General features: G+C 46.3%; 1 protein-coding gene across 1 annotated transcript; it reads left to right on the plus strand.

Annotated features, from left to right (window-relative positions):
- The first annotated feature begins 23,627 nt into the window (after nt 1–23,627).
- LOC138664498 (serine/threonine-protein phosphatase 4 regulatory subunit 1-like) lies at nt 23,628–118,090 on the plus strand. Its single transcript, XM_069751242.1, has 20 exons — nt 23,628–23,690; nt 29,018–29,062; nt 34,263–34,395; nt 35,602–35,708; nt 36,127–36,269; nt 46,059–46,205; nt 46,400–46,507; nt 68,252–68,317; nt 68,605–68,763; nt 73,934–74,100; nt 74,632–75,008; nt 78,876–79,060; nt 82,429–82,509; nt 82,611–82,796; nt 89,593–89,754; nt 95,768–95,868; nt 109,376–109,496; nt 110,315–110,449; nt 111,675–111,816; nt 112,666–118,090. The coding sequence occupies exons 1-20, from the start codon at nt 23,684–23,686 to the stop codon at nt 112,818–112,820; spliced, it is 2,727 nt and encodes a 908-aa protein (XP_069607343.1). The 5' UTR covers nt 23,628–23,683; the 3' UTR covers nt 112,821–118,090.
- The last annotated feature ends 26,089 nt before the right edge of the window (nt 118,091–144,179 follow it).

The following is a 144,179-nucleotide window of genomic DNA, read 5'->3' on the forward strand; positions in this document are numbered from 1 at the left end:
CCCCTCCTCCTCCGCTTCAGAACTGCTGCCGCCTGCACCCTGTTCCCCCAATGGCTGCCAATCGGGGTCAAGAACTGGGTCATCTATTACCTCTTCTTGTAGCTCGTGTGCAACTTCGTCTGTGTCACCGTGTCGGTCGGTGGTATAGCGTTCGTGATGGGGCAACATAGTCTCATCAGGGTCTGATTCTTGATCATTACCCTGCGAGGGCAATGTTGTGGTCTGAGTCAAAGGACCAGCATAGTAGTCTGGCTGTGGCTGTGCATCAGTGCACTCCATGTCAGATTCAACTTGTAATGGGCATGGACTGTTAACTGCTTCACTTTCTAAGCCAGGGACGGTATGTGTAAAGAGCTCCATGGAGTAACCCGTTGTGTCGCCTGCTGCATTCTTCTCTGTTGTTGTTTTTACTGAAGAGGACAAGGAAGCGACTTGTCCCTGACCGTGAACATCCACTAACGACGCGCTGCTTTGACATTTACCAGTTTCACGAGAGGAGGCAAAAGAGCTAGAGGCTGAGTCAGCAAGATAAGCCAGAACTTGCTCTTGCTGCTCCGGCTTTAAAAGCGGTTTTCCTACTCCCAGAAAAGGGAGCGTTCGAGGCCTTGTGTAGCCAGACGACGAACCTGGCTCCACAGCTCCAGACTTAGGTGCAATATTTTTTTTCCCACGACCAGCTGATGCTCCACCACTACCACTACCCTCATTACCAGCTGACAATGAACGCCCCCGGCCACGACCTCTTCCACCAGACTTCCTCATTGTTTTAAAAACGTAAACAAACTAACGGTATTTGTTGCTGTCACACAAATTACACGGTGAGCTATAACTTCAGTATGATTTAGCTACCCCTTTACAGGTGAGTGAGACCACAACGAAAATCAGGCACAATGTTACACACTCTGTTGTTGGTGGCAACAAATGAGAGAGATGCCACACACGCAGGACTGTCACTGAAGCACAAATGTAAATATTAATCTCCCACTGATTTGATTTTTTTTTTTTTTTCAGGGAGACTTTAGGAAAAAAAAATAATAGAATAAAATGATTTTTTCAGGAAGAATTTAGAAACCAAATAAAATAAAATGATTTTTTCAGGGAGAATTTAGAAAACAAATAAAACAAAAAAAGGCTTTCTATGGCCCACTGAGTGAGAGATGACGCACACAGGAGTCAGGAGTGGCACACAAGCCCAGAGGCCAATATTTATCTCCCACTGATTGATGTAGTGATTTTTTCAGGTAGATTTTGGAACCCAAATCAAGCTAAAAAAATAATAGGCTTTCTATGGCCCACAATTGGAGAGAGAGAGAGAGAGATGGCACACCCAGGAGTCAAGACTGGCACACAAGCAGAAAGGGCAATATTAATCTCCCACGGATTTGTTTTTTTTTTTTTTTTTCAGGGAGACTTTAGGAAAAAAAATAATAGAATAAAATGATTTTTTCAGGAAGAATTTAGAAACCAAATAAAATAAAATGATTTTTTCAGGGAGAATTTAGAAAACAAATAAAACAAAAAAAGGCTTTCTATGGCCCACTGAGTGAGAGATGACGCACACAGGAGTCAGGAGTGGCACACAAGCCCAGAGGCCAATATTTATCTCCCACTGATTGATGTAATGATTTTTTCAGGTAGATTTTGGAACCCAAATCAAGCTAAAAAAATAATAGGCTTTCTATGGCCCACAATTGGAGAGAGAGAGAGAGATGGCACACCCAGAAGTCAAGACTGGCACACAAGCAGAAAGGGCAATATTAATCTCCCACTGATTTGTTTTTGTTTTTTTTTTCAGGGAGACTTTAGGAAAAAAAATAATAGAATAAAATGATTTTTTCAGGAAGAATTTAGAAACCAAATAAAATAAAATGATTTTTTCAGGGAGAATTTAGAAAACAAATAAAACAAAAAAAGGCTTTCTATGGCCCACTGAGTGAGAGATGACGCACACAGGAGTCAGGAGTGGCACACAAGCCCAGAGGCCAATATTTATCTCCCACTGATTGATGTAGTGATTTTTTCAGGTAGATTTTGGAACCCAAATCAAGCTAAAAAAATAATAGGCTTTCTATGGCCCACAATTGGAGAGAGAGAGAGAGAGATGGCACACCCAGGAGTCAAGACTGGCACACAAGCAGAAAGGGCAATATTAATCTCCCACTGATTTGTTTTTTTTTTTTTTTTTCAGGGAGACTTTAGGAAAAAAAATAATAGAATAAAATGATTTTTTCAGGAAGAATTTAGAAACCAAATAAAATAAAATGATTTTTTCAGGGAGAATTTAGAAAACAAATAAAACAAAAAAAGGCTTTCTATGGCCCACTGAGTGAGAGATGACGCACACAGGAGTCAGGAGTGGCACACAAGCCCAGAGGCCAATATTTATCTCCCACTGATTGATGTAATGATTTTTTCAGGTAGATTTTGGAACCCAAATCAAGCTAAAAAAATAATAGGCTTTCTATGGCCCACAATTGGAGAGAGAGAGAGAGAGAGATGGCACACCCAGGAGTCAAGACTGGTACACAAGCAGAAAGGGCAATATTAATCTCCCACTGATTTGTTTTTTTTTCTTTTTTTCAGGGAGACTTTAGGAAAAAAAATAATAGAATAAAATGATTTTTTCAGGAAGAATTTAGAAACCAAATAAAATAAAATGATTTTTTCAGGGAGAATTAAGAAAACAAATAAAACAAAAAAAGGCTTTCTATGGCCCACTGAGTGAGAGATGACGCACACAGGAGTCAGGAGTGGCACACAAGCCCAGAGGCCAATATTTATCTCCCACTGATTGATGTAATGATTTTTTCAGGTAGATTTTGGAACCCAAATCAAGCTAAAAAAATAATAGGCTTTCTATGGCCCACAGTTGGAGAGAGAGAGAGAGATGGCACACCCAGGAGTCAAGACTGGCACACAAGCAGAAAGGGCAATATTAATCTCCCACTGATTTGTTTTTTTTTTTTTTTTTCAGGGAGACTTTAGGAAAAAAAATAATAGAATAAAATGATTTTTTCAGGAAGAATTTAGAAACCAAATAAAATAAAATGATTTTTTCAGGGAGAATTTAGAAAACAAATAAAACAAAAAAAGGCTTTCTATGGCCCACTGAGTGAGAGATGACGCACACAGGAGTCAGGAGTGGCACACAAGCCCAGAGGCCAATATTTATCTCCCACTGATTGATGTAGTGATTTTTTCAGGTAGATTTTGGAACCCAAATCAAGCTAAAAAAATAATAGGCTTTCTATGGCCCACAATTGGAGAGAGAGAGAGAGATGGCACACCCAGGAGTCAAGACTGGCACACAAGCAGAAAGGGCAATATTAATCTCCCACTGATTTGTTTTTTTTGTTTTTTTTCAGGGAGACTTTAGGAAAAAAATAATAGAATAAAATGATTTTTTCAGGAAGAATTTAGAAACCAAATAAAATAAAATGATTTTTTCAGGGAGAATTTAGAAAACAAATAAAACAAAAAAAGGCTTTCTATGGCCCACTGAGTGAGAGATGACGCACACAGGAGTCAGGAGTGGCACACAAGCCCAGAGGCCAATATTTATCTCCCACTTTTTTTTTTTTGTTCCAGGGAAATTTTATAAACCCAATAAAAAAAATAATAAATAGGCTTTCTATGGCCCACTATCTGAGAGAGAGAGAGAGATGGCACGCTTAGGACTGGCACACAAGCCCAAAGGCCAATATTAATCTCCCTTTTTTTTTTCAGGGAGAATTTATAAAACCAAAAAAAAAAAAATAAATAGGCTTTCTATGGCCCACTATTTGTGAGAGAGATGGCACGCTCAGGACTGGCACACAAGCCCAGAGGCCAATATTAATCTCCCACTTTTTTTTTTTTTTTTCCAGGGAAAATTTATAAACCCAATAAAAAAAATAATAAACAGGCTTTCTATGGCCCACTATCTGAGAGAGAGAGATGGCACGCTTAGGACTGGCACACAAGCCCAAAGGCCAATATTAATCTCCCACTGATTGATTTATTGATTTTTTCAGGTAGAATTTAGAACCCAAATAAAGCAAAAAAAAAAAAAAAAAGGGCTTTCTATGGCCCACTGGGTGAGTGATGATGCACACAGGAGTCAGGAGTGGCACACAAGCCCTGAGGCCAATATTTTTCTCCCACTGATTGATGTAGTGATTTTTTCAGGTACATTTTAGAACCCAAATCAAGCAAAAAAATAAATAGGCTTTCTATGGCCCACTATTTGTGAGAGAGATAGCACGCTCAGGACTGGCACACAAGCCCAGAGGCCAATGTTAATCTCCCACTTTTTTTTTTTTTGTTCCAGGGAAAATTTATAAACCCAATAAAAAAAATAATAAATAGGCTTTCTATGGCCCACTATCTGAGAGAGAGAGAGATGGCACGCTTAGGACTGGCACACAAGCCCAAAGGCCAATATTTTTCTCCCACTGATTGATGTAGTGATTTTTTCAGGTAGATTTTAGAACCAAAATCAAGCAAAAAAATAAATAGGCTTTCTATGGCCCACTGACTGAGAGATGGCACACACAGGAGTCAAGAGTGGCACACAAGCCCTGAGGCCAATATTTTTCTCCCACTGATTGATGTAGTGATTTTTTCAGGTAGATTTTATAACCCAAATCAAGCAAAAAAATAAATAGGCTTTCTATGGCCCACTGAGTGAGAGATGACACAGACAGGGATGGCACTCTAGCAGAAATGTCAATCTTAATCTCCCACAAAAAAAAAAAAAAATAGGGAGTGTCCTTCAATTACTATCTCCCTGCAGTAATCTCAGCCAGGTATGGCAGGCAGCAATAAGGAGTGGACTGATGCACAAATTAAATAAAAAGTGTGTACAAACAAAAAAGATAGCTGTGCAGAAAGGAAGGAACAAGAGGATTTGTGCTTTGAAAAAAGCAGTTGGTTTGCACAGCGGCGTACACACAGCAATGCAGCTATCAGGGAGCCTTCTAGGGCAGCCCAATGAGCTACAGCGCTGAGGAAAAAAAAAAAAATGTAGCTTCCACTGTCCCTGCACACCGAAGGTGGTGTTGGGCAGTGGAAATCGCTACAGCACAAGCGGTTTGGTGGTTAATGGACCCTGCCTAACGCTATCCCTGCTTCTGACGAAGCGGCAGCAACCTCTCCCTAAGCTCAGATCAGCAGCAGTAACATGGCGGTCGGCGGGAACGCCCCTTTATAGCCCCTGTGACGCCGCAGACAGCAAGCCAATCACTGCAATGCCCTTCTCTAAGATGGTGGGGACCAGGACCTATGTCATCACGCTGCCCACACTCTGCGTTTACCTTCATTGGCTGAGAAATGGCGCTTTTCGCGTCATTGAAACGCGACTTTGGCGCGAAAGTCGCGTACCGCATGGCCGACCCCGCACAGGGGTCGGATCGGGTTTCATGAAACCCGACTTTGCCAAAAGTCGGTGACTTTTGAAAATGAACGACCCGTTTCGCTCAACCCTAGTCACAGAGTATATCTGTAGTATTCGTTATGATGTTGAGCTAAAAAGCAAAGTTAAGTTAAAGGGCTTGCCCATTACTGGACAATTGCTTCTTAAAAACTTAGCTGTAGAGCATGAAAAAAAAAAAACGTAGAAGCTATGCCCCTTATCTCTGCGCTGCGTCATCTGACCACTGCAGCTAATCTGTGGCTGCTGATTCATTGCACGCGAACGTGCTTGGATAAGGTGTTATCTGAGCATTCTCCGGTGTTAAACGAGTGTCTTCTTTGTGCTCGAAAAGATTTTTGCTCGTTTTTTCGCTGCCTCTAAAACGCATTACACATTCGAATTTTGGCGGTGTGCGGCTGGGCGCGGCAGAAGTACCATGTTAGAATTTTTGCGGTGGCAAATTTCCACCGCCATACGCATGCGTACTCCTGCGGAAGGAATGCCTCAAATTAACGCATTACAGTCTATGGAAACGCATGTGTACGCAAGTTCTTGCGTTTGCTTGCATTTGCGTATGCATGCATTATTCTGAGTAAACATGTCTAGGAACTTGTTTGAAGCTACCCCCCAAGCAAAGGTTAGAAAAGTAGGTGTGGGGAATGGAACTCCATTACTCTCAAGACTCTGGAAGCGACACAAGACTTGCTGCTAGAGATGAGCGGTGTTCGAGTCGAACTGTTCGCCAATTTCAAATTCGAGCTGTTTTGGGCGGTGTTCGAGTCGATCGACGAACTCGAACAATTTGCTTAAAATTCAGCTGTTCGAGTTTCTGTTCGATAACTGTTCGTTCACCAAAAGCCTAACTTGATTTGCACATTAAAACTGTTTATTATTGTTAATAGACTGTTTCAGTGCATAGTGGGCGGGGGGTGGGGGGGGCGATGGATAGCTCTGTGCTGACATAATGCCGATCTCCATTTGTTTTTTCTTTCCCGCATTTACAGTGGGGCGGTGCAGTCTCTCAGCCTATCAGCAGTGCACACACACACAGCAATGTGCATGTGATGCACACAAGCAAGGGCATGTGTCATTGGCAGTGTACGTCACATGTCCTTGCCCTATAAGAACCAGCCATTTGCCCCATCGCCACCATTTCCTCACTGCTGCAGCTTAGTGTTAGACGGCACCGCTGCTGCTGTGGGCGCTATACAGTCTAAGAGTGTTTTTTTGAGCAAATTTTCAGAGAGATAGGTTTAGGGAGTCGGGAGGAGTCGGGACTAGTTGTAATATCAGCCCTTTTCAGGGTAGGTTACAGCAGTTCATAGCACTGTTTGCCAGGCAGGTCTGTGCCAGTACTGTGCAAGTGCTTGTCACAGCATTTGGTGTAATCTAGCTCAGCCAATCCTTTTGGGCTAGTAGCATTGTCTGATAGTCATCTGAGTAGCCTGCCTGTGAAGCTAGCTACACCGCCTGTGTATCTCAATTTTTACTGCATCTAACCCAGTTAATAGTTTTGGGCCTAGGAGCAGTGTCTGCACGTCAGCAGAGTAGCCCGCCTGTGAAACTAACTACACCGCCTGTGTATCTCAATTTTTACTGCATCTAACCCAGTTAATAGTTTTGGGCCTAGGAGCAGTGTCTGCACGTCAGCAGAGTAGCCCGCCTGTGAAACTAACTATACCACCTGTGTATCTAATTTTTACTGCATCTAATCCAGTTAATAGTTTTGGGCATAGGAGCAGTGTCTGCACGTCAGCAGAGTAGCCCGCCTGTGAAACTAACTACACTGCCTGTGTATCTCAATTTTTACTGCATCTAATCCAGTTAATATTTTGGGGTTTAAGAGCAGTGTCTGAATGTCAGCAGAGTAGCCCGCCTGTGAAACTAACTACACCGCCTGTGTATCTAAATTTTTACTCCATCTAACCCAGTTAATAGTTTTGGGCCTAGGAACAGTGTCTGCACGTCAGCAGAGTAGCCCGCCTGTGAAACTAACTACACCGCCTGTGTATCTCAATTTTTACTGCATCTAATCCAGTTAATATTTTTGGGCCTAGGAGCAGTGTCTGCACGTCAGCAGAGTAGTCCACCTGTGAAACTAACTATACTGCCTGTGTATCTCTATTTTTACTGCATCTAATCCAGTTAATAGTTTTGGGCCTAGGAGCAGTGTCTGCACATCAGCAGAGTAGCCCGCCTGTGAAACTAACTACACCGCCGGTGTATCTCTATTTTTACTGCATCTAATCCAGTTAATAGTTTTGGGCCTAGGAGCAGTGTCTGCACGTCAGCAGAGTAGCCCGCCTGTGAAACTAACTGCATCACCTGTGTATCTAAATTTTTACTCCATCTAACCCAGTTAATAGTTTTGGGCCTAGGAACAGTGTCTGCACGTCAGCAGAGTAGCCCGCCTGTGAAACTAACTACACCGCCTGTGTATCTCTATTTTTACTGCATCTAATCCAGTTAATAGTTTTGGGCCTAGGAGCAGTGTCTGCACGTCAGCAGAGTAGCCCGCCTGTGAAACTAACTGCATCACCTGTGTATCTAAATTTTTACTCCATCTAACCCAGTTAATAGTTTTGGGCCTAGTACCACAGTTTGGCCACTCAGTTCTGCTCGGTTTTCATCCATCGGTTGTTGTGCCAACAACTACAGATACAGAGTTGCCAATTAGTTAAGCACTAAAATGAGTGGCAAAAGGCCTGCTGCTGGTGGAAAGGGGAATAGGCGTGTTGCAAAGGGAAAAAAGGTTGTGTCCGTCGGGTAGGTGGTAAAGCAACAGTAACATCTGCAGAATAAAGACCATCTTCCAGCCAAAGTAAGATGTCTACTTCTTTTCGTGGACAATCTGATATGATCCCTTTCTTACGACCATCGCTACAAGCATCGCCAAAAATTCCAGATGAGGCACAAAAACAGCAGGTGCTTGAACGGATATCAAGTGCTCATTCAAGTGGGCTCTTCTCCATGTCAACTTCAACATCACAACTACTCCAGTCCTCAGAGTTGTCACCCCAATCGCACTTGCTTCCTCACAGCTCCCAAGTCTCCAGCCGCCCGTCTGAGCATGGGGTAACACACATGGTTGAGTCTGTAGAGCTGTTTACGCATACTATAGCCTGGGAATCAGAGGTCTGCTCCAGAGCTTCTGTGAATCCAGACGAGGAAATGATCTGCACTGATGCCCAGAATCTTTGTGAGTCGGATCCAGGCCCAGATGAAGAAGGTTCTGGACATAATGTAGACCCTTGTTCCCAAACTGTAACTCCTGTTGGTGGAGACAATGAGGAAGATGATGATGAGACCGAGATACCTGATTGGAACAAAAACTTGACTTTTCGGTCAGGACAGGAAGAGGTTGGCTCTGAGGACGACGGGTGTGAGAACACACAGGATGATGACGAGGTTGTAGACCCCACTTACTGTCAACCCCCAGTCCGCCAGTCCATGAGGTCAGCAGCGGAGGTGGAGGAGGATGCTAGTGACGAGTCTGACGACAAGGTTATGTTGCGCATTCCTGGACAGAGACGGAGTACTGGAAGCATGTCAACAACTGCATCCTCAAACCCAACTGTGCCTCAGACCAGTAGTCGTGGTGGCTCTTCAGGTCGCACGGGCTCTAAGCCTTGCATAGCCTGGGCATTTTTTGACATTGCAAAGTGTCACGCTCACGCCCTGACTGGTGGGCGTGAGCTCGGGGGGGTTTGTGGCCCCACTGTGCCACAAACCAGACTACCCTGGAAGGGCGTGACTATGACAGCTGCCTGGGTTTTCACTGGAGCCTCTGATGGTGAGGACAGGCTTGTGCAGCAGGCAGCTGCCAGGTGCTACTCCAGGGTGGTGTCTGGCTGTGGCTGCTGATCCCACTTGGGAGACAGGAACACCAGGATTGGTGCGGGCATTAGGCAGGACTGGCAGAAGAGCACGGCTGGAACACAGACGAGTAGGCTGGCACGGCTGAGACAGGGCTGGCAGAGACACGGCGGAGAACTCAGGGCTGGCAGAGACACGGCAGGAAACAGGACTGGCTAGGACAGCAGGAACACAGGACTGGAAGGCAGGGCAGGAACGGCAGGAACACAGGATTGGGAGGCACTGCAGAGAACACAGGACTGGAAGGCAGGGCAGGAACGGCAGGACTGGCAGGAACACAGGATACACAGGACTGGTTGATGTGGTGTATGAATCAGGCTGCACTCAGATGACACCCGAGTGCAGTCCTATTGTGAGTGTGATGAAGGAACAGGTAGGGACCTGTACACACAGAAGGACCAAGTAACAAGTAGAAGGTGGAACTAAGAAAAGAGAAGGAGAAGGCAGAGCCAAGGGCGGAGACGCTGGAGGCGGAGCCAAGAGCGGAGACGCTAGAGGCGGAGCCAAGAGCGGAGACGCTAGAGGCGGAGCCAAGAGCGGAGACGCTAGAGGCGGAGCCAAGAGCGGAGACGCTAGAGGCGGAGCCAAGAGCGGAGACGCTAGAGGCGGAGCCAAGAGCGGAGACGCTGGAGGCGGAGCCAAGAGCGGAGACGCTGGAGGTGGAGCCAAAAGCGGAGACGCTGGAGGTAACGCCAAGAGCGGAGACGCTGGAGGCGGAGCCAAGAGCAGAGACGGAGCCAAGTGCAGAAACACAGGAGGCGGAGCCAGATAGTACCGCAAAGAGCGGAGCCAGATAGAACCGCAAAGAGCGGAGCCACAGAGCAAAGCCAGAAAGTGCGAAGCAAGGTCTGAGTGCAGAGCCGCAAGAGTGCGGAGTGTAAGCAGACAGAAAACACAAGGAAAGAAAGCAGGGAAGGAAGCCACAGAAAAGGAGACCGAGAAAAGACAAAGTACAGACTAGGCAATAGAACAAGACACAGGGACAAAGACACAGGGACCAGGATATTCTGCCTCCTGGAGGGTGGACTACAAGAACAAGGCAAAAGCACAGAGAAAAGCTCAGAGGAGTAACTCAGAGCAAGGCCAGGCAAACTCAGCAGCTAAACACTAACTGAGCTAACACATTGCACAGGCCCAGACTACAGGGTGGAGCTGCACTATATACAGGAGGCCTCTTGGTAATTGGTCAGGAACTGATTGGACAGGTGCACCTGATTCCTATAAGAACCAGAGAGTTCAGGCGCCGGCCCCCTATACACATAGCCATGAGGCATGCAGAGAGCAGAGACACAGAACATGGAGCTGGCATGAAACAGAAACCACATCATGGCCTGGAGCAGTGGGTAAGATTGTGTGAGAGATGTGAGGCCATGCTGTGATGCCAGCAGAGTTGTTACACAAAGGATGACCCAACTCATGTTGTCTCTAAGATTTGTCAACCGAATCTCAGTAGAGGACAAAAAATGACTAGCTTGAGTACTTCATGCATGAACCGTCACATGGATATGAGGCATAAGTTGCAGTGGGAAGCTCACTGTGCTACAATGCGGCCTAGTGGGCCGTATCAACCACCGTCTGCCCCATCAAGTGCATCCGCGTCCTCTTCATCCTCTGTGACTGTGGGGACAGCAGTCGCACATGGTTTTGGATGCAGACCTTACACCTTTTTACCCGCACCGCAACAGCCAGTGTAATTGGCAGGTCGTCAGGACATTTGCACGTGGAAACACCTGCTGTTGTTGAGTGCTCTCCAACATCGACACCACATTTTGATCAAGGCAACATAACATCTCCGCCTGCACCTTCCTCACAGACCAGCAGCTCATTTTGGGCTTCCAGTCTTGAAAAATGGCCTGAGCTCGCCACTCACGCCTTGGAGATCTTGTCGTGCCCCGCAGCCAGTGTTCTCTCTGAACGTGTGTTCAGCGCTGCTGGTGGTGTGCTGACAGATAAGCGCACGCGGCTGTCCAGTGACAATGTAGACAGACTAACGTTCATCAAGATGAACAAATCCTTGATCCGCAAGGACTTTTCTACCCCTGTGTCATCTTGGGGAGACTAAAAGCTTGATGATTTTTGAAAATCACCTCACCAACCATTTAAAAAAACTCTGGCGAAATTGATGCCACTTTAGTGGTGTCTATGGCCGAATTTTTGGAAAAAATGGAGACTCTTTATTTAGTCCCCTTGCTGAGTTTTACATGACGTTGCCATCGTCAATTTCAGGTGGATGGGGTCGTCTGCAGAGTTGTTTACTCATACTATGGCCTGGGATTCAGAGATCTGCTCCAAAGCTTCAGTGTCTGCTAGTCAGCAGAGTAGCCCAGCCACCCACCGCCAATTTACCTAAGTACTATTTTTAACGCCATCTGGCCAAGGAAATCCTTTTGGGCCTAGTAGAATTTGGTGCTACTCAGCAGCGTACTTCACCCATGAAGCAAGCTACACTGCCTGTTTACCTAAGTACTATTTTTTAACGCCATCTGGCCCAGGAAATCCTTTTGGGACTAGTAGCAATTTCCGCTACTCAGCAGAGTTCCCCACCCATGAAGCAAGCTACACCGCCTTCTTTCTTTCTCATTCTAACCCCTCGGCTCTGGGGTGTCCACTCTCCCTCCAGCTCTCTCCTTCTCACAGGTGGACTACCGCGTGTTTTCATACTGTGGCGAATCTTTTGGGCCCAGGCATAAGAAGTCGTCGAGGTAATGGATAATATGTGTCGCCTTACAAACATCCATGACGACACATTCGAGGAAGCAACTAAACGCCTCAAATAGTGAGCAGGATATGGAGCACCCCATGGGCAAACAGCGATCTATGTAGTATGCTCCTTCACAGAAGCAGCCCAATGGGAGGACACTATTCGGAGGCACAGGTAGTAACCGGAACGTCCCCTTAATGTCTGTTTTGGCCATTAGGGTGCCCCTTACCAACTTCTTGACCCGCCTGATTGCCTTGTCAAAGGAGGTACAGTACATAGTACTGTACTTGGTTCCACGTCGATGTTGTCATTTACTGACCTGCCCCTTGGATATGACAAATGGTGGATTAGTCTGAATGTATTGGGTTCATTTTTTGGCACAACTCCCAACGGGGGGTACCACTACGTCTTCTAAGGAAAGTGTTCTGAATGGACCCGCCGCCATCCTACCTAAAGATATTTATTTTTTTATTTTTTTGGTCAAGACGTCTGGGTGTTGGTAGAGTGATTTTAGATTTTTACTCCAGCCTTTCTTGATTTTAGAAGGGCATGACATGCCTATATCTGTGTCTCCTCCTCCTTTTACTCCTCCACCTCTTTTCTTTTCTCATGACTATATGTAGTTGTGCCTTTTCCATGTGTTTGTTGTGTCTTCTGAGCAGTTTGTGAGCTTTTGAACACCTTTTAAGGTGTTTTCTATGTGTTTTCTATGTGTTTGCATGTGTTTGTGATTGCCTGCCATTGGTTTCAATGGGGTTCGACGGTGTTCGTCGAACGTTCGACGATGTTCGTCGAACGTTCGACGAACATTCGTCGAACACGTCCCAGTTCACCAAACCCAAACACTAGGGAGGTGGCTCAACACTACTTGCTGCCTCAAGTGTGGAAGACTCTATCAAAATGTAACAATATATGTATACAAGCTATATGTCTGCCTGTCTGTTTTTCTCCCTGCAGTTTGTAATAATTTCTATCTTTCTTGTAGCATTCCTCATCAACATCATGTCCTCCTCTGAAGATCAGAGCTCTCACAGTGGACCGGAGACTGAAGTGAGTACATTTGCTGCTGATAGGTAAGTATTCACGGTCACTATTTTACACATGTGGCAAAATATTTATTTTTATATTTACAGAACCTTTCCAGTGCAGATGAGAAGGAGCAGCAACTCTGGCCCAAGCTCCGGTGGCAAGACGGCGTGTAAGTATTCTGGACTGTTTTTAATTATTCTTGACTGTTGTTGTTACTCTTGCCTTTTTTAATTTATTCTTGACTGTTTTTGTGACGCTTGACTTTCTATTTTTTGACTGTTTTTGTTTTAAGGGCAGAGACTCACTGCCGTATTCCTCCTGCGATAATCGCATCGCGCTGCACGGATGGGCCGGCACCTCTCCTGCCCCTAGCATGACAGCATGATGGATTACAATGCAGCTGTCAAGCTCAGGTCAGGAGAGCAGACAGCCAGTACAAGTTTTACAATGCGATTCTCGCACGAGAAATACGGCAGTGTGTCTCTGCCCTAGTGTTTTATCTTTCTAACTTTTTTTTTTTCATTTCTAGATCCCACAACGGAAGGACGAATACTTGGATAATGACCTTCTCATCACTCTGGTGTAGGAGCGAGTTCCGTTGTGGGACATCTGTCAGCAGCAGCACTCGGACACTGTGGTGATTTGGCGGCTGTGGAATGAGGTGGCCCAAGCGCTGATGGATGACTGGGACAACACCACGTCACGGATCAGAAAGGCTTTTCGTAAGTATTGCAGTGTGGTCTGATGCGGCAGTGAACCTGAAGGCCAGGATCACACAACCATGTGTGATGCGATAAATTCCTGCAAGTTTGTTGCATCACACACGGTTGTGGGATCCCTGCCTAAAATGCATTGTTTAACGATTTTTTTTCCATATTCACAGTGATTAAAGTCAAAACACATTGGCGTTCAATGAAGGATTGCTTCAACAAGGACCTGAGACAGGAGATCCAAGTTCGCAGTGGTGCTGCAGCAAGGCTTGGGAAATACAAATATCGCCGGGTGCTGTCTTTCCTGAGGCCTGTCCTGTCCTTGCTCAGAGAACGTAAGTATTTTTGTGTTGTATTCCCTAATCTGAATTTTTCTATTCCACAGGAGTTGGCGCTTTTACAATTGTTATTGTTTGGTAGTAATGTTTTTCTTTTCTTTTCACAGAACCTGTAGCAGCACACTCGAACCTGGATCTTCCTCTGGAGCGGTCCCTTATCGAACTGCCACGGACCAGTCCCAGGCATCCACCAGTGAAGCAGCAAGTGGGTCGGCGTCACAGGCTGGAGAACAGGCAGATGGTCCTTCAGGTGTTCCCCTGTCCCAGTCCTCTGCCTCTTTTTTTTTTGGGCTCTTTCCACCAGTGGCAGAAGGCTTTGGATAGGTCATGCCCGAGTTTATTCACTTGTGCTCGGTCTTCCAGAATGGCTTAAAGGCGCTGGGAGATAGACTAGAAAATGGTCTGACCCATGGTAACACACTTTTCCAGGATGTCAGTCAATGCCTTAACCGTCAGGAAGCCGACCTCCAGAGACCAGCACACCATTTTTTTTAATCAGATCAAGCGGGGCATGTCGGAACACCTTACGCCTGATCTCCAGCTCAATGTGATGCAGACCTGCAATGCTGCTTATGATCAGGCTATGCAGCAGACTCAGTACTACCACCAGACACAGGTGGTATTTCCACCTGTGCCACCAATTACACACTTAACCTCTATACCGAGTTCTGCTGCATACCATTGTAAAGCCAGCACCATGCCCAGTCCTGCCGCACAACACTACCATGCCGGGTGCTGCTACAAGCCACTCCGCCACCACCATACCGAGTCCTGCTCCTGCACGGCTAACCCCCGCCACCAGCACTAGGCCACCAACAGAATCTGCACAGCTGACCCCCACCACCAGCACTTGGATGCCAACAGACTCTGCACGGCTGTCCACCGCCGCCACCACCAGACCGGGTCCACATTGTGAAAGACCTGCTGACTTCACCACTCCCAAAGAGACAGAAAAAAAAGGAAGCTGATGCATAAAACTATCCAGAAAGGCAAAAGGACTCGTGGCAGAAGTGTTGTGCTACCACCACCCTCACATCCCAATGTGTCTGTGTTGTCCAGTTTTTCTCTCCCATCCCATGCTTCCACTTCTAATGTGTCTACTTCTTTCCTTGACCTCCCAAACTCACAAGTTTACTTACCCCTTCCCCTGAAACCTCTTCATCGTCCACCCATAGCCAATCCTCCCAGCTCCACACTCCCCAGATCCTTAACATTTTCCCCTCAGTTCGTAAAAGTAAATTTATTTTTTTTAAATAAAATGGTGTTACATTTTTTTAATAAAATTGTGTTTTTTTCCCCCAATCACTGCTTGATCTTTGTCTCTATCGTCGCCGGCAACACACATCGTGCGCCGTCAATACACATGTCGCCGTATACACACACTGTGTTTTTGCCACCTCATATCTCCCTGACACACAATGCACAGCTCCTCTTTTTTATTTGCTTTACACAGCAGCATTGCTTCTTGTATGTGTAATGGAGCTATGAGGTGGCAAAAATATATTAATTATATTAATACAGCAAAAATGGTCAGGGGTCAACCAGGTGTCAGCACTAGTGCACTCAGGATGCAGTGTTTTCTGCATCCTGAGTGCAATAGTTCTGACACACGGGCAGGTGAGTAAAGATATGAGGTGGATTAGCTCCATCATCTCTTCAGTCTGCAGTAATATGTAGAAATAGAGCAAAGCAGACTGAAGAGACGATGGAGCTAATCCAATTTCACCTACCATAGCACTGACCTCAGAGAGAAGAGGTGTAGTGTAAGGGCTCATTTCCACTTGCGAGAAAAACGGACGAGTGCAATCCGATAAAAAAATTGGATTGCAGTCGGACCAATGTTTTTCAATAGGTGACATCTCATTTGCGTTTTTTCTCAGCCGAAATCAGACTGAGAAAAAAATCGCAGCATGCTGCGAGTCTCGGACGTATTCCATCCGTTTTGTATGGATACCTTACCATTCTGTGGCATAGAACACTGTAAATGGTCCTGTAAATGACTGTATAAAAATAGTTGCAGAGAAAAAAAACGGATTGCATACGGATGTAAAACGGATGTGCGATGTCCGAGTTTTTAAATGTCTGGGAGTCATTACCACGGCCAAAACATCCAATGTCCTTGGCGACAAACCTACAGTTCGCAGCAGCAATCGCCATGAGCACTAAGGAAAAATATTTTTTATAATTAAAGTACTCTGATCCAGTTCCAGATGGTTTGGTAATCCTGATATGTTTTCCCTCCACTGCTCCCAAACAGTTGGGGAAATCACAGACTTCCCAAAAATTGGTCTGCAGTTTGCTGCCACATTTGCGTGGTGGGTAGGGGGACAAATTCCGCACGTAGAACATCCCACAAATCCCAGCAGGTGTCTGGGACAATCCCAGAGAGTGTGGAAATTCCTGTCCGCAACTGGAGTGATGATAGGCTCTCTCCGGTAGCCAGGAATCTGCCGAAAAGAGAAAGGAAAAATATAAGGGTATGTGCACACGCTGCAGATTACTCTGCATATTTTTCCGGACTGATTTTGGTAAATCCGCAGGTAAACCGCACTGCGGATTTATCACGTTTCTTCCATGTTTTTTGTGCGGATTCCTATTATGGAGCAGGTGTAAACCGCTGCAGAATCCGCAGAAAGAAAGAAAGAAAGAAAGAAAGAATGAAAGAAAGAAAATATTAAGTACATAGCCAAACAATAATAATTATGACAGCCATTAATGTTTAAATATTACGTACCTTAGTGTCACCAGCAGATGTTCCTGCCTCCTGATGGCTCCTTGTACACGGTCCAGCAATTCCATATGGGTATGTGCACACGTTGCGGATTCTCTGCGGATCCGCAACGTTTAGGCTACGTTCACACTAGCGTTGCGCCGCCCTGCGTCGGGGACGCAACGCGCGACGCACTGAAAAACGCGCGCAAACACGCGCGTTTTGCGACGCGTGCGTCGTTTTTTGACCAAAATCGGACGCATAGAAAATGCAACTTGTTGCATTTTCTTGCGTCCGACGCTAGCGTCGGAAACGACGCAAGTGTCAAAAAACGCCACCCAAAAAACGCACGCGTCCCCTATGTTAAACATAGGGGCGCGTCGCCGCTGCGTCGCCGGCGCAACAGCGACGCACATTGGCGGAACGCCAATGTGAACGTAGCCTATTGAGGTGCAGAAACACTGCAGATCCGCAATTGATTTACAGTACAATGTAAATCAACGAGAAAAATGCTGTGCACACTTTGCGGAAAATCCGCTGCGGAAACGCTGCGGTTTAAAAGAAGTAGCATGTCACTTCTTTTTTGTGAATCTGCAGCGTTTTTGTACCCATTCCATTATAGAAAACCGCACGGGTAAAAATTGCAGCAAATCCGCAAGAAAACTGCAGCAAAAACGCACAAAAAACACTGCGGAACTGCAAAAAAAAACGCGACAAATCCGTTCTGCCAGGAGAGGCAGAGTCCGCACCAGAAATTCCTAAGCCTAATCCGCAATGTGTGCATATAGCCAAAAACTGTCTTGAGACATACTTATGTACTCAAAATATTTCTGTGGGTCTTCACGGAGCTCACTGAATAAGGAGTGGTAGGCTCCACAGCTCTGTCGTAGTTCAAGAATCGGGTGCTTCCAAAAGCGCCGACGCCGTCTTCTCAGCTGTTCTCTTTTGCGTTCTTGCTCACAAGCAAATGCAAAGGAAAGTAACAAGTTGACATCCAAATCCAGATTCCGATAGAAACTCTTCATGCGAAGATCCATCTTGACACAGGCTACAGGAGCAAAATGTGAGGATTTCATCTGTACAAGGGTTTATGTAGAGAAATCCCATGAGCCACGCCCATATGGCGTGGCTTGTTTCAAGGAAATTCTTCTTGAAACAATGTTTCCTTTCAAACTCATGCGCATAAAAAATGCAGTCGCATGCAAAAATGCATGAAAACGCGTGCAAAAGTTACATTTTTTATCCGTCATGTGTAAGTTGATGCGGATAAAAAATGCAGTGTTTGTATGCGTTTTGCATTGAGTTTGCAGTTGCGTCCGAAACGCTGTGGACACAACCGCAAATGTGAACCTAGTGTAAGACAACAGAATTGTTTATCTTTTTTTTGTGACCTGATCTCCCCTAGCATAGAATCCACAACTTGTATCATTACAGGCAGCAGCTAAAGTTACAATCCCCAATCCCATACCTCCCAACATTTGAAGAACAGAAAGAGGGATTATGCAGCACACTGTGGCAAATTATGACCACGCCCATGGCACCACCCCAATCCACGCCCATTTACCGTGATCTTTCTACCCTGGCAGGAGGAGATGTCAGCGGGTCGGTGGTAGACTGCAGGGAGTAGACCCAAATTCGGAACTGTCCGCTGCATCTGGGACGGTTGGGACTAACGATGAGCGGATCGGTTCACGATTCTCTGGTCCAGTGTCCAGGTCAGTGGTACCAGGCAGCTGGACGGGAGGATGCAAATCTCTTACCATCCAGCGTTCCCGGTGAGATTTTTAATTAACTAAGAGTGGCACTAAGTCATCTGTGTGTCAGGCTTATCTCTAGCTGGGAACTGTAGATTTATTTTTTGTTCATTCATTCACAGTTGTAGCAGCCATAACTTTCTCATCTATATGTAGCTTCACTATGTGACATCTGGCTTTTTGATGTTTGTAGGCTGTGTTGAAAAGTTGCATAAATAGGCTATGTGCACACACTGCGGATTTGCCTGTGGAATTTTCGGTGCGGATTCTGCATCTTTTGGCAGAAAACGCAGGTCAAAATCTGTGCGTTTTTATGCGGATTTTGTGTGTTGTTCCTCCGTATTTTGTGCTGATATCATGCGTTTTTACCCCGGCGTTTTCCTATAATGGAATGAGTGCAGAAACGCTTCAGAAACGCATAAAGAATCCACTGTGGATTTCGTGCAGAGTTATCCGCACCAGTTGCACAGCATTTTTATTTATTTATTTATTAATACGTTGTACTGTAAATCACATGCAGTTCTGCAACATTTCTGCATGAAAAAAAAGCTGAGGATCCTCAGTAAATCCACAACGTGTGCACATAGCCATACTGTTTTTTTTGGGTGTTCTGCAGAATCTGCACCAAACTACGCAATAAAAATCTTTTTTGGTTATTACATGTTTGCTGTATTTTTATGCCTTTTCCTCTTTATTTGATGCATTTTTGTGCAGATGTGAAGCCGCATCTTAAAGTGCTTTTTATAGTACTGAAAAGATTTGATTTGTGATGAACCCGCACCTCGTCTGACATCATTATTAGGGTATGTGCACACGTCCAGATTTTTAGCGTTTTTTTTGCGGAATTTCGCCATAAAAACGCTATAAAGCCGCAAAAAAACGCTAACATTATGCATCCTATCATTTAGAATGCATTCCGCATTTTTGTGCAGATGTTAGCGTTTTTTACCGCAAAAAAAACGCATACAGCAAAAAATCCGGACATGCTCTATCTTTTTGTGGATTTTTTGCGGATTTCAAATGAAAAAGGACATTCAGGAAAATAAAAAAAAAAAACGCAAAAAATCCACGCAAAAAACGCGCAAAAAACGCAAGAAATCCGCGCGAAAAAAGCACGCGGATTTCTGGCAGAATTCTCAGGATTATGTCAGGAAAAAATCCTGACGTGTGCACATAGCCTTACATCAGAAGAATCACATAGTGCGGTCTCCCCACTTTCACCAACGTGATGTTCCGCACCCCCTGGGGACACATAAGGTCAGCTTGACACAGTTTTACACAGACAGTCCCTGTCCACACAGGCCTAGGGAGGCACACGGAGTGAGAGGATTTGGCCCACACAGTCACTGACGTGGCATCACACGCGCTCACAACCTTGACAGGTTGTGAGGCCCCTTTTACTAGCAACAGTGAAACAGAGACTTATGAGTCTTGTAAGACTGCCACCAGTTCCTCGTTAGATATAACCCCGATCCTTTAACGGGATTATATCAGGCCAGAAACCAGCCCTGGTAGCATGGAAAGTTAAACCAAGAAATGGATGTGTAGATTTGTGGATCGTGAAAAAATAGAAATTATATATTTAATCACCTTAAGGGCACACTAGACAGTACTCTACATACACAATGGTTATACATATACATTGGTCAGATATGCAAATACAATAGCTGTAGGACAAAAGATAGAAGCAGATAGATCTTGTCAATTACCGTTTTGATGTTAGACCATGTGCACGCTTGGCTGCAGGGGACATGGGCTGCCAGCTGGTTCGTCGTTCCTTCACAGCACATTACTCAACATGGCCCCCACTTTCGAAGCATAACAGAGAGAGAGGCCACATGGCCTTACACTAGCCTTTATTCCCTTTGGGTCTCTCCCCTCCTGCCCTCTGGGCTGAACCTAAATCTGCTACCTTTGCCTCTAGCAATTAAAACTCTAAAACTGAAGATGGGTCATAACTCCGTAATGGACAGTCCTAGGGAGGCGGTTTTGGTGCCATCGGATCTGGCCGGGCTCCTGCTACACACTGAGACCAAACACAGATTTGCTACCTGGTACCTAGTAGCCATATCTATCCACCCTGTGGTGCTAGAATGGATCAAGACATTAGAAGTCGTTCGTTCCGGTCCAGAGATTGCGAAAATGTAACCAGTGTGTGACCAGGACGTACGATAAGTCCATATTTTCCTCATGAAATCATAGCTGACTCAACAAAGCAGTTAGGTATCTATTTTGCAAGCAAGCCTTTTTTTCTGAGGTTAGCTGGCTCAAGGTGTAAGACCTGTCACTCACTGCCTTTTCAGGCTTGACCCCCTGATGAGCTAGGTGTCCTGTTATAGCTGCACATGAGAAGGGAGTTTTATAATCCCATGCCAAATAGGATACAAATGATTCACATGAAATTATATCTCCAATATTTTTCACAATTCTGCACTTAAAACGTAACTGCTGTTTCATAACATGTCTTTTTAGGCTCCACATAGAAGAATCTAGAGGAAAAATAGCACCAAAATGGCACAGTTCACCAGCATCTATAGACCACAGAGGTGCGCAGTTCTCATTAAATCAAATCCACTTTGCTGGGATGGTTAAACACAGCAGAATGCATGTGCAAAAAAAGCAGCAGAAAATATGCAGCATTTATGCTACATGTGAACACAGTCTAAATGTCTAAGCAAAGTGGATGTGATTGCATGAAATCTCTGCCCTGAGTGTGGTTAAAGACAGTGTTGAACTCTGCAGTTTTGATGCTTTTTTTCTCTAAAGGCTTCGATGTGGAGCCTGAAAAAAACAATAAAAGACAAAAAAACACTGTTGCATTTTTAAGTGCAGAATGAAAGCTTTTCTGTATCATTAAAAACACAAATTGACATCTGTACTAAAAAAATACATAAAATATGGGGGAAACGCATAAAAGAAACAAGCAATAATCAGAGAAGAATGTTATTGAGTCGTGTGGTGCGGACACCTGCAGAAAACGTGCAGAAAAAAAGCCAGTAGAAAAAAATGTAGCATTTAGGCTATGTGTGAACACAGCCTCATTGTAACATTATTAGATTTTTTATGGGTTTAATAGAGAAAAAATATTAATTACGCCATTTACAGATTCCCGTAAATAATCTGATCGCTGTGTTGTGCGGGTCATTATGATTACAGGGACACCAAATATGTCTGTGTTATTTTCTGATATATGATGTTTATTATTTCAAAATAAAAGTAAATTTATAGGAATAAATAAAAATCTCTTTTATTCGCCCTCTAGAATAGACATAAAAATCCACTGCTGTGTACAATGTACATGTATAATCTGCTTCTGGGGTCACTGCCTGCAATACAGCTCAAGATGACCAAATTCACCTATATTTATCATTATTGTCTGTGGGTCATAGTCAGAGCTGCTGCCTGAGGATATTGATGTGGGTTTGAGGCTGGGGAGACCTGATCACAAGACGTGAATAATTTAATTTATGCACTGAGCAGAGAGATGCGGCCCGCCCCCGAGGAGAAGCTACAAAGACATTGGAGAGAGGTATTAAAAGATGGGACTGAGCCCTCAAATCAGGGCTGTGTCACTGACCTGGACCACAGCCCCGTGAACTAATCTGCTCATCACTAGTCCCAACTTTCTCAGATAAAGCGGACCGTCCTGAATTTGGGTCTACACCCTGCAGTCTGGGGTGTCTGCTGAATTTCCCTCACTACTATCGTCCCTCTGATATCTCCTCCTGCCAGGGGAAAAAGAGCAGGCAAATGGGCATGGTCAAAATCTGCTGTGGCGCATTATGCGCAGAGACCCATGTTTATGATCTGTAAGGCCAGGTTCACAGTCAGTATTTTACCGCAGTATTTGTGAGGCCTCTTTCACACTTCCGTTTTTTACTATCAGTCACAATCTGTCAAAATGTTGAAAAGACAGATCCTGTGCAGATTGTAAAAAACCAATGCACTGGATCCATTTTTTTGACGGATCCGTAGCATTTTTCCAAGCGATCTGTAGCATCGATTGGAAGACTGATTGACAGGTTGGTCACACTTGTCAAGCATAGTGTTTGACCAGTGTAACCAACTTTTTACTATTGATGCTGCCTATGCAGCATCAATAGTAAATAGATATGTTAAAACTAATAAAAAAATAAAAGATCTTGATATTCTCACCTTCCAGCGTCCCCAGCAGCCTTCCCGATGCTCCCGTTCCCAGTAATGCCTGGCGAAATGACCCGATGATGTAGCGGTCTCGCGAGACCGCTACGTCATCACAGGCCATTGTCTCGCAAGGCATTACTGGGAACGGGAGCACCGCGAGCATCGGGAAGGCTGCTGGGGACGCTGGAAGGTGAGAATATCAAGATCTTTTAATTTGTTAAATATTTTTAACATTATATCTTTTTACTATTGATGCTGCATAGGCAGCATCAATAGTAAAAAGAGAGAATTTCCCTGACTAGAAATTCTTCCACGCGTGCTCAGTTTCAAAAGACGGAACCTGTCGCTGAATTCCTGCTTTTGACAGTGACGGATTCTGCGTCCATAGGCTTCCATTATTATAGCCAACGACAGAAGGTGCAGGATCCGTCGCTGCGCGATTTTCCGACGTTTATAAAAAACGTTCCTCTGTGGGTTGTCTCCCCCCGACAGGCAGCGATTTTACGACGGATCCAGCGCACGACGGATGAAACGGAAGGCCATCACAATCCGTCGCTAATACAAGTCTAGGAGAAAAAAACGGATCCAGCAGAAACATTTGCTGGATCCGTTTGTTTTCACATAACTACGCATTGTGACGGAAAAAGAAATACGGAAGTGTGAAAGAGGCCTTAAGCCAAAACCAGGAGTGGGTGACAAAAACAAGAAGTGATGACGGGCTTCTATTATACTATATATAATATTATACTATTATTCTATATAAATGGGCACCACAGTATTCATCTCCAAATCTTGGGAAACTACAATCTATTCTCCAGCATTCTCTGTTACTATTTCTAATGCTCTAGGTCTCACAGCACTGCCGTAAAGTGCGTCTATATCCCCACATAGAGCGGCGGCGCGCACGCCCCTAGATTCCTCTGTGTGCGCGTCCACCCGATGACGTCTCTGAGGCGCGCGCCGCTGGCTGCGGAGATGCTGAGTGCGAGCCTCGGGGGCGCGCTTCTGTCCTCCCGGCTCAGCCCTCAAGATGGCCGGTAAGTGTACGAGTCTGGGGCAGGGGGGCAGATGGGTCTGCACGGGGTATTACCGGGGATGGGAGGTGTCAGCCGGTGACGGCGTGCGGGAGGGGCGGCGCTGTGTGCAGGCAGAGGCCAGTGTGCGGCGCCCTATCACTGCGGGGAGGTGCAGCCATTGTTATTACTGCTGCTGGGTCCCGGAGTGTGCAGGTGTGTGCCCGGCCGTACAGAGGGCATTACCGGGCACCTGGCTAATGTGTGGGCCTATATATATGTGTGTGTATATATATATATATATATATATATATATATATATATAGCCAGCCAGCTACTCCTCCCATCGTAGTGTCTATACTACTACCCCCATCATGGTGCAGGTACCAGGTTCCCTCACTTACTGCTTGTCATACGTGCACCAAAAATTGCCATTGTACGAAGATTGCTAATTTTGGCCACGCCCCTCTGTACATCAGCGGTACAGAGCGACATTAAAGATGGCGGCCGTGGTTTCCGCCATTTTTCTGACCCTATGGCAGTAGTGAAACGGTTTTTGAAATATATATATTTTTTTGTTAATGTATATTTTTCCCCTGAGAGCCATTACTCCTATATTTTTTGGCCCAGACCCCCTTATGTAGCTTGTTGTTTGCGGGGCGAGTTGTAGTTTTGAAGGACACCATTCATTTTACCACATGATGGAATGTAAATGGTGAATAAAATGCATTTGTCTTTTTTTTGGGGGGTGTCAGGTCTTTCTCACCCGACATAACGACGTGACTTTCTGGGTCGATTACAGCGATCCTAGACTTGGCTATTACACACACAGTTGTGCTCATAAGTTTACATACCTGGCAGAATTTTTGCTTTCTTGGCCTTTTTTCAGAGAATATGAATGATAACACCAAAACTTTTCCTCCACTCATGGTTAGTGGTTGGGTGAAGTCATTTATTGTCAAATTACTGTGTTTTCTCTTTTTAAATCATAATCACAACCCGAAACATCCAAATGACCCTGCCGGGGTGTGTAAACTTTTGAGCATAACTGTATATATCTACTATATAATTGTCTATGGGTCACTTCCGTCTGTATGTCCTTCTGTCTGTCACAGATATTCATTGGTCGCGGCCTCTGTCTGTCATGGAATCCAAGCCGCTGATTGATCTCGCCAGCTGCCTGTCATGGCTGCCGCGACCAATCAGCGATGGCCACAGTCCGATTAGTCCCTCCCTACTCTCCTGCAGTCAGCGCCCGGTGCCCGCTCCATACTCCCCTGCAGTCACAGTGCCCGCTCCATACTCCCCTGCAGTCACAGTGCCCGCTCCATACTCCCCTGCAGTCACAGTGCCCGCTCCATACTCCCCTGCAGTCACAGTGCCCGCTCCATACTCCCCTGCAGTCAGTGCCCGGCGCCCACTCCATACTCCCCGCAGTCACCGCTCACACAGGGTTAATGCCAGCGGTAACGGACCGCGTTATGCCGCGGGTAACTCACTCCATTACTGCCGCTATTAACCCTGTGTGACCAAGTTATTACTATTGATGCTGCCTATGCAGCGTCAATAGTAAAAACATCTAATGTTAAAAATAATTAAAAAAATAAAAAATCATTATATACTCACCTTCCGCCGCCTTTCCTACTCCTCGCTACGCTCCGGTAACCGCTCCATGCAAGCGGCAGGTTCCGGTGGCAAGGATGGTATGGGAGAAGGACCTGCTATGATGTCACGGTCATGTGACCGAACTACAAGGAGCCCTCGGAAGGTGAGTATATGTTTATTTTCTAACCTGTGACATACGTGGCTGGGCAATATACTACGTGGCTCTGTGCTGTATACTACGTCACTGTGCAATATACTATGTGGCTCTGTGCTGTATACTACGTCACTGTGCAATATACTATGTGGCTCTGTGCTGTATACTACGCCACTGGGCAATATACTACGTGGCTGTGCAATATACTACGTGGCTGGACAATAAACTACGTGTCTGGGCAATATACTACGTAGCTGGGCAATATACTACGTGGCTGTGCAATATACTAAGTGGCTGGACAATAAACTACGTGACTGGGCAATATACTACGTGACTGAGCAATATACTACGTGGCTGGGCAATATACTACGTGGCTGGGCAATATACTATGTGGGCTGTGCAATATACTATGTGGGCTGTGCAATATACTACGTGAGCTGTGCAATATACTACGTGGACATGCATATTCTAGAATACCCGATGCGTTAGAATTGGGCCACCATCTAGTGTATGTATATGTTTACACATAGAAAAAACCAAAAGCCAGCTCACCAGGCAGCCTCAGCAGGCGCACGGAACCTCCACGTTGATCCACGTAGTGTTGAATAGAGAAAGGAAAAAAACTTTGTTCCAGCTCCAAAATTTAAAATATTGATCCTTTATTAATCCATGATAAAAACATAGGCTGAGTAACTCTCCATAGCACAACAGGAAACGAGCAACGCGTTTCGATCTTTACAGATCTTTGTCAGAGCTGACAAAGATCTGTAAAGATCGAAACGCGTTGCTCGTTTCCTGTTGTGCTATGGAGAGTTACTCAGCCTATGTTTTTATCATGGATTACCGTAATAAAGGATCGATATTTTAAATTTTGGAGCTGGAACAAAGTTTTTTTTCCTTTCTCTATGTATATGTTTGTTTATTTTCTTTTGTGGTTTTTATTTTAACTATTAAACGTTATTGACATAATTTTTGTGTTTCTTTCTGGCTGGTGGAGCCGGCAAGCTCTTGTTTTGTGGAACAGCTGCTGACATTTTTATTGATACTATTGTGAGGTAGATAAAATGTTTTGTTCACTTTTTATTGCATGTTAGGGGGGAAAGGCGAGTGTGCTGATGGAAATCCGACAGTTTTGGAGTCTGATTTTTCTATCTCCCAGTGTCTTGCTCTGCCCTTGTATAGACTATACATGATATCTAACCTATGTGATATTTTTTTTTGTTACGTCTTTTGTACATGTCCGCCCATCATACTCTGCTTTAGACAAGATCTAAAAGTTTTGCGGTGTATACTGTTGTCACATCACTACTCCTTGGTGCCTCCACCTTAGTATCTGCATGCTGTATGATGAGTTACTATGTGCAAATAAAAGGGGGGCTTACCTGAGTTTACTTTTTTATTTATTTACTTATTAAGAACCAATTTATGGTTAAAAAATTCTGTTCATGTCCGAATTCACCTTCAGGATAGGAGGAAGTGGGACTGTGGCCATGGATGTGCTCCATCCACATGTTAGACTCTGGAGCCCTCCGTTCTTCAGAACACAAGGGGGTCCCAGTGCTTGGACCTATATGGATTGTATCACTTTTCCTGTGGATAAGAGAAACATTCGGCTGATTCCTCCTCGGCGCAGATGGGTGTTCTCTGTGAGAGTTGCAGCACAAATCATCCATCAGCTGCTTACCTCCTCGCAGAACTAAAGGATCGGGCAGTTGGATCCCATCAGTCCAGTAGTTACCAGTCCTGATGCCCCCTACTTTAGATGGTTGTCTGACCTCAGAAATTTGTAGCTTTGGATGACTTTTATCTAATGGGCATGGGGGACTTAAAGGGAAGTCACCCCCAAAATGGAAGGTGAGCTAAGCCCACCAGCATCAGGGGCTTATCTACAGCATTCTGTAATGCTGTAGATAAGCCCCCGATGTATCCTGAAAGATGAGAAAAGAAGGTTAGATTATACTCACCCAGGGGTGGTCCCGCTGCAGTCCGGTCCAATGGGCGTCACGGTCCGGTGCCTCCCATCTTATTGCGATGACATCTTCTCTTGTCTTCATGCCGCAGCTCCTGCGCAGGTGTACTTTACCCTGTTGAGGGCAGAGCAAAGTACTGCAGTGCGCAGGCGCCGGAAAGGTCAGAGATGCCCGGCACCTGCACACTGCAGTACTTTGCTCTGCCCTCAACAGGGCAGACAAAGTACGCCTGCGCCGGAGCCACAGCGTGAAGACAAGGAGAGGACGTCATCCTATGAAGATGGGAGGCCCCGGACCGCGACGCCCATCGGACCGGACTGCCCGCCCAGGTGAGCATAATCTAACCTCTTTTTCTCATCTTTCAGGATACATCGGGGCCTTATCTACAGCATTCCAGAATACTGTAGATAAGCCCCTGATGCCAGTGGCTTAGCTCATCTTCCATTTTGGGGGTGACGGGTTCCCTTTAAAGGTATTCAGTTGGAAAACCCTTTGAAACTAATTGATACTTGTGCCCATTATGCAGATCAGAGGAGTCTGGCACAATTTAGCAATCTCCCGGATTTTACAGTCATGCCAATGCATGGCACATTGTACCCAGCATGGCTGGTGTCAGACCTCTTCTCTATACGTGTAGTTACTGTACACCCCAGCTTTCATGTAATATTCGACAGGTGCTCTCACCGGGTGTCTCTATGCACATTAGTGGAAGAATTAAAATATCCTTTAACACACAATGTATATAAAGCTCCACACTATTCAGAAAAGCAAAATGTGCTATATAGAAATATGGTCACCACCGTACGGCTGTGTTCAGACTTTGCGTTTTAGCTGCAGGTTTTTTTTTTTGCAGACAAAACCTGCGCACTTGGCAGTAAAGAAGCTGCTTGCAAAAAGAAGGTTTTGCTGCATTTTTCTTGTCTCCTGTGCATGCTGATAAAGTTTAGTGCTCCCAAACAAATCGTGATGTAATTTCCTTAGGTTTTCGCAGCAAAACTTGATACCTGCATTTTTTTGCTGCGTTTTTGCACTTGCCCATTACTTTCTATGGGCGAAAAAACGCTGAAAGAAGTGACATGCCGCAGATTGCAAAAACGCAGCAGTTTTACACATCAGGAAAATAAAAAAAACAATGTGTGAGATTTCTGAAATACTGTGGCTTTTGCGTAAAACTTGCGGCACAAAAAAAAACCGGAGCAATAACGCAACGTGTGAACATAGCCTCTTCTTACTCTCCCATGCACATGAACAAACAGCTCGGCCGAGCGTTTGTGTGCTCTCTATGGGGAGTGCAGAGTAAGTCTTCTGACTGCAAATATTAAGCACTTGAACCGGGTCTTATTTGTTCGGAGAGTCGGGCGGCCCCCATGCACATTACATGCATGAGGCCCTTCCATCTGCCACAGAGTTTGTCGCCTTGTTTTTCGGCTGTACAGCTGTAAGGAGTCTGAAGTTCTTAGTGTACAGAGCAGGGGTTTCCAGCTGCTGTGAACTACAACTCCCAGCATGAGGTTGTAGCTTCAGAGCAACTGGAGAGTCACAAGTTGGAGGCTGAATCGATTGTCACAGTTCTGGGCAGCTTTAAACTAGTTGTATTGACTTCCTGTTCTTCTTATTCTTAGGGATCCCACTGTATTTTGTGGACCTGCAAGACGACCTGGATGACTGTGAGTGTTCGCCGGCATCTGCACTTCCTCCTTCATGTGCTCCTCGCTTCCTGTGTCCTCTCGCCCCATTACTTCATCATGCGCAGTGCGATCATCTCAGGACACGTCGCCAGGGTTAACTCTCAATGAAGTCTTCTGCCTCCTGTAATACCACAGAATATATCTGGGATGGGGCCTCATATTGGTAGGATTGGATCACCCCAAATCCTACTGACCTTCAAGTCCCTGAGCTCTGATAGCCACTGCAAAGAGTAGTCTCGGCTCTATGGTCAGCCTGCTGATTTCAGTGGTATCATATAATGCGTCATTCACAGTGTGAAAAGGGTTTTATTCCAGAAACAGCACAATCCATGTCTACAGGTTGTATTTGATATTGCAGTTCAACTTCAACTAGATCCGGACCAGGCCATTTTACCCCGTTCCTGAACAGGCCATTTTACCCCGTTCTTTTTCGTATGAGTGGATTTAGCAGCTGTAAAATTGTTTTTTGTTCGTTTATTCAAATAATTTTTTGCCTCTTTTTTCATGGCACATAAAGCCTAATTTTTCTGATTTTCATATTCCGTTTTTTAAACGTTGTTTTGTTGCTGTCAGGGAAGGTAGAATATACAGTACAGACCGAAAGTTTGGACACACCTTCTCATTTAAATTTTTTTTCTGTATTTTCATGAATATGAAAATTGTACATTCACACTGAAGGCATCAAAACTATGAATCAACACATGTGGTATTATATATACTTAACAAAAAAGTGTGAAACAACTGAAATTGTCTTATATTCTAGGTTCTACCTCTTGAAGCTCATCAAGAGAATGCCAAGAGTGTGCAAAGCAGTCATCAAAGCAAAAGGTGGCGACTTTGAAGAACCTAGAATATAAGACATAATTTCAGTTGTTTCACACTTTTTTGTTAAGTATATAATTCCACATGTGTTCATTCATAGTTTTGATGCCTTCAGTGTGAATGTACAATTTTCATAGTCATGAAAATACAGAAAAATCTTTAAATGAGAAGGTGTGTCCAAACTTTTGGTCTGTACTGTAGATAAAAAATAACATACATGTTTTTCATTCTTTGCATTTTCTTTTTTTGTTTTTATACATATATATTTTATGACCATGAGGAACCAGTCCAAAATACTTTAAATTGTGGTCTCCTTTTCATAGAAAGTATTTTTATACATTGAATGTATGTTACATGTCGACAGGGACTGGGCTAGAAACAGCAATTCTGACTGGCAGTGGCTTTTTAAAAAAATGTCCTTGCTTTTTTATTTTTAAATTTCACACATTATATTCCCCCCCATAAAGTTATAGAAGAAATTTGGGGGGTGGCATTTAAGCAATTAAGTACATTTTTCCATTGTTAATTTCCCCGATAACTGGAGCTGGTCTAATGTTCCCCATTTGCAGGGCAAATTCAGCCTCCTGCTTGAAAAGCATCATTGGTCTAAGTTTGCTTTGGCCCAGAAGCTCCTGGCACCCGGCGATCACATGATCACTGTGTCCCGAGGGGGAAGCACTGTCAGTTCTTTCTATACTGTATATACAATACTCGTTCAGCACTCTATACAGCAGTCAGTGGCAGAGATTGTGATGAACTATCTCTGCCTTATCAATGGGAAGTCCAGTTGTGTCTGACAGACAGCTGCTGCTGCAAGTAGTTAAAGACACAAAAATGTTTTATTTTTTAAGAAAGCCAATTTTTTTTCTAATTTTGGACACCTTGCTTGCTACATTCACTGTCAATAGCAGCTGAATAAGGGAAGTGGTTGCCAAAATTAGACAACTCCATTTTAAGGGTAGTTTCAGATTGTGGACCAAGTTAACCTTTGACTGTATATTATGAAATATGCTTGTCTTTTGGGAATCTCATGGCAGCCTGTGTGTACTGCACAATAAGATGAATGCTTGTAATCTTGTTCTAGTTAATTGTGCAATGCCAAGAACTAAGTTCTGTTATCAGATCACTCAGCACGATATGCTAACTACTGTTATCGGTCAGGTTTGCAGTAGGGGCGCAAATCAAATAGCGAACCTATATGAGGTTATTTTTGCGCACGCATAATCCCCCCTATACACTTTAAATAGCTGTTGGATCAGTAGCCAACTCGTCCCCTCACTTCCTTACACATGAGCGCTCGCTCTGCCAAGCACTAGTATGTTCCCTGTGACTGAGCCACTGCCAGACATTTTGGGTGGTGGCTTTTCTCCGTGCTGGACAATCCTTACCAAATCCCTGACAGTCATCCATTGGGGCCCCTAATACACATTGGACTATAAAATTGTCAGGTTTGGCCTTAAGACCTACAAGAATTGGTCAACCTTCAGACACAAGCTTCCGGTAGTTGGAATTGTAACTAGGATTTCCAGCAAGTGACTGATGATACTATTGGGTTGTGTACTTTGAGTCATGGTAGAGTTGGTGTTTTGGGGTATTGACTAATTAGTGGACAAGGCTGCAGACTGAAAAAATAAAGTTCTGTAGATTTTAGTAACACTACATGCCCAGACGCCTCTCATTAAAGTCATAGTTTCCGGGTTTGCTAGTTAACCCGTGCAGTCAATGCCCCAAGCTGCCTTGTAATGGGTTATTTATTAACATCGGTCCACACTCAGGATGATGCATCCATGAGCCAGGAGAACCTAAGGCACAATCCTCTCCTAATCGCATTGCATAGTCAGGTGGTGAATTTCTTCTTTGCCTCTAGGAAACTTTTCAGCATTCTTGGTGGAGCACAGCTTCCTCCTTCTGCTATGGCATGCAGCGCTGTGTTATTATACCTTGTAGCCATTTCACTTCTAGTCACACCACTCTTTAGGTTTTCAGGTTAATCATTTGTCAGGAGTGCCATAAACCTGGCCTTCGTAGAATAGATTGTCTACATACACAGAGAGAAAGGGGATCAGAACTGCGTCTGAATTGAGAAGATGCAGAAATTTGGGGTTGAGGACATCATGGATCTAGAAAGTTAAGCTTACACCATACACAATGGTGATGGAGGTGGTTTAAGGTGAAACTCCATCCCAGGGCCAGTTAAAAGGAACCAGACAGTTCTGCAGTCACATATACTTTATTAAATATCTGTGCTTCCTATGAAATAGCAATTCTAGATCATTTGTTTCTTATTAATCTATCTTGTGCTGTTCCTTTGCGATTTCTCCTGGAACGATGTGACTACATTGACAACTGGAAAGTCTCCATTCCCCTTCTCAAAGGGATGTTGCCCCCTTCACATTGTGATAACTAGCAGCACAGATTGGACAATGTTAGAGGGTACAGACATCATCCTCCTTCTGGTAACAAATAAATGTCAAGATTTCATGAATTTCTAGGAGGCTTGACAGAGGAATTGGTACCGAGAAGAGTTACAAGAAAAGATGCTCCAGACTTGTTAGTATCACAGCTCCTGCGTAATACTGCTGTGGGAAACACTCCACACAGCAGCAAGGGAGCTGAGCAAAGCACCGGGTTACCAACCATGTACAAACAGGACCTGAACCATGTGATGGAGTGGGAGGTGATCGGGGACCGAGCCAGACGCTAGGGAACAGAGAAAGGATAAACACAAGAGTAGTAAAACAAGCTAAGATTGGAGCCAGGGGATCACGAAATACCAAAGGGGTGAGACAGGAGATAGTCAGAAGGAAGCCAGAGGTCAGAAATCCAGAAGAACTAGCAAACAGAGTAACGCACGGAGAGCAAGGAAAACACTTGCAAACCGGGCACACACTCCAGGGGTCAGGCACACAAAAGTATAGCTGACAGCGAATCCTAGTCTGGAGTGAATATAAATACCCCTCCCAGATCAAAAGGGAGGCCATCAAAATTAACCCTGTGAGAACAGGACATTAACCATGTCCTAACCATGACAGATTATGGGGAATACAATGATCTAAAATGCACAAGTCAGGAGAGGTCACGGGTCTAGTTTAAAAGGTGTTACGTCTTCTCTTAACAAGAGAGTGTTTACATAATACATGATTTGGGGTAAAACAGTGTTGTGAGGGGCAGGAAAATACCTGATCATGGGGCTCATAAGAAGCTCTGATTCTCTATCAAGCACTTTTTTCTTCTTGCGGTTTGGACAGCGAGGATCACCTGGCTGGTGGGAACCATCACATGTCAATAATTGTTATGACCCCGGGTGCTACAATTTTATTTTATTTTTTTTAAAGGTGCACCCTTAGTGTACCTCTTCCCTGATGAGTGAGGGGCAGGGTCCAGACATTTCTGCCACTTGCTTTATCAGGGTGTCTTACACTTGCCATGTGTCATCATTTTCTGCATTATTCCTTTATGTGAGAGATCGGAGTCCAACTCTGCTTATTATGTGCTGCTCTTTCTTGCTTATTTGTCATGTGATTGGCTAAAAAATGACCGGTATTTGTAGTCTTTCAAAAATGTGCACAATAATCCTGCATTCACACATCAATGTCAGTACAGACCGTGATTGACGGACCGGCCATGGGACTCTTGAATCGAGCTTGACAGCCTGATAGGCAGCTGGTTCGTGGATCCGTGTGGACTCAGATCGTCCACATGGATGTGTAGCCTTAATTACAGGAGACTACCCCTGCACTGCCTAAACTGGAGGAGCTGTACACCCTTGCTGGACAAAGCGGTGACTGGTCCTGCTTATTATATCAAGCTCATTATACGTATGCCAAGGTATACAAACAGCGCTGGAACGTAGAGTCTCATCAGTTACGTCTGTGGCCTCGACATGTGAGCTGGTGGGCTATTCCTCAGAATGCAGCCTTGACGAGATCCACGGCAATTCGGAGCTTATAGAGCAGATGCCTGCACCATGGGTAATCGGTAGACACACTGTAAAGGGCAATCTAGAAGCCAAGAGAAATCTTCTGTCTGCCAAGGCTTAATACTCCTTGAGATGGAATTAAAATTCAGCTCACACTTGAGGTTAGAAGAGATTAGTACCCTCCTCTCTGAACCTGCAGAGCATCACTGAGCATCTCAGCAGATCGCTATCTCCAGGCTGGAAGCAAATTAGCTTAGAGAGGACTCTACCATCTAATGCCCTTTATTATTCTGTAACCTAAGCATACAGCGAGACTCTCCGTATATATCTGTGGATACATGAAACGTGCCAGCTGACTCACAAGCTCTCACATAACACCTGTCCGGGTTTGCTCCTCTGGAAATGGGGAGATAATGTGTCTTTTCTTTATCGCCACAGTTGGCTTTGAGGATTATGGACCAGACTGTGAAAGCATGAGGATAAGCGCTTTTCTAGACATTCCAGGACAGGACAACCTGACACCTCTTGCACGCCTGGAAAAATATGCCTTTAGCGATAACATATTTAACAGGTAAATGTGTACATGATTAAAAATATATGCATATTCAATTCAGTCAAATAGATGGAATCACCTGGACTTCTGTACATTAGGAGAGTGCCCTGATGCGCTCCTGATTTGTGCACCCATCAAGTGTACTGCATGTATGAGCATATACAATGGCTCGCTTCACTAAGGCTACGTTCACACTAGCGTTGTGCGCCGCTGCGTCGGCGACGCAACGCACAACGCACGCAAAAACGCTACAAAACGCACGCAAAAACGCTGCGTTTTGCGACGCATGCGTCGTTTTTTGCCGAAAATCGGACGCAAGAAAAATGCAACTTGTTGCGTTTTCTTGGTCCGACGCTTGCGGCAAAAAAGACGCATGCGTCGCACAACGCAACAAACAAAAACGCATGCGTCCCCCATGTTAAACATAGGGGCGCATGACGCGTGCGTCGCCGCTGCGTCGCCCGACGCTAACCCGACGCACACTAACATAACGCTAGTGTGAACGTTACCTAACCTGTTTTTAATTGACCATCTGGGTTCGCAGATGGCATCTACAACAATTACAATTTCGAACAAAAATATAATGATCTCTTAAATTCTAACACTTCGAGCCATAAGCGTCCATATTGATTTTTAAAGGAGCTGCAGCCCTGTTGTATAGATGTTGATTGGAAACATATTTTCTGCCTGCAGCCACCACTAGAGAGAGCATGGGAGCTTACTGCAGACTGTGATGTCTTTCAGTCCAGTGTATGCAGTAAGCTCCTGTGCTCCCTCTAGTGGTGCTGCAGGTAACCAGATCATTTTCTATAAACAGGATTTTAGCATTTTCACTCTTTAATAGAGTAGATTATGACAATCGGATACAATAGCCTTATTCTAACATGTCCATTCAGCTCTGGAGAGGAGACATGTCATTTCTATAGAGGGACAGAAACAAATAGTTATTTTGCCATTGGATGTATATGGGATCATGGAGGGTAAAATCCAACCAAGTCTCCTTTTCATTGCTGGAATGAAAAGGTACAGACTTCACCATACCGGGGGTCTCTTGTATGTCAGGGAAGTCGTAGTTTAGCCACTGGTTGCCGACCAATGGCCTATAGAATATAGTGTGCACTCTCAGCCGTGACTAACAGAGCGGTGCTAGAAGAAAGCCATATCGTATGTTTGTGTGCTACATATATAATCTGTGTAATTTTGTCATCGACTCTTCCCTTACAGACAGATCATTGCGCGTGGATTGCTAGACGTGCTGAGAGATTTTAGCAGCACCGAAGATGATTTTCTGACTGTCATGGAGATAGTTGTACGCCTCTCAGAGGATGCAGGTCAGTTCATCTGTCTTCTCTCAGTACTGGAATAGACGTTTACTGTAAGTCTAATCGTGAGACTGAAAAGATACATAAAATTAAAAGGCATATCTGGCACCGCTCACTTCCACATCAGTAGGTGAGCGGCGCTGAGGACGCTGCATTGGCAGATACCCTCCGGAGTGCATGTACAATATCTGCCAACCATAAAAGTGCTGCCAGATTCCTCCCAGGGTACATCATCAGTCATCTCTGGTTGTGGAAGTGAGGAGCACTGGACAACCCCTTTAAGCTTGGTAAATATGTCAGAACATCCATATTCTTGTTGTTGGGTGGTCCTATGTTTGGCCATAAAAGGTTTTTTAGGAAAACTTCAGTAGCTTTACCACTCCTGGATTAGACTGTAGCACTTTCTGTGTTTCTCCTCTCCTTCCAGAACCTACAGTACGGACTGAGCTCATGGAGCAGATCCCTCAGATCACCATCTTTCTCCAGGAGAGCCGGCCACAATTTCCCAGAGCTTTCTCTGAATACCTGCTTCCCATTCTCTTGCGCTATCTCACTGATCCCAACAACCAGGTGAGTTGCAGGCACAGCATTGGCTGGAGTTATATCTTCGCCTGTGTCTTCTACATGATAATGAAAGTGATTCAGTGGCCAAGTGTCTCCTGATCTGAGCTGAAAACCTATGGGGAATTTTGAGGAGACAGTTGATCATCACTCTTCATCCAGCATACAGGTTCTAAAAGAGGTTGTTCTTTAAGAATGTAAAAAGATAGATGTTACAATATGTCACCAACTTGTTCATTCCATGCCTTGAAGACTTGGTGCTGTCCTTAAAAATCATGGAGGTCATACAAATACTAGATGTAGTAGTTTTTGATGAAGGATGTATTCATTTTTGCAATAAATTAATTTGAATAGAACTGAAGAGTTTGTAATGAGTTATATTATTAACCTTTCAAGTTATGGGTTAAAAAAATGGGATAATTTGTGTCAAAAATTTGGATATTGTTGATGTGCTCAATGACATGGATTAAAATCTTACTTTTCAAGGGCATGAACGCATTGTTGCTGAGCATTGTATATTTCTGAGGATTTAAATCAAAAAGCGTATTTGTGATAAATATTTTTTTTTATTTTCTTTTTACATTCTTCTTTAAATCTCCAGAATAACGATTACATGTCTGAAAGTAAACAGCACAATCCAGATGATGTCAGGCCCTTAGTGTCTTATGATACAATCACATGATCCTCTAATCCATGGCGTTCCAATCTCAATCATGCCTGGGGCCATGGATGATGTAGGGATATGAATGTACTATGTGACTTTTAGGGGCAATGTTGTTTACAGTATGTGGAAGCTGGAATTGTGAACATTTCATTGTCTGCATCACCAATGTATCCATGCACCGTACAGCACATAAATATTAATTTCCACTAATTGTCATTGGTCATCCTCTAAGCCTATAAATCAAGTTTATATACTCCTTTCCCGGCAGTGAGTATTGTCATGTGACTCGGAAACCGGTTTTCCGACTTGATGGAAAACTAAAGGGCAACTCCTAAGCTATTCTGTGCCTGAGGTGTAGTTTTCACTTGTAACATTAATTAAGTTTTCTTACCTGTCTCTGCATGTGGCAGTTCTCAAAATTTTCCACAGATAAAGTCCCAGTAAACAGCTGCCTATTATTCCTTAACTAGGCGTCACAAGGATGTGGACATTTTGAACCAAGGCCGGAAACCTATAAAAAAAAAATCTAGAAAACTAAACTATAAACCTTTGTTATGTACTGTCCATGTTATTGGTGGCTGCTATCTCTTGATTCTGTGTGACAAATGGGCCATGCCGCTCTTGTTCTTTCCAAAGTGATTTAAACCGGGACGTGAAGTGGCTTTTATGTGACTTTTCTAAGAATGGTCGTCTATTAACCCCTTCCTGCTATCCGACGTACTATTCCGTCCATGTGACCTGGGCTTTACTTCCCATGGACGGAATAGTACATCAGACGCGATCAGCCGTGCTCACGGGGGGAGCGTGGCCGGGTGTCAGCTGATTATCACAGCTGGCACTAGGTGCCAGGAGCGGTCATGGACCGCTCCCGGCACTTTAGCCCCGGAACACTGCGATCAAACAAGATCGCATCGTTCCAGTGGCTTAGAAAAGCATCGCGCAGGGAGGGGGCTCCCTGCGTGCTTCCCTGAGATGTGATCGTGTTGTTCCAAGGGTCGTCCGCCCTAAAGGCCCCCAGATCCAAGATGGCCACGGGGTCCTTCATGGTTCTGCATGAAGTTGGCTTGTCAGTGCCTGCTGAGAGCAGGCGCTGAGAAGCCTCCTGCACTGCCTTGTCAGATCATTGATCTGACAGTGCTGTGCAAGGTGTCAGATCAGCGATATGACACTATATAGTGTGTCCCACCCTGGGACAATGTAAAAAAGCTGAAACAAAAAAAAAAAAAATCTTATACTGTGTAAAAATATATTTTTTTAAATTCCTAAATAAAGAAAAAATAAATATCGTTGCAATAAATACATTTCTTTATGTAAATAAAAAAAAGCAATAAAAGTACACATATTTAGTATCGCCGCATCCGTAAGGACCCGACCTATAAATCTGTCCCACTAGTTAACCCCTTCAGTGAACGCCGTAAAAAAATAAAAAATGAGGCAAAAAAACATGCTTTATCATCATACCGCCGAACACAAAGTGGAATAACACGCTATCAAAAAGACTGATATAAACAAACATGGTACCATTGAAAACGTCATCTTGTCCCGCAAAAAACGAGCCACAAAACAGCATTATTAGCAAAAAAATAAAAAAGTTATAGCCCTCAGAATAAAGCGATGCCAAAATAATTATATTTTATATAAAATAGTATTTATTGTATAAAAGCGCCAAAACATAAAAAAATTATATAAAGAGGTATCGCTGTCATCGTACTGACCCGAAGAATAAAACCGGTTTATCAATTTTACCACACGTGGAAAGGTATAAATGCCACATCCAAAAGAAATCCATGAATTGCTGGTTCTTGTTCATTCTGCTTCCCAAAAATTGTAATAAAAAGCAATCAAAAAAAGTCAACTCGTCCCGCAAAAATAAGACCTCACATAACTGTGGGCGAAAATATGGAAAAATTATAGCTCTCAAAATTTGGTGATGTAAAAACTATTTTTTGCAATAAAAAGCATCTTTTAGTGTGTGACAGCTGCCAAACATAAAAACCCGCTGTATATAGTAAATCAAACCCCCCTTTATCACCCCCTTACTTAGGGAAAAATAATAAAATAAAAAAATGTATTTATTTTAATTTTCCCGTTAGGGTTAAGGTTGGGGCTAAGGTTGGGGTTAGGGGTGTGTCAGGGTTAGAGGTGTGGTTATGGTTAGGGTTGGCATTAGGGTTAGGAGTGTGTTGGGGTTAGGGGTGTGTTTAGGGGCGTGTTCGGGTTTGGGGTGTGGTTAGGGTTATAGTTAGGGTTGGGATTAGGGTTAGGGGTGTGTTCGGTTTAGGGTTGGAGTTAGAATTGAGAGGTTTCCACTGTTTAGGCACATCAGGGGGTCTCCAAACGCAACATCGCATCCAATCTCAATTCCGGCCAATTCTGCGTTGAAAAAGTAAAATGGTGCTCCTTCCCTTCCGAGCTCTGCCGTGCGCCCAAACAGTGGTTTACCCCCACATATGGGGTATCAGCGTACTCAGGACAAATTGGATAACAACTTTTGTGGTCCAAATTTTCCTGTTACCCTTGGGAAAAGAAAAAATTTGGAAGCTAAAAAATAATTTTTGTGGGAAAAAAAAGGATTTTTTTATTTTCACAGCTCTATGTTTTAAACTTTAGATTGTAAGCTCTCACGAGCAGGGTCGTTTTATTTTGCTTTAATTATTGTATTGTTAACGTTGTTACTTATGTCTGTTGTGTTTGATACTGTTAAACTGTAAAGTGCTGCGGAATATGTTGGCGCTATATAAATAAAAGATTATTATTATTATTATTAATAAACACTTGGGGGTTCAAATTTCTCACAACACATCTAGATAAGTTCCTTGGGTGGGTCTAGTTTCCAAAATGGGGGCAGTTGTGGGGTTTTTTTACTGTTTAGGCACATCAGTGGCTCTGCAAACGCAACATGACGCCCCCAGACCATTCCATCAAAGTCTGCATTCCAAAATGCCACTACTTCCCTTCCGAGCCCCGACGTGTGCCCAAACAGTAGTGTTCGACCACATATGGGGTGTCAGCGTACTCGGGACAAATTGCACAACAATTTTTGGGGTCCAATTTCTCCTGTTACCCTTGGGAAAATAAAAAATTGGGAGCGAAAGATCATATTTGTGGAAGAAAATGATTTTTTATTTTTATGGCTCCACATTATAAACTTCTGTGAAGCACTTGGGGGTTAAAAGTGCTCACCACACATCTAGATAAGTTCCTTAGGGGGTATACTTTCCAAAATGGTGTCATTTGTGGGGGGTTTCCACTGTTTAGGCACTTCAGGGGCTCTCCAAACGCGACATGGTGTCCGATCTCAATTCCAGCCAATTTTGCAATGAAAAGTAAAACGGCGCTCCTTTTCTTCCGAGCTCTGCCATGCGCCCAAATAGGGGTTTTCCCCCATATATGGGGTATCGGCGTACTTAGGACAAATTGCACAACAACTTTTGGGGTCCAATTTCTCCTGTTACCCTTGGTAAAATAAAACAAATTGGATCTGAAGTAAATTTTTTGTGAAAAAAAGTTAAATGTTCATTTTTTTTTTTTTTACACATTCCAAAAATTCCTGTGAAGCACCTGAAAGGTTAAAGGGACTCTGTCACCTGAATTTGGAGGGAACAATTTTCAGCCATAGGGGCGGGGTTTTTGGGTGTTTGATTCACCCTTTCCTTACCCGCTGGCTGCATGCTGGCTGCAATATTGGATTGAAGTTCATTCTCTGTCCTCCATAGTACACGCCTGCACAAGGCAAGATTGCGAACCCTTAGGACGCACAGAAGCTCCTATGGTGTTCGTGCTGCTCCCACTGCACCACCATTTATATAACAGCGGCGCTGCATGGAGCTGGACCGTCCCTCTCCACCTCCCCCATAGAAGGGGACGGTGGATAAGAGGGTCCCTGCACTGTCCATTTCTTACCTGCAACAATCCAGGCACTGCAGTAAGCAACGCCATCCATCCAGGCTCCGTGGAAAGTTGAGGAGCGCTGCTAATTTAGTCCCAGGCTTCGGCCTCTGCAAGGCCACAAGCTGGTAGCTCCGCCCACAAGCGCACGAGCGTGCCAGTGGTTCCACCCACCTTCCTAGCGCTTCTCGTTCTTCCCGAGAAGCGCCTCTCTACTCTCGGCAGCCATCTTACATGGAGCTGGCAAATCACACGAGGACAGGACAGAACGGCCCCTTGACTCGGTTCCACGACCTGCGCATTAGATTTCTTTCGCCGACGGCTATGTGGTAAATGCATCCATAGATGCGGCTAATTGTGCTGCACTCGCGCCTTCAAATGTAGTAGCTATCAGAAGAGCAATATGGCTCGAACTGGCGAGCGGACTCTGCATCCAAGAAGTCCTTAACTTCTTTGCCTTACCAGAGCGGCTGCTTATTTGGAGAAAGGCTAGACCAGCTTATCTCAGATGCTACAGGCAAGTTCCTTCCCCAGCAGAAAGTTAGGCGTCCTATTCGCCGACCGCTGCAGACACGATTCCGGTCCTTTTGCAGCAATCTCGGCTGGTCCTCTACGGATAATTTGCCTCGCTCGGGGCATCCGGCTCAAAGGGACAAGAGTCCACATTGGGCATTGGGCAAGACCAACCACTCGTGGAAGTCCCACTCCAGGCAGGCCAGATCTAGGGGATCCAGTTCCCAGAGACTCTCAGTTAAATGACTTGCGACGTAGTCCGGACGACACCAGCAGAGTAGGCGGCCGCCTACTCCATTTCCGCCATGTGTGGCTCGCCGTCGTCCACGACGAATGGGTCAGAGATCTGGTGTCCTCCGGATACAAAATCAAGTTTTGGACCTAAAGCTCCTGAACAAATTTGTCAGAGTCTGACATTTTAGGATGGATTCTCTCTGTTCCGTCATCTCCTCGATGGAGCAAGGGGAGTTCCTGGCCCCATCGATATTCGGGATGCGTTTCTTCACATCCCAATCCTTCCACTTCACCAAAGGTTCCTGTGCTTTGCCGTTCGCGGAGAATATTTTCAATTTACAGCCTTGCCCTTCGGCCTTGCTACTGCCCCCAGGGTGTTCACAAAGGTCATGGCGGCCGTCATGTCCATTCTACACTCTCGGAGTTTGGTCGTCTTGCCCTACCTAGACGACCTCTTGATCAAGGGACCATCCTTCCATGCCAGCGAGGAGTGGGTCTGCATTTCTTTGGATACTCTTTCTTGGCTAGGTTGGTTGATAAACCTGAGCAAATCTTCTCCAGTCCCAGCTCAGCGGATTTCCTTCCTGGGCATGATCCTGGACACTTCCCAAGGGTTGGTGCTTCTCCCTCAGGACAAGGTCCTTGCCCTTCAGCAGGGGGCCCGAGCTCTTAGTCAACCATCTCCTCGTTCCATCCATTTTGGCATGAGGGTCCTAGGGTAAATGGTCGCTGCAATGGAAGCGGTCCCATACGCTCAGCTGCATCTACATCCCCTACAACATGTGATTTTGGACACATGGGACAGGAGCCCAATCTCTCTATCGCTTGTAGCGACTTTCCCTGCGGGTCAAACAGGCACTCAGGTGGTGGATGTTTCGGTCCTTCCTCCTTCAAGGGAAATCCTTCCTCCCGGTCCATTGGCATTTGGTCACTACCGACGCCAGCCTTCTGGATTGGGGCGCAGTCTTCTGTCATCACACGCTTCAGGGGTGTTTGTCTCTTCAGGAGTCACGTCTTCCGATCAATGTCCTGGAGATCCGTGCGATTCGGCTGTCCCTGCGGCGGTTCCATCGTCTCCTGGGAGGCTGTCCCATCCGGATTCAATCAAGCAATGCCACGGCCTTGACTTACATCAATCATCAAGGGGGCACCCACACCAATGCGCGAGGTGAACACATCCTTCGTTGGGCCGAAAGAAACCACTCTCATCTCAGCTGTTCATATCCCCGGCGTGGAAAACTGGGCTGCGGACTTCCTCAGCCATCAAGGCCTGGCTTCGGGAGAGTGGTCGCTCCATCCAAAGATTTTCCAGCAGATCTGTCTTTGCTGGGGGACCCCGGATGTGCACCTGATGGCGTCACTGTTCAATGCCAAGGTGCCCGAGTTTGTAGCTCGGTCCCGGGAGCCATCGGGGTGGACGCGCTTGTCCTTCCGTGGAGCCGTTTTCGCCTTCCCTACCTGTTTCCCCCATTGCCTTTGATCCCGAAGGTCATCAGGAAGATCAAAACGGAAGGGGTTCCGGTAATCCTAGTTGCTCCAGACTGGCCACGCCAGGTGTGGTATGCAGATTTAGTACAACTGGTCGCAGATACCCCCTGGCGACTACCAGATCAACCGGACATGCTTTCCCAGAGCCTGATTTACCACCAGAACTCAGGGACCCTGTGTTTGACGGCTTGGCCTTTGAATCCTGATTTCTAACCCAAGCAGGTTTCTCCCAAGAGCTGGTGTCTACCATGATTAATGCTCGGAAGCCGGTGTTGGGACGCATCTATCATCGGATCTGGAAAACCTTTTTTGAATGATGTAGAGGTCGACCTCTGGTTTTCTCCATTTCCACCTTTCTGGAATTTCTTCAGTCCGGCCTGGATTCAGGCCTGGCGCCGGGCTCCCTCAAGGGCCAGGTTTCGGCCTTGTCCGCCATGATTCAGCGTAAGATCGCTTCTGAACCGCAGGTGAGAACTTTTCTTTCAGGGAGTGTCCCACGTGGTACCTCCCTACAGAGCACCGTTAGATGCCTGGGACCTTAACTTGGTTCTAGGTGTCCTACAGGAATCTCCCTTCGAACTGTTACAGGACATCTCTATCTCTCACCTATCATGGAAGCTCGCTTTCCTAGTTGCGGTAACCTCAATCAGAAGAGTTTCAGAATTGTCTACTCTGTCCTGCCGAGCTCCCTTTCTGACCTTTCTTCAGGATAAGGTGGTTCTCAGGCCGTCCCCGCCCTTCCTACCAAAGGTCGTGTCGTCTTTTTTCATCTTAACGAGGACATTGTTCTATCCTCGTTCTTCCCGACTCTGGTGCAGTGTGTGGAGAAAGCTCTTCACACTTTGGATCTCGTGAGAGCTCTCAGAAGGTATGTTTCGAGATCAGCCTCTTTTCGGCAGACAGATGCACTGTTCGTGCACCCGGAGGGCCACCGGAAGGAATTGGCCGCTTCTAAGTCGACAATCGCCAGATGGATTCGTTCGGCTATTCAGGAAGCTTACCGTGTCAGAGGCAAACCTATTCCAGCGGGAATCAAGGCACACTCCACTCGGTCGGTAGGTGCTTCATGGGCCATTCGGCATCAAGCGTCAGCAGAACAGGTTTGCAAACCGGCGACCTGGTCTAGCCTGCACACTTTCTCAAAGCATTACAATGTCCACACTCGGGCTTCAGCAGATTCGAGTCTGGGCAGAAGAATTCGGCAGGCAGTGGTGGCGCACCTTTTAAACAGCGGGTACCTGGGGTTTACTTTGTTGTGTTATTTTCCCACCCAGGAACTGCTTTAGGACGTCCCATGGTCCTGTGTCCCCCAATGTGGGGAAGGAGAAAGAGGGATTTTTGTGTACTCACCGTAAAATCCTTTTCTCCTAGCCACTCATTGGGGGACACCGCACCCACCCTGTTGGCCTGATGGCTATTACTGTTCTCAAGTTTGAAATGTTGTACCTATTGTTAATATTCATAATCTCCTACTGCTTGGTCACTGAACTGGTTCTCTCTAGAACCAGTGGGTGGTGTATACTGCAGAAGAGGAGCTAACCTTTTTTATATTTACTTAGTGTCAGCCTCCTAGTGGCTGCAGCATACACCCACGGTCCTGTGTCCCCCACTGAGTGGCTCGGAGAAAAGGATTTTACGGTGAGTACACAAAAATCCCTGTTTTACCACTAACCTGAAGTATAATATGTCACGAGAAAACAATGAAACAATGTCAGAATCACCGGGAGCCATGGAAGCATTCCAGAGTTATTACCTCATAAAGGGACAGTGGTCAGAATTGTAAAAATTGGCCCAGTCATTTTATATGCAAACCACCCTTGGGGGGTAAAGGGGTTAACCCCATTTTTTAAATCTGATGTGTCACTTTGTGTTAATAACTCTGGAATGTTTAAGGTATCTGAGAGATTCTGAGATTGATTTTTTCATGACACATTGTACATCACGTTATTGGTGAATTAATATATATATATATCTTTCATTTATGGGTATGCAGGTCATAGAAAGTGGACTAAAATGATGCCTTAATATCTACAGTCTGATAGTCTAGCGAAATCCACATATTTCTCAGTATGTAAATGAGCTGTTAAGATCTACGGGCTGGACATGGATCTCAATGAGAATCTGTGCCTCAAACTCATGTGAGACCTGTAATGACTAACGGTCTGCTCCCCTGATCTATGTGTCTCACGCTTGTGGAGGCAGATTCTCAGGGAGACCTATATCCGGCCCGTAGATCTTAACAGTTCATTTACATATTTTAAAACAAATGTGGAATTCTCAGCAATAAGTTATCGTTATCTACTTTTCTATGACCTGCATCTCCATATAGATGGCTTAAGAGAGTTGATCTGACGGACAGATTCCCTCTAACCCTTCATGTGCCTCCCAGGAATGAATGTAATCTAGGGGGTTAATTGGCCATGATTGGTGCTAACACCGATCCTTGCTGATGTGGCAGGGGGTCAGCTGTAGTATATATTTAACATCCGCTGCAATTTCACCATCACCTACAATTTTCTATTTCTCAGGTCAATAATAATGCATATTGGTGATCTTTCCCTGCAAACTGACAGCTGATACATAATGTCCATGAATTCTGCATTATGTATCAGACGCTGCCAATGATTTCACCCAGCTATGTTTGACTTTGAAACATTGTAGCATTTTAGATGAAACCATACTTTAAATGCTGCCTGTTACCAAGCTGCATGGGAGGCTAGTTGGACAGGCCTGTCTCCAGCCCCTTCTCCCCACCTGTTACTAGAGTGATGGGCCTCTTTGCATTTGTGTATAGTCGGAGACCTGTCATTCAAGGAGAGCGGGCTGGTAGAAACCACCAGGTACCTTCCTTCCGCCAAGTCTCCTGTGGTGCTCCATCCATGGTGGCTATTAAACTTTGTTTTGCTTTGAAACGCGTAGCCTTTTTAGAAAATCCGTTACCTTTCGCAGCACTGGTATCTCATAACATGTGTACGCAGCAAATTACTCTGCTCCTTTTGTCTTTATCACAGGTAAGAAAAGCGAGCCAGGAATCTCTACTGATCCTTCTAGAGCAAGACCTGATCGACCAGCGCGATCTTGAGAACAAAGTCTGCCCCATTCTGCTGGAGCTCTCCGCTCCCGACAACGATGACGAATACAAAGTGGAAGCTGTGAATGTGAGTAAAAGGGCAGGAATTGGGAAACTCTTGCACCTACGTGTTTACACAGGCACCTGCCATCCACACAGGTCTCATAGACCTGACTACATTCCACATTCCTGACCTGCCCTGAGCTTTACATAACCTGCATGACTCAACTTATGCACACAAGTGTGTCATGTCCGCCTGCATAACTTCTCTCTCTCCCTCAGATTATCTGTAAAATGATTTCCATGCTCGGCAGGCAGACAGTAGAGCAGATGTTACTTCCACGATTCTGCGATCTCTGCAGCGACAGCAAGTTGTTCCAAGTCCGTAAGGTACGGCAATGTCACTGATTGTTGCCTGGAGCCAATTCTGAGCTCATAATATCCAAACCCACACAGTATGAGTAATGTCGGGCCATCGGGGCGAGTTTTGTGTGGTACAGGGACCCCAAAACAAACTCCAAAGCGGCCCTTGCTGATACATAAGGCTTGCGTTTCCTTTATGCCTAGCAGGAAATAAAGCATTAAAACAACAAATTTAAGTGGTCAAGAATCCCAATTGCCAATATACCTGCTTTCAGAGTGTGTTTTTTATAATGCTTATCTATTCCAGAATGCACAGCTTAGAAGGGAACATTGGTTGTGTCCTGATGACCTTTTTATAGTGACCTACATAGCACAGGCCACCATACTGTTCAGGTTTTTTTCTCCGTTCACTGGACTGTTGTGTGCCCCTATGTGTAAATCTACTTTGCACGTCAAGTATGGAGCTCCACGTAGCATTAGTCTTGTCATCATAAGGACAGATATCTGATAGACCCTATATATTTTTTTCAGTTTGGATCTATTGTGCAAATGTGACACCTCCTCATGGTTTTCATTGCAAATGTTAGCCATGGTGCCAGTGTAATCATAACCGTAGAAATGGATATGTCACATAAAAGCACACTATCTTCTGGTAATTTGGTGCAATCAGCTCATGGCCTGCGATGGTACTACAGAGAGACTGATGACAACGTGCCCACCTTCATGAGTTTTTTATGGTTGCAGTGCCCTAACCTTATATGAATACAAATGCTACCACATTGCACTCGTCGGTGATCAGAAGAGGGTGTAAGTTGTCGGCTTCATGAGTAGTCCAGGTTCTTCTACAAGAGATAATATCTCAGCATAGAACGTACAATATATGCCCATGCAGAGCTCTGTCGGGTTTCTTGTGAGAAATCTTTTGAACACTGATTCAAATGATACCTGGGTTGATGAAATCCTTCTTGTGGTTGTTTAATCTGTGTTTGCAATTTTTAGATTATGAGATGCTTAGGCGGCCTGTGGGGGGTCTTTATTTAGTGCTATGGCCTCATCGTCATCATTCTGCGCTTAAATGACAGGTCACTTAAACCTTCAGTGACCTGCCTCCTATTTTAAATACTGCGCTTGCGCATTTAATATTGTGGTCTTCAAAAAAATAAAATAAAAAATTAGCTCAACAAAATGGCGACGCATGCGTAATAGCATCTGTCGGCAAGTAATGCTCTCAATCTGCACATGCGCCGCCCACTGTGTGCCGGCATGTTGTTGGAGTAAATTTTTTTTTTTTTTTTTGAAGACCACATTATTAAATGTGCAGGCACAATATTTAAAATGGGAGGTAGGTCACTGAAAGTTCGGTGACCTGTCATTTAAGCCCAAAATGATGACGATGAGGCCAGAGCACCAAAAAAAAAGACCTGCCTGTAGGCCCGCCTTGAAGCACCAGCATATCATTAAATCAAAACTGCATACACAGATTAAACAACAACCCCGAGACAGATTTCTCCTTCGCCTCATTGGGGGACACAGGACTGTGGGTGTATGCTTCTGCCGCCAGGAGGCTGACACTAAGTAAACTTGAAAAAAAGTTAGCTCCTCCTCCGTCGTATACACCCTGACACTGGCTACTGACGACTCCAGTTCATGCTTAGTGTCTCAAGGAGGCACACCTCTAGGTCCTGGATCTTTTGAACCTTGGTTCTTCATCACTTCCTATGGATTGAGGGGGCAACGGACCCTTTTGAGGGTCCGATCTCCCCAAACCAACAACGGGCAAGCACGTGCGAGTTTCTCCACGTATCCTTTCCCGCGACATGGGATCCCTTACTGGACTTGGCCCTGACCACCCTGAGGTATTTAGACCCTGGGCTGTACAGGTGCCCTGTGATGTCCGTGTGTCCCCCCTATTTCTACACCTCTGCTCTGCTGCGGTGATAGATGGGGTGATAGACGGTCCCTCTCATCCTGGCAGATAATGGAGCTAGGGTGCCTGCACCGTCGTTTGTCTCCCCCGGCTGGATTTACGCCGGGGGTACTCAGCCGTCAGTATGGGGGTAGTGGAGGGAAAAAAAAGGGGGAAGGGGGGGCTCCTTACAAGGTGCAAGGCATCGTTAAAAGATGCTGATTTACCTGGTCCCTCGGGCGTTTTTTTCTATGCGACGGTGTTCCGGCGGCGCTGTGCGGCAGCTCCTGCTATAATTATCATGCACCGAGGCTTGCGGTGCACCCAGCACCGCGGTTTCTACGGCGCTGCGGCAGATATTGCTGGTGCCGCTGCCTTCCAGAGGCTTCAAGCTCCGGCCTGGCCTCCAGCAAACACTTCCGGGTTGTTCTGACCCAGGCTTCCTCCCAGCAGACCGCGCCGTGAGGCCCCGCCCCCTCCGGCGCATCCACTTCCGGTTTCGGTTTCCTTTTGGCTCAATGGAGCAATTGAGGCCCCGGCTTCTGGCCTACTACAGGCCGCACCGCATGATGGCGGTCCCGCCTCCTGAGGCTTGCTGGGGATACAGGTGAGCTCTTTCTGGCTCCACATCTCATCGCGGTATTCGTGAAGACACAGGACTGGGGTAAGTGCTTCGCCCTCCAGCTGGCAGAAGCATTATTTGTTTCCCAGCCTCAGGCCCTGGGTATAGCTTTTTACAGATCACTATGTCTAGAAGGGTTAAAACTCACACGATCTTATATACCGTTTGTGTGGCTTGTCGTGCTGCATTCCCGCACGCCCAGAGCAATCGTCTTTGCGAGGCCTGCGACTCTGAACGTGCCCAGGACCCCTTCCCCTGCCAGCTCTCCAGCAATCTCTCCGGCTCCTGCCCCTCAAACAGATGCTGGGGCAGCTCCGCCAGAATGGGTCACGTCCTTGTCGCAATCCATGGCGTCCCTAACTGAAGCAATCAAATCCCTTCAGACCCCGGCAGTCAGGGCCAGCAGTCCTTCTGTCTCGGAGAGGGCCTCAGGGTTTCAGGAACCTTCGGTCTGCAGGGGCCGTGCCCGCACTGAGTGGAAAGCGGATTTGCACAGCGTCGCCCGGGCCGTCAGGTGCTTCGGCATCCCGGAACTTTGTATCGCGTTCTCCTTCCCCAGCAGAGAGCGGGGAAGTTGAGACAGACTATGAGTCAGAGGAGTCCCTTCATTTTGAGAATCCTGGGTTTCAGGAGTCTGTAGATAGCCTGATTAAGGCTGTCAATCAGTCCCTGGGGATAGAGGACGAGCTCGCCTCATCCTCAGATCATAAGATCTCATTTAAACGGGTCAAACGGGCTCATAGAGTTTTTTCCTCTCACCCTGAGTTTGAGGACTTGATTCGGCGTAACCGGGAGCACTCGGACAAATGTTTCTCAAGGCAAAAAGCCTTGAAGGTTAGATACCCCTTTGCTACTGAGCTATGTAGTAAATGGGCAGAAAATCCTTCTATAGATCCTCCGGTGTCCCGTTTAGCCTCTTAACACGTTGCTTTCTCTCCCTAATGGCTCATCAATTAAGGATCCTACGGATCGTCTTATAGAGAGCTTAGCTCGTTCCGTTTTTGAGGCTTCAAGTTCGGCACTTTTTCCTTCTTTTGTGGCAACCTGGGTTGCTAAAGCTATGATATCTTGGTCAGAGTCTTTAACAAAGGCTCTTGAAGAAGGTGATTTGCCAGCAGAGTTGGCGGAAATGTCATCTCATAGCGCTTGCTGGTAGCTATCTGATCAATGCATCCTTAGATGCTCCAGACTGTGCCTCTTCGGCTGCGGCCAACGCTATCGCCATTAGAAGAGCTCTCTGGTTAAGAACATGACGGGCAGACTTTACCTCTAAAAAATCGCTCACAACCCTTCCGTATCAGGGGGGTCGCTTATTCGGAGAGAAACTGGATCAGCTGATTTCTGACTCCACAGGAGGGAAGAGCAAGTTTCTTGCACAGCAGAGGGTTAGACAACCTTTTCGTCGCCAATTCCAGGCCCGTTTCAGACCCTTTCGTAATGCTAGATGGGCTCCAGCATCGGGCTCCGCTGCACAGGGTCGACCCAATCAGGATCGAGACACTCGGGTCTCCTATACGGCCAAGCAGGGGGGAAGATTGTGTTCCCAGTCAACTAGATCCAGAGGGTCTAGGACTCAGAGGTTTTCGGCCAAGTGACTGGAGGCCTCCTCTGAGCGCCTCCAACAGAGTAGGCGGACGTCTACTTCTGTTTCGCCAGGTCTGGCTTCAGGTAATCCACGACCGATGGGTGGGAGAGCTCATATCTTCAGGTTACAAGATAGAGCTGGTCTGTCAGCCTCCTCCCCGGTTCTTCCCATCCCGTCTTCCCAGGTCCGAGTTCCACCGACAAGACCTGTTCAAATCCATAGAGTCCCTCTTCATCGCAGCGGAGTCATTTCTCCTGTTCCAAGGGAAGAACGGTTTCAAGGGGTTTATTCCAATCTTTTTGGTACCTTCCCTTTAAACAGTTTTGTCCACGTTCGTCACTTTCTGATGGAATCTCTTCGGTCAGTGATTGCTTCAATGGAAAAGAGAGAAGTTCTTGGCCTCAATAGATATTCAGGATGCCTACCTACATATTCTCATTTTTCCTCCTCATCAAAGGTTTCTCAGGTTTGCTTTAAACAACCTACATTTTCAGTTCACGGCTTTACCTTTCGGGCTGGCTTCCGCCCCCAGGGTGTTCACGAAGGTCATGTCAACTGTAGTGTCCATTCTGCACTCCCGAGGCATAGTAGTCTTGCCATATCTGGACGATCTCCTGATCAAGGGCCCAACCTTTCAAGTTTGCAGGGAGAATGTCAGCATTACTCTGGACACCCTTGCTCGTTTGGGCTGGCTAGTAAATTTAAGAAAGTCATCCCTACAACCTTCTCGGAGGATCTCTTTTTTAGGCATGATTTCTTTATCGCCTCTTATTGGGGGACACAGGAACCATGGGGTGTATGCTGCTGCCACTAGGAGGCTGACACTATGCAAATAAAAAAGTTAGCTCCTCCTCTGCAGTGTACACCCCACCGACTGGCATTATACTCTTCAGTTTAGCTTAGTGTCAGTAGGAGGTGGACACGGGTCTTTCATTAGACCCTTATCTACCTCAATGTGCGTCGTTCCTTTTCAGGTTTTCCGGAGGGATACAGGGTGAACAGTCACACCTGTAGTCCCACAAGGTGGACTAGGAGTACGGCGTGTACTGCCACCCCGTATCCTCATAGATCCCACATCAGGGCCAAGATCCTAGCACACAAGCGTGCTCAGAAGTCCAGTCCTGACTCCGTCCCCCACCCACTCGCCCACCAGAGCCTGTCGGTTGTGGAGACGAGGACGTCCATCAGCTCCCTGGACGTCTCATTCCCTTCCTTTCAGGTTAGTATCGGCGTGGTATGTTTTAGGTGAGTATTTCCCCATCCCATCCCAGATCTTTTATAGGGGGGGGGGTCTTGTTAGGGGCTCCCAGGCGGCGACCCTCTCATACCTGGTCATCGCCTGCATCCTTGCAGTGGCGCGGCCGGGGTTGTTGTATCACGCTTTCCTTCCCCCATTCGGCATTTCTCCCCCCATTCAGCATACGGCGGCCCTCTGTTTTCTTTCCGGCGCGGGGCCCTTACAGGCTGCCGCGCCGCGCTCCTATATGTCCACTTATGGCTGCCGTGCTCTTCTCCTCTGCGGCGCACTACTCGGCGCTGCGGCTCTTTCTGGGCACCATCCACAGCGCGGCAGCCCTGCAGGCTGTCGCGCCGCTTCTCCCTGCGGCGCTCTGCTCTGGCGCCGCAGGAGGTCGTTCTCTGCGGCGCTCTTCAGCGGCGCAGCCTGTAAGCGGCCGCGCCGTCAGCTCTCCCTTGGGGCGCTCTATTCCGGCGCCGCAGTTCCTTTCCCCGGCCGCCGGCTCCTAATTTAGGCCCCGACTTCGGCCGGGGCCTACTTCCGGTTTTTCGGCTCCCTCACTTCCGGTTCTGCGGGCAGGCTTTTCCCGCCCGACTTACTGTGCCCTGCCTACCAGCGCCTCTGCGTCTGGCTCCGCCCCCTTCCTCCTGGGACCCTCATCTGATGTGACACCCTTCGCAGCAGCAGCTCACGCAGCGCGCCCCGCACCTTTGTCACTGCATCTTCCATGGACACAGCACGTTCTGCACAGATTTCAGCACTTCAGGGCAGGAGTTCTCCACCGACAAGTGGGACATCTCCCAGGACCGGGTCCGTGAGTAGCTGCACTGCAGACTGACACCCCCCTTTGCCCCTCTGTCCCCTAACCCACTGGCATCTTCAGGGACCTCTCAAAATGTCTACCTCTAAAGGGGGCCGCTCTCGTCCCCCTACTTCATCTTCCGCCTTAGTCACGTACTTTGCATGTTCGTCCTGTAACAGCAAACTTCCCTCAGGTCAGTCATAGTAACATAGTAACATAGTTAGTAAGGCCGAAAAAAGACATTTGTCCATCCAGTTCAGCCTATATTCCATCATAATAAATACCCAGATCTACGTCCTTCTACAGTCTGTCCTTCTACAGTCCTCTCCGCTGTGTCAGTCCTGCAGCAACCCGATTGTTCCCACCGCCCAGGATCCCCCGGCTGTTCCGCCCGAGAGTGATCCCCACCATCCCAGGCTGGGCCGCCTCTCTGTCACAATCGGTGGCCGATTTAACACGGGTGTCTCAAACCCTGGTGTCCGCGCAGGATCGGTTACCCCTGCAGACCCCTGCCGCGGCCAGCGGGTCGCAGGAACCGCCGCCCGAGCCCTCCTTGATAAGCCACAAAAGGTTCAGACAGGAACGTCGGTCTGAGTCCTCTTCTCGCTCCATCTCGCCACTCGGCCCTCCCCTGCGGTCGGCGTCCCCTCGACCCTCCTCCCCTGAGTCAGGCGAGGCCTTCTCTGATGCGCCCTCGGAGGATATTTCGGAGCTGGATTCTAACCAAATCGCCACCATGAGGGAGATGGTCCAGAATCTCATTGGGGCAGTAAACCAATCCTGTGGCATAAAAGATCCCTCTACGGAACCCGCAGATCAGGCGGTTTCGTTTAGACGGGCCAAACCACCTTCCAAGTTTTTTGCTCCTCATCCTGAATTCGAGGAAATCATGTCCAGAGAGAGAGAGAGAACCCCACTAGGCGTTTTCAGAGGGGAAAACGCCTGGGTGTGTTATATCCCTTTTCTCCAGAACTTACCGCCAATTGGACGGTCTCTCCCTCGGTGGATCCACCTGTGTCCAGGCTGTCCACCAACACGGTGCTTCCTCTGTCCGGCGGAGCATCTTTGAAGGACTCTAACGATAGGGCTATAGAATCCTTTGCGAAGTCAGCTTTTGAAGCGGCTGCAGCGGCTATATGCCCAGCTTTTGCTTCCACTTGGGTTTCTAAATCCATCTCCAAATGGGCCAAAGAGCTCCGTCGAGGTATCCTGAACGGGGCGCCCCCATGCAACTAGCAGAGCTTGCCATCCAGATTTCCCACGCCGGTGAATACCTGGTCTCTGCCTCCCTGGATGTCGCGTCTTGTGCGGCTCAGGCTTCCAGCAATGCTGTTGCCATCCGCCGCACCGTTTGGCTCAAGGCCTGGCAGGCGGACTTATCTTCTAAAAAGTCCCTCACTAGTCTGCCCTTCCAGGGCTCTCGCCTCTTTGGTTCCCAGCTGGATCAAATTATTAAGGACGCCACCGGGGGTACAAGTTCTCTTCTCCCCCAGGCTAAGCCTCGTCGCCCTCCTCCTAGACGGCAGTTTCGCTCTTTTCGGCCTTTTCGTCGCTTCGCTGCGTCAAACTCCTTTTCCCAGCAGCAACAGAGGCCACAGGCACGTCAAGAGAAGAAGGCGGTGTTCTTTAGGCCCACTCCGTCCTGGCGTCCTCGCTATTCCCAGGGTAGATCCTCCAGGCCCAGGACTGGAAGATCCACCTCGGCATGACTCTCGGCAAGACTCCAGCCCAACTCCCAGGTTGGGCGGCCGTCTTCTCCTTTTCAGGGACGTCTGGATTTCCGCAGTAGAGGACGCATGGGTCAGGGAAGTTGTATCCTCGGGATACAAGATAGAGTTCGCCTCCCGACCCAGGGATCGTTTCTTCCAATCCCGTCCTCCAAGAGATCCCGCTCTAGCTCCGGGCTTCTTCGCAGCCATCGCTTCTCTGCTCAGATCCGGGGTAATCGTTCCCGTCCCAGAAAAAGAACGGTTCACGGGTTTCTACTCGAACCTTTTTGTGGTACCGAAAAAAGACAGCAAGGTTCGCCCCATTCTGGACCTCAAATTGCTGAACAGGAGAGTTCGCCTGAGACACTTCAGGATGGAATCCCTTCGTTCAGTAATTGCTTCCATGGAGGCCCAGGAATTTCTATGCTCAATAGATATCCAGGACACCTACCTCCATGTCCCGATATTTCCCGAAACATCACCGTTTCCTGCGCTTCGCAGTGCAACGGGAACACTTTCAATTCGTCGCCCTGCCGTTCGGTCTCGCAACCGCTCCAAGGGTCTTCACGAAGATCATGGCAGCGCTGATGGCCATATTGAGAGTCAGAGGCCTGGTCCTATTTCCATACCTCGACGACATCCTCATCAAGGCACCGTCCTTTTCTCAGGCTCACGAAAGCCTGTCCATTGTTCTCGACACCTTAGCCCGTTTCGGGTGGCTGGTCAACCGGAAGAAGTCCTGCCTTATTCCTTCTCAGCGCATCATCTTTTTGGGCATGCTATTCGACACTCGTCGGACCAGAGTCTTCCTTCCCAAGGACAAGAGATCCACTCTTTGTCGGGACATACGCTTGCTCCAGGGTCCTCGGCCTCCCTCCCTCCGATCGGCCATGAAGGTTCTGGGGATGATGGTAGCTACCTTAGAAGCGATTCCCTTCGCCCAATTCCATTCACGACCCCTTCAGCAAGCCATTCTGTCTCAGTGGGACAGGTCTGTCTTCTCCCTGGATCGACCGATCAGACTCTCTTCTCGGGTCAAGCAGTCTCTCAACTGGTGGCTGACGTCACCTCTCATCTCCCAGGGCAGGTCCTTCCTTCCAGTTCACTGGCAGGTGGTGACAACGGACGCCAGCCTGCTCGGCTGGGCTGCGGTTTTCCGTCACCTGACGGTTCAGGGCCGTTGGTCGTCGCAGGAGTCAACTCTGCCAATCAATGTCCTCGAAATTCGGGCCATCTTTCTGTCCCTCCGCCACTGGGAAAGGATTCTCAGGGGCCTGCCAGTTCGGATCCAGACGGACAATGCCACGGCTGTGGCATATGTCAACCATCAGGGGGGGACCCGGAGCTCCTTGGCCCTTGCCGAGGTATCCAAGGTCCTCCTTTGGTCAGAGGCAACGGTTCCGGTGATATCCGCGGTGCATATCCCCGGCGTGGACAACTGGGCCGCCGACTTCCTCAGCCGCGAAGGCCTCGCGGCAGGAGAATGGTCCTTGCATCCGGAGGTCTTCCATCAGATTTGTCTTCGATGGGGGACTCCGGACGTGGATCTCATGGCGTCCCGAATGAACAGGAAGGTTCTGCAGTTCGTCTCCAGGTCTCGCGATCCTCTCGCAGTGGGCGTCGACGCTCTGGCCATTCCTTGGTCACAGTTCAGGCTGCCCTACCTGTTCCCTTCCTTTACTTCCCAAACTGTTGAAGTTCAAAGCGGAATGGGTGCCAGTCATCTTGATCGCTCCGGATTGGCCCAGGAGAGCTTGGTTCGCGGAGCTCGTCAACCTTCTCGCGGACGCTCCCTGTCGCCTTCCAGACAGGCCCGATCTGCTGTCTCAGGGTCCGATCTTCCACCCGAATTCTTGATCGCTCAGTTTAACGGCGTGGCTGTTGAGACCGCGGTTCTAAGGGCGTCCGGCTTTTCGGACCGGGTTATTCGCACCATGATTCAGGCTCGGAAGCCTTCGTCTTCCAGGATCTACTATCGTACTGGAAGGCTTACTTCCGTTGGTGCGAGTCCAACCGCGTTCCCTCCTTGTCTTTTTCTCTGCCTTCTCTCTTGGCCTTCCTTCAGGCAGGACTGGATTCGGGCTTAGCTCTCAGCTCCCTGAAGGTATCTGCGCTTTCCATCCTCTTTCAGAAGACCTTAGCTTCTAGGCCACAGGTTAAGACCTTCCTTCAAGGAGTAGCCCACGCTGTCCCGCCGTACAGGGCCCCTGTGGACGCATGGGAGTTAAACCTGGTACTGGACGTTATGAGGGTTTCTCCCTTCGAGCCTCTTAGGGAGATTCCTCTATCAATTCTATCTTGGAAGGTGACCTGTCTTGTGGCCATCACATCTATTCGCCGCGTTTCCGAGTTGGCGGCCTTGTCTTGCCGTCCTCCGTTTTTGGTCATTCACCAGGACAAGGTGGTCTTCCGGCCCCCACCTTCTTTTCTTCCTAAGGTTGTTTCCACCTTCCACCTCAACGAGGACATCGTTCTACCTTCCTTTTGTCCAGCTCCGACTCATCCTCTGGAGCGATCGTTGAACAAGCTAGACCTCGTCAGGGCAGTGAGGATCTATCTGGATAGAACATCCTCTTTCCGGAAGACGGATTCTTTTTTCGTCATTCCTGATGGCACGCGCAGAGGCCAGCCGGCTTCCAAAGCGACTATTGCTTGATGGATCAGAATGGCAATTCTGGAGGCTTACCGGGTCAAGAACAGAGTGTCCCCTCCTGGGATTAAGGCTCACTCTACCCGGGCAGTTGGTGCCTCCTGGGCGGTGCACCACAGGGCTTCCGCCCTACAGCTTTGCAAAGCGGCAACTTGGTCTTCCATCCACACGTTCGCCAAATTTTACAAGGTCCATACCTACGCTTCGGCGGACGCCAGCCTAGGCAGAAGGATCTTGCAGGCGGCAGTTGTGAGTCCTCTGACCTGATGGAAGTCTGTTTTTCCCGCCTGTGGGACTGCTTTGGGACGTCCCATGGTTTCTGTGTCCCCCAATGAGAGGCGATAAAGAAAACAGGATTTTTGGTTGCTTACCGTAAAATCTGTTTCTTGGAGCCTCCATTGGGGGACACAGCTCCCTCCCAATGTTTTCTGTTATCTGTTCTATGACTGTTCTCAAGTTTACAGTTCTCAAGTTTGTGGTTATGGTTTTTCAACCTTGTTACTTATCTCCTACTGCTTTCTCACTAACTGAAGAGTATAATGCCAGTCGGTGGGGTGTACACTGCAGAGGAGGAGCTAAATTTTTTATTTGCATAGTGTCAGCCTCCTAGTGGCAGCAGCATACACCCCATGGTTCCTGTGTCCCCCAATGGAGGCTCCAAGAAACAGATTTTACGGTAAGCAACCAAAAATCCTGTTTTTCGATACCTCTCAAGCCCTATCAATCCTTCCCAAGGACAAGGTCCTAGCCCTTCGGCGGGAAGTGAGGAACCTTCAGCAACCGTACCCTCATTCGATCAGGTCTTGAATGAGGGTGTTAGGAAGATTGGTGGCTTCTATAGAAGCAGTACCATTCACGCAGCTTCATCTTCGACCTCTCCAACAGGTGATCCTAGCAGTATGGAACAGGATTCCTCCCCCCCTCAACCGCAGATTTCGGTTGTCTCCCCAGGTCAGACAGGCTCTCTCATGGTGGCTGAACAGCTCATCCCTACTCGGGGGGGAAGCCCTTTCCTCCAACCAATTGGCTGGTGGTCACAACAGACGCCAGTCTCCTGGGTTGGGGAGCTGTAATTTTTCACCACACAGCTCAAGGGCGCTGGTCTCCTCTGGAATCAGATCTCCCCATCAATATCTTAGAAATTCGGGCGATTTGACTATCCTTGCAGCATTTTCACCATTTTGTGGCAGGTCGCCCTGTCCGAATTCAATCGGACAAAGCCACAGCCGTGGCATACATAAATCATCAAGAGGGCACCCGCAGCAAGGCAGCCATGCAGGAGGTAAAACAAATACTGTTCTGGGCCGAGAGAAATCACTCTGTGATTTCAGCAGTTCACATTCTGGGCGCAGAAAACTGGGCGGCAGATTCTCTGAGCCGTCAGGGTCTAGCGTCCGGGGAATGGTCTCTCCATCCCGAAGTATTTCAGCAGATATGCCATCTATGGGGAACCCCGGATGTGGATCTAATGGCGTCCAAGGGGAATGCCAAGGTACCCAGGTTTTTCTCCCGGTACCGAGACCCACAGGCATTCGCCGTGGATGCGCTAGTGCTAACTTGGAACCAGTTCCATCTCTCTTATCTGTTCCCTCCTCTGGCATTACTCCCGAGGGTTATCAAGAAGATCAAGTCGGAAGGAGCGCCTGCTATTCTGGTCGCCCCGGATTGGCCGCGTCGGACCTGGTATGCGAACCTAGTACAGCTTCTCTCCGGGGTTCCATGGCGGCTCCGATCGGCCGGATCTTCTATCTCAAGGGCCGATCTACCACCAGAACTCAGGGGTCCTACGTTTGACGGCCTGGCCGTTGAATCTTGGGTTTTAACTCGGGCAGGGTTCTCCCAAGAGGTAGCAGATACCATGATCAGCGCACGCAAACACGTTTCGGCCAGAATTTATCATCACACTTGGAAAGTTTTTCTCTCTTGGTGTAGAGTGCGCGAGCTGCCTCCTTTGCGTTTCTCCGTCCCAAATATTCTAGCCTTCCTCCAAGCGGGCCTGGATTCAGGGCTTGCTCCAAGTACTCTTAAAAGGCAGATTTCAGCCTTATTGGTCCTTTTTCAGCGTAGGATTGCTACTAGCCATCAGGTCAGGACTTTTTTTCAGGGAGTCGCTCATAAGGTCCCTCCTTATAAAACTCCTTTGGAAACTTGGGACCTTAATTTGGTCTTAAGGGCCTTGCAGGAGGCTCCTTTTGAGCCTCTTCAAGATATTTCCTTGACTGTCCTTTCCTGGAAAGTCGTATTTTTAGTTTCCATAAGGCGGGGATCAGAGCTGCCAGCCCTCTCCTGTCATACTCCCTTTCTACGTTTTCATCAGGAAAAGGTAGTGCTCAGACCAGCACCTTCCTTTCGTCCGAAGGTTGTTTCCTCTTTCCACATTAATGAGGATATAGTTCTTCTCTCCTTTTGTCCAGCACCTACGCACCGTGTAGAAAAAGCTCTCCATACGTTGGACCTAGTAAGAGCCCTGAGGAGGTACATTTCCCAGACGGCTCCTTTCTGCCAGACAGATGCTCTGTTTGTCCTTCCGGAAGGTCGTAGGAAGGGATGCACGGCCTCGAAATCTACTCTGGCCAGGTGGATACGAGCGGCCATTCAGGAGGCCTATCGCGCCAAGGGCATGATGGTTCCGGCTGGAATCAAGGCTCACTCCACTAGAGTAGTGGGGGCTTCCTGGGCAATCCGGCACCAGGCCTCAGCAGAACAGGTTTGCAAAGCTGCAACCTGGTCTAGTTTGCATATTTTTGCCAAACATTATAATATCCACTCCCAGATCTCTGCAGATGCAAGTCTGGGTAGAAGGATTCTTCAAGCGGCGGTGACGCACTTATGAGACAACCATTATCTGGATAATTTTTACTGGTGAGTTAATTTCCCTCCCAGGGACTGCTTTGGGACATCCCACAGTCCTGTGTCCCCCAATGAGGCGAAGGAGAAATAGGGATTTTTGTGTTACTCACCGTAAAATCCTTTTCTCCGAGACGCTCATTGGGGGACACAGCTCCCTGCCTGGTAGCCTGTTGGCTGATTTTGCTATATCTGATTTTGTCAGTCAGTAGGACTTTTTCTAGACATAAGTTTTCTGTATTTATGCTGGAGTCGTCAGTAGCCAGTGTCAGGGTGTATACGACGGAGGAGGAGCTAACTTTTTTTCAAGTTTACTTAGTGTCAGTTTCCTGGTGGCAGAAGCATACACCCACAGTCCTGTGTCCCCCAATGAGCATCTCGGAGAATAGGATTTTATGGTGAGTAACACAAAAATCTCTATTTCTTCAACCCTGGTATCATTTTAATTAGTGTAACAGCGCCAACCTGACAATGCCTGTAGTTTACTTAGCAAAATCCTGATGACAGGTTTGCTTTAAGTCAAGGGTCTCAAACTGCATTCCTCGAGGGCCGCAAACCTTACGTGTTTTCAAGATTTCTTTAGCTTTGCACATGGTGCTGGAAACATTGTGTGTAGGTGATTAAATTATCACATGTGCAGTACAAGGAAATCCTGAAAACATGACCTGTTTGCAGCCCTTGAGGAATGCAGCTTGAGACCACTGCTTTAAGTAGTATAAAATATTTTAAAAATTATATGAATCATTTAAAGGTTTTGGACATTTTTGGCAAGTAGGTTGTAACCTACTCACAGTTTCACGCTTTTTTCTTGTGGATGCTTAAGCATCGGTAATGCATTCTGGATGTTAGGTCGGTGTGTCCTGGATTCAGTTGTCATAAGTAGCTCTCATTTATCAGCACAGCTTCATTCCTGGAGTGATTTTTCCTTCCTGCAGCTTTTGAAGTATAATGTTCTATCTGTAATATGTAAAGCCTTATCGATCTGCCTTCCCTTATACCTTGAATGCTTACCCTCTTCTCTCTTTCCATGTACAGTGACTTGGAAAAGTATTCACCCCTTTTGGCTTTTTTTTTTTTTAAATCAAATACATTTTTATTGAACATAACAAAACTTAGAGCAGATATTACATAACAATACTCATTTTACAATATTGTAGTAAATTCCCCCCTTCCCTTGGAGACCTTTCTCAGTGCAAACAACACTTCGTCCAAAATTAACAGTTATCCAACAATATTACATTTTACCGTGAGTTTTGTGCTACAATAGTACAAACAGGTGTTACTCTAATTGATCACCCCTTTTGGCTTTTACCTATTTTGTTAAATTGTAACCTGTGTTTAAATATTTTTGTAATATGATTTGTGTGTGATGCATCAGCACTAAATAGTCTACGTTTGTGAAGTGAGAAAAATATAGGGATAAATTAAATTTATGGGATCAAATAACTAAAACTTTGCATGTGCATTCACCTCTTTTGCTATGAAGCCCTAAAAAATTATGATGCAAGCAATTACCTTCATAAGTCACATGCTTAGCGAAAAGAAGCCCGCCTGTGTGAAATCCGTGTGTCACATGGTCTGTCAGTATATACACACCTTTTCTGAAAGGCCACAGTGGCTGCAACACCATTAAGCAAGAGGCAGCACTAACCAAACAACACCATGAAGACCAAGGAGATCTTCAAACAAGTCAGGGACAAAGTTGGCAAAGAAACACAAGTCAGGGTTGGGTTATAAAAAAATAAAATAAAATAAATATCCCAATCTCTGATGATCCTATGAGCACCATCAAATCCCATTATCGTCAAATGGAAACAACGTGGTACCACAACAAACCTGCCTGAGTTCCCAAGCAGAGACTGGAGTATCCGTCCATACGAAAACAATAAGCCATACACTCCAAAGAGGTTGCTTTTATGGAAGAGTGGCCAGAAATAAGCCTTTACTTACACACAAAAATTATAAGGCTCGTTTTGAGTTTGCGAAGAGATAAGTGGGAGACTCCCCAAATGTATGGAGGAAGGTCCTGTGGTCAGATGAGACCAAAGTTGAACTTTATTTATCACTTCATTGGTCACAGGTAACCATGGGTACATGTTGCTATCACTAGGAGGCTGACAAAAAAAGAGTTGCTTCCTCCTCAGCAGGGTACATCCACTGACTGGCACAAAGCTCGGCAGTTTTGGCTTAGTGTCAGTAAGAGGCAGACCTGGATCTGATCCCAGATCCATCGTTTTCTCCTTGGGTCACCTTGTTTGTGGGTTATTAATCTTTTTGCTTTGCGTTTTCATATTCTTCTCAGGGTAACAGGGTACAACTTCTCATCCTGTTTTCCCAAAATATGCAACCGAGAGAGCAGTGTGGTGCCATCCACATCATACCCTCTCTGGTCTGCGAAGCAGGACCTTACACCATGACACTTAAAGCGTGTCTCAGAGTGACTCGTGGTGACAGTCCCTTGCCTTTTTTCACACCCCAGCTCTCTCCTCGGAGTCGTGCCGGGAGGAGGATGGTGGTCACTCCTCAGTGGCCCTCCCCTCCTTAGCGTTGACAGTGTTCTGCACCATCTGGGTCCACGACGGTGTGGGAAGGAGGACATCCGTCTCTTTTACAGTGATCCCCCTTCTCACCTGGGGGTTCCTGATGCCGTCCTCTGAATTGAGAAGAGGGAGTCGGGACCTCGACCGGACAGGTACTATCCCTCCCTTCTTCTCCACAGTTACTCATCAAGGCAGCGTGGGGGCATCTACAAGGATTATGGATGCTTTATCTTCTTTCCCCTTACATCATGCGTTCTTTCCTACTCGCAGACATCCAAGAAAAATGTACTCCCCAGCTTCAGGTGTCCACTTCCCCTGTACATGCCCTCCCTCGTGCGTGCCAGCCAATCAGAGTGTGAGTGCTCACGCGCTTTCTCTCCTGCCTATGGGAACACTTGACTCCTCCTACAGCGTCGGCCAATCAGCACACGAGGGTTTTCGCACGTGCTTTCACTCCTATGGGAGCCCTTGTCTTCTCTTCCCACAGCATGGGCTTTTTCAGCATGCCGTGTCTAAGCCCCTCCCCTTCCTTTTCTCCAGCTTGGTGATATTGAAGCTTCACAGTGTCGTTCCCACAGGACCTGCCTTCTGTTTAACAGGCACATAGAATCTCGGTCTGGGAAGACCTGCTACCAGGACCGAGTAGGCTCTGAACAGGCTGTTCTTTCCTTCTAGGCTTAGCCCTCAGCAGCCCCCTTTAGCACCAGGCCTCTACATATGCCCAGACCTAGGGAGCATCGCTAACGCCTGTGCCCTCTGTAAAAAGAAGTGGCCCACGGGTCATGCCTTGGCATTCTGGCCAGATTGCACCCCCTTCCACCATGCAAGCCTCACAGGAGCCCCCTGCCGCCCCCGGGATGAGAGCACAACCCCTCTTCCGGAGTGGGCTATCGCTATTTCCCAATCAGTAACTGACCTAACCAAGGTATCCCAGTCCCTGCTGCAGGTCCTTGAATGTTTACCTAACCTGTCAGCCACCACCAGTGCTCCAATCATTCTTCCGGATGAATCGCAGGCACCCATCTGTCACACTCAGCATAGCAGGTTAAAGATAATGTCCAAGAAGTGGTCACCCTCCAGTTCTTCATCTGGTTCACCATCTCCCTCTATATCCTCCAGGATACCCTCAGTGTCCCACTCCTCCTCCCCTGAAGTGACTCCATGGTCTGACCTTTATTCACTGTCAGAATCTGATCCCGACACGGACCAAACTTCCAATCTCCAGGATATTGTTGACAGCCTCTCTACTGTCAATCAGACCCTTAATTTAAAGAAGAGGGGTGTCCTGCCCCAAATCACTCACTCATTCAAAAAGGCAAAACGCCCTCGACGGGTGTTTTCTTATCACAAGGAGTTTGAGGGAATCTGTACAAAACAGTGGGAATGCCAGGAAACGCACTTCCCAGGTAGAAGGCAGCTGGATATCTTATATCCTTCTGGTCCCGATCTCCCTAGCAAATGGACAGAATTCCCGACCGTGGACCCGTCAGTCTTACGCCTGTCCGCGACGATTGTCCTGTCATTTCCTGATCGCTCCTCTCTCAAGGACACCACTGACAGACAGATTGAGGGTGGGTGGCCTTCTTCTGCTTTACTGGAATGCGTAACTCTGTTGTCAACAAAGCTTGGGTCAGGGCGATCGTCACCCAAGGTTACAAGATAAAATTTTCTCCTCTCCCATGCAGATGTTTTTTCATGTCCCACCTTCCAAGAATCACATCTCAGGGTCCCCTGTTTCTTCCAAGCCATCGACTTTCTCTTCCAGTCAGGGGTCATCATAACCATTCCCTTTCAGGAACGCCTCTCTGGTTTCTATTCCAATCTTTTCGTGGTCCCAAAGAAGGACAGTTCACTCCATCTGATCCTGGATCTCAAGCTACTAAATTGGCAGGTCTGCCTCAGTGATTTCAGAATGGAATCCCTCTGCTCAGTAATTGCCTCTATGGAACCTGATGAGTTCCTCTGTTCAGTAGACATCCAGGATGCTTATCTCCACATCTCAATCTGCTTGGCACATCAGAGGTTTCTCTGCTTCACTGTGCTGGGGGTACGCTATCAGTTCACAGCTCTTCCCTTCGAGCTGCTCCCAGAGTGTTCACGAAGGTTATGGCGGCTGTCATACCCATTCTTAAATTCAAAAGGGATTGTAACCATTCCCTATTTGGATGACCTGATCTAGGGCCTGCCGTTCCAAAAGTGTTCAGGTCACGATGGACACTCTTACTCCTCTAGGATGGGGTAGTCGACACAGCAAAATCGTCTCTGATCCTGGCACAGTGTCTAGTTTTTCTAGGCGTGCTGTTCCATACTGCTCGTTCAAAAGTTCATTTTCCAGAGGAAAAGATTTCTGCACTCTTTCCAGTTCCATACTTTGCCCGTCCAACTGGCCTTCCTGTCAGCTTGGGACAAAAGGATCTCCTCTCTGGATCGCCCCATACTTCTGCCTCTTCAAAGGAGTCAGTATCTGGCATGGTGCAGTCTCTTCCCTCCATTCGGTAGGGGAGATTATTCCTTCCTCTTCACTGGCAAGTTGTCACCATAGATGCCAGTCTTCTCGGATGGGGACGGTCTTCAGAATACTGTCCAGTGACACTGGAATCCTCTGGAAACCTACCTTCCCACCAACCTTCCGGAAATCAGAGCCATCTACCTTTTTCTTCTCCACTGGTGGGACCTTCCAGCTGACCGTCCATTTTGCATTCAATCTGACAATGTGGCATGAACAAACGACAAGGGCTGGACACACAGCAAGTTTGTCTTTTCAGAGGTCTCACGGATTGTAACTTGTGCTGAGCGGCACGTGTCAGCAATATCAGCAGTGCATATTCCTGTCGTGGACAACTGGGCCGCCGACTTCCTAAGCAGCCTGGGACTCTCCTCGAGCGAGTGCTCTCTCAACCCCTCCACTCAGTCAGATCTTTCAAAGGTGGGGGCACACCAATGTTGATCTGATGGCCTCTCGGATGAATCAAAAGGTCCCTCATTTTGTGGCCAGGACTCGAGTCCCCCTGGAGGTTGGTTACAACACCATGGTCATTACCTGGTCTCAGTTTCAACTTCCGTATCTTTTTCTGCCTCTTTCTCTGATCCCCAGACTCATCAAGAAAATCAAGGCTGAATGAGTTCCAGTCATCCTACTGGCCCCCAGACTGGTCCAGAAGAGCCTGGTATGCAGAGTTAGTCTACCAACTCATAGCTGTACCTTGGAAACTCCCAGACCGACCAGACGTACTCTCTCCAAGTCCCCTTTTCCACCAAAACTCTCGGTCTCTCAATTTAATGGCAAGGCCATTGAGGCATCAGTCCTGAGAGAGGCAGGTTTCTTGTCCCAGATCATACAGACCATGATCTCGGCAAGGAAACCTTCATCCTCGCGCATCACCAGACCTGGAAGGCCTTCTTTCGCTGGTGAGAGGATAGTCACACAGCACCCATGTTTTTTCCCTTCCTTCCATCCTGGTGTTCTTACAATCAGGGCTGGATTCTGGTTTGTCCTTTAGCACTCTCAGTGGTCAGGTATCGATGCTGTCAATTCTGTTTCAGCGTAATTTGACCTCTCATCCCTAGGTCAAGACCTACATTCAAGGTGTTCCCCGCCTAGTGCCACCATATCGTCTTCCATGTCTCTCCACAAACTAGACCTAGTCTGAGCGTTACGTCTCTACTTCTCAAAGACAGCATCCTTCAGGCGTTCAGATGCCTTGTTTGTCATTCCTGAGTTTCATCATAAGAGACTCCCTGCCTCTAAGTCTACGTTTGCTCACTGGATCCGCTCGGCTATACTGAAAGCTTATAGAGTTAAGGACAGACCACCCTCTCTGGGAGTGAAGATTCATTCAACCCGTGCAATAGGGGCCTCGTAGGCTGTTCGCCATCATGCTTCTACAACCATGAACTGATGCAAACCCTCAAGAAAATTGAAATTCTACATTGTTAGGTAGCAAAACATGGAAAATGCCAAGGAGAGGGAATACTTTCTCAAGCCACTATATAACCTTCTCCCCAATACCTGTTATTGCTATATCTAAGGCTAAAATTAGATGGATGTCGCCATTCTCAAGGCAGACATATCTGCAATATTTGGATGTGACTGGGTTCGTATGCAGCTCCTCTCCCTGTTCCGCATCATGGATGGGTACAGGAGGCTCCTGCCATTGAAATGTGAACTGACTTGATCACAAAAAGGAAAGTCTAGTGCGTGCTGTAATTTTTTTTTCCCCATATGTGCATATGGATCAAAACCATGTTTGTCTGAACAAGACCTAACAAAGAAGGAGGGGTGGAGCCATCTGATTTTTGTCAGCTAGGAGAATGATGAGTAGGGTTGAACGAATTTGTTCGGGTCCCTGCTTATTTGGCAAGCTATATAGCACTTCCAGAAAAAGCTGCAGCGGGAACCCGGATACATGGAGCGCTGGGCTCTCCATGCATGTGTTTTCACTGTAACACAGCCGCGACACATACAGCTGCAGCGCTGATCAGCCGGCATGCTCCATGTGTCCGGGTTCCCACTGTAGCTTATTCGATAAGCGCTATAGCTTGCCGAATAAGCAGGGACCAGAACAGATTCGCTTAACTCTAATGATGAGGAAAGGTTTTATGTTGCCTTTATGCAATGACCTTTAATAGGAAAATATATGTTGCCATGGGCAGAGAATTATATTTACAACATTATTTACTACTTACATAAAAAAAATTTTTATAGTGTTAATTTGCCTTTATTTTGACTGATGTCATAGTAACACAAAACATATAATCTGATTTCATCCAGTGACATTCTTGTCACATATCGGAAGTTAATCCTCTACATTCATGGCTTTGTTAATGTTTCTGAAAAGAGGTTAAACTAGTTACAGACACTGTTATTATACTGAAACTTTGAATCAGATGTCCTGCAGGCACGAGGTATCCTGCATTAGACGGGCGAGTGTATCTGAAACAGAAATGTCAATGTACAATGCATTTACACTATCCTATTATCGAGAACGCGCGCTCCTAGAAATGCTAGTTTCCTGATAATCAGCCATTGTAAACAAGCTGCCGATCACCCAACAAATGAGCTTAGACGCTCGTCCTTCAGTTGAAACGATATTCTCGCTGGCTTAAAAATCATAGCTCTTGGCAGCACATCATCCTGTGTAAACAAAATGTGTGCTGCCGAGAACAATGACCATCTGTGTGTGCAGAACAATTTATTGGAAGTGCTGTCAGCATGTGTTAATAGGTTATTTAAGAAACGTTGATCGTGAAAAGTGTAGTCCGCAGGTCATGTAATGTAAAAGCACCTGGAGTGTAAGCAAAGGAATACTCCCAAAATCCCATAATCATCTCATTTCTAATAGTATTCATCAAATTTGCACACTAATTTACATTAGACGTTAGATCTTTCAAGACTTCAATTGATGTCAATAGGTTACCTTTGTAAGTACATATCGAACATTTTGAGCTGACGCTCCACTTTTTTTCATATTTTTGTATTGTGGTTCCAGCTCCTTTCTTACCATCATACAAAGCTCCATGTACTTAGTATAACCAATAAGATAAATAATCCAGTCCTGGGTGCCTTTACTTCATCCTGTCTTCGCAGTAAACTCCTAATCGCCCCCTAGAGGTGGCTGCAGGCTGCTGAAATATTTTTCATCTTTATGACTGTCCTCTGTATCAGACAACCAAGGCTCAATCCACTATTATGGCATAGCGAGAAGTAAATCTGCACACATTTTTGGATTGATATAGGCTAAAAGAAACATAATCTTGTTCAAGGGAGAGAAATTCATCTGCCATGATTCTTCTCTTGAGAAGATGTGAATGCCATTGTTTACTTGGATACTGAGAGATTAAGTTTTTGTTTTTTAATCTATTTTTATATAAAGGTCTGTGCTGCTAACTTTGGAGACGTTTGCAATGCCGTTGGCCTGGAAGCTACTGAGAAGTTTTTGGTAAGGATTTACACTGCATAATCATGTTGTGTTGACCATGTGGGATCAGTTTTACAGGAAAATGGACAAGTTGTCTTTGTTCAGGCTTGTTCATTCACATCTTGATTTGCTCTTCCATGTGACGACCGTCTTGTAGTTTGCAGTGTTTTCTTGGGTCAATAGATAGCGTCCATCTCTGAAAGGTAATTTTACTAAAACCCAAGAGAACATTGCAGATGGTCGGGGGTGCAAATGTGAACTTGGAATAGTCTAGTTTATATCTCTACGTATAACTAATCTGTTTGCAGATCCCTAAGTTTCTGGAGCTGTGTTCTGACAGCGCTTGGGGGATGCGTAAGGTGTGTGCCGAGTGCTTCATGGCCGTGTCCTACACAACATCCAGTGAGGTCAGACGGACCAAACTCTCTCCTCTGTTCATAAACCTGATTAGTGATCCCTGCCGTTGGGTAAGTTGCTCGCCATTATCCACTTCTGAAATTATTAACACCTTCCCGATGAGGCCAGTTTTCTTTTTTTTTTGTGCTTTTGTTTTTTTCCTCCCCTTATTCCAAGTGCCATATCTTTTATATCAGTATGATGACTTGTTGTCTTGTGGGACAAATATAATAATTAAGGTCAATAAACTGGTAAAACATCCACAATTCCACCATTTGTTTTGTTCTTACGGTGTTCTTTGCGCGGTAAATGTGCCCCAACAGCATGATTCTCCAGCTCAGTACAGTTACGGTGGTAAAAAGCTTGTATTGTTTGGGATTTTTTGTTTTTAAGTGCTAAAAAAAAAGTTTGTCACCCTTGTTTGAAAAACTTGTTCCGTCTTTGTTTTTCCACTGATAGAGCTGTGTGAGCTACTGCTTTTTTTAAGTGACGAACTGAAACGTTCGCTGGTACTTTTCTTCAGCATATGATGTTTCGTTCAGATTATTTTTATTGTTGTTTTAGGGAAATCTCAATTTTTATCATTTCGAATTTTTATTTTTTAACCATTTGGGTCAATTAATTTCATATTTTTGTAAATCAGACTTTAATGGACACAGTGATACCAATTTTATTTTTTTTAATGTGGGAGAAGAGGGTGATTCAAATTTTTATTTTTGTTGGTATTTTTTTTTTTTTACTTTATTTTTAGTCCCCCTCGGGCTTGAACTTGTGCTATGTATGCAGTAGATAGACGTATTGACATTCTGCTTGAAACCTATACACAGGCTTCGCTCCTTAAAAGGACAATGATTGCAACCATGGGTGCCTCCAGTAAGTCCCTGGTTGCCTTGACAACCCATCGGAACCCCGCAATCATCATTTTAACAGTGATATTTACATGGTCCAACTGCAGTGATCAGGGCAAGCTCCGGTCACTGCAGTTATAGACAGATGCTGGCTTGTACTGAGCATGGGGGAGGCTCCGCTCCTGAATTGGCTCCATACATGGGGATCCGACATAGGAAGTGCAATTATGATGTCGGAAAAGAGATAAGACTTGCTCTGCTCACCATTCTGTAAAAACTATAGATGAGCTCCCGTGATAAACCGTAAAGCTTTACAAACACGAAAAAAATATGTATTGCTGTTTGTCGAGCATGCGCACCTCAGCTCCATTGCATTGTTGCTTTTCTGAGCCCCGTTCTTTATATCGCCGGGGGTCCCAGTGCTCCTACCCCCTGCGATCAGTAAGATATTCCCTATCCAAAAGATAAGGGATAACTTATTAACAAGGTGTAAACATTTTACAGTATTCCCACCTCTTACGTTTTTTGGCAAATCCACAGGATATGGATTTCCACAGCAGAAACCTTCACCTATCAAATTAGGACCCAATTGTGCACTAACCAGGACTAGAACCGTAACTCTGTATATGTAGACTTTACCATTGATTTGTATGGGAGTTCTGAAAAATGCTGAGCATACTTAATAAATGTCTGGTAGATACAAGTCCCGCAGCTGGATCCTACATTTGTGATTATCTAGGAATAACCCTCTAATTCTTCTTTTGGACAGTGCAGCCCAGCCCCATTCTTTTGTGTCTCTCTGTATCTATAATATAACGCTGGGAGCGTCACTCTGTCTGAAGCCTTTATAGACTGCGCAAGCGCCGGCGCAGTCTGGGCCTCACAGAGTGACGCTCCCAGGAGATCGCGGTATGCGTAAACACTGAACGCACACCGCGATCTCCACCGGAGAGTCAGGGACCGCCAGGAGGGTGAGTATATTCACCTATCCTCCGTTCCAGCGCTGCGTGCGGCTCCGTCTCCCGTCTCCTCTGCTGTGACGTTCCCAGTTCAGAGGGCGCGATGACGCGCTTAATGCGCGCCGGCGCCGCCCTCTGACTGAACAGTCACAGCTAGAGGAGCCGGAAGATGGCGGCGCGCAGCGGTGGAACGGGACAGACAGGTGACTATAGCAAGTGCTGGGGGCCTGAGCTAGCGGTGACTCCGGCACCTGACCCCCACAGCGCGCCGATGTCCCCGCCTGCTCAGGCCCCCAGCACTCGGCGCCCAGCGACGATAGGTGAGTATGGTATTTTTTTTTTTATATGGCAGCAGCATACGGGGCATATACCATGGAGCATCTTATGGGGGGCATATAATACAATGCTGGCGCAGGATGGGAGCAGCAGATGACAGAACGGGGGCAGGATGGCAGCAGCACATGACAGAACGGGTGCAGGATCGCAGCAGCACATGACAGAACGGGTGCGCAGGATGGCAGCAGCACATGACAGAACGGGGGCGCAGGATGGGAGCAGCACATGACAGAACGGGCGCAGGATGGCAGCAGCACATGATAGAACGGGGGCGCAGGATGGCAGCAGCACATGACAGAACGGGGGCGCAGGATGGGTGCAGCACATGACAGAACGGGTGCAGGATGGCAGCAGCACATGACAGAACGGGCGCAGGATGGCAGCAGCACATGACAGAACGGGGGCACAGGATGGCAGCAGCACATGACAGAAGGGGCACAGGATGGCAGCAGCACATGACAGAACGGGCGCAGGATGGCAGCAGCACATGACAGAACGGGCGCAGGATGGCAGCAGCACATGACAGAACGGGCGCAGGATGGCAGCAGCACATGACAGAACGGGGGCTCAGGATGGGAGCAGCACATGACAGAACGGGGGCGCAGGATGGGAGCAGCACATGAAAGAACGGGGGCACAGGATGGGAGCAGCACATGACAGAACGGGGGCACAGGATGGGAGCAGCACATGACAGAACGGGCGCAGGATGGCAGCAGCGCATGACAGAACGGGCGCAGGATGGCAGCAGCACATGACAGAACGGGGGCGCAGGATGGCAGCAGCACATGACAGAACGGGGGCGCAGGATGGGAGCAGCACATGACAGAACGGGGGCGCAGAATGGGAGCAGCACATGAAAGAACGGGGGCGCAGGATGGGAGCAGCACATGAAAGAACGGGGGCGCAGGATGGGAGCAGCACATGAAAGAACGGGGGCACAGGATGGGAGCAGCACATGACAGGATGGGAGCAGCAAATGACAGAATGGAGGCGCAGGATGGGTGCAGAACATGTCAGAATGGAGGCGCAGGATGGGAGCAGCACATGTCACAATGGGGGCGCAGGATGGGAGCAGCACATGTCACAATGGGGGCGCAGGATGGGTGCAGCACATGACAGAATGGGGGCGCAAGATGGGTGCAGCACATGTCAGGATGGGGACGCAGGATGGAGCAGCTCATGACAGGATGGGGACGCAGGATGGAGCAGCACATACCGGGATGGAGACCATATACCAATATAGATGCTCGCCACCCGGGCGTAGAACGGGTTCAATAGCTAGTATAAATGTATTGCTGGATGTTTATACATGGCCATAGCCCTTGGCTCACTGTATTATGTCAGATTACTCCTTTCCTTGCTCCAGCGGAGCATACAGACAGTGTAATTGCACTGCTGACACACCATGCCTGCTTTTCCAGGAGCTCATAGGCCATTCTTACGAGTGGGCACAAGTCCTGCCAGTGGGGAGAGGTTTATTGTTTCTGCCATGCCATGTGCTGCAAGCGGCAGAGCAGCTGTAGGCAGCGAGTTCCTACAACATAAGTGCTTCCAAATGGCAAATTGCTGACAGCAGGCTGGATATTAATAATTCTGGCGACATTAATAGAGCGACTGCTCAGATCGGAGACGCTAACTTGCTCATATTACCAAGCGCATTGGAAAACTAATGATTCAGAACCTCTCAAATATGTTTGCACTTAAGATTTTGGGGGAGGGCATTGGTTTTGCTTCATCATTTATGAATTGTGTTTCTGCCTGTAATTAAGCACAGTCTCTGGGATTTATTTGTATCTTGTGGTTATTTTATAGCTTTTTCTATTATATGATTTTAACTAGTTACTGTCTAATTTTTACTTCATATTTTCTTGAGCAGGCTGGTGTGGTTGTTTTATGTGTCGCCTGTGTTTTAGATTGCATGTAAAACTCGATATACAATAGCCGACCTGGGTACTAAACAAAAGCCTATCAATTGCTTGTTTACTGATCGGCGGCTCTTTAATAGCCTGATTACACACGGAGGACCGCTCCTCAGATGTGCACTAAACAATCTGTAATAGATTGCTCGTAGCGCATGAGCTGACATTGTTCTCGGCAGCACAGATGCTGTTTATACAGGATGGTGTGCTGTTCAGAATGATGATCTATTGTTCAGCACGTTTCACCCAACGAATGAGCCTTTGCTCATTCATCGAGTGATCGATCAGTAGCCGGTTTAGGTTGCACAATTATCGATGAAATAAGCTTTCCTAGGGGCAGTTAAAATAGGCCATTAGTGTATATCAGGGGTGGGGTACCTCAGGCCCCAGGGCCATTTACGGCCCTCGATGACCATTTATTAGCCCCCCGGCAGATTCTCAGGGACCGCATTCTTGGGCAGGGAGGTGTATTTTGATTGCCACCAGCTCATTAATTTCTTCTTGCTCTGCTAGCACACACACGCAGTGTTCACTGCTGAACACTGAAGGGCATGCAATGAAAGATTACGTCCTGACACCAGTGCCAGAGTCAGGATGTACTTTGTGGGTGGAGTTTGTACGGCCCCCCAAGGATGGTGTAAATATCCAAATGGCCCCTCACAAAAAAAAGATTCCCCACCCCTGGTGTATATGATAAGCTTGCATTCAGATTACTTCCCAAACAAGAGAATACAGCAGCACTAAGTTGTATGCAGTCATTGAATATGTGAAATTTTGATTGCATTACTGCTACATAGAATATACTTATATAATGAAGGTACTTCATTGGCCAATCTATGTGTGCCCATCAACCACAGCTGGGTGACCTTTCTTTGATGGGATCCTAAACCTAATATTTATAAAATATGTCTCTCCACAGCTAAAAGCCTACGGCAGGTAGGATCCAGCATTAATTGCCCTTTAAATATGTAGGCTTATTGCCGGGAGAGGCATATATTCAATGTTTTTCATACATCTTGGTGCTTACATAATGCTGCTGTATTCTTTTATTTGTATATTATGTAGTCAGGGCAGCTTGCATCTGTTCACACTAGCTTTGTTCTGTTTGGAGGTGCTGGTCAGTATTTTTTTAGTTTTTTTAGTTTTCTGCCCTATTAATTGTACAGATTTATGTCACAGGTTCGTCAGACTGCATTTCAGTCTCTGGGACCCTTCATCTCCACCTTCGCTAACCCGTCATCTGCTGGGTTATATGTGAAGGAGGATGGGACGCTGAGCATTAGACCACCCACACATGACATGCTGACAGACACCAGTGCTGTGGACAGTGCACATTGCAGCTCCAGGTGAGACCACCGATAATTATATTCATCTCGTGGATATGCAGATTTCTTGTATGAATATGGGGGGACACAGCACTATGGGTAAAGGACTGCCTCCCAGCTATACAGTTTATACCCTAGAACAGGGTAATTATTTTTTAGCTTGCTGGCAGTAGCAGGCAGACTTTGCACTCACCTTCTCTTAATCGTATAAATTGCTTTTTACCCTGGACAACAAACTCTTCTGCTGCTATGTTTCCACAGTTGGAACATTCTTGATGGTGGTTTTGGTGGTGACCAGGTCCATTCTTCCTTCCAGTCCGGTGGCATGTGCACTCAAAGAACAGGACTGTGCGTCAAAATATTTCTTTTTCTGTTACTTTTTATGTCACCCAGCAAATTTTTGTATCTGGAAGGGTCTGTTCACACTGCTTTTTCTTTTGCATTTGTCTTGTCCAGGGTTTTTATCGGAATAGGTGGGGAAAAAAATTGCTTTTTTGTGTAGATTGTTTAGGTTAAATGACCTACTTTTATATACAACTTTTCTGTCTCCAGCATCGACAATATATTCATCGAAGCAAATCGGACCAGTCCTAATTCTACTACCAGAGATAACTGCAGCGATTATTCCAGTAATAGTGAACATGTCAGTAGCAGTCCTCCCGCAGAATGCGATGGCAGCCACAGCAGGAGATCCCCAGCCGGCAGCTCTACAGAAGGAAGGCCTGATGTGTTTAACTCCTTCTTATACTGGAGAAGCCCTCTGCCCGACATAAGTGAAGAGCTAGATTTACTGCCTGTAGCTGAGTCAAAGAAAGACACTGACCAGGAATCTGAGTCCAGTCTCATTTGCAAGTCCTACATGGCCAGTAGTGACATAGAGAAGGTTCTCCAGAGCTTGCAGGGGCACATGGATGATCCGGACGTCCAAGGTAATTTACCCTTCAATGGCATGCTCGCTAAGACCAGTGTCTGGCACATACACATTCTGTTGATACTGTAACCCTATTACTATTTATATAATTCGTATGCTGTAATAATACACATACCATATATACTCGAGTATAAGCCGACCCGAGTATAAGCCGACCCCCTAATTTTGCCACATAAAACTGGGATAACTTAGTGACTCGAGTATAAGCCTAGGGTGGAAAATGCAGCAGCTACTGGTAAATTTCAAAAATAAAAATAGATACCAATAAAAGTAAAATTAATTGAGACATCAGTAGGTTAAGTGTTTTTGAATATCCATATTGAATCAGGAGCCCCATATAATGCTCCATACAGTTCATGATGTGCCCCATTAGATGCTCCATACAAAATACGCCCCATATAATGCTCCATACAGTTTATGATGGACTCCATAAGGTGCTCCATATTAAAATATGCCCTATATAATGCTGCACAAATGTTGATTATGACCCCATAAGATGCTCCATGGACACATTTGCCCCTTATAATGCTCCACAAATCCGGATTATGGCCCCATAAGATGCTGCATAGAGATATTTATCCCATATAATGCTGCACATGGCCCCATAAGATGCTCCATAGACACATTTGCCCAGTATAATGCTCCACAAATGCGGAATATGGCCCCATAAGATGCTCCATAGAGATATTTGCCCCATATAATGCTGCACATGGCCCCATAAGATGCTCCATAGAGATATTTGTCCCATAATTCTGCACATGGCCCCATACAGATATCTGCCCCATATAATGCTGCACATGGCCTCATAAGATGCTCCATACAGATATTTGCCTCATATAATGCTGCACATGGCCCCATAAGATGCTCCATACAGATATTTGCCCCATATGCTGTTGCTGCGATTAAAAAAATAAAAAATCACATACCTCTCAGGCCCCCGGCACTTGCTATATTCAACTGCTCTCCGTTCTCAGCCGACCGCCGCTATGTCTTCCCCGTCCTCCGCACTGACTGTACAGGCACATCGCGCCCACTGACCTGAGCATCAGTGCAGAGGACGGGGAAGATGCAGCGGTGCCGACGGTGGAAAGGGGAGCAGGTGAGTATTGCGCACTGCCCCCCGTCATACTCACCTGCTCCTGGCGCTGTCCCTTCACGACTGTTCCCAAGCGCCAGCAGCTTCTTCCTGTAGTGAGCGGTCACATGATACCGCTCATTACAGTAATGAATATGCGGCTCCACCCCTATGGGAGTGGAGTCGGGTCCATATTCATTGCTGTAATGAGAGGTACCATGTGACCGCTCACTACAGGAAGAAGCTGCTAGCGCCGGGGAACCAGGGACGTGCAGGGACCGCGCCAGGAGCAGGTGAGTATTATGACACAGCTGCCGCTCCCCCTCCCCTGCCGACCCCTGAGTATGACTCGAGTATAAGCCGAGAGGGGCAATTTCAGCCTAAAAAAAATGGGCTGAAATTCTCGGCTTATACTCGAGTATATACGGTATATACTGTACAAATATCAGCTTTCACCTTCCCAACATACAGTCATGGCCAAAAGTATTGACACCCCTGCAATTCTGCCAGATAATACTCATTTTCTTCCTGAAAATGATTGCAAACACAAATTATTTGGTGTTATTATCTTCGTTTAATTTGTCTTAAATGAAAAAACACAAAAAGAATTGTCCTAAAGCCAAATTGGATATAATTCCACACCAAACATAAAAAGGAGGTGGCACTGTTCGAAAAATCATATGATGCTTCTCTAATTTGTGTAATTAACAGCACCTGTAACTTACCTGTGGCACCTAACAGGTGTTGTCAATAACTAAATCACACTTGCAGCCAGTTGACATGGATTAAAGTTGACTCAACCTCTGTCTTGTGTCCTTGTGTGTACCACATTGAGCATAGAGAAAAGAAGACCAAAGAACTGTCTGAGGACTTGAGAAACCAAATTGTGAGGAAGCATGAGCAATCTCAAGGCTACAAGTCCATCTCAAAAGACCTGAATGTTCCTGTGTCTACCGTGCGCAGTGTCATCAAGAAGTTTAAAGCCCATGGCACTGTGGCTAACCTCCCTAGATGTGGATAGAAAAGAAAAATTGAGAAGAGATTTCAACGCAAGATTGTGCGGATGTTGGATAAAGAACCTCGACTAACATCCAAACAAGTTCAAGCTGCCCTGCAGTCCGAGGGTACTACAGTGTCAACCCGTACTATCCGTCGGGGTCTGAATGAAAAGGGACTGTATGGTAGGAGACCCAGAAAGACCCCTCTTCTTACCCCGAGACATAAAAAAGCCAGGCTGGAGTTTGCCAAAACTTACCTAAAAAAGCCTAAAACGTTTTGGAAGAATGTTCTCTGGTCAGATGAGACAAAAGTAGAGCTTTTTGGGCAAAGGCATCAACATAGAGTTTACAGGAGAAAAAAAGAGGCATTCAAAGAAAAGAACACGGTCCCTACAGTCAAACATGGTGGAGGTTCCCTGATGTTTTGGGGTTGCTTTGCTGCCTCTGGCACTGGACTGCTTGACCGTGTGCAAGGCATTATGAAGTCTGAAGACTACCAACAAATTTTGCAGCATAATGTAGGGCCCAGTGTAAGAAAGCTGGGTCTCCCTCAGAGGTCATGGGTTTTCCAGCAGGACAATTACCCAAAATACACTTCAAAAAGCACTAGAAAATGGTTTGAGAGAAAACACTGGAGACTTCTAAGGTGGCCAGCAATGAGTCCAGACCTGAATTCCATAGAACACCTGTGGAGAGATCTAAAAATGGCAGTTTGGAGAAGGCACACTTCAGATATCAGGGACCTGGAGCAGTTTGCCAAAGAAGACTGGTCTAAAATTCCAGCAGAGCATTGTAAGAAACTCATTGATGGTTACCGGAAGCGGTTGGTCGCAGTTATTTTGGCTAAAGGTTGTGCAACCAAGTATTAGGCTGAGGGTGCCAATACTTTTGTCTGGCCCATTTTTGGAGTTTTGTGTGAAATGATCAATGTTTTGCTTTTTGCTTCATTCTCTTTTGTGTTTTTTCATTTAAGACAAATTAAATGAAGATAATACCAAATAATTTGTGTTTGCAATCATTTTCAGGAAGAAAATGAGTATTATCTGACAGAATTGCACGGGTGTCAATACTTTTGACCATGACTGTACGTAGGATGTTCTTGTGCATCCTTGGTTGGGTGCTTGCTGTAACCTGCAACCACCTCCAACAGCAAAGACCTGAGCAAGTTATAATCAACACTGTTTCACCATTTAGATGATCTTGGGAACCAATGGATTAACTTGACACCGTGTGGTTGGTCCTCACAGGAGGAGATCATCATTTTTAGGATACATTAAAACACTGGTGTGTTGCAGTGCAGAATATATTAAAACTGATCAAACAAGCAACGGTGCATGTTATCGAAATGGGGAATAAACAAACTAAAGAAATCTAGCTAAAAAAGAAAATCTAAACAATTTAATCACACCCCTTTATGTAAATTAAATATAACGTAATAAAATAAAAACATATATGGCATTGCCGCTTTGTATAAAAATTCCAACTAGGCAAATACATAATTAACCTATATGGTAAACGTATTGAAGAAAAAAATCTTAACACTGTAATTGACTTTTTTTTTTTGCTTGCCACCTTGCATGTAAAAAATACATAATAAGAAAAAAGCAATCAAAATGCAAGGCAATAAAGATTTATCAAAACTGGTGTAAGGAAAGTAATGCAGTTCCTGTTCAGAAACTGTAAGATCTATTTTTCAGGGATCTTTGGATAATAAAGGAAGCTAGATAATTGGCAGCTCTGAGATGTAGCTAACATTTATTATAATAATAAAGTTTTCATTCTGTCCTTCTAGCCCAGGTTCAGGTGCTGTCAGCGGCTCTAAGAGCAGCAGAACTAGACTCGGTAACTCCAGTGGAAACGGCAAGTTCGCAGGAGAGTAGTCAGCAGTCCGAAGAGACCCCGAGTAGTGTCTGCACCCAGTGTCCCAGCCCTACACATCAAGATCAAGAGGATCCCAACCTCACTTCTCAAAGCCCAGTGAGTGTTTCTTCTGATCATCCCAAGATCTCTTAAGTCACATCATTATTCAATACAAACCAGGACAATGCATTTTTTGTAAGCTCTGACCTGCAAAGATCCTATTCCACTTTTACTGATGTGAAAATATAAATGGTATAGTGCACATGCTTGAGATATAGGTTAAGACAGTCACAATAACAGGTTTTTGCTAAATGTTATGGATAAGAGAGCGCTAAAATTCTCGGATGCTCGTCACTTGAACCGAGCAATTTGTAATGCTCAGATGTTTGTTTCCAGTAACTAGTATAACTGGAATTAATGGGAAATTGGAGCATTTTTCTGGCATACCCTACAAGAAGATCTGGGGGGCAGTGAAAATGTTGAAATGGATGGAAAAAATACTGAGTGGGAGGAGAATAGCATGGGGAAGATCCCTGGAAGCATCTGTGTCTCCAAGATTGCTGCTGAGAACAATGGTGTCACACATTTACTCGACTTCAAGGACTGACTATAAAACATTCAAAATCTACGAGAAATTGGAGTTTACAGAAAAAAAAAATGTTGACAATGTTGAGAAACATTCTTTCCTGTATAATAACATGTACATAAAGCAAAATTTTTAAAGTATTTTAAAACTATTAATTAAGTAAACTAAAATTCAAATCTTTCTTAAAAAATTGGGAATTTTAGGGTAATTTATGAAGGAAGCAAGAACTGCCAAAATTTTATGGAAGAGGAACTCAGATACACCCTGTATTGGACATAAGGAGAGCCTCATACACATTCTGTTCAAATTGTCATGTGGTACTCCTAGACTCATAAAGGTTATGCACTAAGTGCAAAGCCTGACAAAAATTACAAGCAGGGACATCTATACACCATTGAAGACACCAACTGTAGAGCCTCATTCAAATATTGTGAGCAAAATATAGTTGTGGTACTGCTCCACTCATAAAGTAAAAACACATAAAGAGAATCATCCATACAACCTTGAATTCACTCCAGTGCAAAGCAAGGAAAAATAAGAAGGGTAATACAGTCATCCATAGGCCTTTTGAAGGCTACAACTATAGTGCCTCATTGAAATATGTTGAAAGTGTAGTTGATGTACTTCTACATTCATAAAGGCTTTGCACAAAGTGGCACTAAAAACCCGCTCAGACAAGACAATAGCAGCAGGGCAGCACATCACCTCCAAGGCATAAAAGGACAGCTCATGCCACGTGTCCAGCTTTGAGACTCAATAGTTGAAGGTCGCAGAGCAATTATTGAGCACGCTGTGTTTTTTTGTTTTTTCAGCCAGGTATTGCTTGATCACCTTTAAAAACTTTTCCCTCCTTGTCAAAATTACCCGGTCATCAGGGCCTGGACGCTGGGAGGGTGTCATGAAATTGGCCCTGGCATGTGACAGTGTACCCCTGCCTCTGCTGTACCTGGTGTGTGTTTCTCCCTCGCCTCTCCTTTTTTGGGTAAAGACTCTTTCCCCCTGCCACTAGCGTTGTCTGATGGAAATTTTTTCAACATATTTTCCACAATGTCCTTCTGATATAGCACCTGTAGACCTCCGCCTTAGTGAGAGATGCAACATTCTCCTTGTAGCGTGGGTCTAGCAGGGTGAACAACCAGTATTCTTTTCTTGGCCAAGATGAATGTAATGTGAGGGTCATGGGAAAGGCAGCGGTGCATAAAGTCAGCGATATCTGCCAAGATCCCTACAGCCAACACTTTCCTGTCTCCACCATAGTCACTACACTCAATCTCCTCCTCATTCACCTCCTCAGCCCATCCACGTAGGAGAGATGGGATGAAGCTTGTGTGGGTACTAGCCTCTGTTGCGCTTGCATCCAGCTCCTGTTCCTCTTCCTCCTTAGCCTCCACCTCCTCATTGTTACCCAATCTGTGCTGAGCAGATAATGAGGCTGGGCTGGGTAGTATCTCCCTGTGTTATGTCTTCCTCCATCTCCACCTGGTCCGCATGCAAATCTTCATGTTTAATTGTCAGAGGCGACTGTTTAAGTAGGCAGAGAAGCTGGGTCCTTGTGCTGATTGTAGTATCATCTCTGCTCACCATCTTTGTGGAGTCCTCAAAGTCTTGGAGAACCACACAAATGTCAGACATCCATGCCCACTCTTCAGTTTTTATGTGCAGAGGCTGACCATAAAACTGATGGGAATGTTGCAGGTGTTTTTTGGCAATTGGCTTCTGCTGCTCACAAAGCCTTGCCAGCTTATGCAGTGTGGAGTTTCAGTACATGGTGACGACGCACACTAGTCGATGAGCTGGCACTTTTATGCTCTGCTGCAACACTTCCAGAGCAGCAGCAGCTGTAGCAGACTTGCTTTAATGGGCACTGATGCCGTGTTCCTTGACCAGAAGCTCTGGCAAATAAGGGTAGGTTTTCAGAAACCGTTGAACCACCAGGTTATGCATGTTGGCCAAGCATGGTACGTGTGTGTACTTGCCAGGCTTCACAGTCGCCACCATTTTATGGCCATTATCACATGCAACCATGACTGGTTGGAGGCCCAGCAGTGACAGCTATAGAGCTGTCTGGTCTGTTATGCCTTTCAATAACTCTGCCGCAGTGTACGGTTTGTCTCCTAGACAAATTAGCTTCAGCAGAACCCGTTGACGCTTTGCTGAGGCAGTGCTGCAGAACTTCCTGCTGATGTGGAAGGAGTGCTCGGAGATACCAAATTGGAGGAGGTGCAGGAACTGTAGAAGGTGGAAGGCACTTTCGCTCATCACTAATTGATGTTGGTATCGCTTCTGTGACTTGCACTTATCAGAAGAACAGGGATTCCCTGGTCTGCTTAGGTGCTCGGATGTGTTTAAATAGAATGTTTGAGTCCACGCAGCTACATATTTCACAGCTGTTAGACAGCCACAACACATGTGGGCATTGCCTAACAAACGGGCAATCCTCTCGTGTGTTGCGGCTGCCTAACAGCCACGAATCATGCTGCCACGGAGACTCAAACATATTATTCGAGAATACCCGAGATACTTGGATAACATGTTATCTGAGCATATTCACTCACTAGTAGCCACACTTGCCCTTCTTCTCCATTGACTTCTTCGATAGGAGTTCAGCATACTTTCTCTGCTCTTTCTGGAGACTCCCATTGAAGTCAATGAAGCAAAAGGTGCATGCATGGCCATCTCTCCAGTGACGATGGCTGTGGTACCAGGCTGGCCAGGGGAACCCGTTAGCACATAGTTGCATGCCCCTCCAGTGGACAGCCCGTTTATGAAGTGAATAAACCCATTTATTGACTACAGTGTTAGCATAGACTGAATCTGTATAGTTCAGTAAGTACCGTACGTATTTTATTAAATAAAAATACAGTATTAAATAATATATTCACAATCTTTTATACTTTAGACAACAGAGGATGAACCACTGCTTCCAATCGTCTCCCTCCAGGAAGAGGAAAGCTATGAAAGTGAAGAGATTAAAGTCCAGGTTAGTGTACAGACTTGTATCTGTTCAGCGTCATCTTCTCATTCTGGTTTTGTCAGAATGGTAAATGGTTGACATTTGGTTCTTCTACTATTTCTCCTTAGGATGTTGTTCCACAGCCATTGCTGGACCAATATCTCTCTATGACTGACCCAGTCCGCGCCCAGACAGTAGATACTGAAATTACTAAGCACTGCGCTTACAGTCTACCAGGAGTGGCACTAACTCTGGGAAGGCAAAACTGGCATTTTCTGAAGGACACATACGAGACCCTGGCAGCTGATGTCCAGGTACAGCAAGAAACTGGATTACGGGTTAAGGAGGATTTGGGGACTAGTTGTCTGGTGTCATAGTTTTGCCTGGAGATGCCTGGCCTCAGCTCAGCTCCTTCCTTCTCTATGATGTATTATTGGGGCATAGAGAAGGAAAGACTTTTTTTTCCATCATACATGACGGCACCACGAGATAAAAGGGGCGGCTCCTTTCTCCACATCATTTGGTTTCCTGTCCTTGATGTGGAACCCTCAAGATGAAGACTTCTGAAAAACAGAAGAGGATGCCTGGGCCTGTGTCAGATGGGTTTGGGCAGACACTGGTTTGCTGCATTCGTCACCAGGTACCGGTAGTCGCCACGGGGGCCATGTATTCCATGCCCCCCCCCCTGAGCGAAGCATGGCCACAGCCCGTGAGGCGAACGCCCGGGTGAAGATAGAGCCTCGGAGGCCACAGTTAGTGTAGCCTCCCTGTTGCCGTAAAACCTGCTGCTCCCTTTTGATCCACGGAGGTCACAGTTATGGGCCCCCCCTGTTGATCTATGGTGGCCATGCAGCCTGTGAGACACATCGGTGCCCAGGCTAGGTAAGGCTCCTCGGAGGTATTAAGCCATCCCTGTTGAGCACTGAAGGTGGTCCCCCTTCCCTCCCCCTCTTCCTCCCTGGGCTCCCTTCATGGAGCACCTATAAGCAGCATGATCGCAGCAGGGAGGAGAGCGGTGCAAGGGACAAACGCTGTGGTGAGTGCAGCTTCCATCTGGGGGACGCAGTGAAGTTCTTTCTCAAGCATTGTGGGAGGAAGCGCGCGTGCGCACAACATCCGGGACAGTGGCACTCGGGAACGCTAGATGCGGTGCGAAGTGGCAGGGGAACCGAGAATTCCAGCGCGCATCGGAAGTAATGGCCGAATGCTCGCATAGGATGGAAGAGTATGCGCTGGTGCTAGGAACAGAGGCAGGATCAACCAGGTGAAAAGTTGATTAACGTAGCGCGCATCGGACTTGACAGAGGCAGGATCAGCCAGGTGATTGGTTGTATTTACGTGCATCGGAGGTGGTGCAGGCACGATCAACCAGGTAATTAATAAGATTAAACATGCAGGTGCGCACATACACCTGATTGAAGCACAGACCGGAGTGCTGAGCAGCCATTAAAGGCAGGATCAACCAGGTGATCCATTAAAAAAAATAAAAATGGGAAAGTGAGTCTATTTAAAGGAATTAGAAGTGCTGCCCTGTGTCACTAAACAGTCCAGGTTCATTGTGACTTCTCTTATTACGTGGTGATTTGTAAGATGGAGAGTTTTTTCGCCTGAACATTTAATGCCACAGCAAGAGGTGCAGGAGAGGCAGTCCCGCTCAAGTGAGAAGAGCCAGATACGCCATGACAGCAGTAGAAGCCTCTCGGACAGCGTACGGACGGATCGCCATACCAAGGAGGGGTCCTTGGTCTCACTGGGAGCCACGTTGAAAACCAGCCAACCTCCGGATCCGGTACCCGTACTCTTAAGCGTCCGAGTGTTGTGTGAACTTTGAGAAAGTCCAGCACGCTAATGTCTGTTCTTTTCTCTTCTCTTGTCTCCATTTCTCCCCTCTTTTCTTCCATACATTGGGGGGTGGAGTATAGGAGGTCCCCAAAAAATATAAGGCAAAAGCTATGTCCCTTGTGTAAAAAGGAGACACCCTCCTTTACGGGGAGCCCAAGATCTCTAATCCAGTCAGAGGTCTGTAGGTCTGTGAAAGCATTAAAGACAGCCGACACAGAAATACAGATCTAGGGACAGATCCAGCCCCTCAGTAGCATCCCAAAGGGATTCTTCGGAGTCAGAGGAAAACTCAGATACAGCTCGTTGCTCAGATAGTAGCTCAGAGGAGGAAGATACATTTCCAGAGGAGGCTACGGAGAAGCTTCTAAAAGCTGTTCGCTCTACCATGGGGCTTGTAGACGAGAAAGCAAAAAAACAGCCCAAGAACTTTTGTTCAGTGGTCTGCAAAAGAAAAAAATGGAGGTCATTCCCTATTAATGAATAGCTACAAGAACTGATATAGGCTACTTTCACACTTCTGTCTTTTGTCCTCCGTCGCAATCCATCGTTATGGGCAAAAAAAACGGATCCTGCAAATGTGCTTGCAGGATGCGTTTTTTTGCCCATAGACTTGTATTAGTGACGGATGGGCACACGTCGCATCCGTCATGCGACGGATCCGTCTTGTTTTGGCGGACGCGACGCAAAAAAAAAAGTTCAATGTAACTCTTTTTTGTGCGACTTGTCCGCCGTTTTCGACCGCGCATGTGCGGCTGAAACTTCGCCCCCTCCTCCCCGGACTGCAGAATGGGTAGCGGATGCCTTGAAAAACTGCATCCGCTGCCCACGTCTTGCAGTTATTTCACAACGTCCGTCGGTACGTCGGCCCGACGCATTGCGACGGTCCCATACAGACGGAAGTGTGAAAGTAGCCTAAGAGGGAATGGCAAAAACCGGAGAAAAAGTCCCAGATAATCAACTTTCTGAAAAGGAGATATCCTTTTGAGGAAGATACGTCCTTATCGTGGGATAGAGCTCCAAAGATTGATGTGCCGGTTTCAAAAGTGGCCAGAAAATCCTCTCTGCCATTCGAGGATTTAGGTTCTCTAAAAGAGCCTCTGGACAGAAAGACGGACAGTTGCCTGAAAACAGCATGGGAGGCCTTGGCAGGGGCTCTAAGGCCAGCTATCGCGGCCACTTGTGTAGCCAGATGCCTAAAAATATGGATAGATAACCTGGAGGATCAGGTAAAACAAACATTTCCCAGAAAGACTATCCTAGAGGCAATACTTGCCATGAGAGCAGCGGCAGTATTCCTAGCTGAGGCGTCAGCAGACTCGGCTAGACTGGCAGCAAAGTCAGCAGCTTTAGCCAACACAAGACGCTGTGCGATATGGCTTAAATGCTGGCCAGGAAATACACAAGCAAAGATGAAACTTTGCTCTTTGCCTTGTGAAGGGAATTTCCTGTTTGGACCGGCATTAGATGAGGTGTTGGAAAAAGCCGGCGACAAAAAGAAGAATTTTGGAAAACAGCCATTTCAGCTTTTTCGGCACTCCTTTCAGAGAGGCCAAAAATTCCGAAGACAACAGTAAAGAGACCGAGACAGGAGCAACTTTGTCAAGCGATCCAGAGGAGGAAAAAGCTTCTATTTTGGCAAGTCCTTCAGGGACACCAAGTAATCCTCCCAGTGACGGTCCTTCTCAGGTGGGAGGGAGGCTCACTTCCTTCCAGCCTCGGAGAGGATCTCATCCAGCACCTGGATCAGACAAATTATAGGATCAGGTCTAAAATTTAAATTTCACCACTGGCCTCCAGCAAAATACATGCAGACTCCAGTACAGTCCTCACAAGAGAATCGGAGCAGTCTAGAAGGGGAAGTGATATCTCTTCTAGACAAACATGTCTTGGAAGAAGTTCCGATAGAGAAAAAGATGGAAGGATTTCATTCCCCCCTTTTTCCTCATTAAAAAAACAGACAATTCTTGTAGGACAATAATTTAAAAGGCCTCAACAAACTTCTAATAATTCCATCATTCAAAATGGAGATGATAAAATCAGCAGTGAAACTCCTATATCCTCAGTGTTAGGCTGCCGTCACACTATCAGTATTTGGTCAGTATTTGACATCAGTATTTGTAAGCCAAAATCAGGAGTGGAACAAATAGAGGAAAAGTATAATAGAAACATATGCACCACTTCTGCATTTATCACCCACTCCTGGTTTTGGCTTACAAATACTGATGTAAAATACTGACCAAATACTGCAAGTGTGACGGCAGCCTTACATGTCAGTCCTAGACCTAAAGGACGCTTATTACCACATCCCAATCAGACAACAAGATCGCAAGTTTCTCATGGTGGCAGTTCAGATGGGGTCCCAGTTACGTCACTTTCAGTACAGGGCTCTGCCCTTTGGGATAGCAATAGCCCCACGAGTATTTACAAAACTGATTGCAGAGGTCACAGCACATCTCAGAGAGAAAGATACTCTGATAATACCGTATTTAGACGACTTCCTGACAGTGGGGAAAAATTTTTCTCACTGTTAGGAGCAAGTCAGAATAATGATGGACACACTCGAGACACTGGGATGGCAGCTGAACCTCATAAAATCCAAGCTAGAACCAGCAATGGTTCAGAACTTTTTGGGGTTAACTGTGGACTCGATGGCACAGGAGTGTCGCCTCCCAGAGGAGAAAGAAGAAAAGATCAAACAGATAATTGTGACATCAATAAAAAAAGCCAGAAATGACTTTGAGGAAAGCTATGTCAGTGTTAGGGTCCCTAACCACATCCATACCGGCGGTAAAATGGGCCTAGTTCCATGCAAGAGAACTGCAATGGTGTATACTGCAGAACGACCTAGAGCTTCAGGGACAGTTAGAGCAGAAGCTCACCTTCCCGGTCTCTGTACTCCAATCGCTCAGATGGTGGTTACAGATAGAGACATCTCCAAGAGGAGTCCCCTGGACATACACGGCCTCCAAAAAAATCACAACAGACGCCAGCCCTTGGGGGTGAGGAGCCCACTTAGACACACTGTGGGTCCAGGACCCCTAAGCTCAGGAGGAAAAAGATCTATCCTCAAACGAGTGGGAACTCCTAGCGATTGAAAAAGCGCTAAGAAGGTGGCTTACACACTTAACAGGGCATCATGTGAGAGTCCTATCGGACAACCGAACAGCGGTCGCATACGTGAACCACCAGGGGGGCACCCGTTCTCGGTCATTAATGCACATAACAAAAAGACTCATGACTCTAGCCGAAAGGCATTTCCTCTCATTTCGGCCCTGCATATTCGAGGTGTGGACAATATAAAGGCAGACTTTCTAAGCAGGAACCACTTAAGGCAAAGGGAATGGTCCCTAAAAAGGCAAATTTTCAACGGATAATGCACATGTGGGGAAGACCCAGTGTAGACCTCTTTGTCTCAAAAGCTAACAAAAAAGTGCAAATGTTCTGCTCCCTAAACCCAGCAGACAGACCGTTGGCAGTAGACGCCTTCAGCATAGAATGGATGTCAGGACTCTTGTATGCCTTCCCACCGATATGTCTAATCCCAGCAGTTCTGAAGAAGATCAGGGAGGACAAGGCCAGAGTGATTGTAATAGCTCCCTTTTGGCCGAAAAGACCATGGTTTTACTGGCTGAGAGTGATGTCAGTGAAGGACCCATGGGTTCTTCCAGAGGACCAGGACCTGCTAACACAGGATCCCTTCAGCCACCCACAGAATTCCGGGCTGCATTTGACAGCCTGGCATTTGAAAGGTCGCTGTTAGAAAAAGAAGGGTTCTCAGCTGGTTTGGTATCCACCCTACTTAGCAGCAGAAAACCAGTAACGACCAAGATCTATGATGGAATATGGAAGAAATTCTTGTCCAGCTCAGGGCCAATACGGGAGGGGGAGGTCCCGATAGTGGCAATACTGGAGTTCCTGCAAAAGGGTTTAGATCTGGGATTGGCTGTTAGTACCCTCAAAGTGCACATTTCAGCTTTAGCAGCCCTATTTAACTGTGACCAGGCAAGCAATAGGTGGGTGATGAGGTTTATCCGAGCCTGTAGTAGAGCTGACTCTGTTCCATCTCCCACTCCTCCACCATGGGATCTAAATTTAGTATTGACAGCTTTGACAGAAAGCCCCTTTGAACCATTAAACACAACATCAGATAAAATACTAACATTAAAAAACAGCCTTGTTAGTAGCACTTACATTGGCCCGTAGGGTTGGGGATTTACACGCATTGTCAGCTGACCCCCCTTACACGCAAATTATGGACGATAGAGTTTAAAATTAGATCCGGCATATCTCCCCAAAGTGGTATCGAGATTCCATAGGGCTCGGGATATAACCCTACCCTCTTTCTGTCCTAATCCTAGCAACAAGAAAGAGGAGAGACTCCATTGCCTAGATGTCAGGAGATGTATCTTACAGTATTTAGAGGTGACAGAATCCTGTTGGTGACAGAGGGCTTTATTTGTTTCTTTCCAGGGGTCGAGAAAGGGCCTTAAAGCCTCAAAACAAACTATCACTAAATGGGTGAGAGAGGCCATTATTCTAGCGTATAGTAGTGCAGGCATGGCTGTTCCACAGGGTCTAAAAGCCCACTCCACGAGGGCCATGGCGACGTCGTGGGCGGAGAGAGCAGATGCCACCATCGACCAAATCTCTAAGGCTTCCACTTGGTCCTCTCCATCTACATTTTTTAAACATTATAGGTTAGACCTATCTGCTACCTTTGATCTCACATTTGGGAAAAGAGTGTTACAAGCGGTGATCCCTCCCTAAAGAGAATACAAATCTCTGTAACTCTCTCGTGGTGCCGTCATGTATGATGGAAAAACACTGGTATTACCTGGTAATGTGTTTTTTCATGAGACATGATGGCAACCTTATATTCCCACCCTGTTGATCACGTCATTAGTTGGGTGAATTATAAGCATTATTAGCGTTATACACTCCCTTGGGTGTCGTTGAATAGAACCGTATAGGATGTATTAATGTGTGCACTAACCGGCGGAGAACTGATGTGGAGAGAGGAGCCGCCCCTTTTATCTCGTGGTGCCGTCATGTCTCATGAAAAAACATATTACCAGGTATGTTATACCCGTGTTTTTAGTCCATAACAGCAAGTAATATCTTTTGTAGTTTCATTTTTTGAAGTGTAATGAATGATTAAAGGTTCTATTAAAAGTAGGGAAGCCACTTTGCAAAACCGTCTTTCCAGTTGTAGTTCTCTAAATGAAGGTAAAATAAATTGTCTGACCTCTGCTTTCCCGGTTTCCTTAGTGGAAGGTACGACGGACATTGGCCTTTTCCATCCATGAGCTCGCTGTTATCCTTGGAGATAAGCTGACTGCTGCAGATCTTGTTCCCATTTTCAATGGTTTTCTGAAAGACCTGGATGAAGTCCGCATTGGAGTCCTTAAACACCTTTATGATTTTCTTAAGGTAATGTGATGAGGGGTAAAGAGGCATTATTAGTCTTACAAAGTAAAGGTACCGTCACATTTAGCGACGCTGCAGCGATCTAGACAACTATCTCGATCGCTGCAGCGTTGCTGGAGAGCTGTCCAGCGACCAACTATGCGAAGTCCCCTGGTAACCAGGGTAAACATTGGGTTGCTAAGCGCAGGGCCGCGCTTAGTAACCCGATGTTTACCCTGGTTACCAGCGTAAACGTAGAAAAAAAAAACACTACATACTTACATTCCGTTGTCTGTCCCCCGGCGCTGTGCTTCTCTGCAATGACTGTGAGCGCCAGCCGGAAAGCACAGCGGTGACATCACCGCTGTGCTTTCCGGCCGGCGTTCACAGTGCAGAGAAGCACAGCGCCGGGGGACAGACACCGGAATGTAAGTATGTAGTGTTTTACTTTTTTTTTCACTATGCCGTTTACCGATCGGATTAATTATTTCTTTATCGCCTCTCATTGGGGGACACAGGAACCATGGGTGTATGCTGCTGCCACTAGGAGGCTGACACTATGCAAATAAAAAAGTTAGCTCCTCCTCTGCAGTGTACACCCCACCGACTGGCATTATACTCTTCAGTTTAGCTTAGTGTCAGTAGGAGGTGGACACGGGTCTTTCTTTAGACCCTTATCTACCTCAATGTGCGTCGTTTCTTTTCAGGTTTTTTCCGGATGGGATACAGGGTGAGCAGTCACACCTGTAGTCCCACAAGCGGACTATGAGTACGGCGTGTACTGCCACCCCGTATCCTCATAGATCCCTCAGCAGGACCAAGAGCCTGGCGCACAAGCGTGCTCAGAAGTCCGGTCCTGGCCCGTCCCCCACCCACTCGCCCACCAGAGCCTGTCGGTCGGAGGAGACGAGGACGTCCATCAGCAGCTCCTATGGACGTCTGATACCTTCTCAAGGTTAGTAGCAGACGACGGGGGATTTTACTAGGTGAGTATTTCTAAAGGGGGTTCCCAGGCGGGTCATCGCTGCATTTACAGCACTTTCCCCGTTCCCTGCGCGGTGGCTACCCTTTCCATGCCCCATCGCGTTCCTCCAGCGGTCGCCGTCTTCCTTCAGGCCCCGGCCTCCTGGGGCCTGCTTGCGGCACACTCCTGCCTGCATTTTCCTCAGCGGTCGCTGGCTCCTAATTTAGGCCCCGGTCCTTTCCGGGGCCTACTTGCGACGTACCAGCTGCCCTCAGCGTTCCCCCCTCAGCGTTCTATGCGGGGCGTCGCTCACCTCCACAGCCAGCGGGGGCCTACTCCGGCGATTCTTCACCGGCGGCAGCGCTCCCTCTCTTAAATGCGGCGGTTGCCGCGCCGCTCTGCCGGGCAGCGTCTGCGCCGCGGGGATCCTCTCTCCGGTCACCGGCTCCTAATTTAGGCCCCGGCTTTTCCGGGGCCTACTCCGGCGACTCTTTTCCGGCGGCAGCGCTCTCTCTCTTTCATGCGGCGGCTTCAGCGCCGCTCTGCCGGGCAGCGTCTGCGCCCCGGGGGTTCTTTTCAGCGGGCACCGGCTTCTAATTTAGGCCCCGGCTTTTCCCGGGGCCTACTTCCGGTGCCGCGCTCCGCCCACTTCCTTTTCCATCGGGCGGGCTTTTTTCCCGCCCGACATACTGTGCCTGCTCATCGGCGCCCCCCTGTCTGGCTCCGCCCCCAGGAACAGCGTCTGTGTGTGCTCACCGCTTCTTAGCCGCAGGAGCTCACGCAGCGCGCCCCACACCTTCGCCTCTGCATCCTCCGTGGGCAAAAATCTGCACAGAATCCAGCACTCAGGGCAGGAGTTCTCCTCCGGCAAGTGGGACATCCTCCCTTTTCCCAGCAGCAACAGAGGCCACAGGCACGTCAAGAGAAGAAGGCGGTGTCCTTTAGGCCCACTCCGTCCTGGCGTCCGCGTTTCTCCCAGGGTAGATCCTCCAGGCCCAGGACTGGAAGATCCACCTCGGCATGACTCTCGGCAAGACTCCAGCCCAACTCCCAGATTGGGCGGCCGTCTTCTCCTTTTCAGGGACGTCTGGATTTCCGCAGTAGAGGATGCATGGGTCAGGGAAGTTGTATCCTCGGGATACAAAATAGAGTTCGCTTCCCGACCTCGGGATCGTTTCTTCCAATCCCGTCCTCCAAGAGACCCCGCTCTAGTTCCGGGCTTCTTCTCAGCCATCGCTTCTCTGCTCAAGTCCGGGGTAATCGTTCCCGTCCCAGAAAAGGAACGGTACACGGGTTTCTACTCGAACCTCTTTGTGGTACCGAAAAAAGACGGCAAGGTTCGTCCCATTCTGGACCTCAAATTGTTGAACAGGAGGGTTCGCCTGAGACACTTCAGGATGGAATCCCTTCGTTCAGTAATTGCTTCCATGGAGGCTCAGGAATTTCTATGCTCTATAGATATCCAGGACGCCTACCTACATGTTCCAATATTTCCCGGACATCACCGTTTCCTGCGCTTCGCAGTGCAACAAGATCATTTTCAGTTCGTCGCCCTGCCGTTCGGCCTCGCAACCGCGCCAAGGGTGTTCACGAAAATCATGGCGGTGCTGATGGCCATTTTGAGAGTCAGAGGCTTGGTTCTGTTTCCATACCTCGACGACATCCTCATCAAGGCTCCGTCCTTTGCTCAGGCCCACGAAAGCTTGTCCATTGTTCTCGACACCTTATCCCGTTTCGGATGGCTGGTCAACCGGAAGAAGTCCTGCCTTATTCCTTCTCAGCGCATCATCTTTCTGGGCATGCTCTTCGACACCCGTCAGTCCAGAGTCTTCCTTCCCAAGGACAAGAGATCCACCCTTTGTCGGGACATTCTCTTGCTCCAGGGTCCTCGACCTCCCTCCCTCCGATCGGCCATGAAGGTTCTGGGGAGGATGGTAGCTACCTTGGAAGCGATTCCCTTCGCCCAATTCCATTCTCGACCCCTTCAGCAAGCCATTCTGTCTCAGTGGGACAGGTCGGTCTTCTCCCTGGATCGACCGATCAGACTCTCCTTTCGGGTCAAGCGGTCTCTCAACTGGTGGCTGACGTCTCCACTCATCTTCCAGGGCAGGTCCTTCCTTCCGGTTCACTGGCAGGTGGTGACAACGGATGCCAGCCTGATCGGCTGGGGTGCGGTGTTTCGCCACCTGACGGTTCAGGGCCGTTGGTCGCTGCAGGAGTCCGCGCTGCCGATCAACGTCCTCGAAATTCGGGCCATCTTTCTGTCCCTCCGCCATTGGGAAAGGATCCTCAGGGGCCTTCCAGTCCGGATCCAGACGGACAACGCCACGGCTGTGGCATATGTCAACCATCAGGGGGGGACTCGGAGCTCCTTGGCCCTTGCCGAGGTATCCAAGATCCTCCTTTGGGCAGAGTCAACGGTTCCGGTGATATCCGCGGTGCATATCCCCGGCGTAGAAAACTGGGCCGCCGACTTCCTCAGCCGCGAGGGTCTCGCGGCAGGGGAATGGTCCCTGCATCCGGAGGTCTTCCATCAGATTTGTCTTCGATGGGGAACTCCGGATGTGGATCTCACGGCGTCTCGAATCAACAGGAAGGTTCCACAATTCGTCTCCAGGTCACGCGATCCTCTCGCAGTGGGCGTCGATGCTCTGGCCATTCCTTGGTCACAGTTCGAGCTGCCCTATCTGTTCCCACCCCTTCCATTACTTCCCAAACTGTTGAAGAAGATCAAAGCGGAAGGGGTGCCGGTCATCCTGATCGCCCCGGATTGGCCCAGGAGAGCTTGGTTCGCGGAGCTCGTCAACCTTCTCGCGGACGCTCCCTGGTGCCTTCCAGACAGGCCCGATCTGCTGTCCCAGGGTCCGATCTGCCACCCGAATTCTCGGTCGCTCAGTTTAACGGCGTGGCTGTTGAGACCGCGGTTCTAAGAGCGTCCGGCCTTTCGGACCGGGTGATTCACACCATGATTCAGGCTCGGAAGCCTTCGTCTTCCAGGATCTACTACCGCACCTGGAAGGCCTACTTCCGTTGGTGCGAGTCCAACCGCGTGCCGCCTATGGTTTTTTCCCTGCCTTCTCTTTTGGCCTTCCTTCAGGCAGGACTGGATTCGGGCCTGGCTCTTAGTTCCCTGAAGGGTCAGGTCTCTGCGCTTTCCATCCTCTTTCAGAAGACCTTGGCCTCTCGGCCACAGATTAAGACCTTCTTTCAGGGGGTAGCCCACGCCGTCCCGCCGTACAGGGCCCCTGTGGAGGCATGGGACCTAAACCTGGTACTGGACGTTTTGAAGGTTTCTCCCTTTGAACCTCTTAGGGAGATTCCTCTATCAGTTTTATCTTGGAAGGTGGCCTTTCTTGTGGCCATCACGTCCATTCGCCGCGTTTCCGAGCTGGCGGCACTGTCTTGCCGCCCTCCGTTTTTGGTCATTCACCAGGACAAGGTGGTCTTCCGACCTCCACCTTCTTTTCTTCCTAAGGTGGTTTCCACCTTCCACCTCAACGAGGACATCGTTCTACCTTCCTTTTGTCCAGCTCCGACTCATCCTCTGGAGCGATCGTTGAACAAGCTGGACCTAGTCAGGGCAGTGAGGATTTATCTGGATAGAACATCCTCTTTCCGGAAGACGGATTCATTTTTCGTCATTCCTGATGGCACGCGCAGAGGCCAGCCGGCTTCTAAAGCGACTATTGCTCGCTGGATCAGAACGGCAATTTTGGAGGCTTACCGGGTCAAGAACAGAGTGCCCCCTCCTGGGATTAAGGCTCACTCTACCCGGGCAGTCGGCGCCTCCTGGGCGGTGCACCACAGGGCTTCCGCCCTACAGCTTTGCAAAGCGGCAACTTGGTCTTCCATCCACACGTTCGCCAAATTTTACAAGGTCCATACCTACGCATCGGCGGACGCCAGCCTAGGCAGAAGGATCCTGCAGGCGGCAGTGGTGAGTCCTCTGACCTGATGGAAGTCTGTTTTCCCGCCCTAGGGACTGCTTTGGGACGTCCCATGGTTCCTGTGTCCCCCAATGAGAGGCGATAAAGAAAACAGGATTTTTGGTTGCTTACCGTAAAATCTGTTTCTTGAAGCCTCCATTGGGGGACACAGCTCCCTCCCAATGTTTTCTGTTGTTATCTGTTCTATGACTGTTCTCACGTTACAGTTCTCAAGTTTGTGGTTATGGTTTTTCAACCTTGTTTCATTATCTCCTACTGCTTTCTCACTAACTGAAGAGTATAATGCCAGTCGGTGGGGTGTACACTGCAGAGGAGGAGCTAACTTTTTTATTTGCATAGTGTCAGCCTCCTAGTGGCAGCAGCATACACCCATGGTTCCTGTGTCCCCCAATGGAGGCTTCAAGAAACAGATTTTACGGTAAGCAACCAAAAATCCTGTTTTTCATAACTTGATAGATCAATCGATTCTGAATGCGGAGATACCAAATATGTGTATGTTTGATCTTTTTTTTGGGGGGGGGAGGGTGATTTGAACTTTCACATTTTTTTTATTTTTTTAGAAACATTTTTTCTTTACTTTTCCATGGGAGACTAGATGCTGCAGTTGTCCGAGATCCTCTGCTACACAGAGCCGATGATCAGATCGCCTGTGTGTAGCAGAAATGCTTACTTGGTATGTGTGCTGACCACTGGACGGCGCTCATAGCAATCTGGCTATGACAACCATAGAGGTTTGCCGGAGACCTCTGGTTGTCATGACAACCCATTGGTGACCCACGATCACTTGACGGAGTCACTGATGGGCGGGATTTCTGGCATGCTTCTGGTAAGCGCGGGTTAAATGCCGCTGTCAGATAATTGACAGCAACATTTAACAGGTTAACAGCTGCGGGTGGATTGCGATTCCACCCGCGGCTGTTAGAGAGTTGTGGAAACCGTGTAGCACTGCCCACTTGTCTGCTTCCATAATCTAGACCACCTCCATCCACTGGCTATATGGCGGAGATGGGCATTCCTCAGTAAAGAGACTGCATTCATCCATGAAGAACAATGGTGGATGATTGCAGTGATGTACTAAAAATGTCACATATGAAGGAATTGATGGTATATCGCTGTTTCTCTGCAGCTTCTCCATGCGGACATGAGGAGGGAATATCTGTACCAGCTGCAGGAGTTTCTTACCACAGATAACGTCAGGAACTGGAGATTTCGATACGAGTTGGCAGAGTGAGTGTGATTTCTTTTCATAAGTCAGGAAGAACAAATGTTACATATGATACTTATAGCAGCAGGATTGAGATTACAGCAGTGGCCTAAAATATTCTTTAAACCGTACATTATTTTTTTCTCCTGACTTCCTTCTGTTAGGAGAAGGTAATATTTCCTTATTACTTAGTAACTCACTTGTAATGTTTTGTATGGCACACCAGGATACATGTGGGTTCTGCATGCATGCATTTGTGATGGTAACACATTAGGGACATATCACTTATGCTGGTAAAGTCACATCAAACTCATCTGAATTAGACCTACGTTAAATGGATTTTGTGAGCAAGACATCCCCTTTCCATATATCCTACTCGGCCATATAAACGTCTGAAAGAGAAGCCCCCCAGTTAGCACCTTCCTTTATTAGTAAGTGCAGCTAAAGCTGGAGTCACACATAACGATATCGTTAAGGATATCGTTGCAACGTCACGCTTTTTGTGACGTAGCAACGATCCCGCTAACGATCTCGTTATGTGTGACAGCGACCAACAATCAGGCCCCTGCTGGGAGATCGTTGGTCGTTGGGGAATGATCAGGACCTTTTTTTGGTCGCTGATCACCCGCTGTCATCGCTGGATTGGCGTGTGTGACGCCGATCCAGCGATGTGTTCACTTGTAACCAGGGTAAATATCGGGTTACTAAGCGCAGGGCCGCGCTTAGTAACCCGATATTTACCCTGATTACCATTGTAAAAGTAAAAAAAAAACAAAACTACATACTCACATTCCGATGTCCGTCACGTCCCCCGCCGTCAGCTTCCCTGCACTGTCAGCGCCGGCCGTAAAGCAGAGCACAGCGGTGACGTCACCGCTGTTACTGCTGGCGCTAACAGTCAGTGCAGGGAAGCTGACGGCGGGGGACGTGACAGACATCAGAATGTGAGTATGTAGTGTTTTTTTTTTTTTTTTTTTTTTTTTTTTTTTTTTTAACTTTTACAATGGTAACCAGGGTAAATATCAGGTTACTAAGCGCGGCCCTGCACTTAGTAACCCGATGTTTACCCTGGTTACCCGGGTGCTGCAGGGGGACTTCGGCATCATTGAAGACCGTTTCAGCGATGCCGAAGTCGTTCCCCTGATCGTTGGTCGCTGGAGAGAGGTGTCTGTGTGACAGCTCCCCAGCGACCACACAACGACTTACCAACAATCACGGCCAGGTCGTATCGCTGGTCGTGATCGTTGGTAAGTCGCTTAGGCTTCTTTCACACTAGCGTCGGAATCTCCCCGTCGCAATGCGTCGGGGAGAGATTCCGACGCTAGCGTTTAACGCTTTGCACAATGGGTGCAGCGGATGCATTTTTCCGGCGCATCCGCTGCCCCATTGTAAGGTGCGGGGAGGTGGGGGCGGAGTTCCGGCCGCGCATGCGCGGTCGGAAAAAGCGGTCCGTCGGGAGAAAAAAACGTTACATGTAGGGTTTTTTTTCCCCGACGGTCCGCCAAAGCACGACGCATCCGTCGCAAGACGGATGCGAAGTGTGCAAATCCGTCGCAAATGCGTCGCCAATAGAAGTCTATGGGGAAAAAACGCATCCTGCAAGCACTTTTGCAGGATGCGTTTTTTCTGCAAAACGACGCATTGTGACGGATTTACAAAAAACGCTAGTGTGAAAGTATCCTTAGTGTAACGGTACCTTTACAAAGATCATCTGTCACTCTGATGGATGATATCCTTGCTTCATTTCTGTTGTAGAGGAAATTCAGGGCTCGTCAGTTTCTTCCTGTAGTAACTAGTCACTGGGATTGTTAGGAGCCCTAGTCCCTGAACGCCATTTTAAAACAATCAGGAATAAGACAATAGCGCCACCCCGGTGCCGAAATTCCCGTAGGTGACAGCTATACAAGACAGCTAACACCCTGCTATATCAGCCCCAGTGGATTTTGGAGCCTATTGGGGCAAATTGACTCCTTAAAAACTCCTGTCAGATGTGACAGTGGTATCTATGTGGTTAAATGAGGGTTAAAAGACTCCCTGTGGCAGTATTGACCCCACCCTCCACAGTCACAATTGCGGGTACCGATCATTGCCATGGTACTCTGACTCCAGGGTACGGTGGCCTGTGATATCCAGCTATAAGTAGGGTCTCAGAGGCTCTATCAGGGACTTGCTGACAGTCTATGCATTGCAGTACATGAGACCAGAGATCAGAGTAAGAATTATACATGTCCCACAGTTGGACTTGGTGAAAGAGGGAAAAAAAAGTAAAATTTAAAAAATCACAAAAAGCTGTTTAAAACGCAGCGTTTGGGATAAAACAAAGATAAACAAAAATAAGTACACATAATTGGTATCGACCTGATCTGTCGCTTTATTTATCATGTACGGTGAACACTGTAAAAACAAAATAATGAAACACACCAAAAATGTTTACTTGTTTCATCATACTGACACAAAAAAAAATAAATAAAAAGTGATCAAAAAGTTATGTGTAAAAAAAAAAAAAAAAAAAGAGTATGGATAAAAACACCAAATTGTCCCGCAAAAAACAAGCTTTAATTTGGATCATGTGGGAAAAAAATGAAGTTACAGCTCTCACAATATGGTGATTCAAAAACAAATACGTTTTTGTAACATATTGTTTTTAGTCTGTAAAAGCAGCAAAGCATAAAAAACTATATAAATCTAGTATCCCTATAATCATACTGACCCGACGAATCAATTTGTCATATCACTTTTACTGTGCAGTGAATGGCGTAAATTAATTAGATAAAAACAATTCCCATATTTTTCAGACTGTAAGACACACTTTTTTTCTTCTAAATTTGGGAGAAAACTAGGGGGGTGTCTTACAGTCCGAATGTAGCTTACCAAGATCTCAGTTTGCCTCCGGATGCCATTTTCCTGAAGTTCACCGCTGGGAAATCAATGGGCAAAGTGGGGACTTCGCTCCTGCTTGCCAACATTTTCTTGAAGCCCAGGGCCTGCAGCCTTGCACTGCCGGGGCACCCCCTCCTCCCAGCCCAGGGCCCACAACGTTGTCCCACTTCCTGCAGCAGCGACTCTGTCCTCTGTGACCCTCTCCAACACTACCGCTCCACTCTCACTCACTGGTAAGCTATTGTAAATTTGGACTATATGATGGACCACCATATTATTAAAAAAAAGTTTTCCTATTTTCCTCCCCAAAATTAAGAGTGCGTCTTAAACGGTACTGAATTGCTAGGTTTTGATCACTTTGTCTGAAAAATCTGAATAAAAAGCAACAAAAAAACATTGTGCTCCAAAATGGTGCAAAAAAATTTCCAACTCTTTGCGCAAAAAATAAGCCCTCATACAGCGCTGTTCTCCAAAAAATAAAAGTTACAGTATGGCAACAAAATAACTTTTTTTTATTAAAAAAAAATTTTTTTTACTGACTCTGTGATAGCAGTAAAACACATGCAAAAAAAACAATATAAATCTGGTATCGCTGTAATCGCACTAACCCGAAGAATAAAGTCGCCTTATGACAGTGAACCATGAAAAAAAATGAAAATAAGAGCTATTCTTGTACTGCTGTCTACTTGTTCATTCTACCTCCCAAAAAATCAGGACAAGGTTCAGCTCACATTTATCCTGTGTTCTCTGCTGAGCGCTTATATCTGGGTTTCTGTGTAAATCCCAAAACCGTGATTTAGACAAAACCCCAGGCGGAGGCACTTACTTGATGAGACAGATGCAGTCACTTTGGTTGGACTGGTCTCTGTTCCGGCGGTGTCCCATCATTTTAGGAGTTTTTTTTAGTGCACAAGTGTGGGTGACTACAGATCTGTGCATGCCTTAAAAGATAGATACCACCGTATTCCGGTGTACGAATTGGCTCCATTTGCCTCATTATGGTGGGTAGTTCTGTTTGGGTTTTTGTCTTAATCACATTTGTGTGCGATTTACACGGAAACCCTGACATAAGTCCTCAATACAGAACACAAAATTGTGATCCAAGCCTTATACTGAAAACGATCGATAAATATTACGTACCCCAAAATGTTACCACCAAAACCCTAACTTATCCCACAAAAAACAGCCGCTACTCGAGTCTATCATCTGTGGGGTCAAGTTTCACCTGTTAACCATTCTGTAAATAACAAATTTGCGTCAAATACGTAAATTACGTTTTTACCACTAAAAAGTTATGATGTTATGTTTCCTTATCCTAATGTTATAAAATTCTGTGATGCACCTGTGGGTTTAAAATACTCACTACTCACCTAGATGAAATCCTTAAACAGTGAAGCTTCCAATGTATGGTCACTTGGGGTCTCTGCTGATCTCGCACTTCAGGGGCTCTACAAAAAAGACATGGTGTCTGCAATTTATTCCAGCCAAATCTACGTTCCAAATACCAAATGTCGCTTCTTCTCTTCTGAACCCTACCATGTGTCCAAACAGAACTTTTTAACTACATGTGGGCTAGTGCCACGCTCAGAACAAATTGGGTAACAAACGATGTGGTCCACTTTTTCACGTTACCTTTTGAAACTGTGAAATATTTGAGGCTAAAGCAACATTGTCATAAAAAAATTAAAATTTTCAATTTGACAACCTTATGTTATCAAATTCTGTGTAGTACCTCTGAGTTCAAAATTCTCATTTATACCCCTGGATAAAATCCTTGAGGGGTGTAGTTTCCAAACTGGGGTCAGGTGTGGGATTTTCTGCAAATGCAACATGGCTCCCACAATTTATTTCAACCAAATTTGTGTTCCAAAATTCAAATGGTGATCCTTCCCTTCCGAGCCCTGTCATTGGTCACAGAGGCTTCTGACTACATGTGGGGTTTCAGCGCGCTCATAAGAAACTAAGGCTTCTTTTACACTTGCCGTGATTTTGCGGCCCCAATAGATTTCTATGGGGCAGCAAAAACAGGCTGCAATATTTCCACGGCGTGCCGTACGGCCGTGAGGGCCATATTTACAGCCGTGAAAAAAGATCGAGCCGACTTACAGACACGGCCCCCGTTGTAAATCAATGGGGCCGCAAAAACAACGGAAAGTTGTTTTTGTAGTGTGCCATGACTTCCAGTTTTGCGGACCGCCGTTTCTTTTCCCCAATACTTTTGCTATATATTGGGAACCCAAAAAACGGCGGGCCACAAAAATCCCGGTAAGTGTAAAAGAAGCCTAAGTAACAAATTGTGGGGGTCCATTTTCTTGTGCCATTCCTTGTAAAAGTTAAAAAAAAAAAAAAAAAAAATTGGGGCTGAAGCATTATTTTAGTTTCATTTGACTTTTCATTAATTACTGTGTAGCACCTGAAGGGTTAAACACATTTCCTGACAGCAGTTTTTAAGTATTTGAGAGGTGCATTTCTTTATCGCCTCTCATTGGGGGACACAGGAACCATGGGTGTATGCTGCTGCCACTAGGAGGCTGACACTATGCAAATAAAGTTAGCTCCTCCTCTGCAGTGTACACCCCACCAACTGGCATTATACTCTTCAGTTTAGCTTAGTGTCAGTAGGAGGTGGACACGGGTCTTTCATTAGACCCTTATCTACCTCAATGTGCGTTGTTTCTTTTCAGGTTTTCTGGAGGGATACAGGGTGGGCAGTCACACCTGTAGTCCCACTATGTGGACTATGAGTACGGCGTGTACTGCCACCCCGTATCTTCATAGATCCCCCACCAGGACCAAGATCCTAGCACACAAGCGTGCTTAGAAGTTCCGTCCTGGCTACGTCACCCACCCACTCGCCCACCAGAGCCTGTCGGTTGAGGAGACGAGGACGTCCATCAGCTCCCTGGACGTCTCATGCCTTTTTCAGGTTAGTATCGGCGTGGGATGTTTTAGGTGAGTATTTCCCCCATCCCATCCCAGATCTTTCATAGGGGGGGGGTCTTGTTAGGGGCTCCCAGACGGCGAGCTTCTTATACCTGGTCATAGCCTGCATCCATGCAGCGGCGCGGCCGGGATTGATGTATCGCGCGGTGACCTCCGTAGGCACGCGCATTTCTTCCCCCCATGCAGCAATGGCGGGAGAGAGAGAACCCCTCTGCTTTATATCCGGCGCGGGGCCCTTACAGGCTGCCACGCCGCGCTCCTATCCCCCCTGTGGCCACAATTGCAGTGGGCGCACCTTTCTGCCAGACAGCTCTAAGGCTGCGTGCGCTTCTCCCCGCGGTGCACTACACGGCGCCGCGGTTTATCAAGGGGCACCTCCACAGCGCGGCAGCCCTGCAGGCTGTCGCGCCGCTTCTCCCTGCGGTGCACTGCTCTGGAGCCGCAGGAGGTTGTTCACTGCGGCGCCCTTCAGTGGCACAGCCTGGTAGGCTCCAGCGCCGCCCGTTTTCTCTTGCGGCGCACTATTCCGGCGCCGCGGCTCCTTTCCTCGGCCGCCGGCTCCTAACTAAGGCTTCGGCCAGGGCCTACTTCCGGTTTTCGTGCTCCCCACTTCCGCTTCTGCAGGCGGGCTTTTTCCTGCCCGACATACTGTTCCCTGCCCACCGGCGCCTCTGTCTGGCTCCGCCCCCTTCCTCCAGGGACACTCTTCTGGTGTGCTCACCGCTCCTCAGCAGCAGGACCTCATGCAGTGCGCCCCGCACCGCATCTCTCTGTGGGCACAGCATGATCTGCGCAGAATACAGCACCTCAGGGCAGGAGTTCTCCACCGACAAGCGGGACATCTTCCAGGACCTGGTCCGTGAGTAGCTGCACTGCAGACTGACACCCCCCTCTGTCCCCTAACCCGCTGGCATTTTCTTCCTCATCTTCTGCCTTAGTCAAGTTCTTTGCATGTTCGTCCTGTAACAGCAAACTTCCCTCAGGTCAGTCCTCCGCTATGTTAGTCCTGCAGCAACCCGATTGTTCCCACCGCCCAGGATCCCCCGGCCGATCCGCCCGAGAGTGATACCCTCATCCCAGGCTGGGCCTCCTCTCTGTCTCAATCGGTGGCCGATTTAACACGGGTGTCTCAAACGCTGGTGTCCGTGCTGGATCGGTTACCCCTGCAGTGGCCAGCGGGTCGCAGGAACCGCCGCCCGAGCCCTCCTTGATAAGCCACAAAAGGTCCAGACAGGAACGTCGGTCTGAGTCCTCTTCTCGCTCCATCTCGCCACACGGCCCTCCCCTGCGGTCGGTGTCCCCCCGATCCTCCTCTCCTGAGTTAGGCGAGGCATTCTCTGATGCGCCCTCGGAGGATATTTCGGAGCTGGATTCTAACCAAATCGCCACCATGAGGGGATATGGTCCAGAATCTCATTGGGACAATAAACCAAACCTGTGGCATCAAGGATCCCTCTACGGAACCCGCAGATCAGACTGTTTCGTTTAGACGGGCCAAACCCCCTTCCAAGTTTTTTGCTCCTCATCCTGAATTCAAGGAAATCTTGTCCAGAGAAAGAGAGAACCCGACCAGACGTTTTCAGAGGGGAAAATGCCTGGGTGTGTTATATCCCTTTTCTCCAGAACTTACCGCCAATTGGACGGTCTCTCCCTCGGTGGATCCCCCTGTTTCCAGGCTGTCCACCAACACGGTGCTTCCACTGTCCGACGGAGCATCTCTGAAGGACTCTAACAATAGAGTTGTGGATACTTCACAAAGTCAGCCTTTGAAGCGGCTGCAGCGGCTCTATGCCCAGCTTTTGCTTCTACTTGGGTTTCTAAATCCATTTCCAAATGGGCCAAAGATTTCCATCGAGGTATCCTGGACGCGCACCTCCCGTGCAACTAGCGGAGCTTGCCAACCAGATTTCCCACGCTGGGGAATACCTGGTCTCCGCCTCCCTGGATGCAGCGTCTTGTGTGGCTAAGGCTTCCAGCAATGCTGTTGCCATCCGCCGGACCGTTTGGCTCAAGGCCTGGCAGGCGGACTTATCTTCCAAAAAGTCCCTTACCAGTCTGCCCTTCCAGGGCTCTCGTCTCTTTGGTTCCCAGCTGGACGAAATCATTAAGGATGCCACCGGGGGTACAAGTTCTCTTCTCCCCCAGGCTAAGCCTCGTCGCCCTCCTCCTAGACGGCAGTTTCGCTCCTTTCGGCCTTTTCGTCGCTTCGCGGCGTCAAACTCCTTTTCCCAGCAGCAACAGAGGCCACAGGCACGTCAAGAGAAGAAGGCGGTGTCCTTTAGGCCCACTCAGTCCTGGCGTCCTCGCTACTTTCAGGGTAGATCCTCCTGGCCCAGGACTGGAAGATCTACCTCGGCAAGACTCCAGCCCAACTCCCAGGTTGGGCGGCCGTCTTCTCTTTTTCAGGGACGTTTGGTTTTTCGCAGTAGGGGACGCATGGGTCAGGGAAGTTGTAGTTGTATCCTCGGGATACAAGATAGAGTTCGTTTCACGACCTCGGGATCGTTTCTTCGAATCCCGCCCTCCAAGAGATCCCGCTCTAGTTCCGGGTTTCTTCGCAGCCATTGCTCCTCTTCTCAAAGCTGGGGTAATCGTTCCCGTCCCAGAAAAAGAACGGTTCACGGGTTTCTACTCGAACCTTTTTGTGGTACCGAAAAAAGACGGCAAGGTTCGCCCCATTCTGGACCTCAAATTGCTGAACAGGAGAGTTCGTCTGAGACACTTCAGGATGAAATCCCTTCGTTCAGTAATTGCTTCCATGGAGGCCCAGGAATTTCTGTGCTCAATAGACATCCAGGACGCCTACCTCCATGTCCCGATATTTCCCGGACATCACCGTTTCCTGCGCTTTGCAGTGCTCCGGGAACATTTTCAGTTCGTCGCCCTGCCGTTTGGTCTCGCAACAGCTCCAAGGGTGTTCACGAAGATCATGGCGGCGCTGATGGTCATCTTGAGAGTCAGAGGCCTGGTCCTATTTCCATACCTCGACGACATCCTCATCAAGGCTCCGTCCTTTTCTCAGGCTCACGAAAGCCTGCCCATTGTTCTTGACACCTTAGCCCGTTTCGGGTGGCTGGTCAACCGGAAGAAGTCCTGCCTTATTCCTTCTCAGCGCATCATCTCTTTGGGCATGCTCTTCGACACTCGTCAGACCAGAGTCTTCCTTCCCAAAGACAAGAGATCCACTCTTTGTCGGGACATACGCTTGCTCCAGGGTCCTCGGCCTCCCTCCCTCCGATCGACCATGAAGGTTCTGGGGAGGATAGTAGCAACATTGGAAGCGATTCCCTTCGCCCAATTTCATTCGCGACCCCTTCAGCAAGCCATTCTGTCTTAGTGGGACAGGTCTGTCTTCTCCCTGGATCGGCCGATCCGACTCTCTTCTCGGGTCAAACGGTCTCTCAACTGGTGGCTGACGTCACCTCTCATCTCCCAGGGCAGGTCCTTCCTTCCAGTTCACTGGCAAGTGGTGACGACGGATGCCAGCCTGCTCGGCTAGGGTGCGGTTTTTTGCCACCTGACGGTTCAGGGCCGTTGGTCGTTGCAGGAGTCATCTCTGCCAATCAATGTCCTCGAAATACGGGCCATCTTTCTGTCCCTCAGCAACTGGGAAAGGATTCTCAGGGGCCTGCCAGTCCGGATCCAGACGAACAAAGCCACAGCTGTGGCATATGTCAACCATCAGGGGGGGACCCGGAGCTCCTTGGCCCCTGCCGAGGTATCCAAGATCCTCCTTTGGGCAGAGGCAACAGTTCCGGTGATATCCGCGGTGCATATCCCCGACGTGGACAACTGGGCCGCCGACTTCCTCAGCCTCGCGGCAGGGGAATGGTCCTTGCATCCGGAGGTCTTCCATCAGATTTGTCTTCGATGTCCACTCCGAACGTGGATCTCACGGCGTCTCGAATGAACAGGAAGGTTCCGCAGTTCGTCTCCAGGTCTCACGATCCTCTCGCAGCGGGTGTCGACGCTCTGGCAATTTTTTGGTTACAGTTCGTGCTGCCCTACCTGTTCCCACCCCTTCCATTGCTTCCCAAACTGTTGAAGAAGATCAAAGCGGAAGGGGTGCCGGTCATCCTGATCGCCCCGGATTGGCCCAGGAGAGCTTGGTTCGCCGAGCTCATCAACCTTCTCGCGGACGCTCCCTGGCGCCTTCCAGACTGGCCCGATCTGCTGGCTCAGGGTCCGATCTGCCACCCGAATTCTCGGTCGCTCAGTTTAACGGCATGGCCGTTGAGACCACAGTTCTAAGAGCGCCCGGCCTTTCGGACCGGGTGATTCACACCATGATTCAGGCTCGGAAGCCTTCGTCTTCCAGGATCTACTACCGTACAAGGAAGACTTACTTCCGTTGGTGCGAGTCCAACCGCGTTCCATCTGTGTCCTTTTCCCTGCCTTCTCTTTTGGCCTTCCTTCAGGCAGGACTGGATTCGGGCCTGGCTCTTAGCTCCCTGAAGTGCCAGGTCTCTGCACTTTCCATCCTCTTTCAGAAGACTTTAGCTTCTCGGCCACAGGTTAAGACCTTCCCTCAAGGAGTAGCCCACGCTGTCCCGCCGTACAGGGCCCCTGTGGATGCTTGAATTTAAACCTGGTACTGGATGTTCTGAGGGTTTCCCCCTTTGAGCCTCTTAGGGAGATTCCTCTATCAGTTCTATCTTGGAAGGTGACCTTTCTTGTGGCCATCACGTCTATTCGCCGCGTTTCCGAGTTGGCGGCCCTGTCTTGCCGACCTCCGTTTTTGGTCATTCACCAGGACAAGGTGGTCTTCCGGCCTCCACCTTCTTTTCTTCCTAAGGTGGTTTCCACCTTCCACCTCAACGAGGACATCGTTCTACCTTCTTTTTGTCCAGCTCCGACTCATCCTCTGGAGCGATCGTTGAACAAGCTGGACCTCGTCAGGGCAGTGAGGATCTACCTGGATAGAACGTCCACTTTCCGGAAGACGGATTCTCTTTTCGTCATTCCTGATGGCACGCGCAGAGGCCAACCGGCTTCCAAGGCGACTATTGCTCGCTGGATCAGAATGGCAATTTTGGAGGCTTACCGGGTCAAGAACAGAGTGCCCCCTCCTGGGATTAAGGCTCACTCTACCCGGGCGGTCGGTGCCTCCTGGGCTGTACACCACAGGGCTTCCGCCCTACAGCTTTGCAAAGCGGCAACTTGGTCTTCCATCCACACATTCGCCAAATTTGACAAGGTCCATACCTATGCTTCGGCGGACGCCAGCCTAGGCAGAAGGATCTTGCAGGCAGCAGTGGTGAGTCCTCTGACCTGATGGAAGTCTGTTTTCCCGCACTAGGGACTGCTTTGGGACGTCCCATGGTTCCTTGTCCCCCAATGAGAGGTGATAAAGAAAACAGGATTTTTGGTTGCTTACCGTAAAATCTGTTTCTTGGAGCCTCCATTGGGGGACACAGCTCCCTCCCAATGTTTCTGTTGTTATATGTTCTATGACTGTTCTCACGTTTACAGTTCTCAAGTTTCTGGTTATGGTTTTTCAACCTTGTTCATTATTTCCTACTGCTTTCTCACTGACTGAAGAGTATAATGCCAGTCGGAGGGGTGTACACTGCAGAGGAGTAGCTAACTTTTTTATTTGCATAGTGTCAGCCTCCTACTGGCAGCAGCATACACCCATGGTTCCTGTGTCCCCCAATGGAGGCTCCAAGAAACAGATTTTACGGTAAGCAACCAAAAATCCTGTTTTTTTCAAAATGGTATCATTTCCAATATATTGGCCCTGCAAAGTCCATTTAAATCTGAATAGGTCCCTAAAGAAACAGGTTTTGTTAATTTCTTCAGAAAATGAGAAATTGCTGTTAAAGGGAACCTGTCACCCCGTTTTTTGAGATTGAGCTATAAATACTGTTAAATAGGGCCTGCGCTGTGTGTTCCTATAGTGTATGTAGTGTACCCCAATTCCCCATGTATGCTGAGAAATAACTTACCAAAGTCGCCGTTTTCGCCTGTCAATCAGGCTGGTCAGGTCGGGAGGGCGTGGTGACATCGGTGGTTCTTCCTCAGCTTTACGTTGGTGGCGTAGTGGCGTAGTGGTGAACAAGCAGCGCGCGATCTGCGCTGTAATCCCTTGCATCGGTGGGGGCGGCCATCTTCCTGGGGCCGCGCGTGCGCAGATCGAGTGCTCTGCTGCACGGGGCTTCAGGAAAATGGCCGCGGGATGCCGCGCGTGCGCATTAGAGATCGCGGCGGCCATTTTCCCAAAGCCGAGATGCAAACTCGGCTTTGGGAAAATGGCCGCCGCGATCTCTAATGCGCACGCGCGGCATCCCGCGGCCATTTTCCTGAAGCCCCGTGCAGCAGAGCACTCGATCTGCGCACGCGCGGCCCCAGGAAGATGGCCGCCCCCACCGATGCAAGGGATTACAGCGCAGATCGCGCGCTGCTTGTTCACCACTACGCCACTACGTCACCAACGTAAAGCTGAGGAAGAACCAGCGATGTCACCACGCCCTCCCGACCTGACCAGCCTGATTGACAGGCGAAAACGGCGACTTTGGTAAGTTATTTCTCAGCATACATAGGGAATCGGGGTACACTACATACACTATAGGAACACACAGCGCAGGCCCTATTTAACAGTATTTATAGCTCAATCTCAAAAAACGGGGGTGACAGGTTCCCTTTAAGCTTTTAACCCTTCTAACAGCCTAAGAAAATAAAATGATGTTTGAAAAATAATGCAGATATAAAATAGACATTTGGGAAATGTTATGTATTAATAATTTTTGCCAAAATTCGGATATTTTCACAAATAAACGCAAAACATATAGACCTAAGTTTAACACGAAGATAAAGTACAATATGTCACACACAAAAAATCTAGGAATCTTGGTCATTAACAGGGTATTTCCATCTCTAAGATCCAATATGTAGTAGGTATAATAACTTATCAGAAGAACTACACTACTGTTATTATGTCACTTACCAATGTGCAAGGCATTGCAGTAGCTTAGGTATCCATGGTTGCGACCACTAACAACTAACTGTCAATATATGAGTGGTCATAACCATGGAGATACCTAAGCGACTGCGATGCCCCACATGCGACATAGTGAGTCAGAAGAACTACACTACATTTCCAATTAGGGGTGTTTGCTATTATTATTATTATTATTATTATTATTATTACTACTACAATATCTTGTAGATTGTGAGCCCTTGTGGGCAGGGTCCTCTCTCCTCCTCTACCAGTCGGTGACTCATTTTGTTTAAGATTACTGTACTTTTTTTTTTGTAATGTACACCCCTTTTCACATGTAAAGTGCCATGAAATAAATGGCGCTATAATAATTAATAATAACATATTGGGATATTATCTTGGTGATGGGAATACCCCTTTAAGGTTAAAATTGGCCTGGTCACTAAGGGGTTAAAGCAAATACACAGCCATCAAGTGAATGCCAGGCTATCTTCCATTTACAATGCAAAAATACATATTGTACCCGTGTGAACAAGATTAGATCAGGGTAGGTTTTAGCTTCTAAATGTTAGGGGGAATGCTTCCATTCACTGACAGCAAACCGCGAGAACTGATGCAGTAAATATAGCAGGAAGTTGTTTGTCTATCATCTATTCAATTACCGTAATCTTTACATGAAACAAAGTAAGAAAAATAATACATTTTATTGTACGGTTTTGCCAGGAAAGCAAAGACTGAAAATAGAGCTTTTTTTTTTTACTTTTCAGGCAGCTGATCCTGATCCTGGAGCTATACAGTCCGAAAGACGTGTATGATTATTTACGGGTCTTAGCGCTGATGCTCTGCTCAGACAAAGTGTCTGAAGTCAGGTGGATCGCTTTCAAATTGGTGAGTTGGAAATCCCTGATCTACCATAGAGACTGTGACTATAGTCTCAAAAGACAAACCAGTACACCTATACATTACTGTGAAAAGTTTTAGCCAGGTATGGAAAAAATTTTGCTAAGTAAAAAGCTTTAAAAAAATGGCATCAATTTAGTTTATTTTTTATCAATGTATAAAATGCAAAGTGGATGAACAAAAGAGAAATTTAAATCACATCAACATTTGGTGACCACCACTTTGCCTTCAAAACACCATTGGTTCTTCTAGGTATTCTAGCATATAGTTTATGTGTCAACTCGGCATGGAGGTTTTTCCAAACATCTTAGAGAACTAACCACAGATCTTCTCTGGAAGGCGCTTGTGCAAATCCTTCTGTATCTTCATGTAATCCCAGAAAGACTCAATGATGCTGAGATCCATGCTCTTTGCAGCCACACCATCGCTTCCTGGACTCCTTCTTCTTTACATTGAAGATAGTTCTTATTGAGATTGGCTGTATGTTTGGGGGTCGTTGTCCTGCTGCACAATAAATTTGGTGCCAATCAGACTCCAAGATGTTGTCTTGAAGACAGAGGGTGGTCACATCAAATATTGATGTGATTTAGATTTCTCTTTGCATTTTGTTAACTAATAAAAATATAATACTTTCTCAGTCGCTTCATTGTAAACTATTCACACTGCTATTTTTTAAAGCATTCTTACTCAACAACATTTTTTCCAAACCTGCCAAATCCTTTGCACAACACTGTAGATAATTAGGCACAAAAACACATGTTGGACATCTGTGTGATGCAAGTCGTCTGTCCTCTGTTTTTTTCCAGATTGTTGAAATTTTGCGCAAGTTTTACGCAAATGGTGAAAGTGAGTTGGGCATCAACTTTATTAATGAGCTCATTGTGCAATTCAGACATTCTCCTAAGTGGGTTGGACGTCAGGCGTTTGCATTTATCTGCCAGGTAATTTAACCATTAATGTTTTTTTTTTGTTTTTTTTTAATGCAGCTGGGGCGCACTCACCTGCTAGTCATAAGGTTGCATCTTATACGAAAGCAGTGTGCCTGCAGCTTTAACCACTTTCTGACATCGGACGAAATAATATGTTTTGAATAGCTGACATATGCCCGGAACAGCCGCGGGTGGAATCGCAATCTACCCGCAGCTATTAACCCGTTAAATGCCGCTATCAAACTCATAGCAATTGAGCCGATCAGGTTATGGCAGCTTCTAGTCTTCCTTGGAGGCTATTGAAGCATGCCAAAAGTTTAAAAAAAATTAAAAAAAATATTTAAAAAAATAAAATATAAACGTTCGACTCACCTCTCTTTCGCCCCATTCAAAATAAAACAATGAAAAAACCAAACATACACATATTTGGTATCGCTGCTATCAGAATCGCCCCATCTATCAAAATAAAAAAAAATTAACCTGATCGCTAAACGGTGTAACGAAAAAAAGTAAAAACGCCAGAAGAACATTTTTGATCGCCTCAACATTGCATTAAAATGCAATAACGGGCAATGAAAAGATCGTATCTGCACCAAAATGGTATCATTAAAAACGTCAGCGCAGCACGCAAAAAATGAGCCCTCACCCAACCCGAGATCACGGAAAATGGAGACACTACGGGTTTTGGAAAATGGCACGTTTTTTATTTTATTTTATTGACAAACTTTGTAAAAATTTTTCACCACAGAAATATAAAAGAACCTAGACATGTTTGGTCTCTGAATTCGTAATGACCTGGAGAATCATAATGGCAGGTCAGTTTTAGCATTTAGTGAACACAGTAAAAAAGCAAAACAAAAAACAATTGTGGGATTGCACTTTTTTTGCAATTTCACCGCACTTGAATTTTTTTTTCCCGTTTTCCAGTACACGATATGTTAAAACCAGTGGTGTTGCTCAAAAGTACAACTTGTCCCGCAAAAAACAAGCCCTCACATGGCCATATTGACGGAAAAAAAAGAAAAAAAACATTCTGGCTCTAGGAAGAAGGGGAGCAAAAAAACAAAACACAGAAACGAAAATACCTCCAGTCATGAAGGTAGTTAGTTAGTTGCAATTTTTTTGTTTATTTTTTTCTAATTTTGTAATTATCAATCCCTGGATCCATATAATAAATCATTGTTGTCTACATCCTTGATAGATAAAGTTCCGTAAAAAGCCATTTGTTTTTTTGCAGGCGGTGGTACAGGAGGAATGTATGCCCGCTGACCAGTTTGTTACTCACCTTCTCCCCAATCTGTTGAGTCTGGCATCCGATCCTGTGCCCAATGTACGAGTGTTACTTGCTAAGGCTCTGAAACAGACGCTTCTGGAGAAAGGTAATCCGCCTCTTTAATATTTATTTACAGATTTAGGCTTTAGCTGAAAGCTTCTTCCTTGATGGCCAAATGAAGGATGTAGCCTCACTTGTCCTCCTGCATTATCTCCTTTGTGTATAGGAATTAGTAGGTTTGTAGTCAAGCAGACCACTGCTAATGATGGCAGCATAAATTTCTCACATTTTCAGTTTTTCAGAAACTCCTCTCTCCCCTGCCTTCCATCTTCTTGCTTGCTGGGGGATGGTGTAATTCTGCTTGATTGTCGCTTTGAAGCATCGGCAAGAGTGTGCTCTTCTTCTCTGAGAGTAAAGTTAGTTTTGCACAGAGGGACTGAATCCTGATGGATCCAGCCAGCTTGTAAGCACTGGATTACTTGCCTAGGAGACTAGCCACCAGAGTGGTGGTCGATAAACTAGGCAACAAGAGGTAAACAAAAGAATTTTGACAATCCTTCCATTTTTGAGAATGGAGAGGATTTACCTTTTTTAAATAAAGACCTCTTCCTTGTAAAAGTTGAATGGGATGCGTGACTACTGCCCCTTCAGTCTGCTGACCAACATGGTGATTAATCAGAACCGCCTTACCGATCTTGTGCTAAGTGCCCTGTTAAAACGAATGCTTGTTCCTGATCTTTGACCCTCATTAGCATTTCTGATCAGCTTGATACATGGATATATTTCATTGCATGGAAGGGGAATAGATAGTCAGGTAAAAATCGTGAAATACGGTCCGTGTTTTCCTGGACAAGAGACATTAAAATTGGCTTTTGTTAGTGGAGGGAGAAGGTTTCCTGCACCGTATACAATATGTTCTGTGTCAGTCGGTCTAATTGTGAACTCGTTCTTTCAGCCTACTTCACCAGCCTGGGTAACCCGCATCTTGATGCTGTGGAAAAGACGGTGCAGGCTATGCAGCTGGACCGAGACCAAGACGTGCGGTTCTTCTCTACGGCAGAGCCAAAGCGACACCTCCGGAGCACACCCTTGGAGCAATCTGTCGACTGATAGCCTGACCTGTGTATGGGGGTTTATTTTATTTTGTAATCTTTCCAATAGATCTACCAATCCTACGATGTACACTTCGTTTTTTGGACATGGTCCAATGACTGCAACATAACCCAATGTTTTAATGGCATGAAACATATTATATAGCAATTTTTAGAGATACATTTAATACCGCAAAGATGCATGGTAACTGCAAAGATGATTACGCTTCTGTCTGTGAACCCTATTTACTATGGAAACCCGGTGAATGAACCAAGGGCTTAACAGAAAAAAAAAACAGCCAATGTTCAGTGTTTGTATATATGCCTGTATAAGATGGAAAGCTGTACACTATCTTCTGTAATATGTTTTTGAATATATTTTATATATTTTTTTAACAAAAAAAAAAGCAAAAACCTGTGGTCGAGTAAATTTTGGGGGGGTAATGGTTTCACATGTGAATAATGAGCCTGTCCTGTAATGCATAATCTTATTTTTCTGTTGGACCGCAGAGAGAATCATGGGATTTGATCCAAAGTTAACAGACGTGAGGTTAGAGAAATTGTAGGTCAGTTTATTTCTGTAGATCCGTCAAAATAAGTGACGACCGCTTGCTGCTGTAATATTAGACACAGCCTGTGGACATGAGTGGCGATATTTCTGGAAAAGGAAATAGCAGACACTTTTCTGATCTTCTACAAAACCGTTAAGAATTACTGTAAGTGCAGATGTGAAGCTCATCTGTGTCAGGGTTGCCGAATCCTTATGATCTGGGTGAGCCAAATGGTTTCAGAAGTGTAAGGCTGGTTCCACACAGCCGGCATGCGTAATCTGAATACGTACCGCGATGTTACACATGCTGTGCGTCTCTTGACCCGATCTTAGCCTTATATTTGGCTATTATGCGGTTGAATACCGGTCCAAACTCGGGGTGTGACTGTGGAAGCCAGCCTAAGGGCCCCGTATAAATCGGACCACAATGCACAGATTGGCTGGCGGTTCTCCCGAGCTGGGCGTGACAGCTTCATGTCTTTGTAGGCAGCTGTGACGCTCGGGTTGGGAGAGCCGCGGCCAGTCTGAGGACTGCGCTCCAATATCAATCCAAGCTATATGGCTCCATCATTTCACCCTAAGGGTAAGAAATCTGAATATAAAGTTTGCAATATCTCCCCACCCCCATTAGTTTATTTGTTTCCATTATTTTATTTATTTTTGTGACTAATCTTTTGAGGGTGAGGACAACACCTAACATCCTCAGGGAGGGAAAACTGAGCTTTACTAGAAAGGATATGCAAAATTATCTCTCTTTAACGGGGCTTGTCCCATTTTTTTTTTTTTTTTAGAGCTGATTACATGATGCACCGTTATTGAAACCCTCAGTAATCTGCAAGGCAACTCGGCAGTAAGTCTGCAGTTTTCCTGCAGTGCCTCCGCAGGGGAAATGAAGCATTACATGATGCCCAATAAAAGAGCTGGGCTATTTGTGTAATCCATGTATGTGCCGAGTCCTTCAGAGCAGGATGGACACTCTTGGTAGCAGCTTCTCTCCACTTTGGCATATAAAGCGGTGCTAAACAGGATCCCCCTCGCTTCCGCCAATCTCTATAAAGTGAGGATTCCCTATGCATTGTGTATGCCAGTGTGACAGCCCTGGAGTATATATCATTTACTCATTACAGTAAAGCATTCCGTGAATTGTATATAGCCCCATAGATATTGCGGGATAGGAAAAGATAAACCCACCACTCATTTTCCTTTAGCCCAGCCATTGCATAAAAACACAACCTGTGACTTGTGTCTTTCTAGCTGCGGTGAAGCTACAACTCTCAGCATGACTGGAGTTGAATGGGGGTTGGGGGGGGGGGGTAATATTTTCTATGTTGATAATTTTTTTCTTACAGTAGTGCATGTCTGACAGCACAGCAAGATTTCAGATCATGCTGCTAATACCCGGTAGCCTCTTCTGCTTGTGAGGTTTTTCGGTACAATATAAATTTAATATATAATTTTAATGTGATCATAAATCCCTTTTTATGTTTTAATGCAAAGCACAATTCTTTATTAATATCTTTTATTTTATAAGCACATTGTAAAGAGCAAAACTGTAAATATTAAAAATTGCACTTGCTCAGAAGACGTTCCCATAGCACAGTCCCTGTCCCCCGAAATGTAAGAACACATTGGTTGACAATGACTCTCGCCCCATGACTAACATTCTCCTCTCCAATGTGGACCGCTCTTCCCCTGGAAATTGAAGGGCATCAGAGGCATGGACTCCCCATCATGTAACATAAAGAGTGACCATGCCAGCTGCGGTACAAGCTTGGAGAAAGTGAAATTTCTCCTCTTGTTTTTGCAATGCACAATGTAAAAGAACATAGTTTGGAAAATGTAAACCATTAACAAGCATATCGGTTGCTGCTGATGGATCTTGCTGTTGATGATAAACAAACATCCAAATAATCTGATTTAGCATAGCAATATGCTAACTTTTCAGAACAAGTTGCCGTATGTGTACATGAAGATTTATGCTATTTGTGGCCATTATATAATATATATCCTGCATTATTTGCAGTTTTAACCTCTCTAGTCATTAGGAATTTCAGTATCTTCTCTTTTTCCCCTCTCCATAGACTTCTAAAGGCAGCAAGTGTAATCTAATCCCTCTCTGAAGACAGAGCTGTAGACAGATTTGATCAGTGAACGAGATAAGTGACTAATAACCGGGGAAAGGAGCATATTTCTCCATCAAGATATATTACATATCTTGTCACTTGTACTATTGATTTATAAAAAAAATCACGTGTAGTTACTCTGTAAGGGTCATAAAATTTACATCATGGGTGAATCCAAGTATTCTTTTAATTCCAGAATACAACCAAACTATTCATACTATGTTAAATCTGTACATCAACAAAAGCTTGCTGACTATTTCTAGATGGCAACACTGTGCAAATTTTTTTCTTAAACTGCAAAGTAATGATCGATTGAACAATTAGTTTAAAAAAAAAATCATTTTAAATTTGCAGACTAGAAACTTTATAGGTAGGGTTGAATTTTGTTTCCCCCTTTCTATTCAGTGTTAACCATTGACTTTTATTGTACCTTCCTATTAGAAGTGAATGCTAATGGCAGAATTTCCCTTTTGTAAGCTCTGGTGTATGTCCAGAATATTTGATTTGTCTGAGCACTGATACATTTATAAAGTTTCCACAGTATTCAGCATATATTGCCCAACTCTACTGACGAGATGTCGGCAATGATGGGGAACTGGCATAGCTGATATGAATTCATGGGGTGAGGTGTACTATCTGTCAATGTTTGTTTATGAACCATGGTGTCATAGAAAAGTTCCCTATCTGCAATTCTTCCTAGCCGAGAAAAGAATTTGTGGGGACCTTACCTTTCTCAGGGATCCAGAGGGCAAAAGAAAGGTCTATAAGTGGGTACATCATCATAGCCTGCCTTGATCACTGCAGACCCAGGTTATATGGGTCATTAGTGTCACTTCAGTTCATCTTTCAGGTACTGTGGTAATGTTGTTCATGTAGCTGCATAGACATCTGCATATACTTAGCACAGTTGTCAAGTACATTCACCTCTTACTGATTCTTATGCCTTGCTACATATAGGCACCCTGTCCAATGGATCTTCATTTTATTAGTTGAACTTGCAGGCTTTGACACTATGTATCATCGTCTGTAAAATGCTATGCAAATGTTTCTGATCTGGAGCATCACTCCAGTCATATCCAGACCTGGTGTCTGCAAATGGAAATCTGCTAAAACTTTGCTGACAGAGACTTGCTTATTTCAGACTCGCTTATTTCAGACTTGCTTATTTCAGACTTGCTTATTTCAGACTTGCTTATTTCAGACTTGCTTAACTCAGACTTGCTTAACTCAGACTTGCCTAACTCAGACTTGCTTAACGGTATGTGCATACGTTGCGGATTCTCTGCGGATCCGCAGCGTTTTTTGCGGTGCAGAAACGCTGCAGATCCGCAATTGATTTACAGTACAATGTAAATCAATGAGAAAAAAAAACTCTGTGCAGATGGTGTGGAACACTCAGTGCGGAAACGCTGCAGATTAAAAGAAGTAGCATGTCACTTTTTTGCGGATCTGCAGCGTTTTTGTACCCATTCCATTATAGAAATCAGCAGGGGTAAAAAATGCTGAAAATCCGCAAAAAATCTGCAGCAAAACCGCACAAAAAACGCAGCAGATCCACACAAAAAACCCGACAAATCCGCAGCTGCGTTTTCTGTCAAGACATGCAGAATCCGCACCAGAAATTCCCAAGGCTAATCCGCAACGTGTGCACATAGCCTAACTCAGACTTGCTTATGTCAGACTTGCTTGTGTCAGACTTGCTTGTGTCAGACTTGCTTGTGTCAGACTTGCTTGTGTCAGACTTGCTTATGTCAGACTTGCTTATGTCACAATTGCTTATGTCAGACTTGCTTATGTCAGACTTGCGTTTTCCTGGTCCAATCACTCATAAACACTACAACTTCCACAAAGCATCACCACTGGGGCATGCTCTGTCTGCATGGGCATCAAAATTTGAATGCATATTTTAGGTGTAATTGATATGGTATCACTGAACATCAGGCCGAGAAAATTAAACATTCTTCATAGGGTCTTAAAATCAAATATTCTGGTACTTTTTTATTTTATTTTTAACTTGTCTATCGGACAGTTGAGTTGTTTTTTTATTGGTGTTTCATAATGTGTTTTTTATGACTGCATTTTCTACACACAGCTAGGAATGATGGGTAGTCGCATGTATTACTGTTAGTTGGCACGAGTCTGTTAAACATCCGTGAATGGCTTCCTCTCTGTATATATTGGTTTTTCAGTATAACTTCATTCTTTTGTACATATGTGTAATATATATATGCACACACAAAATCGAGAGCTGTGTTTTATGATCAATTATCACTGTACAGTAATTACCAAACCGGCAGCTATGACCTGGTTACAGTGTTGGCAATGCACTTTGTATAGGGGGCACCACCACCAGGGTCTGTTGGGGACGTGTTCATACTTATGTACAGTTATTGTCTTATGTTCGTTTTTTGTTCTTTTTTTACTTGATAGAAAGTCAAGCACTTAATATTTGTTTTTCTGGATCATAAATAGACTGTTCCTTGCAGTGACCACGTACACTGTCCCTTTAAGATGGACACTTTAGGTGACGTGAACTTCACTTTAATAGCTGTGTATTATTCGCAGTGTTCTGGAAACCAGTTTGTATTAATCTTAATAAAACTAGATTTCTATTTACCAATTGTCTGTGACTGTGTCTGTAGGGTTGGGTATGACATGTTGTGGTAGAAAACTCTTAAGTTTTACAGTTTTTAAAAAGAGAATTTGTTACCAGGTTTTTGCTGCTTCATCTGAGAGAAGGATAAAGTAGGGGTAGAAAACCTGATCCATTGTTGGGTCACTTATTGGGCTTCTTCCTGAGTAATCTACTGCTTCTCTGCTAGTCCTCTAATTTATGAGCTCCTGCTATGTAGTCCTCGATATTTATCAGCTCTGTGCTTCGCCATTGTTTGTCAGCTTTCTGTGTACACAGTGCAGAAGAAGAAAGCTGCCAATCGGGGTTCCGGAAGGGTTATGCAGAGCTCATCACTGAGAGGACTAGCAGATCTGCAGCAAAGGATCTGTATCAAAACTACACCGAGAAGCCCAGTAAATGACAGCGCTGAAATTGTGGTTTCTGTCCCTTAAGATTGAGAAACATAAACTTGGTGACTGACATTTGCAACTGGAATATTTCATTCCGTGATATCTAGGATGTGGTATTTTAGTGTTCTCTTTTATTTTTTTTCAACAGTGTATTTAAAGGGGTGTTCCAGTTTTAGTAAGTATACAGTTTTCCAATATACTTTCTGTATCCGTAAAATTTTCAAGATCTCGAATTCCAGTTATTCAATATTAACTTCACTAGGTGGTGGCCCGATTCTAACGCATCGGGTATTCTAGAATATGTGTTTATTTATGTATGTATATAGCAGCCACATAGTATATAGCACAGGCCACGTAGTATATAGGAGCCATGTATATAGCAGACAAATACTACGTGGCCTGTGCTATATACTATGTGGCTGCTATATACATACATATTGTAGAATACCCGATGGGTTAATACAGGCCACGCAATATATAACAGTGGCCACGCAGTATATAACACAGCCACGTACTATATAACACAGCCCACGCAGTATATAACACAGGCGACGTAGTATATAACACATGCCACGCCGTATATAACACTGGCCACGTAATAGATAGCACAGCCCACACAGTATATAGCAGCCACGTAGTATATAACACTGCCCACGCAGTATATAGCAGCCACATAGTATATAACACTGCCCACGCAGTATATAACAGTGGCCACGCAGTATATAGCACAGCCCACATAGTATCTAACACTGCCTATGTTGTATATAGCAGCCACGCGGTATCTAACACAGCCCACGTAGTATACAACAGTGTGGTCACCATATCCCTGTTTAAAAAATAATTAAAATAAAAAATAGTTATATACTCACCCCTGGGATCCACCGAAGCTCCGGCGATACACACGCGGCTGCCGCCATCTTCCGTTCCCAGGATGCATTGCGAAATTACCCAGATGACTTAGCGGGTAAGTCATCTGGGTACAATTATATAGTAGACTAGATGGTGGCCTGATTCTAACGCATCGGGTATTCTAGAATATGCATGTCCACGTAGTATATTGCACAGCCCACGTAGTATATTGCCCAGCCACGTAGTATATTGTCCAGCTACGTAGTATACAGCACGGAGCCACGTAGTATACAGCACGGAGCCACGTAGTATATTGCCCAGTCACGTAGTATATTGCCCAGTCACGTAGTATACAGCACAGAGCCACGTAGTATATTGCCCAGCCACGTAGTATATTGCCCAGTCACGTAGTATATTACCCAGCTACATAGTATATTGCCCAGTCGCGTAGTATATTGCACAGTCACGTAGTATATTGACCAGCCACGTAGTATATTGCCCAGTCACGTAGTATATTGCCCAGCTACGTAGTATACAGCACAGCCCACAGAGTATATCACAAAGCCCACATAGTATATAACACTGCCTATGTAGTATACAGCACAGAGCCACGCGGTATGTAACACAGCCCACGTAGTATACAGCAGTGTACACATATCCCTGTTAAAAAAAATAATTAAAATAAAAAATAATTATATACTCACCTCTTGGGGTCCAGTGGAGCTCCGGCGATAGGCGCGCGGCTGCCGCCATTTTCCGTTCCCAGGATGCATTGTGAAATTACCCAGATATCGCGAGTCTCGCGAGGCCGCTAAGTCTTCTGGGTAATTTCGCAATGCATCGCCGGGAACGGAAGATGGCGGCCGGCGCGAGCGGCTCAGCGGACAACGGAGGGTGAGTATAGCAGGTTTTTTTGTTTTTTTGAATTATTTTTAACATCACATTTTTTACTATTGATGCCGCATAGGCAGCATCAAAAGTAAAAAGGGTTAATAGCGGCGGTAACGGAGTGCGTTACCCGCGGCATAACGCAGTCCGTTAACGCCAGCATTAACCCTGTGTTAGCGGTGACTGGAAAGGAGTATGCGGGCGCCAGGCAGTGACTGCGGGGAGTAAGGAGCTGCTATTTTCTTCCGGACTGTGCCCGTCACTGATTGGTCGTGGCTGCTTTGCGGCGACCAATCAGCAACTTGGATTTCCATGATAGACAGAGGCCGCGACCAATGAATATCCGTGACAGACAGACGGAAGTGACCCTTAGACAATTACAGTCATGGCCAAAAGTATTGACACCCCTGCAATTCTGTCAGATAATACTCAGTTTCTTCCTGAAAATGATTGCAAACACAAATTATTTGGTATTATTATCTTCATTTAATTTGTCTTAAATGAAAAAACACAAAAGAGAATGAAGCCAAAAGCAAAACATTGATCATTTCACACAAAACTCCAAAAATGGGCCAGACAAAAGTATTGGCACCCTCAGCCTAATACTTGGTTGCACAACCTTTAGCCAATATAACTGCGACCAACCGCTTCCGGTAACCATCAATGAGTTTCTTACAATGCTCTGCTGGAATTTTAGACCAGTCTTCTTTGGCAAACTGCTCCAGGTCCTTGATATCTGAAGTGTGCCTTCTCCAAACTGCCATTTTTAGATCTCTCCACAGGTGTTCTATGGGATTCAGGTCTGGACTCATTGCTGGTCACCTTAGACGTCTCCAGTGCTTTCTCTCAAACCATTTTCTAGTGCTTTGTGAAGTGTGTCCTCTGAGGGAGACCAGCTTTCTCACACTGGGCCCTACATTATGCTGCAAAATTTGTTGGTAGTCTTCAGACTTCATAATGTCTTGCACACGGTCAAGCAGTCCAGTGCCAGAGGCAGCAAAGCAACCCCAAAACATCAGGGAACCTCCGCCATGTTTGACTGTAGGGACCGTGTTCTTTTCTTTGAATGCCTCTCTTTTTCTCCTGTAAACTCTATGTTGATGCCTTTGCCCAAAAAGCTCTACTTTTATCTCATCTGACCAGAGAACATGCTTCCAAAACTTTTAGGCTTTTTCAGGTATGTTTTGGCAAACTCCAGCCTGGCTTTTTTATGTCTCGGGGAAAGAAGTGGGGTCTTCCTGGGTCTCCTACCATACAGTCCCTTTTCATTCAGACGCCGATGGATAGTACGGGTTGACACTGTTGTACCCTTGGACTGCAGGGCAGCTTGAACTTGTTTAGATGTTAGTCGAGGTTCTTTATCCAACATCCGCACAATCTTGCGTTGAAATCTCTTGTCAATTTTTATTTTCCGTCCACATCTAGGAAGGTTAGCCACAGTGCCATGGGCTTTAAACTTCTTGATGACACTGCGCACGGTCTTTGGAGATGGACTTGTAGCCTTGAGATTGCTCATGCTTCCTCACTATTTGGTTTCTCAAGTCCTCAGACAGTTCTTTGGTCTTCTTTCTTTTCTCCATGCTCAATGTGGTACACACAAGGACACAGGACAGAGGTTGAGTCAACTTTAATCCAACTGGCTGCAAGTGTGATTGTTATTGCCAACACCTGTTAGGTGCCACAGGTAGGTTACAGGTGCTGTTAATTACACAAATTGGAGAAGCATCACATGATTTTTCGAACAGTGCCAATACTTTTGTCCACCCCCTTTTTGTTTGGTGTGGAATTATATCCAATTTGGCTTTAGGACAATTATTTTTGTGTTTTTTCATTTAAAACAAATCAAATGAAGATACTAATACCAATAAATTGTGTTTGCAATCATTTTCAGGAAGAAACTGAGTATTATCTGACAGAATTGCAGGGGTGTCAATACTTTTGGCCATGACTGTATATAGTAGATGGTTTACTTCCAGAGGAAGAGAATCTGTCATGCCTTGGAATCAGCCACGATGTGCAATCCAAACATTACAATAAAGGTTCCCAGTTGACAGCAAGCAGAGATCTTGGAAACTAAGGAATTGGTACACAATTGATGAACATTCTTGCTGAAATCATACCGTTATGACTTAAAGGGAACCTGAACACCTTCACGACTTGTCACCCACTAATTGGCATATCACCACCAAAGCTATAAAATAGTTTTAATCCGTATGAAGTAATCCTTTAGACAATAAAAAAGACTTATTAGAAAGGATATTCACATAAATACATGGTGGTGGCTTGGGGCACCTGGGCACGCTGTCACGCTCCCTTTAAAGGGGTTTTGTCCTCTTAGAATAACCACTTTTGATATGCTCCTATATCAACTTTTGCAATTTTCCACTTATTAGAAATCCCCTCTGCTCTTATAACAGGAGGGATTTTTAATTCTACAGCTTAGTGCCTGTTGTCTTGGTTACAGGCCACCACTGCAGTCTATCATAGGTGGCCGGTTTTCTAAGCATGGCGTGTGCGCCTGTTTCAGCCTTGTCTGCAATGGTAAAGCTACCTGTACTAGCAACATGGCAGATCACTCTGCCCTCAACAGGGCAAATCAGTACGCCTGACCCGGGCCGCCCCGGGTGAGTATAATCTAACTTGATTTTCTTATCTTTCAGGTTACATCGGGGGCTTATCTGTAGATAAGCCCCTAATGGCGGTGGCCAAAGCTTATGTGCGAAAAATTAGGTGACAAATTCCCTTTAATAATTTTTACAATTTAGCACCCAAATTGGGGTCATACGTTAAATAATCTCATGTGGTCAAATGCCACAAGGATGTTAATAGACAAGAACCCTGTATATGTCCTCACTCAGACATCCATGAATCGCATACTTGTTTCATCAGTGATTTTCTTGGCTACAACACAAAATCATTAAAGTCTATAGTGCCATTCATGTATCCAACATTTTTAACGAATCATGAACCCACCAAAGTGTATGGGTCCTTGGAAATAACAGATGGCACATGACATCAGTGTTTTGTTTGTGATTAACATTGCAATACAATTCAAAGTACTTGTTCTCACCCACAAAGCTCTTCACAGTGCAGCACCCCCTTACATCTCCTCCCTCATTTCTGTCTATTGGCCTAACCGACCTCTGCGCTCTGCAAATGACTTTCGACTAACCTCTGCACTAATCCGTACCTCCCACTCCCGACTACAAGACTTCTCCCGTGCTGCGCCAATCCTCTGGAATGCTCTACTCCAAGAAATTAGGGCCATCCACAATTTGCATAGTGTTAGGCGCTCCCTCAAAACACATTTGTTCAGAGTGGCCTGTCATGTTCCCTAATCAGTTATTTTGTTTGTGTGTAGCCCATTCACTACCTCCATCTATCCCCCACCCCCTGAAGATGGCTGGACCATCATTGTAAGGGTATGTTCACACGTTCCTGATTTCCATCCTTTTTTTTTCAGGACTGTTTTTTAAAAAACTGCAGCTCTTGGCAGAAAACGCAGGTCCTTTTTTTGGTCCTTTTTTGATGCGTTTTTTGATCCTTTTTTTATGCAGTTTTCTATGCAGTTAAAATGGCTGAAAATACCCTAACCGTACCCCTAACCCTACCCCTAACCCTAACCCTACCCCTAACCCTATTCTAACCTTAGTGGGAAAAAAAAAAAAATTCTTAATTTTTTTTTATTGTCCCTACCTATGGGGGTGACAAAGGGGGGGGGGGGTGTCATTTACTATTTTTTTTTATTTTGATCACTGAGATAGGTTATATCTCAGTGATCAAAATGCACTTTGGAACGAATCTGCCAGCCGGCAGATTCGGCGGGCGCACTGCGAATGCGCCCGCCATTTTGCAAGATGGCGGCGCCCAGGGAGAAGACGGCCAGACGGACACCGGGACGCCGGGTAAGTATAAGGGGGGGAGATTAGGGCACGGGGGGGCATCGGAGCACTGGGGGGGGCATCGGAGCACGGGGCGGTGGGATTGGAGCACGGGGGGGCAGCCACACTCCGCCCACGCACTTCCGCCCGCTTCCCCGCACTTTCTGCTGCAGCGGTTCGGCACCACAAACCGCAGTAAAACCCGCAGATATTTTTTTCATCTGCGGGTTTTACTGCGGGTTTGACCTCACAATGGAGGTCAATGGGTGCAGAACCGCTGCGGCTCCGAAAAAAGAAGTGACATGGTACTTCTTTTTTCCCGCAGCTATTCAGCGCGTTTTTTTTTTTTTTTTCCGCATTGTGGGCACAGCAGTTCCTGTTTTCCATAGGGTACAATGTAATGTACCCTGCATGGAAAACAGCTGCGGACCCGCAGCGGGAAAATCGCGGCAATTCCGCATGAAAAAAAGGATCGTGTGAACATGGCCTAAATACATCATTGTAAATACACACCTGTACTTTGTATTTCCCCCACCTCATTGTAGATTGTAAGCTCTCACGAGCAGGGTCGTCTACTTTGCTTTAATTATTGTATTGCTAATGTTATTACTTATGACTGTTGTGTTTGAAGCTGTTAAACTGTAATGCGCTGCAGAATATGTTGGCGCTATATAAATAAAGATTATTATTATTAATAGGAGAGGCTTTGCTGTTTTATTTCTTATGATACATGAAAATCACTGAAAAAAAACTGGCATACTGAGCAAACACTGATGACACTCAGACTTAAAACAGTGATAACTCATTTTTTTTTTTTTTTGCATATGTGAAATATCATGGACGCCTGGATGAGGTCTAGCAGTAAATTTCATCTTATACCTTTTCGGATGCATGCGAGTCTTGTCCTGGAATGAGCAATATAGAAAACTTAGGTGACCACAAGGTGGCGCCATTGTATGGCCTAACTATAGTAGTGAAAGCTACAATTTTGACTTTTCGGTGACTTATGACCCCCTGTATAGCACGGTTTGCGTAATACAGTATTTACCAGTTTGGAAGTGTGACCACGTATTAACACACACACACCACACACACACACACACACACACACACTCACTTGTACCTCGATTTAGAATAGTTAGAACTGTCAATTTCCTTGCATTGAAGGAATCTTTAGAGATCTTTAACAAAACAGTACTCTGCATATTTTCCCTAATGATATCTACACTGGCAAAGACAAAAGAGAACACTTAAACAACAGAATACAACTCCAAGTAAATCAAACTTCTGTGAAATCAAACTGTCCACTTAGGAAGTAACACTGTTTGACAATCAATTTTGCATGCTGTGTGCAAATGGAATAGACAACAGATGGAAATTATTGCCAATTATGACGACACACTCAATAAAGGAGTGGTTTTGCAGGTGGAGACCACAGACCTCGTCTCAGTACCAATGCTTTCTGGCTGATGTTTTGGTCACTTTTGAATGTTGGTTGTGCTTTCAGACTTGTAGTAGCATGAGACGGACTCTACAACCCACACAAGTGGCTCAGGTAGTGCAGCTCATCCAGGATGGCACATCAATGCGAGCTGTGGCAAAAAGGTTTGCTGTGTCTGTCAGCGTAGTGTCCAGAGGTTGGAGGCGCTACCAGGAGACAGGCCAGTACACCAGGAGATGTGGATGGGGCAACTACTCAGCAGCAGGACCGCCACCTCAGCCTTTGTGCAAGGAGGAGCACTGCCAGAGCCTTGGATCAGCCTGTAACTTCATTTTCCACTTTGATTTTGAGCATCATTCCAACTCCAGACCTCCGTGGGATATTAGTTGTGATTTACGTTGATCATTTTTAGATTTTAGTGTTCTCAACACATTCCACTATGTAATGAATAAAGATTTACAACTGGACTATTTTATTCAGTGATATCTGGGATGTGGGATTTTTGTGTTCCCTTTATTTTTTTGAGCAGTGTATATAACATGGTTTGCACAAATGATGAGTTGCAGCTGATTTCACTTTTTGAAAAAGGTACACTGTAAAGGGTGAAGTCTGACTGCATAAATTGATACAAATCCGTGGCAGAAAATCTAACTTCTGACACATCTGAAATTTAGGATCATATTATGTATTTTATAGGTGTCACATCTTTCCTAGAGTCTACAGAAATCTGATCTGTCACCAGATTTCATAATCCAAACTGAATACATTAATAAAAAGGTCCTGATGAGGCTGGCAAACTTACTTTGACTATCCAATGGCTGTATAATCATGATATTACGACGAACAATTTATGAGTCCAGCTACAGTAGGAATCATAAAGTGTTAATTTTCAAATTGCTTGAGCATTTATCAATATGTACAGTTTGGATTGTAAAATCTGGTGACAGATTCCCTTTAAAAGGGGATGTCTGGAGGCTTTAGCATGTCTAAATCAACAGGTCATGCTTGAGGAGGTGGTGGATGTTTTGAAAGACCTCCCCGTGGGCAAATCTCCGGGCCCGGACAGGCTGACCTATCTATATTACAAAACTTTCATGAATAAGCTCTCTCCCCAGATGGTCAGATTATTTTACTCATTTATAGAGGGCTCATCCATGCCAGATTCGATAACACATTCCTATCTAATTCTTATTCCAAAACCGGGGAGGGACCCACTGGATTGTTCAAACTATCGCCCAATCGCATTATTAGACTCGGATTTAAAGATTTTCACTTGCATTCTGGCTAACAGACTAAACTCCTGGCTTCCCCAACTCACTAAAAAGAACCAAGTGAGCTTTGTTCCTAACCGTCAGGGGAGTAACAATACTAGAAGGGCAATTGACTTAATAGATGTGGATAATAAAAATAAATTACAGGCTATCATACTGAGTCTGGACGCAGAAAAGGCGTTTGATTGTCTTAATTGGTCCTTTCTATTTGAGACATTGAAAGTCTATGGCTTTTTCAGGCCCTTTCCTTGCATCTATCTGTGCTTTGTATAGTTCTCCATCGGCCTCTATTTAGGTTCCCTTCAGCACTTCTCCATTCAAAATATCAAACGGTACACGCCAAGGCTGCCCTCTATCCCACCTATTATATGCCTTGTGTATTGAACCCCTGGCAGTAATGATAAGACAAAACCCAAATATTTCAAGAATACATGTCAGGGACAAAATGTTAAAGATCTCCTCATTTGCAGATGATGTTCTGTTGACCTTAACAAATCTCCATATAACACTGCCTAATCTGATGGAGGACCTTAGGAAATATGGTGACTTATCGGGGTATAAACTAAACACCTCAAAAACTGAAGCCCTCCCTCTAAATATCACTCCGGATGTACTGGATCATCTTAAACTTAATTTCAAATTTAGATGGAAGTCTCAGGCAATTAGATACCTTGGGGTTAAATTCTCTTCCTCTTATGGTAATCTGTATAGCACTAACTTCCCTCCACTGTTGACGGACCTAAAGAAATTAATGGATAAATGGAAACCTCTCTCCCTATCTATTGGCTGCATTACTTCTCTTAAGATGTCCCTCCTTCCTAAGTTACTATGCTTTTTTGAGACCCTACCGGTCAAAGTCCCAATGTGTGAACTGAAATCCCTCCAAGCAAACATGTTAAGGTACATATGGAATAATAGGCATCACAGGATCTCCTGGCATGTCCTCATCTCACATCACAGGGGGACCTGTCGGCTCCTGATATTATTAAATATTATTGGGCCGCTCATTTATGTAGTATTCCCTCATGGGCTTCATTATGGGCATATAATAAATGGACAGAGGTTGAAAAACTATGGTTGGCACCAATGTACCCTAACTCATTATTATGGTCAAATAGGACCATTAGAATCCCAGTGGACCTATTGGGCCCCATGCGATTCATGAGGGAGATATGGCAATCTTGTGGGAAGGGGTTTGGTCTGGCCTCTCCTAATTCACCAATGATTTCTTTCATATTCCAACCCCTCTTGCCAAATAGTATGGTATGGAACGTGTGATGGCACACCCGTGGTCCTCTGCAGGCTTATTTAGGTTTGTGGACTTAGTAGACTGGGACACGCTGAAGTTTCTCACTTTCGATGCTATTAAGTCCAAGTACCTTATTACTAATAAAGAGTTCTACCAATATGTGCAGATAAAGCATTTGCCTCTTCACTCAATGGCTCTTCTGGGGTCTCTCTTCCAATGGACTTTGAGAGAATTTGCAGGAGAGGGCCATCGACTAAAAGGCTAATATCTGAAATATATAGAATTCTGCTTTCCCCCTTAGGAAGCCAACATGTTAAATATCCTTATATGTGCAAATGGAAGTCCATTTTGGGAAAGGGGTTGTCGCCCCAGAGTTGGAGCATTATTTGGGAAAAAGCAGCTAAGTCCTCTATTTGCACTCTCTACAAGGAGAATCAATATAAACTACTAATGTTTTGGTATCACACTCCTGATCTTCATAGATTGAATCCTCCAATTTCGGATAGATGTTGGCGATGTGGTTCTGGGAAGGGAACACATCACATTTTTTGGTCTTGCACTGGGATTATGAACTTTTGGGAAGAGGTGAAACAGCTGATCTCCAGGGTCCTCTATGCTGAAGTGGGTCAGGACCCGCTTATATACCTCTTAAATATTACATCCAGGGGGATGGGGAAAAATTCAGCAAATATGTTATTGCATATCCTTACTGCGGCTAGGAATCTGATTGCCCTTAATTGGAAGTAGACCTCTCCTCCCTCCAATCAGCATCTATCACATACAGGTCCTTCTCAAAAATTAGCATATAGTGTTAAATTTCATTATTTACCATAATGTAATGATTACAATTAAACTTTCATATATTATAGATTCATTATCCACCAACTGAAATTTGTCAGGTCTTTTATTGTTTTAATACTGATGATTTTGGCATACAACTCCTGATAACCCAAAAAACCTGTCTCAATAAATTAGCATATTTCACCCATCCAATCAAATAAAAGTGTTTTTTAATAACAAACAAAAAAACCATCAAATAATAATGTTCAGTTATGCACTCAATACTTGGTCGGGAATCCTTTGGCAGAAATGACTGCTTCAATACGGCGTGGCATGGAGGCAATCAGCCTGTGACACTGCTGAGATGTTATGGAGGCCCAGGATGCTTCAATAGCGGCCTTAAGCTCATCCAGAGTGTTGGGTCTTGCGTCTCTCAACTTTCTCTTCACAATATCCCACAGATTCTCTATGGGGTTCAGGTCAGGAGAGTTGGCAGGCCAATTGAGCACAGTAATACCATGGTCAGTAAACCATTTACCAGTGGTTTTGGCACTGTGAGCAGGTGCCAGGTCGTGCTGAAAAATGAAATCTTCATCTCCATAAAGCATTTCAGCCGATGGAAGCATGAAGTGCTCCAAAATCTCCTGATAGCTAGCTGCATTGACCCTGCCCTTGATGAAACACAGTGGACCAACACCAGCAGCTGACATGGCACCCCACACCATCACTGACTGTGGGTACTTGACACTGGACTTCAGGCATTTTGGCATTTCCTTCTCCCCAGTCTTCCTCCAGACTCTGGCACCTTGATTTCCGAATGACATGCAAAATTTGCTTTCATCAGAAAAAAGTACTTGGGACCACTTAGCAACAGTCCAGTGCTGCTTCTCTGTAGCCCATTTCCTGCACACGCCTGTGCACGGTGGCTCTGGATGTTTCCACACCAGACTCAGTCCACTGCTTCCTCAGGTTCCCCAAGGTCTGGAATCGGTCCTTCTCCACAATCTTCCTCAGGGTCCGGTCTCCTCTTCTCGTTGTACAGCGTTTTCTGCCACATTGTTTCCTTCCAACAGACTTACCATTGAGGTGCCTTGATACAGCACTCTGGGAACAGCCTATTTGTTGAGAAATTTCTTTCTGGGTCTTACCCTCTTGCTTGAGGGTGTCAATGATGGCCTTCTTGACATCTGTCAGGTCGCTAGTCTTACCCATGATGGGGTTTTGAGTAATGAACCAGGCAGGGAGTTTATAAAAGCCTCAGGTATCTTTTGCATGTGTTTAGAGTTAATTAGTTGATTCAGAAGATTAGGGTAATAGGTCGTTTAGAGAACCTTTTCTTGATATGCTAATTTATTGAGACAGGTTTTTTGGGTTATCAGGAGTTGTATGCCAAAATCATCAGTATTAAAACAATAAAAGACCTGACAAATTTCAGTTGGTGGATAATGAATCTATAATATATGAAAGTTTAATTGTAATCATTACATTATGGGAAATAATGAAATTTAACACTATATGCTAATTTTTTGAGAAGGACCTGTAGAATCAATGATATTCGGATGATGGAGGATATGACGGCTGTTCTGAACGCGAGTGGATAGCTTTGATTCTGTTTGGGCCCCCTGGGATTACTATTGGGCCCAGGTAAATAACTGAGATAACTTTTAACTACTGGGTCCTTTCTTTTCTCTGATGTTGTACTTTTCCCCCTTACCTTTGTGTGGATGTCCTGTCTACATGTCTGTCTTTGTCCAGATTTACCCGGGATACTTCCAGGCTCGGACTGGCCCACAGGGTAACAGGGAAATCCCCCAGTGGGCCCCTGCGTAGATCTGAGCCTCCAACCCCACTGTATGGGCAGTACTTGGCATAATTCACTTGATTCACTCTGTACAGAAAAAAGCAGCATCTCATCATTCATTAACCAAACTACCCATTTTATTATGATATAGAGATATAGGTACATTTGTGAACGAAGGTAGTATAATATTTGTATGCAGGTGAAAAATGGCCCCCCCCCAAAGTCAATGTTATTGGTGGGCCCTTGTCACCCCAGTCCGACACTCGTAATGCTTACACAAGTACTGTGACTCATTCTAACACCACTTGTGCAACTCTTTATGGGATGTGAAGAGTTCCACTGATCTGATAATACTGGCCTATTCTAAGTATCCATAATCTAAACCTCAAGGCACTGAGTCAGAAATTACTGCTAGCAGATTACTGCTATTTATTCTATAAAATTGTGAATGCAGCTGTTGGCCATTAACAGCCTGTAATCGATGAGGAGTATAAGATGGAGTAAAGAAATATTAGATCATTATCACTCATCCAATATTCTCATAGTGTTCTGTCCATTATAAATAAGTACTCATTATAGTCTATGGGCATGCTCATATGTCCATCTTTTTTATAGATAAATTGACGCTATCCGTGTGGCATCATAATGCTGTCCACTTTTCACTGTCAAATAGGTAGAAGTTGGAAAATGTTGATCTTTTTCAATCCTTTGAAACAAAAAACACACTTATGGTAAAAATGTACATCGTGACCAAAAAAATGACAAAAATCGTTGACCAAAATGTATCCATATAAGGGGATAGATGTGATTTCTCATTGCAGTTCTTGAAGAGAAACACATCTTTTGAGCCCAGTTTCCTAGATGAACCAGACACCTAAATAAACTTTAGAAAAAAAGCTATAATGTCTGACGGCATCAGAAAATGTGTCAACTGAAGCATTACAGAATGCTGTAGATAAGCCGCTGATGACGGTGAGCTTACCTCACCATCGATTTTGGGGGTGACAGGTTCCCTTTAAAGGGAGCATTTGCTCTTTTATTAGCATGCGGTTGAGGGGGAAAATAACTTTGGAATAAAGGGGCACAGAAGAAAAAAATCTAGAATCGGTGAAACAGCAATTGGACGATGGTACACTTTTGTAGTATCTTAGCCAAGCTCAAATAATGCAATATGTTTTCCTATATTATCATATGTGGGTTCATGGAAGTCTTACACAATGCAGTTCATCAGAGCAAGCTTTGTGCAGGCACTGGGAATCCTTGGAGATTTCAGCTCTGAAGCCTGCAGAATAATGAATGTAGCTCTAAAATCTAACAATCTGCAACTCCAAAACAGTAAAAGAGAAGTAAACAGGGCCGGACTGGCCATTTGGCAATTCTGGCAAATGCCAGAGGGGCCGGACTGGTTGTGGGCTGCCTTGTGTGCTACATTGTTAACAGAACCAATGTTCTCAAGACACCCATACTGTTAATAGTTGTGACAGAGCACAAAGCCGGTCACTCCGTCACTTACCTCAGCATGCCCTGGGTATAATTAGAAATATTGGTCTTGTAGTAAATCTTCCTTTCCTCCATCCAGGGTAATATTAGTAATATATCCCATCTGGTTATTGGGGATGTGGACACAATGGGCCTGTGTGATTTCAAATGCCAGGGCTGAATTTCATCCCCAGTCCATACCTGGAAGTAAAGACGGGGGCAGGAGTAGGGCACAGCTATATGGAGGCCCCCATGACTGCGTTTGGCCGTGAGGTTTTCGAATAATGCTAATGGGTTTTGATAGGTGGATCGTAGCGCGGTGGAGGAGCTATAAGGAAGGGGGAACTGGGAGGAAAAGTGCGGGAAAACCGCCATTCCATCCCATATACCCGGAGGAAGCAGACGCGTACCTTATGGAGTCAGCGGAAGCATTGATGGCCCAGCTGCAGGAGGTGGCTCGGTCCAGGAGAGGGGGTTGGCTCGAAGCCCAGCTGTCCTCCATTCTTGGCGCGGCAGGACGCTCTGGAGTGAGCGCAAGGGGCAGGAGGTCCAGGCCCCCGGAACGACTGTCTCCTGAGGTGGCGGTGCGTGGCAGGTGCAGGCTCCGGAGCCCCTCCAGGGACCCTGCGGGCGGTGAGTGCGACGGCGCGGCGTGCCCGCTCCGGCAGGAATCCACTCACTCGGCCTGCAAGCACCCGTCGGCGAGAGCTGGACACCGCTGCTCCTCCAGTGAGAGCTGGACCGGAAGTGCGGCCGGAGCAAGTCGGGCGGCAAGCATCCTGCGCCCCCACTGAATCCCCCCGGTCCACGGCTCGCAGGGGGAGGTCGGCAGCTGCACGAGGAGGGACACAGCCAGGACCGGCAGCAGCGGTGAGCAGGAGTCCGGAGACATCACATGCGGCAGGCACCTCCAGCGGTGCTCCCCCCAGAGGGCCTGCCGGGAACAGCACCAGGCACCGACAATCTGCAAGCAGGCATCAGCAAGGAGCCCCATTGCTGGCTGAATGCGGCAATCGGCGAAGGGATGTTGGAGAGGCGGGCAGCAGTGTCGAGCTGCCTGCCGGTCAGCGAGGGAGAGTTTACGACCGGGCTGACCCGACCGGGTCTGCTCATCAATACCGGTCCAGGTCGCCTGCGAGGTCTGCAGTGCGGAGAGCTTCATACACCCGGACCCCCTCTGGTGACGAGGAAGCCGGAAGCACTGGCCGTGGTCGGGGAAGTGCGTCAATCCCGCAGTATCAACACGCTCAGGTCCCCCCTGGTGACGAGGAGGACAGGGGCGCGGGCCTGGGGCAGAGAGGTTTAGCGGTGGAGCAGTCCCAACACTCTCGGCTCCCCCCTGGTGATGAGGAGGCCATGGGCGCGGGCCTGGGGCAGAGAGGTTTGGCAGTGCAGCGGTCTCAACACGCTCGGGTCCCCCCTGGTGACGAGGAGGCCAGGGGCGTGGGCCTGGGGCAGCAGCAGAACGAGGAGGAGTTGGCGGCTGGCAGCGATCATCGCAGAGGGACGGAGCAACGGGGATCTGGAGGTTCGGCTGGTGGGGACACAGCACCCGCGCAGCTGAGTGAGTATGATTCCATGTCTTGTTTGTTGCCCGCAGGGGCCAGGTTGCAGGAGGCAGAGTTTAGGCAGAGGAAGGTGGTGAGGCCGGAAATTAGGTGGGATCAGAAGGATATAGGGCCCTGGTTGAAGGTTATGGCCCCAGCCAGGCATGGGCAGTCCTTTCACGGGGGTGGGGGGGTGGGAGGGAGGTGGTGGCAACCATCAGGCAGTAGTCAGGGGGCACAGGGATCAAAGGAAAAATCCAGAACATGCTAGCAGTTTAATGACAGCCAGTGTAAATACGGGAATACCTGTAAGTTTAAGCATGTGTGTTCCCATTGTAACGGAAGCTCCCATGGGGCCTCAAAATATTTTAAAAAAAGGTAAGGGAAAGCCATTGATGGGTGCCGGTCAAGGGGGAGAGCCCGGTGAGGCTTCAAGAGATGGCCCCCTTTCTAAATAGGTACCCGGATCAAGTGAAAGCCGGTGTTATTTTTCATGGTTTTGCGGACGGTTTTAGGATTCCCGCTCCGGGTCACGAAGTTCCTTTCTCGATTAAGAATTTGCGGTCGGCAATGTTGCATGCCGAGGCTGTTGATGTTAAGCTTAAAAAAGCTGGGTAGGATGGCAGGTCCGTTTTTGCATCCGCCGATTGAAGGGATGGTTGTTTCCCTTTTGGGGGTGGTGCCCAAAAAAGAGCCGAATACATTTCGGTTGATTCAGCATTTGTCATACCCAAAAGGCCTGTCGGTGAACGATGGCATCGCCCAGGAGTTGTGCTCTGTGTAATATACTTCGTTTGATGCGGCAGTACAGTGGGTGAGGAGGCACGGCCCTGGAGCTTTATTAGCAAAAACTGATATTGAATCGGCCATCCGTTTGCTTCCGGTACACCCGGATAGTGTTCCGTTGTTAGGTTGTTTTTGGAATGGTGGTTACTATTTGGATAGATGTTTGCCAATGGGTTGCACAATTTCTTGTTCCTTGTTTGAGATGTTCAGTACTTTCTTGGAGTGGGTGGTTAGGGATGTTGCGGGAATTCAGTCAATTATTCATTATCTGGATGATTTTTTGTTTATTGGTCCACCTGATTCACCCGTGTGCAGGAATGCGTTAATGGCCATGTTTTGGGTTCCTGAGCATTTCGGGGTTCCGTTAGCGAAGGAGAAGATGGAAAGTCCTAGTACAGTTTTGAGGTTTTTGGGTATTCTAATTGATTCGGAGAGAATGGAGTGTCGGTTACCAGATGACAAGCTGGCCCTGCTGCAACAAGAGGTGGATAGAGCTAGGAAGATGCGGAAGTTGACTTTGAGAAAGTTGAAGTCTTTGTTGGGCAGGTTGAATTTTGCGTGCAGGATCATGCCCATGGGCAGGATATTTTGTCGCAGGTTGTCGGTCGCGACAGCAGGGGTGAAGGTGCCTCACCATTTCATTCATTTGAATAAGGAGCATAGGGACGATTTGATAGTGTGGCAATGTTGTTTGGAAAATTACAATGGGCGGCCATTGATTCAACAGGAGATATTAACCAATTTTGACTGTGAGATATACACGGACGCAGCTGGTGCGGCTGGTTATGGGGCCTATTGCAAGAGAAGGTGGGGTGCGGGACGATGGCCGGAGCCTTGGAGGAAGTTGGGCCTTACGAAAAACCTGGCTTTGTTGGAATTGTTTCCTACTGTCGTGGCGGTTTCCATTTGGGGGGAAATGTTCGCTAACAGGAGGATTCGTTTTCATTGTGACAATATGAGCGTGGTGTCGGTGATTAACAGCTTTTCGGCTTCATCTCCCCCTGTGATTAAGTTGGTGAGGGAGCTGGTTCTCAGGTGTTTGGAGCTGAATGCTTGTATTTCTGCGGTTCATGTGCCAGGTGTTCAGAATTCAATAGCGGACGCATTGTCTCGTTTTCAGTGGGAGTGTTTTCGGGAATTGGCGCCGGACGCAGAGGTCTCGGGAGAGGAATGTCCTTTGCATCTTTGGAACGTGATTATGGACGAGCAGGGCGGTTGATTCGGGAGTCTGTTACAAGCCAGACCTGGTCATCATACGAAGCCTCGTGGCGGGTATGGCAAAGTTGGGTGTCTTGTTGGGGTGATTTGGTGTCCGAGAAAGACATGATGTTGGCGGTGTTATTCTTAATTGGCAAGGCGGCCGAGGTAGGTTGGTCAATTTCTAAAGTTAATAAATTCGTGGCTGGACTTGCTTTTGCTTTTAAGTTGCAAGGGTTGGCAGATGTTACAAAACATTTTTTGATTAGACAGGCACTTAGAGGTTTTAGGAGAGGCAATCAGACGCTTGATAAGCGTCGTCCAATTTCATTCAGCCTTTTAGAACGGTTGGGTGGAGTTTTGGAGACGATTTGTTGTTCCAATTTTGAGTTGGCGTTGTTTCGATTTGCTTTTTCTTTAGCCTTTTTGGGGGCCATGCGAGTTGGTGAGCTTGTGTCAGGCTCCAGGTCGAGGGCAGGCGGTTTGTTGGCAGAGGATGTGGAATTTTGGACCGGGGGTATTGTTTTTTTGGATTCGGCGTTCGAAGACTGATCAATTTGGAAGAGGTAAGCGGGTGGTTTGGGTGGTTTTGGGGAGTGTTAGCGGGTCGTTGATGTGCCCGAGCGAGAGGGTGTCTGGAGACGTATTGGCACTTGTGGTCAGGCAGAGTAGGCCCTTTGTTGTGTCACGCTGGTGGGGCATTTCTGTCTTGTTTTCAGTTTATTGCGGTATTGAAAAGGGGTTTGCAGGAGTTGGTCCTCCCCCCAGATATCTTCGGGTCGCACTCTTTTAGGATCGGGGCTGCATCGGAGGCGGATAGTCTGAGCTTGGGTGCGGATGCGATAAGGAGAATTGGTAGGTGGACTACGGACCGTTACTTAACTTATGTGCGTCATTGAAATATTGGTTAGCACGTCAGGATATTGGTTGAAGTTGATTGTTTTATGTATTTTGTTGCAGGTGGTTCTCCCTATTTAGCCTGGATTTTTGGACATTCGTTTGTGCATTGGGGGGCGATTCGTGCTGATGTGAGGCCGGACGGTAGGCAACTGAGTTTTAACACGCAGCTAGTCATCATTCGATGGTTGGGATTTAGAGGGATGGTTTGGGGTAGGGTTCTTTCTGAATTCTCCAGGGCGGTTCTTTTGGATATTTCGATTGTGGGTTCTTTTGGATAGACAGCCTGACATTTTGGTGGTGCATATGGGTGGGAATGATTTGGGGGTGCGGCCGGTTAGAGAGTTAATTAGAGATATACGGTTCGACCTATTGAGATTGTGGACATCGTTTCCGGGGGTGTTGACCGTGTGGTCAGATATTGTGCCTAGGAAAAGGTGGAGGGTGGCTAGATCTTTGAAGGGGATTAACATAGCTAGGGTGAAATTAAACAGGGTAGTATCGGGTTTCGTATCCAGAAATGGGGGTATTAGCGTCAGGCATTTTGAATTGGAATCGGGGGTTGGTAATTACTGGTTGGAGGATGGAGTTCACTTAAATGCAATTGGGATTGATTTGTGGACTTTGGCATTACAAGAAGGGGTGGAGAGAGCATTGGTGGCGTTGGGGCACTCACGAGCCTGAGGTGGTCAGGGCTGTTCGTGGCTAGTGGGGGGTTGGGGGTTCTTGGAGTTGATGCTGATTGGTAGGGGGAAGGAATTGTAACATAATTACAGGTAATTGAAAATGGTGTGGGGTTTGATCTGGCATTTTGGTATGGGCTCTGGATGGGGTTTTACCCTGGGAGCTGTTGGTGGTTTTTCTCTTCCCGGAACGGGATGTATGATGCCCACGAGCTGGTGATGTACGGCTGAGGGTAACATGGTGGTCGATCTTCATTTTGGGGTTTTTGCCAGATCTTTTTAGCTCCAAGAACCCTCCCCTTGAATTTATATATTGTTTGTATTACTGTTTATGTTAATTTTTGTTAATAAAAGTTGGCCGCTGTGGCCAAAATATCCAAACAACATAAATGGTTGTGTTTTATTCAAGGAATGGGTTGGGACAGTATGTCGGGGTTTGTCGGTATTTAGGTTTACGCCCGAAGGAAAACCGTATTTGGCATACGCGGTCAAGACGGGGCAGGAGTAGGGCGCAGCTATATGGAGGCCCCCCATGACTGAATTTGGCTGGGAGGTTTTCGAATAATGCTAATGGGTTTTGATAGGTGGATCGTAGCGGGGGGGAGCTATAAGGAAGGGGGGGATCTGGGAGGAAAAGTGCGGGAAAACCGCCATTCCATCCCATATACCCGGAGGAAGCAGACCCACCCACCCTTCCCTTTACGTTTTTGCCTGGGGGATTTCATGGGGGGGAGCTGCCATATATAAGTATATATGTATATTTATATAAGTTATATAAAAAAAAGGAGAAATTGGATATGTGTATATATATATATGTGTATACTTATGACGGAAGAATGTTGGGTATACTTTTGCATATCTTTATTCGTGTTATTGTCACAGTGGCGGTGTTGGTGGGGGGGGGGGTTCTTGGAGTTGACACTGATTGGTAGGGGGAAGGAATTGTAACATAATTACAGGTAATTGAAAACGGTGTGGGGTTTGATCTGGCATTTTGGTATGGGCTCTGGATGGGGTTTTACCCTGGGAGCTGTTGGTGGTTTTTCTCTTCCCGGAACGGGATGTACGGTGCCCTCGAGCTGGTGATGTACGGCTGAGGGTAACATGGTGGTCGATCTTCATTTTGGGGTTTTTGCCAGATCTTTTTAGCTCCAAGAACCCTCCCCTTGAATTTCTATACTGTTTGTATTACTGTTTATGTTAATTTTTGTTAATAAAAGTTGTGGCCGCTGTGGCCAAAATATCCAAAGAACATAAATGGTTGTGTTTTATTAAAGGAAAGGGTTGGGACAGTATGTCGGGGTTTGTCGGTATTTAGGTTTACGCCCGAAGGAAAACCGTATTCGGCATACGCGGTCATGTCTTTATGAGGCCTCACCAAGTATATCATAATTCCAACTTTTATAATCTATTTTTGTGAGCACCGATGACCTAAATATTGGTTCTTCCAATAAAACTCCTGCTCCCAGTATATAAATGGCGGATGAATTTCAGCATGTGCTCTGCAGCTTGAGCAAGAATAAGAGCACGCTTGCATCTAATATATCAAGGAGGTCATTGCAGCCCCCTCAGTGCTCTCCCTGACCCCATCCTCCATGATTTTCTGCTTGCCGCATGCTCCGAGATATTACTCCCTGTTCTCTGCAGAGCCAGTAAGATTAATAGGATAGTTCCAGAAATCCCACAGGTATGTCAGGCAATATTAGATCTCATTCCTCTGGAAATCCTTTTGCAGACTGTGAATTTTTATAGGTTTCATGCTCCAGAAGACGCCAGTAAATGCACAGTAAAGCCATGGGACTCACTGATATTTATATTAACGTCATAAATCCTAGACTGAAAGATTAGATGTGAATGAGGACTAAGTAATTAAATTAATACCCTCAAGTAAGTACATGATGATCCACATCAAAATAGTGTATAGAGACACATAAATTATTACTGCATGTTGCATGTGCGCTATTTATTCAGTTTGCATATTTAATTTCTAAGAGGAGCCTTGCATGGCTTCTAAGCCTCCTTACACTGAGATTCTCACTTCCACAAGGAGAAACGTAACCCCTTGACCCTATTTATTCTCAGTAGTTATGTAATCACTAAGGCCTCTTTCACACTTCCGTCTTTCAGCTCCCGTCACAATCTGTCGATTTTTGAGAATGAAAAAAATTTGCAGGATCCTGCATTTTCCCATAGACTTGTATTAGCGACGGATTGTGACAGATGGCCATCTGTTTCATCCGTCGTGCACTGGATCCTGTGTAAAAAAAACGGTCCGTCGGGCAGAGAAAACATTCAGAGGAACGATTTTTCTGCACGTCGGAAAATCGGTCAGCGACGCATCCTGCGCTGCCCGTCACTGGCTACAATAGAAGCCTATGGGCGCAGGATGCGTCGCTTACTGTGAAAAGCAGGAATCCAGAGACGGGTCCCATCTTTTCAAACAGAGCATGTGTGGAAGAATTTCCCATCAGGGAAATTCTCTCTCGCTCGCTCTCTTTATCTTTTTACTATTGATGCAGCATCAATAGTAACAAGATATAATGTTAAAAATAATTTAAAAAATAAAAAAATCGCAATGTTCTCACCTACCGACGTCCCGCGCAACGTCACCAATGCTCCTGGCAGCTAGCGTTCTTAGTAATACATTGCGAAATCTTGCGAGAAATCGCAATGTATTACTAGGAACGCTAGCTGCTGGGAGCATCAGTGACGCTGCACAGGACGCCAGTAGGTGAGAATACAGCGATTTTTTAAAAATTTTTTTAACCTGGTTTGTGTTGTTTATGCGTTTTCGCAGCAAAAAAACGCTGTGAAGACGCATACACAACAGGTGCACATAGGCTCAACGGGTCCGTCAGAAAGACGTGCCCAGTGCACACGTTTTCCACAATCTGCACAGGATCCGTAATTTCAACCTCTTAACGGATCCTGTCCAGATTTGGAAGATGGAAGTGTGAAAGAAGCCTAAGGAGTTGTTTAGAAATCTGTTTATCCAAAGAAATACCTTCCCACACCATTACTGGCCCACTGCCAAACCGATCATGCTGGAGGATGTTGCAGGCAGCAGAACGTTCTACATTGTCATGTCTGTCACATGTGCTCAGTGTGAACCTCCTCTCATCCATGAAGAGCACAGGGCACCAATGTCAAATCTGTCAACCTTGGTGTTCTCTGGCAAATGTGAATCGTCCTGTGTGGTGTTGGGCTGTTAGCACAACACCCATTTGTGGAAATCAGTCCCTCATACCACCCTCATGAAGTCTGTTTCTCACAGTCTGAGCAGAAACATGGATGTTAGTGGCCTGCTGGGAGTGATTTTGCAGGGTTCTGGCACTGTTCCTCCTTGCACAAAGGAGGAGGTAGCAGTCCTGCTGCTGGGTTGCTGTACTCCTAGAGCCCCCTCCTTGGCTCCTGGTGTACTTGCCGGTTTCCTGGTATCTGCTCCATGCACTGGACACTGTGCTGACAGACACAGCTCCCCTTCTTGCCACAGCTCGCATTGATGTGCTATCCTGGATGAGCTGTACTACCTGAGCAACGTCTGTGGGTTTTACAGTAGACACTACTTCATGCTACTGTACAGTACCTCTAGGGGTGAGAACAATTACAAAATACAAAAGTGACCAAAACAACAGCCAAAAAGGATGAGAACAGAGAAATGGTCTGTGGTCACCTCCTGCAGAACCACTCCTTTATATTGGTTGTTTTGCTAATTGCCTATAATTGGACAGGAATATTTCACAGAAATGTGATTCAGTTGGAGTTACATTGTGTTGTATAAGTGTTCTGTTTATTTTTTTCAGGAGTGTATATTGTGGTATACACAGGTTCTTTGCACAAGATTAGAATATCAAAAAGTTAATTTATTTCAGTTCATCAATACAAAAAGTGAAACTCAGATTTATATAGAGTCATTACAGAATAATTAACAAAAACACCTGCAAAGGCTTCCTAAGCTTTTAAAAAGGTCCCTTAGTCTGTTTCAGTAGACTCCACAATCATGGGGCAGACTGCTGACTTGACAGATGTCTAGAAGGCAGTCATTGGCACACTCCACAAGGAGGGTAAGCCACAAAAGGTCATTGCTAAAGAAGCTGGCCGTTCACACAGTGCTGTATCAAAGCATATTAATGGAAATAATAATAATAATCTTTATTTTTATATAGCGCTAACATATTACGCAGCGCTTTACAGTTTTGCACACATTATCATCACTGTCCCCCAATGGGGCTCACAATCTAGAATCCCTATCAGTATGTCTTTGGAATGTGGGAGGAAACCGGAGTGCCCGGAGGAAACCCACGCAAACACGGAGAGAACATACAAACTCTTTGCAGATGTTGTCCTGGGTGGGATTAGAACCCCAGCGCTGCAAGGCTGCTGTGCTAACCACTGCGCCACCGTGCCGCCCAATGGAAAGGAAAAAGTGTGGTAGAAAAAGGTGCACAAGCAACCGGGATAACCGCAGCCTTGAAAGTATTGTTAAGAAAAGGCAATTCAAAAATTTGGGGGAGATTCACAAGGAGAGGACTGCTGCTGGAGTCATTGCTTCAAGAGCCATCACACACAAACGTATCCAGGACATGGGTTACAAGAGTCGCATTCCTTTTATCAAGCCACTCCTGACCAATAGACAATGCCAGAAGCTTCTTACCTGGGCCAAAGGAGAAAAAGAACTGGACTGTTGCTCAGTGGTCCAAGGTGTTGTTTTCAGATGAAAGTAAATTTTGCATTTCATTTGGAAATCAAGGTCCCAAAGTCTGGAGGAAGAGTGGAGAGGCACACTATCCAAACTGTTTGGGGTTTAGTGTGAAGTTTCCACAATCAGTGATGATTTGGGGAGCTATGTCATCTGCAGGTGTAGGTCCACTGTATTTTATCAAGACCAAAATCAGTGTAGCTGTCTACTTTTAGATTACTTCATGGCGACAAGCTTTTTGGAGATGAAAATGTCATTCTCCAGCAGATCGTGGCCAGGTCACTCCAGGACCTTGAAATGCTTCTTACAGAGCCGCCACTTAGTGGACATGGCTGTGTATTTTGGCTCTTCATGCTGGAAGTTCCAGCCATCACCCATCTCCAGTGCTCTTACTGGGGAGTGGAGGTTGGCCAAAATCTGACGATACATGACCCCATCCATTCTTTCTTCAATACAGTGCAGTCGTCTGGTCCCCTTTGCAGAAAAGCACCTCTAAACTATGATATGCTTCATGGTTGGGACAGTGTTTTTGTGGTTGTACTCATCCTTCTTTCTCTAAACGCGGCGCGTGGAGTTGATAACAAAAAGTTATATGGAGCGCCCCCAGACACAAGGCCATAAGTCACACGGTACCGGTCCCTTCTCCTTCCGTTCTGCGGTTGTCACGGTGGCTGGACCCGATCATGACCCTGCTAAGGGGCGTCCAATGGAAATGGTAGTACAGTCTGTCAGGGGTTCGTGACGCCACCTGTGGTGTTCGGTCAGGGTGACCGACGCTGCTGTGGGGTCCGCTGGGGTGATGGAATAGCAGCTGGATGGTATACCTTCCCACAGGTGAAGTGAATCCCCAGGGCTTCCCAGTAAGGTGGATGGTGATGGTGTGAGGTGCAGGCAATAACGAGGACACAGGGTTGCAGTCTCTTTACCTTTTACCGAAGGCTTCAGTACACTCAGTCCAGAGCACGTTCAACCGGGCTATCAGAGACCGGCTGGTCCGATGGGCACATCCAGAGTTTCCCTCGCAGATGGAAATCGTTGCCTACCAATAGCGCCTATGTGTTGTAGTCCTACCCTGCTGAGCATTCGGAATAGTCCTCACAACTGCTGTTCTCTTTCGTTCGTTCTCTACAGCTCTCTCTCTTTCTCTCTCGTTCTTTGGTTCCAGATGTTGCTAGTTTCTAACGTCCCCCAGATAAAGTATGGCTAGGACGCCACCCGTTTGACGGGAAGGCTTGGAGGTCTTCCGGGACCCTAGAGACGCCCCTCTCCCAATGTTGCCCCCTATGTCTTCGTAGGTGTAAAAGGTAGACAGCCAACCTATAATCAACTGTCCAGCGGAATTTGAAGTAAGGCCTGAAGTCAGTTACTCCTTCGGTGATCCGGCCACCGACTACGCGCCTCAGTAAGATGTTGCCTTCCTCTCTCGGCACGACTCTTACTGGCTCTCCTTTGTGCTGATCTTGTTTACACTGTTCCACAATATTCTTCCCCTCTTGTCTCTTCCTTAGGATACCGCCGCAAGGTGTGCAGGCGCAGTTCCGTTACGTTCTGTTCTGTCGCTAGGCACCTGCCAGGTTCCCACGCCTGACAGGGACCCCCCTGTGTCTTCTCTCCGCAACACCCCCTGCCACAGGATGTTGCCTGGTTCCAACCCAGTCAGCTTCTGACTAACTTCCTCCCCAGCCCCTAGTTTTACCAGTGTGAGGAGTGGCCCAATAAATAAAGCCTTTTTCTCCCCCTAGTGGCCGGAGTGTGAAGTGTAATGTGTTCTGGTGATACCTGGTCAGGAGAACTCTTTAGTGCCATCAGACGTACCGCTACTCGCCTTGGGGCCATACTGCAACGACCAGGTCTCTGGGGCGCTGCACTCCCCCCCCGGTTAAATCCAGTACTCCTGGACTGGAAAGAAGAACAACAATATAATGCAGTGAAAGACATACAAAATTTTGGATGCTAAGAAAAAATAAATAGAAAAGGTGCTTCCCTTTATGGGAGGTAAGGACACTTGAACGTTACAAACAAAAATAACAGTTAAATATTTTTAAATAACATTATGACTATAAATAACTCTCTGTACCCAGCCGGGTATTCTACTAAGTGCAAAATTTTCGAACATTAAACTAACTCTTCCTTTAAGGGCGTATAAGCTGAACCCACTAAAGGCCTACTATCAAGTACTACAACAACTCAACTTTCTTTTCCGTTCTCACTTCACCAATGCAGGACCGCCTAG

This window comes from Ranitomeya imitator, chromosome 2 (assembly GCF_032444005.1).
Source record: "Ranitomeya imitator isolate aRanImi1 chromosome 2, aRanImi1.pri, whole genome shotgun sequence".
NCBI lineage: Eukaryota > Metazoa > Chordata > Amphibia > Anura > Dendrobatidae > Ranitomeya > Ranitomeya imitator.

What these genes read in the sequence shown, in the direction of transcription:
- LOC138664498 (XM_069751242.1), top strand. An exon ending in AGTGCACATTGCAGCTCCAG is followed by an intron (nt 74,101 to 74,631) that starts GTGAGACCACCG and finishes TTCTGTCTCCAG; the next exon opens with CATCGACAATATATTCATCG. An exon ending in TTTCGATACGAGTTGGCAGA is followed by an intron (nt 95,869 to 109,375) that starts GTGAGTGTGATT and finishes TTTACTTTTCAG; the next exon opens with GCAGCTGATCCTGATCCTGG.